This window comes from Salminus brasiliensis, chromosome 6, assembly GCF_030463535.1.
Source record: "Salminus brasiliensis chromosome 6, fSalBra1.hap2, whole genome shotgun sequence".
Taxonomy (NCBI): domain Eukaryota; kingdom Metazoa; phylum Chordata; class Actinopteri; order Characiformes; family Bryconidae; genus Salminus; species Salminus brasiliensis.
Window position 1 is genome coordinate 14,263,119 of NC_132883.1, and position 115,952 is coordinate 14,379,070.

Sequence of the window (115,952 nt, forward strand, 5' to 3'; positions counted from 1 at the left end):
CCACTGTCCCATTCTATATGACTGTGCTTCTCTACAGGGCAGCGACGGAGACGGGGGGTGGCTTATGTAATTAATCATTCATATTTTTTGTGAAAATGTGAATATTTCCATATATATGTATTTTAAAAAAGAAGCCTGCCATGAATATACTTGAATATGAATATGCAATTTGTCAAGTAATTTATAATTACGGATTGTAGTTCTTCTGTCCTTCTCTGTGTACTTTATTACATAAAGGATTCTTATGATCAGTGGAGCTGATGGATAAATGGATAATGGGTAACTAATAGCATCTAGTGGCTGGTGAATGTGTGTATGAGAGTGTGTTTATGTATATATATATATATATATATATATATATATATAGTGTGTGTGTGTTCTTGAGGGTTTACTTTATCACACAGAAGAGTCAGGGGAAGCATGGTTATGGACATTTGGGCTAAGCCCCGGGTGTTTAAAATGTCTGGCTCCTCCATTAAAATTTCTCAACCTGTGTTTGTGTGCAATTGCACATCTGTGTCAGCAATGGGTGCAACTTAAAGTACATTTACATTACATTTACATTACACTTAAGCCATTTAGCAGACGCTCTTATCCAGAGCGACTTACAAAAGTGCTTCACGGTTTACTCAGAAAATACCCTTAGCTAGTTTATATAGACTTGGATCCAAAAGATCCCACTAAGCTTAGACGCTACAAAATACAAAAGTCAGTATAGAGACTACAATACTCAGCACTACCCTTCGCCCATTCGCCCAATCTTTAGAACATTTGGACATGTAGTGTGTTTATAGGGATGCAAAAGTGGTTCTTCTATGGTTCTTCTATTTTAAGCATGTACATCAACCAATACACATGAGTCAACTATTAGGTTCCATGGATCTAAAGAAGGAACACAGTCACCCTAAGCTTACAGCTATTGACACGAGAAATCAATTGAAAAAAGGCTGATCGCCATCAATTATTTCAGCTAGATGTGAAACACTAGATCTCTGCATCTCCCTGCTTAAGTTACAGACAATTCCAGGTCCTTTTTTTACCATTAGTTCACTGCATTCTCCCCTCGCCTCTGCAGCTGCCTTTCAGAGATCCATGATCAAATACAAGTGAATACCGAGAGGAACTGCCTTCATGAACAAAACACCTGCCAAGCTATTGTTCCCTCAGGTAGTCTAATTATGCCATAAAAGCACCATTTGTCTTATACATTTAGGAGCAATGTATTATTCACATTACTTTGACTGCAGGTGCAGTGGAAGAGGCTCATGTAACAGTGATCCAGCTCAATACTCAGTGTTTGAAAAACACACAAAGGCGCACACACTGAAAGGGACAAGTATTGTGATGGGGGGGGGTATCACAAATAGTTAGGGAACTCTAAAGTCAGCACAGCTGGAGGCAGAATAGAATGTCATACCAGTTTATTAGAGATTTGCATTGTTTTCTTTTCTTGATTTTGGGAAACGTCTAAAAAGGTGGGTTCGTCTGTGATCTGGATCTATGGAGTAGATTTACAGCAGCTACAAAATGAGGGTGGAATAATAGAGTGTGCTAAATTCTGCATTAATGAGGAGGAAGTAAGATGAACTACTCCTACTGCTGTCACTGCATTTATGAACACACAGGAAAGTGCAGGGATTCAAGTGTTCTGCCCATCTACCAGCATAGATGGATGGATGAATAGTTGATGAATGGATGGATGGATAGATGGATGAATTAGTAGATGAATGTTTGGGTGAATGGACAGATGGATGGCTGGCTGGTGGATGGACAGATGGGTGGATTAACCCTTTCGCAAGTCAGTTCTGTCAGTCTGTGAAGAACAGCAAGAGTGAGTTCTTTTGGCAGCAGCAGTGGGGAGTTCTAGAATTTCAGAAACACAGCTGTACATCATTTGTGGGGCAGTATGGGGACTCAACAGGCAGTAACTGTGCACATAGGATCAGATCAGGGATCCTGTGCTATTTTTATTATCATAGTCATTTATGGATAAAATCAAAACTTCATGACTTTGATTCTTGTATTCACCCACTGGTGGGATTGTAAACTAGATAAAGGGCCAATGAGAACACAGATGGCTACATCAATAGGTGGCTTGCATTGATGATGTGGATGGATAGATGGATGGATGGATGAGTTGGTAGCAGGGGTGACACGATATCACTTTTCATGTGCGATACAGATACTTCAACCTTGAGTGTCTGCCAATACTGACAGCAATCCGACACTTTCTTCTTAGACTAGGATAGATCCTAGTCTCTTCGAACCCTTTGACCTCCAGGCCAATTTATGCGTGATTTTTTTTATATTTTGTGACATGACTGTACTCGCCTAAACATTCCAAAGAATTTGAAAGAGAGAGTCCAACAAGCCATGTTATTTTAAATATCTGAATTTGTGATAAAAATATTAACAGAATTTATTAACAGAATATAATTTATTTGTGAGTTTGGCCAGTATTGATGACTGATACCGATACTGAGTTGGATTGGATTGGCACACCATTAGTTAGTAGGATCTCTGGATGGATGGACAGATGGATGCATGGACAAATGAATGGGTTAATGAATTAATGGGTGCATTATTGGCTACAAGGATAAAAGGATGACTAGATAGATGGAGCGATGGATTGATGGATGACTAGATAGATGGAGCGATGGATTGATGGTGACTAGATAGATGGAGCGATGGATTGATGGATGACTAGATAGATGGAGCAATGGAATGGAAACAGTCCATAGTGCAGTGTAGCAGTATATATAGAATACTCACACTAGACACTTCAGTAGTGTGTTAAACAAATCATTTTATATACATTATGTTTCTACTGCCACTAGGGAAATTAATATGCCTGCCAGATGGCAGCAACTTAAACTCTAAATGACCAAGGTGAGAGGGGTCTTCAATTATGCAATTGTGTATCTGGGCAAGCTTTCCTGAGTGCTATTCTAAACGCTCATTAAAAGGCAGAGCATGATCAGAAATTGTTTCCAAATAATTTAAAAGTTCCACTTTTTTTCCACTTGTTGACGGAGTCAAGAGTAAAACAAGTGCAACCATTTGCATGATGCTCTAGAAAGAATAGGCACAGCTATTACTGAACTTTAAAAAAAGACTTAATTAAAAACCTCTTTAATCTCATAAAGACATGTTTTGAACAGGCCACCTCTTGACCTGCTTGCTTTATTAGGCTTCATTTTGGCATTTGGGTGCTATTACTCTTGTGTCCTATATTTTGATTACAGATGGTTTTGCAGGACTCTTTTGAGTCCCCTAAATCAAACTGTCCATGAACTGCACATAAAAGATCATTAACAAAAGGACCAGAATCTGCAATGCTTCCAAACTTTCTCTTCCTCTCTCTGGCCATTATTGCATGAAACGTCTCCTGTTTCTCCGGTTTGTTGGCCCAGCTGTAGAGCTTTTAACAAAAGACATTGTTGTTGGACTCATTGTCCACATGCTGGAAGAAGATGAAGAATGGCGTAATCTGATCTTCCACTGATTTATAAGTGTTTGGCAAATGGTCGAAGCACTGCTGCAGAACATGCATACCATGAGGAGGAGTTGTCACATGCCGGTATAAATTAGGTAAACAGCTTTACGTCACATGTATTAAGGTCCCTTAAAATAAACTCTGGTTGTTCCTGGAATGAGACAGCACAGAACTAAAGCTGACAAGAACGGAATCATCTCTGTACCAGACCAGTCTGTCTGTACATATTGTCATTATTCCAGCCATGGAAAATCACTTCAGTGACAGTTCCTGACAGTCACGCTGCAGCAAAGAGGGACTCTCTGTGCTTCTGTAAATATTTAAATGCTACTTATGCATAATGAATTATAAAAGGCCTTTTTTAGAAACAACTAGGCCTTGTGCCCATGAGCAGATGTTAAAAACAAGTGTGTTATTTCTTAACCCGGGGGTGTTCGGTTAAGGACAACACATTTTGTTGTTAACACAACCTCTTTTTTTTAAAAAAAAAAGAGACAGACAGTTAAAATATATGTCCAAATGTTTGTGGACACCCCTTCTGATGAATGCATTCGGCTCTTTTATGTTGCACCCGTTGCTCACAGAGATGCACAAATGCATGCACACACAGCTTGCCTAGTACCTGAAAAGAAGCAGTGTCAACAGAATAGGACTCTCTGGAACAGATAAACATGAGCCTGTTGGCTCCATGCCTGATGCCTAAAGCCCCCAGCATTGAGCTGTGGAGCAATGGAATGATGGTGCTCTATCCAATTCTTTTGGGACGAGTTAGGGAATTGGGGATGAGGTGGGGTGGTTAATCCAGCAATGAAATCCTCACAGCAATGCTCTAAAAAGCTTTCCTTGGACAGTAGAGACAAAAACAGTCCAACAAAAGTAGGTTAAACTCTTTTTAATACCCCTGATGTCAGATCAAACAATGAATGAGCAATTCCCAGTACTTTTGTCCATGTAGTGCAGAGGGTAACAGGCTAATATGCTAGTCTAGCAATGTTCGTAGTCATACTCAGTTACAGTTGAGAAGAAGTGCGTATTAACAGAATATTTGCGTTTGGCTCTGTTTTTTTGGGTTGTTTTTTTTTTGATGGCAGCAACTTAAACTCTAAATGACCAAGGTGAGAGGGGTCTTCGATTATGCAATTGTACCTAAGCAAGCTTTCCTGAGTGCCTTTCTAAACGCTCATTAAAAGGCTGAGGACCTATGCGTTGGCTCTGTTTTTTAATTTTTTTTTAGGTGTTCTTCACCCCCTAGCTGACTCTAGACATGCAGACATGTCGCCAGCAAAGGCAAGGCTACCCCACCATTGCAGCACATGCGAGACCACAACAGTTGCCAGGCAACACTGCCCCAGCAGGAGTCGGAGTCGGAGTCAAACAGGACATTAATCATGTTGAGCGCAAATGTGTCGGACTGGCGGGGTCTGGTTGACCAGGGATTCTACTAGTTAGATTACATAAGACGTGTGATTGAAAACAAACAAAACAAGCCGTGGTGATTCATCTCGGGTTCACGCAGAGGCCAAGGAGCAATCTTGAAGCAGATGTGTTCATTAAGGGTCTTTGAGAAGACAACTGCTGCTGGCATGGTATATTCTTCTCGTTTTTCTTTTCCCCTCTCTTTCGAGCCCAACCACCATCTGACACCAGCTGTGGTTTATAACCCTGGCTACCATGACAACAAGCCTGGCTATAAAACCTGCCTCACTAGGGTCTCCTATGATTATCTTTACCTAATAACAGTGATATTCTGACTGGCCCAATTCCAGCTAAGGGTTATGAGTAATTATGCATGTGCAGAAGCTTCCGAGGAGAAAGTTCTTATCCAGGCAAAATTGCCAAGGAGAAATGAATGCATCTGTACCTGTGTGTGTGTGCTGTTGTGCTTTCTCAGATATTTTAGAATCTTCCTCAGCTCTTGTCATCATTTAAGACATATCTACCATTTACTGAAAAGGTATATTGCATATTTGTCATATTTATTTGTTCCAGGTCTTCGAATAAAATGTAACATAAGACAAAAAAAACAAGCCAAGTAAATGTTAAATACCATTTTGAACATGTACTATATGTCCATAAATATACACACCCATTCTAAACACATTCAACTACTTTAAGCCGCACCCATTGCTGAGACTAATGTGCAAATGCACACAAACACACACAGCTTGGCTTTATACTCTTCTAGTACTGCCCATAAGAATAGTATTAAGAATAGTATTGTGCTGTGGAGCAGTGGAACTGTATTCACTGGAATGACTGTGCTCCATCCAATACTTTAGATATGAGCTGGGGAGTTGCTGAGGAGGTGGGATGGTGATCATCCAACATTCTGACTTCACTAATGCTCTTATCACTGTTTGTAGGAAACCCCAAACAAAAGCAGGATAAACTACTTTTTAATACCCTCGATTTCATAAAAACACCTGAATGAGCAGGTGTCCTTATACTTTTGTCCATATAGTGTAGAATTACATCATAATATTAATTACATTTATTGAAGAACAAAATGTTATCAAACAACCAGTTGGCCAGTCTGTGAAAAGGTAGCTTTATAATTAATCCAATTAACCAACTATTACAACTGGTACAATTATACTAGACACACCCAGGCTCCATTTCTGCTATATCTGCTGAATCCAGATAACGCTCCAACAGCAATGTGAGGTAGACTGAAGAGTCTCAGCAAGAAGCTACAGCTACAGTCAAAACTAAATTCCAGAAGAGATTGGAAAGAAAGTTATTAAACTTCAGTATCAGTGTGGTTAAGCTTTCTCAGTCATTTTAGAACCTTTTACAGCCATGGGAATTTTCCCTGAAGGAGCTGATCTACCAAAATTCTTCTAAAAGCACAGATGATGACTCATCTAGGAAGTCACAAAAGAACCCAGACAGCTAAAGAACTGCAGGCCTCGCTCACCTCATACAAGGTCACTGTTCAGGATTTCACCATTAGAAAGAGATTGGGTAAAAATGGTATGCATGGGATACCACTGCAAGGAAAAACCACTGCTAACCAAGAGGAACATAAAGGTTCATCTCACATAAATTAGACCCCTTCATGGCACTGTATATTAATAATACACTAGATGGACAAAGGTTTTTTTTTCCAAAATTAGAGGTATTAAAAATGAGTTTACCCTGCTTTTGTTCTATTGGCAGTACTTCTCTATAGGGACTAGACAAGCTGTGGGTGCAACTTCAAGTAGCTGAATGCATTCATTAGAAGGGGTGTCCACACACCCCACCACTTTTGGACACTGAGTGCATATCGATTTCAAAGTTTCAATGCAGTAGTATGAATTGATGAAACACCTCAGAGCAGTGAAGCTCATCTCGAATCAGATATCTTTCTCATATACTGCTTTCAGTGACAGGAGACTGACTCTTATACAAAAATCCACCTAAAAATGCTTCAGGAACAGCTTCAGGAACACCTGCCAGGCTTCTGAACGTTCAAGTCTGGCTCAGCATCAGCAACTTGACACTCAATTACCTCCCATCCCAACAAGCACACCTAACCCTTCAATCATCCAGGGGAATCTGACTCTTCATTACCACTAATTAATGTGTATTTACACTACACCTAATGAGAACGAGCCTAGAGAAGTGGTGTGTTAAGGGACCTTGGTGGTTAATAAACAACTAAGTACCTAGCGTTGTCAAAAGCCCTCCCAAAAATGACATAATGTGTCTCACTGGTCTCTTCAATTTCCATTTAGCCTCATTCACCTTATGGTCAAGTAAAGACTGTTTACTCGACAGCTATGTGCAATTCCACTTCTGAGTCGATTGTGAATGATAATATATGTAATAAAATATTACAAACTAACATAACATTCTAAAAAATCCAAGTACTATTTATATTTTACTGGCATCAGTATGTACTCATTTTCACAGCAGTAATTAATTGCATAAGTGTATGATATAAATGTAATGCATCATATAAATGAAGATTTTTGTGAATAATACAATATAAATAAATACATATATCATTGTTAATATAAGTGTACATTAGTGCAATGTAATTGTTTGTCATGCCATTGTCATGCTGATGAACATGCTCACATTGTAGAAATAAAGGGGAGAAAACACTCGACCAAGACCACAGCCATATTTAGACTAATGTAATGCTGTCTACCAGGGTGTAATTACAAACCACCATGAGAGTCAGGCAGTGTAAGCAAGCTGTGGGAACTCCTCTCCTCTCTGTCTAATGTGAAAGTAAGAGGACTTCAGTAGGAGACTCTCGACCCAGCTAGCTAAATGGTTTGCTGTGAATCAAATATTTAAGAGCTTCCTGTGCTTGCACCTGAGCGCTCCCCGAGGTTTTAGGTGGACACCAAAGTGGGCGACGGTGAGCGTGTCTCAAATCAGCCTCCCTTGTTCGCTATGTAGGGGAACAAACCTGTGTTTACAAATCAAGAGCCAGCAACCTGATTAGGTCATAAAAGACATAAGAGTTCCTGGAACCTTAGGGCACTCAAGCATTGTGACATCACACGTAAACAGACTAAGCACGCTAAGTGAAGTCTGTGAAGTACTGAAGTCTCTGTGTACTGATAACTAACTGGCAAAAACAGACCCATGGCGGACAATCTGATGAATTTCAAGAGTACATTGAAGCATATATATATATATATATATATATATATATATATATATATATATATAATATAAACCACCATTTATTCATATTTATATCAGTGACTGATACAGTGGGGAAAAAAAGTATTTAGTCAGTCACCAATTGTGCAAGTTCTCCCACTTAAAAAAATGAGAGAGGCCTGTAATTAAAATCATAGGTAGATCTCAACTAGGCAACTAGACAAAATGAGAAAAAAAATTCTGAAAATTACATTGTCTGATTTTTAAAGAATTTATTTGCAAATAATGGTGGAAAATAAGTATTTGGTCACCTACAAACAAGCAAGATTTCTGGCTGTCACAGACCTGTAACTTTAGCAGCTTGGTGTGAAGAAATCTGCTGTGGGAGCAATAATCAGAAAATGGGAGATCTACAAGACCACTGCTGATCTCCCTCGATCAGGGGCTCCACACAAGATCTCAGCCCGTGGGGTCAAAATGTTCACAAGAACGGTGAGCAAAAATCCCAGAACCACACGGGGGGACCTAGTGAATGACCTGCAGAAAGCTGGGACCAACGTTACAAAGGCTACCGTCAGTAACACACTACGCCGCCAGGGTCTCAGATCTTGCAGTGCCAGACGTGTTCCCCTGCTTAAGCCAGTACATATCCGGGCACGTCTGAAGTTTGCTTGAGAGCATTTGGATGTTCCGGAAGAGTATTGGGAGAATGTCTTATGGTCAAATGACTCGTTGTGTTTGGAGGAGAGTGAATGCTGAGTTGCATCCAAAGAACACCATACCAACTGTGAAGCATGGGGGTGGCAACATCATGCTTTGGGGCTGTTTCTCTGCAAAGGGACTAGGACGACTGGTCCGTGTACATGAAAGAATGAATGGGGCCATGTATTGTGAGATTTTGAGGGCAAACCTCCTTCCATCAGCAAGGGCATTGAAGATGAAACGTGGCTGGGTCTTTCAGCATGACAATGATCCCAAGCACACTGCCAGGGCAACAAAGGAGTGGCTTCGTAAGGAGCATTTCAAGGTCCTGGGAAGGCCTAGCCAGTCTCCAGATCTCAACCCCATAGAACCCCTTCGGAGGGAGTTGAAAGTCCGTGTTGCCCGCCGACAGCCCCAAAACATCACTGCTCTAAAGGAGATCTGCATGGAGGAATGGGCCAACATACCAGCAACGATGTGTGCCAACCTTGTGAAGACTTACAGAAAACGTTTGACCTCTGTCATTGCCATCAAAGGATATATAACAAAGTATTGAGATGAACTTTTGTTATTGACCAAATACTTATTTTCCACCATTATTTGCAAATAAATTCTTTAAAAATCAGATAATGGGATTTTCTGATTTTTTTTTTCTCATTTTGTGTCTCATAGTTGAGGTCTACCTATGATGTCAATTACAGGCCTCTCTCATTTTTTTAAGTGGGAGAACTTGCACAATTGGTGACTGACTAAATACTTTTTTCCCCACTGTATATCTGGGCAGTTATGTGTGTTTATGCTTGCTAAAATATCACATACCATTAGAATGAATCCAAGCAAACAGGGGCACCGTATGGGGGGAAGTTTGGACGATTCTAAGGGCCTGCAACTGACAGGGGCTGTAAAAATGTATGAATTGAGTATTTTGGCTCATAATGGAGTTGTATGGCTCACTGTCAGATCTTTTGATGGGGCCCCAAATCCCTGCAAACACCCCTGCAAACATATATGCATTAATATCATAATACGTATCAAGCATTAATGCTGTAAAACGTAAAACATACCAACCCTCAGCCATTCAAATCCTCTGACATGTATAGTTTATTGAAGCATTGGACGATAGCTGCAAATATTTCTGGGCAAAATCACTTTTTTTTGATTGTTGGAACACAGCCATTGTGACCTCACAATCATACCACGCTATATTACCCCCCCCCCCCACACACACACACACATTCTCCTGTGCTCCTCCTAACCCCTTGTGTTTTTCCCTCCTTTCTGTTTTCTGTCTCTTTCTCATGTATTGAAATGCCCGCTTCCAACTGTTCTATGCTGATTCCGCCTGACCTGACTCTCCACTGCCCTCCTGTCCGCTGTCCTGCTCTGGGGCCTCGCATTGATTCATCCTCACCTCACTGCATGACTATGCTTCTGACTGTTTATGTGCATGGACTTTATCATCTCACTCACATTTTTATCTTGTATGGCTTGACGCTACATCTACCTTTTTTTCCTTCATTCAGTTTTGTTTTATTTCTTTATTCCTGTTTGGATTTTTATTACTATCTGGTGATGACCTGAGGAGGATGGGTTCCTCTTTTGAGTCTTGGTTCCTCTCAAGGTTTCTTCCTCTCAACCCGAGAGAATTTTTCCTTGCCACTGTTGCCACTAGCTTCTCAAAAGAGGCTTGGACCCGGATCTTTGTAAAGCTGCTTTGTGACAACATTTCTTGTAAAAAGCCTATAGAAATAAAAGTGAATTGAACTGAATAGGGATGTAGGCCTGTGGTAAAGAACCTGCTACACACATTGCAACATTCACAAATAGCTACGTTTAGAACATATTGGGTCGGTTTCCCAGGTTAAAGTCTAGTCCTGGACCACATTTTTACTCTCTATTTAGAATGCTGTATAGCTCAGGACTAGGCTTAAGCCAACCCATTAGTTCCCCATCTAGGAAACTACTCAATTAAAAAAAAAAGTATTAGTGACACATTCTAAGCCATGAATGCTGGACTGGTTGACATGGTCACTTGAACTGTTCAAGTGTTGATTGTTAGTTAGATTTTTGAACACTTTAGGGCACATGCTTGTTCCCTACCCCCTTAAAAAGGCAGGGGGGTTCTATATACAGTAGAATCATGACAACCCAGAAAACCTTTTGACTGCATAAATGGTTCTTTGCATAAGTGGTTCTTGATGTACTAGGACATACTGTGGTAGATGGTTCTTTGAAGAAGCTTTTAAAAAAATGGTTCTGGATAGAGCCAAGAGAGAACTCAAAACACATTTGAATGCATGAAAGGTTCTTTACCTGGCTACTTCAACCACACACACACACACACACACACACACACACACACACACACACACATGAAAGCCTCTTCAGAAAAAAAAGATTCTGATGTTTTTGTACAATTTGCAGCACTTTATAGAACCCCCTTTACCTAGAGTGATGCATTGTGGAGAGGTGTGTGCATTAGGGACACATGTGTGTCTAAGTGCACTAGGACAATTTCTACATTAGGACACCCTAGAACATGGAGTACCCTAGAACACAATCTGAAACATTTCACATACTGCTGCTTTTACAGCCCTCCTCCCTCAATCTTGTGTTGCCAGGGACGGGGGGCATCCACATTGTAGAGCCTGTCTCACGTGACGCTAGTCCCTCGCTATTTTCGCCTAACCCTAGTTAACGTGTTCAGCCTACAGGCTATGCGCTGCTATAACGGCCGTGCGGCAGAAACACTGCACCGCACTGCTGCTCGATACATCAGGCAGGAGCTGAATGAAGCTCTGACGTGTGTGTTGCGATGGGAATTCGAGGAAAATTAGCATTTGATAGACTCGGGAGCACGATGCCTGCGCTGGGTGCAGCTCCAGTGGGTTCTTTTATCTGAGAAGGGACCACCGAGAAACACCGCCCCTCCTCGTGCGCCACTGCTCATGCGCTTTAAGTGATGGGCCATGGAGAGATGCTGATCACACAGCAGCGCTGCGTCTCTCCAGGAGCCTGTTTCACCCTGCTTCGCCCTCTCTCTCTCTCTCTCTCTCTCTCTCTCACACACACACACACACTCACACACACCAGCGCGCGCATGCACGCACGCACGCACGCACACTGCACCATGTCATAGCCTCGTGGACCTTTCTGCGAAATGGCCATTGCGCACGGATTTCTCCAGCCTGCTCCGCGATGATCCGCCTGTAGGAAGACTGTAAGAAGACAGTGCGTCGTTTTCTTTACGTAATCTTGTCACTACTTGCGCGCTTGTCCTCGGTCGCTTCGGTTCGGACGTGTCTCCCCCCCCCTTTTGTTTTTGTCAGGAGCGTTTTTGTTTCCTTCCTCCAGAAGAATACACCGTCTAACACACGCTCAGCGCTTCTGCTTGGCTTCGGGTTCTGCATTGGGAAAGGCATGCCCCGTTACTGTGATGTGCAATGGATAAACAGAGAGCAGCCTGGGAATTGCTTCCAGACAAACCTTGACGTATCGTAATCCGAAGCTAAGCACTCTGGAGGTAATGTAGGCCTGCCTTTATAGCATTATGATGTTTACTTGGGGCTCATTAGGAGATGGGACAGTGCTTTCGGGAAATGCTGCAATGCAACACTACTGTCTTGGGGCACTTGAGGCCATAACATCTCACCTCTACTTAGCAAAACTGTTGCTCAGTTGCTTCCAGGACGGGGTCTTTCTGCTGCATGCGTGTGCTTTAATCTGTATGAATGAATGCCTCTTGTTTGTAAATCTGTTATTATGCATGCATGAGTGAGAGGCATGCCAGTCTTTCCACTGGCAATGTCATAAATGACTCATACTCGTTTTTATGACCGCGCTACGCATTACTGATGAACTCCCTCGCTTTCGACAATGCTTGAGCTGCCTTATTTTGTTTCTCTGTTTCCGATCAGGCTTTGCAGCTCCGTCAGAGCGTCGGTCCGAGCTGTTCTGTGTGAAGAAGGAATCCAGATTTTCAGGCTGTCTCTCAAAGAGAGTGGAAGGTATGTCATCCTCTACGGGACTGAGCATTCAGTGGACTATCTGTATGTCCCTGGTCCTTTTACAGACGCCAGGGTCTGATGGCACCTTCGTGAACTTCCACAAGACATGCATATGCGCCAGTAACATCGTCAGCTGCTCCAAGATGAACTTGACCACGGTTCCGATGGAACTGCCCAGGTACACGGCAGTTCTGGACCTGAGCTACAACCACATCACTAGGCTGCGGGCAGAATGGACCACGTACAAGCTCCCCAAACTCCACAACCTCTTGTTGAGTCATAATGGCTTGTATTTCATCTCTACAGAGGCTTTCGAATATGTCAGGCAGCTGCGTTACCTGGACCTTTCCTCCAACAGCTTGCAACAACTGGACGAGTACATCTTTGAGCAGTTGGGCGAGCTGGAGGTGCTTCTGCTCTACAACAACCATATCTCGCAGATCGATCGCACTGCCTTCTCGGGCCTCAGCAACCTACAGAAGCTCTACCTGAGCCAGAATCAGGTGTCACGCTTCCCCCTGGAGCTGGTCAAGGACAAGACGCGGCTGGAGAAGCTGAGCTTGTTGGACTTGTCTTCCAATCGGATCAAGGTCCTTCCCGTCCAGGAGTTGCAGGGCCTGCCGGCCTGGATCAAGAACGGACTCTACTTCCACAACAACACTCTCATCTGTGACTGTGAGCTGTACAGCCTGATGGCTCACTGGTTCATTCGACGACTGAACTCAGCCGTGGACTTCAAAGATGACTACACCTGCATGTTGCCAGGGCCCGAAAAGAATATCCTGCGTGTTTTCCAGCTGAATATGCACATAAACTGTAGCACGTTTAACGAGTCAGTGGAAGAACCCTTTTTGGAGCAGAACCTGGTCCTCCACTGTGACACCCGGCAGCGGGACATGTCCAAGACTTGGATGCTACCTGGTAACATAGCGGTGTCTCCTGGCAACAACCAGAGTGCAGCAGTCCTCCCAGATGGCAGCCTGGAGATCCGTTCAGTAAAACTCGAGGATTCTGGTCAGTATACCTGCTTTGCTGTGAGTGAGTACCTTAACGAGACTCTGTACGTGTGGGTGAAAGTGCGTAACTTTACTCAGAGCGGACACGGCGAGACCCTGAACACGGCTTACACGACTCTGGTGGGCTGCTTGGCCAGCGTGGTCCTGGTGCTGATCTACCTGTACCTGACCCCTTGCCGCTGCTTTTGCTGTCCAGGGCAAGGCAAATCTAAGAACCATCACGAGGACAGCATCCACTCCTCCATGCTCAGTGCCACCCCGACTCACGAGGATCTGGCCACCAAAGCAGAACTCAACAGGCACGTTGCTTTTATAGACCCCAAGGACCTGCAAGGCCAGAACGGGAAAGTGAACCCCAATGGGGATGAGGAGCTGGACGAGGAGGCTAGGCAGGGCAAAGGGAAGCGAAAGAAATCAGTGGCAGACTCCATTAGTTCAGTCTTCTCTGACACACCCATAGTAGTCTAGTAGTCTGTATGGATGCTGTCCAGCGTTCAAACTGGGAGGGGCCTTCTGTTGTGGATGTGTATCGTGAGAGCTATATCCAGAGATACTGAGCTACTGTGACTTCCCTGGATAACGAAAGTGGCGGAAATTCAGTCTGAGCCCCTCGGCATTCGGCTGATTAGATATACAGTGTTGTATCACTTTCTTTTTTTTCTTTTCTTTTTTTTGAGTTTGACAAGGACAAGGTAGAAAAAAAACTTTCCAGCATTTAATTCTGTAGCATTTAAGTATATACTGTGAAAAGGTCTTGCCATATACGGTAAGTGGACTTGATCATTGGAAAGTAGGGAGGCAGATGGGAAAAATGACGAGATTCATTTCTCCATGAATAGGAGGTATAACTGGGAAGCCATATTGTTCAATAAGAGATGTGTAAGGAACGACACATTCGCTATATAATCATAAGTCATAAGCATGATTCCTAAAGACTGCTAATATATAAAGACTATAGCTTTGTGGCCTGTAGCCATTAGCAGCACTGACAGTATTTATGCTCTCCTTCCCCAAATGCTAACTTACCAGCATCACCACGTTATATATAGACTTCAGTCATGAGTCATTCCTACAGGAGGGGCATGCCATTAGGTTGAAGCTGCATTACGTCGAATGCTGAATATTTGAGTATTGAGTCTTTGCAGGAATGTAGCAAGGTTTTCCATCTGCTTTTAGCAGTTCAACACCTCCAACTTAAAAGGGAAACCATGAGGAAACCCATCCCGTTCAAGCCTAAAACCTCTGTGTGGGTGATTTTTAAGTGCGTAAATAAGGAAAAGAGGAATTCTGCTTGGCATTTTCCCATCACAGCGAGAAATGATCACGGATATTCCATTGGCTAATGTTCATCCAGTGAGTGAACCATGCGTACCGGAACTTAGTTAGCTGTTATCTGTTTGAAATGAAGCCAAAGTTGATTTTTCTTTTGCATTGCAATTACAGACACTTGCAATAAAAACCGCACGTCGGGTACTGTTCGAACAGGGTTACAGCTAGCGGAGTTTTCCATCCGGAAGCTCTGCAACCACATGTTAGTTTAGTCTAGTTGTGTTGCCAGTAAGTAATGTCCAGTCTAATGGTTGTTGTAGCACCATAAACTGTAACTGAGCTGCCAGCGACAGTGATCCCTGATTGGGGTTTGAACATTTCACTCAGAAATGATGTGAGATGAATCCCCTGTTTAACAGTAAATCGGTTCGCCGTGGTCGTGCGACCAGGACATTTTCAGCGTAAAACAATGGCTCCTAATTACCTGACGACTGACATCCTTTTTTGAGGTAATCTCTCATTTGCGCAGCTTCATTTGCATGAGGCTGTCTGTCATGACAACCCGAGACCGATACGTTACCTGAATGCTAATGACCTCTTTAAATAGAATGATGCATCTCCCTGTCGCTCGTCTGTAGAGTAAAAGCGAGGACGTTACGCGACTCAGAAGCCAAAATCATGTTTTTTCCAGACAGCTGGTTCTCGAGCCTTTTCCCGAATTCATCTTTATTTGCATATTTTGCTGGCTTTTAGTCATGGCTGAGTCATCCATTGTCAGAATGTTGTAGAAATGATCTAGGCTCTAATTACATCTTAGACCCCCAGGGTTCTTTGTGAGCTTGATGAGAAAACAAGGCCCAGAGACATGGCGAGGGAGGTGGGTTTGGGGGGCGGGGGTAGGGTGATGTCAAGCGTTTGTTCCGATCCAGAATCGTTTTTCAGGGCGGCTGTTTACATCACATTGATCAGATTCAGATACGAGATCAAGAGTTAAGAGATTATTGGTAGTGTTTAGTATTGTCCAGTTGGTGTCCCATTTTACCTTGGTAGGCCTGTCACATTAACTAAAAATATATATATATATGTTTTTGGACAGTGTATTGTCCCAGAAATAATTGCGATAATTGATTTTATTGTCATTTTAAGACACTGATGCTACCAATATATTAATAACATAATAGCATAATAATTAATTACAGCCTTTTAAAGAGCAAGGAACTTAGAATTACTAATAGTTTGGGAGCTGTGCAGTCCATACTGCCTGTCAAAAGTTTGTAGCATATTTTTAAATGTTGAGTTTTAAAAAACAACAACAACACGTGTTCACCTGTCGCAGTGCGCTCTGTGTGAACGGAGGCTGTTTTACTGATGTTTTGCTCATTGCACAACTGGCTAAAAATATTGGTGGCATTCTTATGTAAACAAACATGCAAGGAAACACAATGGGCAATATGTAGTTCAGCAAATTGAGATTGAGGTCATGTAGATATGGTGTACGATAAATCGGATCCGTGATTATCGTGACAGGCCTATACCTAGCTGTAACCAATGCGCCTTATAGGCTGTACCAGTATATGTGCCAATTACATTATAGTCCAGTGACGGTGTCTAAAGACTATAGGCCTAAATTCCATCCCATTTCCTTAATGGTAATGTTCAAGGCTCCCAGTCCAGCAATCAAATGGCAGGTGGCTTGGCTTGAACATCCTGATTTCTTCAGCACGCCCTGGTTTCCAGTGTACTGGTGCATAGCATTGACACAGTCCATGTAGCACTCAGGCGTGACACCCTATAGCTCTATCCCAACACCATTAATAATTAGGGTTCTCCGGTTTCCCATTTGCTCAGACGGAAAAAGAGAGGGAGAGAGACAGGGAGAGTAGATCAGAGTGGTAAGGCAGCCAGATCATGCTTACTTTCACCCTGCTTGTCTATTAGGACTTGAAAAACAGTCAAAGTCACCTAGAGATGGGTCAGCTTCATCTCTATGGAAATAATATGCAGAAAACAATGATATCAACTGACAGGAGAAGACTCAATCGATCCATGTAAGAAGATCCCAACAGATGATTTTTGGCTTTAGTATGAGTCTGCTCAGACCCAAGGTGAGAGCACATCTGGTTGCACAGCATTATCTCAGGGAAGACGAAGTCATGGAGAAGGAGAGCAGACAGTGGGCAGGCAGTGGACAGGCAGTGGGCAGTTTCAGGCCTTTTTCAAAAGCCTCTTCAGCTGAAGCCAAAATTCTGTGGCGAGTTGGTGTCCTCAGCATCATGATCTCTGCGGGAAGAGGCCGATGTCTCAGCCGCTATCAAGCGCGCCTCACCTGACAGCCAAGTGCTTTCCTTCCCAAACAAGATCTAGCGACCTGCCAGCTGTTGTCATGTGTTTTCCTGGAGGTATTCTTAGGCGGCAGCAGTATTCTACTATTTAATCCGTGTTCATCATTCAGCACTTTGTGGACAAGTACATCTGTGCTTTCGTGTGCCGTCGTGTTGTTTGTTTACAGTGTTTATGAGACAGTGTTTTCTTAACCAGCGAACCATCTTCGTCCACCACGTCTCAAGAGAGGCTGAATTCCTCTTTCTTCTATCAGCAGTGCTCCAAGCCTGCTCCTGGAGATCTGGCAGCACCATGTAATTGAATACAGCTGGCCTCTAATGGGCAGATGCTCCTGAAGAGCCTGATTAGGTGGATGGAGTGGGTTGAGGCTAGAGCCAGACTGCGTCAGGAAGCAGATCACCAGGAGCATATCTGGCAACCTTCTTCTTTATATATTGTGTTCTTTATGCAGTCGTCTGGATTCCAGTTGTGACCCGAGATGTTGATTTTTATGATAACATTATCTGTAAAGACTGTTTCTGTCCTATGATATAATTGACGGTTATGTTTACAGTACGTCTCGTCACTTTAGGTCTGTAAATGACGTTAAGAAATTAGTAGTAAAGGAATCGAACTTCACTAAGCCATCACAAAATGTACCTTTGGAGGCAACAAAGCACTGTATTGTAGAGTAGCTGGGTAATAACGTATGCTCTTCTTCAGGAATACACTGTTACATGTAAAGAGAGATGACGTATGTGACAACACCCCGGAGAGAACTGCCGTGGCTCTGCTTTACTCTACTAGCCTCTAATACCTTTGCTGGGATAGTGTAGAACATAAGCACACTACAACATATCAAGTGTGCGAATGTACCTAGTTCCTACCTAGACACTTCAACACTGTGTGAGAGTGTGACTTTTGAATTTGGCAAGAGCCATGTATGTGCGTATGTATGTAGGTAACGCTCTTAATAAAAGAAATAAATAAAGGTGCTTCACAGGGTTCTTTGAGCGATGCCGTAGAAGAGGCACTTTTGGTTCCATCAAGAACCCTTTTTGTAAACAAGCTGTGAGTATAAAGTATCTTTAAAATGGTTAAAAACCTTTACATTGGCACCTTTACGCATATTACACTATTTGGACAAAAGTATTGGGACACCTGCTCATTCGTTATTCGTTATTTATTCCCAAAATCAAGGCTATTAAAACAATAGGTGTACCCTGCTTTTGTTGGAGTAACAGTGTCTACTTTATAGGAAGGAAGGCTTTCTACTAGATTTTGGAGCATTGCTCTAAGGATTTGATTGCATTCAGCGACAAGAGCATTAGTGAGGTCAGGATGTTGGATGATCACCACCCCAGCTCATCCCCAACTCCCCTGCTCACGCCAGAAGTATTAGATATACTGGAGCACCATCCATCATTTCAGAGAACACAGTTTCACCGCTCCACAGCTCAGTGCTGGGTGGTACATTAGACTGGCATTAGGCATGGTGCCAATAGGTTCATGTTCATCTGCTCCAGACGGTCCTGCTCTATCGGCAGTACTTCTCTACAGAAACTAGATAGAGGATGTCCGTGTAAGAGATGATTACAACTTAAAGTAGCTGATTGCGTTCATTAAAAGGGGTGTCCACAAACATTTGGACACATAGTGTATCTTCTACGTAAGTGGTTCTTCTATGGTATCACTCAAAGAACTCTTTATAGCACCTTTCATTTTAAGTGTAAGTACAATTTTACCAATTTCTTAGGTATGGCAGATCTTGTAGTTTTGAATCTTTGGGTATTAGAGACTATTAATTGAAGTGGCAGTGCCAGCCCATTGTCCACAAACCCATGCTTTTGCCGTTACTGTTCGTAAGAGCAAGGAGATATGGAAATAAAACACACCCAGCTACTGGAGATCACACCAGTACAAAATGAATGTCTTGAGGGTAGTAGTAGCCTCATAGTACAACATGGCCTATGTCTCAGTGAGCATATTACGAGTGCAATATCTAGTAGATGCTGCATAATGCTGGTCCTGTATTAGAGCTATAGAAGTCTTGCTGTAATACGTCTGTATGCTAGATTGTCTGAGGAAGGAGAGGTTTTTGGTAAAGCTTAAGCCAGACCTGTAGAGGTTTTAATGTAGACAAATGATTAAAATGATACATTCTGAAAATGAATTAAAAAAGGTGACCGCTTCATGTTTGGAGTCTGCTTCACTTCTGCTTGATTTACTGTTGAACCACATGATATTCCAATTCGACTAAATACTGGAGGTAGAACCCAAGTGATGTATCCAGGCTCTAGGCAGAAAAAATGTTTTTGTAGCTACTGTAGCTACTGTGGTGAAACTGGACAAGCTTTACAAAAACTTTGCCCAAAAAGCTTGTCAAATAGGTTGCACATGCTTTACACCACAAAAAGGGTTCCCATTCATTCACTCAGGAATTCGCATTCCAGGAGTTTTCATGACAGCGTAGAGTCAATAAGTATATTTAAAGCCTTTCGGTATTAACTGGTTTTACACACATGATTACTGGATGCACCATTTAATGCTTATTACTACTATATGGACAAAAGTATTGGGACACCTGTTCATTCATTGTTTCTTCAGAAACCAAGGGTATTAAAGATTTTATCCTGCTTTTGTTGGAGTAACTGTGTCAGCTGCCCAGGGAAGGCTTACTACTAGATTTTTGAGCAATGCTGAGAAGATTTGATACATTTATTGACAAGAGCAGTAGTGAGGTCAAGCTGTTGGATGATCACCACCCTACATCATCCTCAACTCATCCACAGCTCAATTCTGGGGGCTTTATACCCCCCTCTAGCCCATACCTGGCATTAGGCATGGTGCCAACAGGCTCATGTTTATTTGCTCCGAAGAGTCCTATTCTATTGGCAGTACTTCCCTTTAGGCACTAGATAAACTGCGGCAGCTGTGGGTGCAACTTAAAGTAGCCTAATACATTTATTAAAAGGGGTGTCTACATCTGGGAACCTCTCTAAATTATATGGGTATTTTTTTTATTTTTTCTCCAAACGTGAGTCTGGAGAACAAACGTGAGAACAAAAATGGAACTACAGTGCCGATAAAAAGTATTCACCCCCTTGAATGTTTTTTCCATTTGACTGTTTTAACAACCAGATTATGGTGAACTGAATTTACAAAAAAAGCAAGCAATCAGTGCTAGAAGTCTCACAATTAGTGAAATAGAGATCACCTCCAGTGTGTGCAGTGAACGTGTCTCAAGTGATTGTAGTATAAAGACACCTTTCTGGAAGGACCAGTCACTGGTAAGTCAGTTAGTCAGTATACCCAGTATTCATACAAATACACCATAAAGACAGAAGAACTCCTTCCAACAAGAAAAGGTTATTGATGGTGCAAGTCAGGGGATGGATTCAAAAAACGCAATCCAAGTCATCCAAGAACATTCAGTTCCGTTTAGTTCATCATTAAGAAATAGAAGGAATATGGCATGTAAAGCAGGCTGGCCCCATCAAAATGAGCGAGTGTGCAAAAGAAGGCGACTAGTGAGGGGAACGTTTCTGCATATGGCTGTTGCCCATGTTCTTCACCATTGGGAGACCTCAAAGAGAATTCAGTCTCTAGTTCAAGGCATGTGGGAGACTCCAAGCTCAACTGGAAGAAGGTTCTTTGGTCTGGTGGCCATCAGACCAAACACTGCGCATCAGCACACCATCCCCACCATGAAGCATGGTGGTGGCAGCATCATGCTGTGGGGATACCTCTTGGCCTGGATGCCCTGGAAGGTTTGTTTAGGTACAGGGTAAAATGAATCTAGCTAAATACAGGGAAATCCTGGAGGACAGTCTGATGCAGACAGCAAGAAGACTACGACTTGGGAGAAAATGTATCTTCCAGAAAGACAATGATCTGACACATACAACAAAAGCTACACAGAAATTGTTTTAAAGCCCAGACATCAATCCAATAGGGCTGGACTTAAAAAGGGCTATCCCCATACAAATTGACAGCTTGCTCAGTTTAACAAAGAGGAATGGAGTAAAATGGCAGTGTCCAGATGTGCAAGCCTGATTAAGACCTATCCACACAGACTCTGTGACTGCAGGAAAGGTGTGTTTACTATTCAATTGAAGGGGTTGAATACTGAGAATCTTTTGTGATTTTTTTGTGAAAACAGCCAAATTATATTGAACACAATTCCATTCATAAAAACAATAAAATGGGGAAAGAAATCCAAGGGGGTGAATACTGTCTGTAGACACTGTATATTAGCATTATCATTTAAGGAGCTGGGCTACACTTTAGCAAGACTCCTAACACTACATTGGCCCACATCTGTAATACGAGTAACCTTGTAAGTCGCTCTGGATAAGAGCGTCAGCTAAATGCCATAAATGTAAATTTAATACATATAAACTGGGGTATATGGCATTGTTTTCATCCTTAAAATAAACACACTGTTCACATGATTCACTCAGATGCCAGTTCTGAGAGCCCAACTTTAAACAAAGGGTTTGGCAGTTTAAATACTTCAATACTGGCAACATAACAACTGCTTACAGAACATACCATATGTCGCTCTGGTGTCTCAGCCATGAAGGCTGTTTATTTGGGCCTCGACAGCGTATGCATGAATGAAGTGATGATGCAGCGCCATCTAGTGGTGATCACATGCTGTAACAGTTCAACAACAGAGAAAGGTATTCAAGTGTATGGGATATTTATTTTATATTTTCAACATCTGACATTGTTTAGCAGCATAAGGTAGGACTTGAGGTATTTCTATACTCACACACAGGAATTCAATTCATTCATACACATACAGAAATTCAATGTACAAAATTCACTCTCACACACACATACATACATACATACATACATACACATGCGCACATCCTCCTGGGGTGAATTGCAAACGCTTTGACCGTCCTGTGCATAAAGTTTGTGGCAAAACATGGCAGTAGACTTTTAACTCCTGGTGGGTTTTAAGGCAGACTGCCCTCAGTGATGAAGCTTTGGCTGTGGGAAGAAGAATAAATAGTACAGAGTAAGTTCAGCGATTGCTCAACAAATCCATGTAGATTGAGACAAGTCTGTAAACTATTTAGACATGCAGATTGCACATAGTGCTAACCTGGCAGCCACATGCTTGCATTACTTTTCAGATACATTAGCCACATATGCTATCTGTCAAAATGTGTGTGGACACCCATTTCTAATGAATGCATTCAGCTATGTTAAGTTGCACCCATTGCTGACACAGGTGTGCAAATGCACACTATCAGCTTGTCCCTGTAGAGAATAGGCCTTTGCTGAATGCAAGCAATAAATGAGCAGGTGTCCCAATACTTTTGTCCACATAGTGTAGCTCAAGTGAAAGGCTAAATAAGCAGCATGTTACTGCTTATTTAGGGGTGGCAGTATGTAAGTGGGAAATTCTCCAATATTTAAATATTGGGCAAAACCGCCTTGGTCAACACTATGCATCCTGAATCCTTAATAAGGTCAAAGATCTCTACAGCAGTTAATCTGTAAGGAGCTCACCTTCTGTGCATCCAGTTTCTTCTCAAGATTGAGTGAGACAGGCTTTGCCTTGCTGTCTCTCTTCCAGGAGAAAAGGCTGGAGGGAGCATGGGTGAAGGACAGGCTGTTGGGTTTGGGGTGACGTGAGGGAGGCTCTGGGGAAGAGGCACCGCTGGTCTTGCGTTTCCTGCTGGGCCCTTTGTGCTCATGGCCAAGAGCCTTTCGGTGCAGCCCTGAGGCACCTCCACCATCGTTAGAGGAGGATTCTGGGGGAGAGGGTAGAGACATGTGGGAGGTAATAGGAGTAGGGCTTCGCTTGGCCAAGCCCTGCATCTCAGTAACGTGCAACTGGGGCCGCGGCTTGCTGCCTGGCGAAAGAACGCCATTGACTGGTCCGTGAGAAGGGGAGAGTGAGGGTCTGGCTGAGGAGGGTTGTCGATCTTTTGGGGACGAGAAGCTCTTGTTCTGGCCTGGCGGATCTTCTTCCTGCGGAGGAGACTTCCTGCGCTTCCTGGCTGTGGGGCTGTCCTGCAGCTGCCCGACCTTGGCTTGCTGAGGCTGCTTGCTGGGGCGGCTCCCTGGGTTCCGGGGCCGGCCAGGGCCAGAGGCCTCGGGGGCTTTGGTCAGGGTTTTAGAGGGGGGAGCTGAGTTAGAAGTCCTGGGCTCTGATTGTCCTGAGGTACTGGTGTCCCCAGGGGGACGTCTGGGGACAGAGGAGGTGCTAGTCCTAAGAGAGGAGGCACTGGGAGTGGGGACTCTGCTAGGTGGGCTGCGCACAGCACTGTGAGACTGGGAAGCAGGTGGGAAGGCTGATGGAGAGTGATGAGAGCGCAGCTCAGACACCTGAGGGATTTTCCTATGGAGATCAGATATGTTTAGGAAAACCATCTGAAGTGTCAAAAAAAATTACAGTTAAAGGAATAGCCTGGTGATGCAACCAATTTATAGTAGAACTATCTTGGCTAATCAACAACATTTAAATTCATTCAATAAATTCAATTGTGAATTTCGCATTTTGTCATATTTGTCCTGCCAATTCCTTTATTAACATCACATTTATTGCATGCATTTTTTGGTATCAACATCCCACTAAGCCTGTACGACAAATCCTTTAGCATGGCAAAGTCGGCCATTCTCACTCTTACTTCACTGTACTAATTTCCACAGACACAGTCTACTTCTTGGACCTTCACACAACATCCCAGCCATTTGGTGCAGTTGGCTGACTCACTTCCACAGGTGGGCGCTGAGGTGCTGCTCCACCATGGCACTGAGTGCAGAGCGCAGGTGGAAGAGCCTGCGGTCGAACGCCAACACACTACATCCCAGCACGCGCGCGCCAAATGTGCACAGCTGCAGCAGAGAGAGAAAGTAGGAGGAAAGATCAGATCAGAAACTAAATCCTCATGAAATTATTTTACATACTATTATCATTATTATTATTACTACTACTACTACTACTACTAATCAGAACATAGTAGCTTTAATCAACATAACATAGTAATAGCTTTAGAGGACAAGCTCACCCCCAACGGTTTGGGGTGGCATGTGCTGGTGGGTAGATCTGTGGCTTCCTCCTGGTTTTCACCATCACTTTCTTCACTGGAGAGAGAAGCTGAATGAGGTGGGGGGCACTGAGCTGGCTCTTCCACCTCTACACCACTCTCTGATGAAGTCCTGGACCTACGCCCGCAACACGCACACACACACGCACACACATACATAAATAATATTAAAAATAATAAAACAATATTCCAAATATTCCAATTAAGGCTGCAATGCTCAGTCAACAAAGTCAATTAGTTGTTGGCATATAATGTATATATGATGCACACATAACCATAAGAAGAAATAACCATAAAAAGAAATGTCAGTCACAGGGTGACAAATCTGAAAGTCAGGCACTAGGGCAAATTGAGAGGGAACTGTGGAAGGTATATGGGTTTTATCAAATGATTCAGTGAATAATAGCCAGGATTAAGTAATTCTGGAAATAATCATAGCAACACTAGTGTCATCATAAATTAACGTTAAACTTCTTTGTTGTAGTACAGGAAAATATATGCAAACAGCGCAGCTTTTTGGTTTACTGTTTCTTAACAAGCAAAACCTGGACCAGACGCTTTTAGAAGCCATCAACAAGCTTCTTGCTGAATTCTGGTTGGATATTTACCACTCCTCTAGGCAAAATTAAATGAGCTGGTTTAACTTTTAAGCACAGTCCACAGATGTGACTTTTAAGCACAGTCCACAGATGTGACTTTTAAGCACAGTCCACAGATGTGACATTTAAGCACAGTCCACAGATGTGACTTTTAAGCACAGTCCACAGATGTGACTTTTAAGCACAGTCCACAGATGTGGGGTCAAGACTTTGGGAAGGCCATCCCAAAAGCTTAATGTTAAACTAATCTATACATTCCACAACCACCTTAGATGTGTTTGGGGGTCAAACCTGGTGGTTTTTGAACTGTCTAACAGATGCTTAACACCTCTTCCAGATAAAGTTGCTACAATAAAATCTGTGATGTTAGAATCTGCAGTTGTTTGGAAATGGCTCCAATAGACATTCTATCTATGTCGATAGAATCTATGATTATCCTTATCAGTTCTGTGCAAAGTTTCTGGACTTTCAGCATCACTGAATGGGAGCATGCATATTTGTGACCCACCCCCCCTTAATCATGTGTACCAATTTTTTGCTCCAGAAAGAAGTGACAGGCCAATATTGCTATGCCAAATAGAGCTCCACAGTAAAATCTGACATAATGATTGTGTGTAAAGTTTTAACTATAAGTGTATTTAGTTAACTTAGTTATGTTTAGTTAACAAACCCTGCCCCATACCTGAGAGAAACATAGTTGGCCATCTGGCGCCTGCATGGCTGGGGCAGTGGGTCTGCTGCGGGAGCCTGAGGACAGGGAGGGCTTTCTTCTGGCACGTCTCTAATCACAGGAGGAGCCCGCTCCCGAGCTTTAGAGCTCATCTTCAGTTCCAAAACCAGCTGATCAAAGTTCTTACTCCTCCCCACCACCTGCCTACGCTGACGAATAGAGTGAATCTGAGGAACACGACAGGACAAGGGGGAGAAATTAGGTGTTTTAAAGAGTGTAATGTTTGCCTACCAGGAGGGGCGTGTAACCAAACAATCTGGAAGATCTAATGCAACCTAAAGAGATGATGTTTCCTCTGTGGTTTACAGAATGTTTTCCAGTTACACTAATGCTTCCATTTTTATTGGTTGGGGTGGCAATATGCATCTCGTGGTTGGTGTAGTGTAGTGGATATTACCACCTTCCCCATGGCAAACCAGAGTTAGATTCCCTGGCACACCACACTACTCCAATAAGGTCCTGTTAAAGCCTGGTATTAATAATAAAAATATTAATGTTTCGGGTCATAGCTATTCATGCAGTCACTCTCCCGCTGCTTTTGTTTTGACACCATGTGCTTGCTCATGCTCCAGTGCTGGATTTTTCAATTGCGTGGGGAGATGGACTGCGAAGGATTTATGTATTTTCTGGATGAGGCAGTGGCGGGGTTGATGCCGGCAGGGCTTTGTACTTTGTGCTGGCCACATATGATCAGATCACCAATTAGAAGCATGTTATTACCAGGTGTGAATAGGGCACTGTGCAAGACTCTACATTTATCCACCTTGTAACAAGAGTCCAATGTGCATCTGTCTGGATAAGAGCATCAGCCAAATGTCTTTAATGTGAATGTACCGAACCTGTAGCTATTATTATGTGGATCTTTTTTACAGCCAGGGCCATAAAACATATGTAATATTACTCTGTTATGTATGCACAATATGTACTTACATTACATGTAAGCAACCTGGTGCAGAGCTTGTTCTTTTCAGGATCAAGTACTCCACAGTGCTTATCCAAGTCGCATTCTTTTTCTGAAGACAATGGGGATAAAGGAGATTAAAAAAAGCATATCTAACCTGAAACATGCATCTTTACATTTGGTCTGAGTTAAACAATTAGTTTAGCCTGCTTTAGTCTGATTTATTATGAACAAAAAAAAATCATACTTGGGACTTTTTTGTAAGTTCTGCTGTATGTTCTTGGTCCAGGCAAGGGCTTTTGCATGTCTGTTCCTTTCTGCAGAGGCTTATCTAAAGGAGGGGGCATTTTGGGTGGTGTTTTGGGTGGCGTGGACCCTGGATGCCATGGTGGATCTCGAGGAGTCGGCGTACATGAATATGGAGGCGATGGGGGGCTCCCATGGGAGAACTTGTCCAGCTGCAAAAGACTGGAAAAAAAAAACACTTTTAAGAGAGAGCCGTAGATTACAGGCACTTGCTCAACATTAAGTGAATCATACCTGTTTCCATCCTTCTGGGATTTGGGAGGTTTGTGAATGGGAGAATGCAGTGGTGGGACTCGAGGGGGTCCAGCACCTTGCTGCTTCCCCTCCCTGCTTTCACGGAGGCCACTGTGCTGGGAGGGGGGGCGCCCCTGTTGCGGCCAGTGTGACGAAGGAGATGAAAGGGAAGAGTGGGGGCCACAGAGCTTGCTGAGGGAACCGTGCCGCCGCACACAGTGCTTCTCAAAAGCTTGTGGCTTTACTACTTGCCCACAGTGGCTGCACACTACCAGGTAGAATTCATCCTGGGACGGGCAGTGTCCATATATGCACATGTCTGTAAACAAGAACAGGGATCAGTTTCAAGAATGCTGCAATTTTCCACTTTCCAATTGTGTCAAATGCCAGTCTGTCCTAATAATGTTGGGTACCACTTGCAGCATCAGTCCTTAAAGCGGCACGGACTTAAAGAAACAGCTTTTGAGGCAAGTAGGATAGTGACAGCCACTCACCCTCTTTTCTAAGAGTCATGGTTTCCATTCTTTTTTTCACATTCTTGCTGCACTCTTCCCCAGAGGTCCCTGAAAGGAGCAAGCAGTGGTCAGTGAACACATAATTACAGAAAGGACAAGAAGGTAATGTCACTGTGGAGGGATCAGCTCACTAAATAATCTGATTGAAACACTAGTTGATCTTCAAAGACATGTTCAGTTTGGTGGTTCCCCATAGCAGACTAAGATTCGACTCCCCATGGAGACAAGCATGCCACGGTTCACCAAGCTGTGGAACATGGGACAAATATAAAGTGCTCAGGATAAATACATCTATTATTGCCATTAGTACAGTAATAATAAAAAAATGTCCATCATTGCTTTGAACTGGACAAACGGGCCAATGTAATAGATGTGTGCGTCATCAAAAAAGACTTCGATATCTATTATTGGTAATGAGGGCAGTGGTGGCTCAGTAGTTAGAGCTCCGGCCTATATATATATATATATATATACCCAGGCTCGAGAACTTGCGCAAAGCCCTTCACCCTCTCTGCTCCCCGGGCGCCGCAGCAATGGCTGCCCACCGCTCCGGGCATGTGTGCTTTCCCTGGTGTGTATGTGTGTGTGTTTAAAGGCGGAAGCTAAATTTCCATCTGTGTCCAACACATAATAGTGAAGTCTTGTCTTAAACTACATTAGTATCATAACTTCAGTGTCAAATTAAAAAAAAGGAAAATACCAGACAACAACTACGTAACGGCTGATGACCTACAATTGCCATAAGAGGGAATATCTATTTGATTTTCAGTGACAAAATTCTGCTTCTACACCTATGTGGACTGGATGCAACTTGACCCACATAAACCTCGGTGCCTGCTTGGTAACAGAGGCAGTGCAGGTCGAGTGCTGGATCAGTGTTTTCTTTCCCCTCAGAATAAGTGGCCTAGTTATGCTGATGCATAATCTCTTCCACAATACTCGCGTGTTATGTGGATTTATTTAATGCAGCGAGCCGTAAAGATGTTGTTGTAGAGGGAGGAGGGGAGGGAGGGGGTCGGTCATCCTGGACATCATTTCAGCGGTCAGCTATGGCGAGACACAAGCTGAGAGCCTTAAACGCTGCACCCAGGTGTCTGGAAAATACAGTGCTAGCAAGAATGAAAGCACATTTTTTGATTTAACCGTGACAGGCCAGGTAGCTAGCATTTGAAGGATGTTAAGATTAGTGTCACTTGGGTTTGAAGACATCATTTAAGACCAACGTGCCCCAAACACCCGGCCTGTCAACCGGGCAAGTGACAAGTGGAACTTGGCTCAGTAGCTAGCTAGCTAGCTTATTTGCCATGGTAGTTTGCTGGCCTGAGCCTGAGCTTCACCTTCACTTCCCGTTGTCTTCAATTCATTTAGCTAGCAAGCTGGCTATGCTGGCTATGCTAGCTAGCTAGCTTCCATACCCAACCTAAGCCAGCGGGGACGGTTAGCGCGCAAGCTAGCAAGCTAGTCTGCCTGTCAACTGCACCGCATCCTCAAGCCTTTGGGAATCACAGAAAATAAACACCAACATAAACACAGCGACCGTTAACACGGTCTTTTCCCTTTCTATATATACAGACACCCATTTTGTGCTGTCGTGTTTTTATTTTTTTTTGCAGTCACTGTGCTAACTGAGCGCTAGGACCTGGGAGGTTTGCCGAAGTGCGGCGCTGACCGCGAACCCGATCCGCGCTAGGACCCGGCGGGTCTTTTGTTTGGCTTATGGTGAATGGGTCCTGTCCGTTTAAAAGAACTGATTTCACTGTGGCCGCTAGACACTGTGTCAGACGAGATAGGGTTCAGGGCGAAGCCATCACTCACCCTCCGGTGTGGAAACGTCGGCCTTATCTATCCAAGTGTTCCAGCTCTGCCCTACAAATTCATCAAGGATAGAAATCCGCCGATCTAGGGCAGCCATTACTGTCCAGCGCGCGCGCACTCCGCCACCATCACTACAGGAGCGCAGCTGCGACGTCATTGCGCGCGTTCACGATGCCTGGATTTCATTTGTGCTCAGGCTGGAGGCTGCAGCGACCTGCTGCTGAACACCGTAGAGACAGCTTTCCTCTCAACAGGACAGCAGCCAGGCTGCCACTAGACCAGCATTAACCCAAACAATTTAACGATAAAATGACTCTCAACCCATCTTCTGTCGACTTCATATCTGCTCCAGGCTATAAAAAGCTATGAATGTAATAGCATTTGTATTAAACGCTTCACTACAAATCCACCCATACGCCTATAATTGGTCCAGTTAGTAGGTTAATGCTCAGATGCAGCAAAGTTCATATTGGCCTTGATATGAACTTGATATAACTTTGATATGAAAGTTAATACAAGATTGGGACAACATGAGGAAACAAATTACTTCAATTCATTCAATTAATTCATTCACAGAAAAGTAAAAAAAAAAAAGAAAAGAAAAAAAAGCTGGAGGTCATGAAGGTGTATTGTGACCAAGATGAGATGAGCTTTTTTGTTTTTCTACATGAGTGCTGACCTTATTTCAGCTAAGCGAGGCAAGTGCATCCTCAGATTCCTGGACAGGTCCTCATTATGATAGGTTGGCCACTTCTGAGAAGATTCACTACCATCAAGCTTTCTCCATTAGGTTCTACATAGGTTCTCACTATGGTTCTCTGCCATCCCAGAGCCTTAGAAATGGGTTCGTGTTCCTAATGATATATGATACAGAAACTGAGAAGCAGCTGACAAACAAAATGAATTCATTTTGGGATCCTAGTTTATAAAACAACAGTTTGCAGGTCTGCTTCCGACCAATTTAGATCATTTTCTTTATAATCGTGAACACATCCCTTGTACGTATTTGTAAATGGTGGTTCACATTACAGCTGTACAATTATTTCTGTAATCTTACAAAAAAAAAAAGAAGTAATTCAGGCTATAAAAAGCTATACATTTAATAGCATTTGTATTAAACGCTTCACTACCAATCCACCCATATGCCTATAATTGGTCTAGTTAGTAGGTTAATGCTCAGAAGCAGCAAAGTTCCTATTCCCACATCCCTTGTACATATTTGTAAATGGTGGTTCACATTACAGCTGTACAATTATTTCTGTAATCTTACAAAAAAAAAAGAAAAGAAAAAAGACTTTTCACCAGATTTTAACAGAAGTCAATGATCCAACATCTCACAATAATGAATATCGTGTATCCATAACTGGAGTAAAATGAATTGCCTCTGGTCATGGAAAACACTACCAAGCAGGAAAAAGCTGAAGCATGACACATTTCATTTCATTTGCCTCAGGTGAAATGACACATCCTGCAATGTGACTGCTGCACATGCGCACATTGCGATGATGCTGATGCTGAATTGATATATTGTGCAGCCCTAGTCCCTGCATACACACATAGATCACTATACTGTTTAAAAACAACACTTTTATTAATGAACTATTAGGCACAATAATTAATTAAGGCACATTACAGCACAAACATACAAGGTTTATCCTTACATTTAAAAGCCCATTCTAAAGAAAGCTGAATAATAATACTAAAACATCAGTTTTTGCATTTTAATAAAGATGGTATAACATTCTTTCACTGTTGTGGCTGACTGTGATATTTTCAAATTCTATGCACATGAACAGAATTCTATTCGGGCAGCAACAGTGGTGATAAAGCTTGAGATGATAGAAAGCTGAAAAACTGAAAAATTAATTACCACAGCAATGCAATATACAACCTATTAGAAAGCATGCAGCATATTGACATACTCTGTAACCTTAAATTCAAGTCTAGGAAAACAGGAGAAATTATTAAGTAACAATAAACATTGCATTGCACAAAGAAAGAAAAGTGATACTCCAGTAAAACGATGGATGTGAACACATTCAAAATTCTGCAGAAGCATACAGTCTCTATGGCCAGCTTTATGAAAACAAAATGGTAACAAAAGATGATTCTATTACTAAATATTCTGATAACAACTAAAAACTGCTTTGCTTTACACTGCTATTACCTATTAGCTATAAGAGTTTCAAGCTGTGGGCTCCCACAAGAGACTCGACAGTCAATGCAGAGTTCAGTGTTCAGAATTACATTCAGGTATGTGCACATTAATGTGTGATGCATACGAGTGTCATAGCTGACAATAAACCCTGTAGTTAAAGCTTGGTCACAGTAGCCTGCATTGACTTGGGTTATGCTTTTGGTGTCGTTCTTATCCCTATCAAACAGCTACAGTATGCTCAGTCAGATCAACGTCTTGTCTTATAAATTTACAACACAATGGCATCAGTTTTTAGGGTACCTGTATTACTCTACTACTGTATTAAAATTGCATAATTTAGTGCCAGTACCGGTGTAACTTCAATCATTCAATCAAGGGTTCTAGGCTGCCGCCATTCTTTCTCATAATCATACCATCTTACACTTCATGATGGTGGCTCTGTTCTCTTCTCCTTTCTAATTTTGCGGTTTCATATCTGCTTCCGTTTATAATCATCTTATTTTTAATCAGCCTGCGGCTACATCTTTATCTCGGTCATCAGAGAATAAAAGTCCAATGCCCATTTTAGCATAATCTCTCCACCAAAGGTGTCAAATACTTTAATCTCCTGTGGTAATTACAATGAAACATTTTATGATAATTTGGTAGATGGCTTGCTGCTGAGTTGCTGGTGTTCTATCATAAGCGAACAGCCCTTTTTTTTTTTTTTAGATTTCAACTTTCAGTGTTGAATGAATTATTGTCATTATCTCTGCTCTCAATATTTAAGATTGGCAGAGGGGGCATGTAAAGGCTGTCCCTTATCGCCTTTCTTTTATCCTGATTGCATTTGGGCCAATAGCAGAAGCACTTGAAGACCTTTTCTTCTTCTTTTCATGGTGTAACCTAAAAAGGAAGAGAGAAAAAAAAAACTGTTTAATTTAATGTCCATTTTAAATGTTTATCCCAACAGTCATTTCTTTCACACACTCTCTCTCCTAGGGAAACACCTTAGGAAACCTTGTAGAAAATATTGCAATTTTCAAATACTGCAAGTTCTCAAAGACAAGCTTTCATAAACGTAGTATGTTTCCAGTATGAAGTGCGTTTTGTAAAACAGTCATTTGAAGGAGTTCCCTTAGATTCTTCCTTCCATTCAGTCCATGCTGAAGATTCACTGCTCTCAAAACATGGCACTTTCAATTCAATTCAATTCAATTTTTTTGTACATGCAACAAATGTATCATTGTGAAGTTGTTTTTTGGTCAGACATGATGGGCCAAATTCACTGAACAAATTTGAAAACTAAGCTCCAAGTCCTACTCATTAAACTAAAGAGCCTGTGATCAGAGTGTCAGTCTGTCCTTACCACTGCAGAACCGTTTATACTTCAGATTTTTTTTTTTCCCAGTGGGCCGGTAGCCTATATACAGATATTTAATAGGTTCTTTAGCTGCAGTGTCAAGGTTGGTCCAATCTGTTATAACTGAAAGTATCTAGCACTCCGGCATCTAACTATCCAGCACTCTGTGCCAACTATGCATAGAAAGAGAAACATTAAATCTGAAGGTGTGTTCTATGAACCCGGTCCCTTCATTGTCTCTGCCTATTTCCTCATTTCCCCATCTTATCCAGCTAATTAACTTTAATACCCCTTGAAAAGCAATTATTTTATGGCTGTTTAATCATCTTATGTCTTTTGATACTCGTTCAATTAGCAAAACGAAATCTGCCAGGGACCAAGAAATGGGTGTTGAGATTAGAGGGAATTGGTAGGATATGGCAGCTGATCAACTACATATCAAAACATGTGCTTGGCTTGGTTCTATCCATCTATCCATGTCCGAACTGTCACTGCTACTAGATTTCTAAATGTCGAAAATGTGTAACAGATGTCAAGGCTCTGCCTGTAATCCCAGACACATGTGCTTTTAATGTCCAGACTTTGAGTTTCTTGGGTCATCTCTTTAACATGCTCTCTGAGGTCCTCAAGATATTACCCAAGAAACCTTTGGATACTTAGTCAGTAAGTAACTTTTTTATTTGCATGGCCTATCAGGACACTCATAAGGGAGTATGAGACATGTAGTATTTGTGTGGGTATCTGGAAATGGTACTAGATGTAGATGAAGAAAGCCTCCTGCTGAAGGACCAGGCATACCTTCTCTTTTTGTCAAGGCTGCCTTCCTTCTGGCTGAGTGGCTGAAGGAGCTGAGGATTTGTGGAAAGGTGTCTCCTTAAAGATGAACCAGCAGTTTCCTGCCCATAAAATGAGATTGAGGAATCCAGCAATCTAAAATAAGGCGTCAAAGAGCAAGTAGTGAGAAAATCAACATTTAGACACTCTGCCCTCTGTTGAGCTTTTTCAGTTTTGCATGTTTGTCACACTCGTTTATTTCAGTTTTTCAAACATTAACTCTAAGACCAAGACTAACCTAAAATACACACTAAATGATTTTAAATTGATTATTTGAAATGGAAAACAGTCTCCAACACCAAACTGAGTTAAAACGTATTAATTGAAATCAATTTAAATAGTGGATCCCCAGGTCTGATTACTGCCAACCAATCAATCCCTAACTTCAATAGAACCTTTCTAGCAACACGAAATCAAAAAGCAAAAAGTCTTCAACGAGCAGCACAATATGCCAAGATCAAATGTCATTCTGGACACGATAAGAGAGAAAGTTATTCAAATATTAGACCGTAAACACAGCCAGATGTGAGGCCCAGGGACTCCAGTAAACCACCTCATATAAAATATCAAATAAATAATAAATTAAATAAATGTTAAAAGTGGTCCTCTTTGCTTTATACTACATTTAGTATGAAAGCATTCAGTGTGACAAACATGCTAAAAATACACAAAAATCAGGAGGCTAATATTCTTGTCACTGTTTCTACAGAATTCTAGGCAACAGATTATGTGTACAGAATTATTTAAATACTAAGACCATTAGTAACAACCGGTTTAAAGCAGCATTATGCAGGAATTGTTTTATTTTTTGTTTAAATACTAATTAACACACCTGTTCTTAGCTCCCCCTAGCACTAGCAAAGCTCCCAACACTAGGACAGGTCTCCTCTTAATACATGCAAAGCCAGCCACAGCCTCTATTCGAACCATCACCAATATGGCACAGCCGGGCTCAAAGCTAAAAGTAGCTAAACATTGCCTGTACTGGCCAACATCACTTTAAGAGTGATGAGGGGAAAGAGTGCCATCTATCCACCTGGAGAGAGAGCACAGGCAGTTGTGTCTGATTGCAAAGCAGCATGGCTTGAGACCCCTGGGCCATAGTGGCAGCGCATTAGGCCACTGAGCCACTTGACCCCTGAGAGTTGGTATTTCTTGCTCCTGGGCTCCACTACAGTTGGGAAGTGTAATTCCCACTTTGAGCCAGCAGTAAAATGACATGCTTCTATGCATTTCTGTGCAAGCTGAGAGATACAGAAGCGTTACTGAAAGTGAAAGAAGTATTTGGACTGAGGCAGCAGAGTAATACTATAGTACATAGTGCAGAAATTGGGGCTTCGAGCCCAAAGTAGCAACGATCAGGACGCTATTCTTCTTAATATGCGTCAATGGAGCACCAAATTGATTTTGAAGCTGTTATTAACCTGTAAACAATATTGTTATTGCTTTTTTACTTCTATTATTTATTTTGTGTATATAGTGTAATTTATCTACATTTGATAAATGTCTTGCTATCCCTTTTCTGCTGTGACACTGAGAATTTCCCCACTGTGGGACTAATAAAGGATTATCTTATCTTATTTTAAGACAGAAATGCTACTTAAATGTTCCTTTGAAGATACGAAGCAAACATAAATACTGATTTTAATTATATATATTTTTTATTTTAGCAGCTATGATTCTACCCATCAAATCCATCTTACCACTGAGGAATTAAGGTGGCCAAAGTAGGGCAGCCCACCAGGTGTGCACATAATTTTGGCTTCCTTACAAACATCGACCAAGGAGATAAGTGTAGTTGGACTTGTTGCATGTTTCACATCGGTCAGACCCTTTCCCCAGGCAGAAGAACACACCAGCCACAGGAACGTGAACACTCCCGTTATCAGCAGATCCTGTTGAATAAAAGACTTTAGGTAGACTTTAGGTAGTTGCACACATAAATACTGTGCTAAAGCAAACTCACTATGCACACAGGAAGAAGAAAAAAAAAAAGAAGCAACACAAGTCGCACGTGCCACTAAATTATCCTGTGTTTACTTTAGCTTTACGTTGGTGTCTTCCCAAACAGTCCATTGTATGGGCCCAACGGCCATGGAGCTAACATGTGCGTGCTAGTTCTGTGACCAAGGTTGCTAAAATGCTTTTGCTTCTGGCTCGTTTGGCTCACACTTGCAACTGCTGACTATAAAACACACCCTTCTGTTTCTTCATTTGCACAACAGTGTGAGAAACTTCATCCCTACCTCAGTCTGTGGCAGTACAGAACTGAGTGGAGATATACAACTCCTTTAGCGTACTGCTTATTTTGATGTCTACAATGAATACAGTGAGAAAGCCTATCTATATTAACCTATCTGTGGTAGTGAACACACACTCACACACACACACTAGTGAGCTAGGGGCAGTGAGTACACACACACCCAGAGCGGTGGGCAGCCAACTCCAGCGCCCGGGGAGCAGAGAGGGTAAAGGGCCTTGCTCAAGGGCCCAACAGTGGCAGCTTGCCGAGCCCAGGTATCGAACCCACAACCCTGTTATCGATAACCCGGCGCTCTAACCGCTGAGCCACCACTGCCCCCATATTCATGTAAATATGTAGAACCATATTTTATAAAATAAATAATGCTAAAATGATATTTTACCCTCATAAAGGCGTTTCGCAGTCGCACCTCTCTCGCAAACACGGGGCCTCATTTACCAATGCTTTCCAAAGAATGCTCATATATTTGTTCTTGAGAAAAGTCCTAACATAAACACTACGTCAGATTCATGATGTGTGTTTAAACCGCAGAACTGTTCACAGCTCTGCTCTTATGACAATGGATCCCACCATCCTTGTAAATTAACTGAATCCCAAAAACATTGAAAGCGTGGTGGTGGAGGTCAGAATCTTTGTAGGTTTCTCCTTGACAAATGACACCCCATGCTTCTTTATTGAACCAAAAGTGCTTCTTCTATTGGCGTCGCCCAAAGAACCCTTCATTACGCTTTGTTTATTAGTGTACTATAATAATCGAAGATTTTCTAGTATAGGTGTTTCTCAGCTAGGAAGGCTTCAGACATTTTTATTTAAACATGCTTTCTTTACATGGCTATAAACAAACATATATGGATCCAAACTAAAAAAAACTAAACAAAACACCATCCTTACACATCACAGCATTCATATAAAAAAAGACAGATCCAAGTATAGCAAGAAAATAATTAACTAGACAATTGCTCTTAATAAATGTTAACGATACTGCAGCCTTGAGTATCTGCCAATACTGAGAGCAATGCATTAACACCTTCATTCCTCTCTCAACCATTAGACCGCTAGGCCAATTTTGTGTGATTTATTTATTGATTTGTTTTTAATAATTTGATTAGAACCGTACTCGCCTAAAAAATTCCAAATCATTTATAAGAGACGGTCACACAGGTCATGTTATGTTTTATGAGGAGATTCTAGGCTACTTAAATAGGTCTACATTTGAGGTTGTACAAATTTGACCATTTACTTCAGGCCTGCAATGGGAATTGTTGCTTGTAAAGACCATGAAAGCATGGTTAGATAGGTTAGGTAATGCTGTTAGTAAATATGTGCATGTCTGTAAGGTATACAGATCCTGAGTTATGAAGCCTAGAATACCAGCATGTGGGCTTAAACCATGCATTTACATGATTGTTTAGGGTATTGGTTCAGATTATACTCCCCACTCCCCACTGGGTTCTGATATCCAATTCGGTAAGTTTGTCCAGTACCAGAGCGATACTGAAACTGAGTATCGGATCGCCGCACCCCTAATTAATGTATTCTATCAAATCAAGAAGTCGGAAAACACAAAATTAAGCTAATCAAATCAGATTTCAGAAACATCTGCACAAAAAAAAATAATACAGCATACTCACTACAACAGGTCCACGGTTCGACTCACGATAGAGGTGCTGGAAGCCCAGGTACACCACAAGAGCGGCAGAGCAGTACAGGAAGGCCAGTACTCCAATAGCGACAAAGAACTCAGCTGAAGAGGAATAGTTTCCAGTCAGGTATCTTTGGATGGTCTCTGTTGAGCTACTGTTTTTGCAGGTTGGGATTTCAAATTTGTTCTCATTGAGTCTGTGTGTGGAACAAGACCGCAAGAAAACATGTGAAATGAATCCGCAGAGAAAATACATATGCAGCTTAGAAAAACATCTACAAGACCTTTACCTAAAAGGGTATTGGAAGGAGATGTTGATCTCATGGTGTTTGCTAGCCCCTTGGCACCGGACATTAAAGCTTGTGGTTCCGGAATAACCATCGGTCGCTGCAAATGCAAATATGGCAAAGACCTGCAGCCACAGACACGAGAGACAAGAGAAGAGGCCTTAAAATGGATCACATGAGTAATGATATGCAATAAATCTGAGTCATGGTTCTTACAGCCAGATCAACACTGAACGCCACTGAGTGCATAGCGGCCTGAGAAGCATGGAAGCTTGGAGGCTCTGGCCAGCTGTCATTAAGTAACACACTCCAGGCTTGACAGTGAAACCACACAACATCCTTCCACACAGGAAGTCCTAGTTTGAGTGTTAACAAGGCAAAAAACATGCGGCAAAGTTGGTCTACCATGATGGCTGTTGCAGTGAACAGTGTTTTACTTTGTGTGAGGCCTTGCTTTTAACTTGACGAGTGATGAAACTAAATGAAATACTACAAAATTAATATTATTTGAAGGCTAAAAGCAGGGGCTACCCAATAAATGACCCTCTGGCACCCCAGATCAGCTCTGATGACCACCTAAACAAAGTGAAGTCTCAACCCCAAAGAACGACAGGAACGCAGCAAGTACATCATCGTTCAGTCGAAAACGAAAGGACACTCGAGTTTAATCTGGCTAGATAATGAACACCAACACTTACCCATTCCAGCACACGTATAAACCCCAGGGGCTCTTTCAGCGGGCTGATATCTAAACTGAAGGCGGTCATTGTCTTCTGCAGGAAAAAAATAAATACATAAACGACAGATCAGATCAGCCAAGAAACCCCAATCAAACACACCTCATCTGCAATCCCGGAAAAAGGCGACGCTGCGCATTTTCAACGCTTTCTCGACTTAACTGGTGCTTTTCTCATCTACTTTCCTTCATATTCTCCTCAGTAAATGTAAATGTAGCTCCACACCTACTTCACCAAAGACTCTCCAATCCTACCTTGGCTTGCAGACCGGTTTAAAGGAGATATGCAACAAATCCAGCTCCTCTGCACGTCTGACAGTGGTTAGATGTCTGGAAACTTGTCAAACTTTTTTCTCCTTTTTTTCCCTTTCTGACAAGACGATGCCCACGTGACCACGTGACGTCACGGCCTTAAAGCAGCCTCTCTGTAATGCGGCATCAGCGGCTCCTAAACTATTTTATATATTTATTGTTGATTTTAGCAGAATCTTATTTTTATACATGTTTTATCAGTGGTTACTTCTTTTTATTTTAATAGATTTTATCATTGGCCAATCGTTTGCGGTTTCTTTCTATAAAGTGGAAAAAGCGGCTGCTTAGAGCCTCCCAGGCCACATGGGTCACTCATAAATATGTGTCTTGTTACTTTCTCACTTTCGTTTTGTTTTTTTCCCTAACACGTTTATGTGACTTGTAATAACCCAGAAATGATCTCATATAGACTTCACTGCTTAAGCGAGCAGAAACCACGCACGCGACGTAACACAGACGCTATTTGGTGGAGCATAAGCTTCCATTAGTTGCAAGCTAGCCTTGTAGCTCCCGTGCAAACCTACACACACATACACACGTTCTTGCTATTGGTAGACATTGCAGTTTATATTACGACACTTATTGGGAGGCCTGCAAATATGAAGATCACACTTTCTAGCCATTGCACAACAGTGCAGCAGAACCTGGCCTCTGCATTTAACCCACCCCAGGAGGGAAAAGTGAGGGAGGGGAAAGCAATGTTCCTCCACTCCCTCCACCCCCACTTCCTGTCCGTCTCAAACAAGACAGCTGTGGCCCAAGGTTAGAAAAGTAGGGTTGGGCCACAGCTGTCCCAAAATTCTTCTTTTCGCACCCCTCAGCTTAGAAAGCCAGGGTCTGAACGCAGGGTCAGTCATGCTATGTCGCCCTTGGAGCAGGGAGGGTTAAGTGCCTTGTTTAAGGGGCCCAAAAGTGTCAGACCTTGGTAGCAAACCCACAACCCACAACCCTGTGCTTCCTGATCAGGGTTGCAGTGGGTCCAGAGCTTACCCATACCCAGCACTACTATTATAATTAGTAGTAGTAGTTTTTGTGCAACTACAAACTAGCTACTTAAATTGGGCATCAGTGCACAGAGAAATCAAAAAGTTTGACTGTAAGATATTACACTTGGTAATTGAAGTTTCATTGGTCTGTGATTAAAAAAAAGAAGAACATAATGTATATATATATATATATATATATATATATAAACATCACAACAGTAAACCAGTCATTTTTTAATCAAGGCAGGGACCAGCACTGAGGATGAACTCTCTGTGTACAAGGTAGCGTTGCCAGTAGAGGTCACCACCTCCACAGCACAGTTTTCACTAAAGTGGCCTAAACTCACTTCTGTTAAACACAGCATCCATTTAAAAACATAATCTTTTGGTCATTTGAATGGATTACTAATGAATAAACTAATAATCCATTAAATCAAACCTAACCTTACATATTATACAGTAGACAATATGCAGGTAACCTCCAGGCGAGAGTTAGGTTAACAGTACCTGCTTGTGTGTTAAAGAACTGCATACTTTACTCTCCTTCTTCGGTTTCTTCGAATAGCCATTTGGCAAGACTAATGATTATCTCATGGCCAAGCTTTCCCACTTCAGAAACAACACTGCTGCAGATCTCTAATATAATCACAGTCAGCTGTGAGTAGCCACACAGTAACTGATTGTTCTCTGCGGGGACCGTTTAAGAGGACTAATCAGGAATCCATGACAAATCATGCAGTTGAGAGTCACTGTGGAGTAACACAGGAAATACGCTCACTTTTAGAATCACTTTTCGACTTAAAAACGATATACATTTCACAGGCAAAGATAATAAGAAGCAAAGAAAATCACTGGCATGGTCTGAAAGTAGTCTAAGCTTCCCTGTGTGGACAAAAGTATTGGGACACCTGCTCATTCATTGTTTTTTCCAAAACCAAAGGCATTAAAAAAAGAGAGATTCTCCTGCTTTTGTAGAAATAGTCTCCTTCTGTCCAAGGAAGGCTTTCTACTAGCCTTTGCTGTGAGGATTTGATTACATTCAGCGACAAGAGCGTTAGGGAACTCAGGATGTTGGATGACCCACTACCCCCCCTCATCCCCAACTCCCCAACCTAATGCAAAAGTATTGGATGGAGCACCATCATTCCAGAGAACACAGTTCCACTGCTCCACAGCTCAATACCGGGGGCTGTGTGTGGGTCAGCAATGACTGCAATTTAGAATAGCTGAATGTGTTCATTAGAAGGGGTGTCCACAAACATATAGGGTACATGCATCTTTAGCAGCATTTACACAAATCTGCATTGACAGTCCACTGGTGTTTGAAGGTGTGGCACTGGTCTTTTCATCTAAAGGTTTTAGAACAGTTCAAGTACAAGTTCAAGATTTTGTACAGCTTCTGGAGCTCATGATTTAGAGTTGGAGTCCATACAGGGTCTCATTCTGTAATTATCACATGAGTTATAGTCATGGGATATCTCATGCTCCTGTTCCTGCCACCAAATCACATGTATTTGCACACACACACACACACACACACACACACACACACACACACACACACACAAACTAACAGACAAAACTTTGATCATCTGGCTACTGAAAACAGAGTTGAAAACTGAGTTTAAAAATTAGTGATAATGAATACTGGTTCTGTTTTGAATGTGAGGGCAGAATGAATACATTACAGCATACATTTGTTAGACTGTACGATGTACATGTATTACAACTGAACATTGATAATTTAGTCACTCCATTGTTTATCGGGGTACATTGAAATTAGGAGAGAGAGCGTCACCCCTGCATCTAACTGAAATACTAACTTTAAAGTGCTGTAATACTGTAAATGCTGTTAAATAATACTGTATAATACTGTAATACTTTAATTAGCCTTTTCCTCAGCCCATACAGTCCACCCACAGAAACAAGGCTTTACACACAGACCATTTTAATTCAATGTTTTTGTGACGTCACAGAAATCATATTTACATTACGTGCTGTTATTCAGCCTATAGCCACAGTAGTCCAGCCCGCCCATGCACGTTGAGGGAGTGCTTCCGTCATCGCTGCTTCTTGAACGAGCCACAATGCAGGACAGCCAATCAGAACAGAGGTGCTTCTTATACAGCATAAGATAAGATAAGATAAGATAGTCCTTTATTAGTCCCGCAGTGGGGAAATTCACAGTGTAACAGCAGAAAGGGATAGCAGGACACTCAGTTACAAAAAATTTAGATAAATAAATAATTTACACTATATACACACAATATAGATAAGAATTAAAAAAGCAATAAACAATATTATTTACAGTAAAAGACTCTTAATTGCACATGGGGGTGGGATATTGCACATAGTATTCCCTGAACATGAACATGTGTGTGTAGTTAAGTGATCAGCCTTAAAGTCACAGTAGCCACAGTGTGTTAAATTCAAAGGAATGCAGAAAAAAAAGTAAACAGCTTTTGGCTACATAGACCTGCACAGATGTCTTTAGTGGACACAAGGGAAAAGATGATATTTAACTAAACTGCAGGATAATGGGCCCTTTAATGTGCACCCAGGTGTTATACGGTTCATATCATAGAGCAAAACACGCCATTTAGCACAGACATAGCACAAAATGAATGTGTTATAGAAAAGCGTGTATGTGCAGACAATATGTATATGCTGTTTTAGTACCATTTTATTTTTATTGTGGATTTTCTGTGTAATTTCTGTCAATGTGACATATAAGGACGATTCGTTTAGGACATAACTGAACTTGAAGACAGTGGGGTGTGTTGAGTGTCGAGTTAATTTATTTTACATAACAGAAATATTCCGGATTTAATTTCAGAGTGGAAAATGCTATGTTATGATATATCTACAATATAAAAAATATATAATCTATTATTTATGTGGGGCGAAATCTCCGTTTCTGGCTACAAACGATGTGAAAAGAGAGACATCTCAACCAAGCCCGAGCGAACCAAACCTCGTCGACTTGAGAAGAGCAGCCAATCAGAGCGAGTCCCGGGTCGCTTCAACCAATCAGCGCGCAGCCTCTGCAAGGTGCATAATTCTGCATCGTTACACATTTTCAGTAGTTTAATCAGCTCGCGGCGAATTTTCCCCTCCAATTGCCTAATCGTGGCGACAGGCGCCTTTACATTTTCCTTCACTGCAATAATTTGGAGTTCTGGCTCGCTGTGGTCTCGACAAAGCGTGTATTTTTGGCGAAGGGCGTCGTGTGAGAGTCTGTACACCCCCACCCCCTCCCCCTCCCCCCTCCATGCCCCCACCCCTCCTCCTCCTCCTCCTCCTCCTCTCCGGCCGATCCGCGGTGAGGAGCGCTAGCTCTCCACCACCGCCACTTTGTTTTTGTTGACGTCGTCAGCGGCAGAGGCAGAAGGAGTCGACGCGGTTTAATGCAAGTGGAAGAACTGAACCGACTGGGGGAAAGATGCCTAGACTACGCCACTTTCTTTTAGTTGTGCTGCTCCCAGTGGCTCTTAGTTTAGATTTGAATCAGTTTAGTGCATCCCGTAACGCCCGCTCGCTGTACGAGAAGACAGCCTTATCAGCGAGAAGTCAGCTGAAATCAGCAGCGGGGGGTTCTCCTCAGCACAGCGTTAAAAGAAGAAGCGCCGACCGACGAGGAGACACCTGTAATGCCCTGCAGGGATATAATTCCCAATTATCCGGCAACACTCACAGCGTAAGTTAAAGCCTCGCCGTGAAACTTGGGTTGAACCTTACTGTGTTTATTTAAACCTCCGCCTACAGCCAGGCTCTTTCACAGGGGTGTACTGAGACTACAGAGACAGTGAATCGGCCTTATTGCACGTCGCTGCTGCTGCTGCTGCTGCTGCTGTAATGCAAATCCATTGGCAAGCGTGTGCCAGAGGCTTTTCCCCCAGTGCTCTGAAACAGAACCTGGATCCAGCAGTTCTTCCATCTGCTCTTTCTGTCTCTTTCCGGGGTTGACATATCTCTGATTGTATCTGATCTGCATACATACACTTTTCTTTTCTTGTTTATTAGTATTTTTTATTAAACTTAAATGGATGAGTTTAGACATAGCCTGGCTGTCAGGTTGTAAAAAGAGACATTTCATGAATTGAGGGAAAACTGGGTTGACAGTATGGATATTGTTGTTGGCATTTTAGCCAAACATGTTCTACTGTCACAAATGCTTAAAAGCAGAGCCTCATTTAAAAGTGTTGGCTTGTTTTCTTTGGCAATCAGCAGTGAAGAAACATGTGCTGTACATGAAAGTTAGGCATTCTTCTGCTTCCGCCCAACCTGCACTGTGGGTTTCCAAACCTGCTGGTCCATTTCAGTCTGCCCTAACTCTGCGTTCATCAGAGCTGTTGTACTTCTCCAACACTGGCTTTCGTCCAAATCCAGAAGAATTTGTTTCTCGAATTGAGAGCCCCTCCGCATAAGTCCCAGGAGCGGCCGGGCATCAGCATCTGGTGCTCTAAAGCTCATTATGTAATGTTGGATCAAATTGAGACTTTTGGGAGACACTTGATGAGATGAGAGGATTCCACTGCTGACTTCATAGGTGTAAATACAGCCGAGAATAGAAAAGTGAAAGTATTTCAGTGTCAGTTCTGCATGGACACCTTCAGTAAACACTAAAGGTGTCAATGCAGATTGACACTAAAAACCTGTAAAACATGTTATATACACATGTATGTGTGTTATTGTGGCTGATCTCTATATTTTCCCACTAAAAAGCACTTCCACCAGGTAGTACACTTCCCTGTAGTACACTTTCTCTTTTGTCATACTGCACTCCCCTAAAATCTAAAACCTTCTCAAAATCAATAGTGTTCATGATTTCATTTTTTACTTGCAGTACAGCTTTGATGATCTTAGTGGATCAGTTTCTCTGGCCTGGATAGGAGATGGAACAGGGGTGAGTATGTGTACACATATTATTATTATTATTATTATTACATATATACATATATGTATGCAGTCTCAGATCTTCACATAAAAGTATAAGAAGGCAGCAAAGCTTTTTGAGGTAGTCGATTCCTCAGTTTGGCAGTTTTGACCGGAATAGTGAAGGTCAAGTTGAAGACCAAGGAACATGTCTGAGAGCACAGCTTGTAGGTTTGCTAAAAATGCTAATCAGACGTTTTTTCATACTCTGGAGTGGTGGTGCACTGTCCTACTGCAATGTATATATATATATATATATATATATATATTTACAGTGTCATCCACATAGCAAAACAAATTATTTTTGTGCAGTAGGACAGTGTATATACATATATATATATATATATATATATATATATATATATATATATATATATATATACAATTATAGAATTGATTGACACCAATCCAGGTGTGGACTAAAGCGTTATAAAGCCCCCCAGCATTGATCTGTGGAGCAGTGCAGCTGTGTTCTCTGGAATGATGGTGCTCCATCCAATACGTTTGGGATGAGGTGGGGGTGGTGAACATACAACACTAATGCTCTTGTCGAATTGTCAAATTCTCACAGCAATGCTCTACAAATTAGTAGGAAGCCTTCCAACAAATGCACAGATGCACAGCACTGTATAGTGGGCTATTGAGATCAGCTGAACTTGTGTTCAATACACACACTTGTTGTCTAAATAGGAAATGTGCTGAACAGGACAAATGTAACCTATTATGTTTCATATTTATGTGAAATTGACTAAACTGGATGAGGATCAGCACTGTCATCTACACATGTAGAGATGTATAGGAGATATAGTAGTAGAGATGCTTCATGGTACTGTTAAGCTACATTGTTTTCTTCATGGGAAGTTTTTTAATTGTCTACAAGTGTAAGCAGGAGTGTTCAGTGTGAGTATACCGAGAAGGAAATTGACTAATCATGTAAAGGTCATCAGTTTGCTGCTGAGGTTACAGACACCTTGAGAAAGCTGTCAGTCTTGTTTTCTTCTACTCGTTCTCCACTTTTCTCATTATCAGAAAGAGAAGTAACAATGAATGAGAATGAAAATGTTTTCAGACCTCGAACTCTCAGGAGTTTATGATGTGTATGCTGTGTTTGAGAGTATGGATCATGTACCAATCGATGATTATTGTTTGATGAGTGATTGCAGTCCTGTAGAAGGTGGAAACTTAGAGAACATGACCTAGAGTACTGGTCTGCTTTGTGCTAGAAGGCTGGGCTGAGCTTGCTGAAGATCTAGGAGTGGAGAGTAGAAGTCCTTGTCACTGTTAATTAAGTTGACACATGACACTCAAGTGGCTACTTTTTTTCTTCCCAGGTTCTTCTGGCCCTGACTACATTTCAGGTGCCTTTATTCATGCTAAGATTTGGCCAGTCCAGACTTTATAGGAGGTGAGCTGCAGTTGAATTTTGTCTTGCTTGGCTATTATTAGTAATATTATTAGTATTGCAGTTATTATTCAACTTACATGTGTGTAATTTAACAATGTATGTTCCTTTGTTCTTTCTCTGTGTCAGTGAGGACTATGGGAAGACATTTAAGGATGTCACAGACCTTATCAATAACACTTTTATCAGCACTGACTTTGGAATCGCCATTGGCCCTGAGAGCTCTGGGAAGGTGAGAGGTTGTTTTAGTAATGTCATGCATCCAGTAACTGATCTGGACTATTAAAGTTTAATTAACACCAACCATTCATTAAATATTGATTTATTTTGACACTAGACACTAGCCATGCAGGTAGGATTTACAGCCTGGCCTCCACTATGCCCAAAAATTAACATAAAGACCCAAGAACAGATTTGATCATGAATAATAACAAAAGGCAGTCTGGGCACGAGGCAGGGTTTTTCTCACAGCTGTACTTCTTTTTGCATTTCTTTTCTTACCCTTTTCTAGGTGATCCTTACGGGAGATCTGTCTGGAAGTGGCGGCTCCAGGATATTCCTCTCCACAGACTTTGGAAACAGCTTCACTCGCTCAGACCTGCCTTTTAACCCTCAAATGCAGATCATGTACAATCCTCAAAACTCCAGTGTACTATTGGCAATCAGCACCAAGGTGAGAGAGAGAGAGCATGTTGAACAGTTTTTTTTACTCCTGTTAGTCAATAGTGAACTTATTTTTTAAAGATCACAGTCTGAAGATGCACACGATTAGTGTATTTAGTGGTTATGGGCCTCAGTGAGAGGTTACTGAAGATAAGTCAACAAGGGTACCTGGTACTATATTAGTCATGTCTGTGGTTATTGCTTCCTGTTCTTGCTGTAGTTGAGCTGTAGTGTAATAGCACACCATAGGTCTTCTTGACTTTTATCTTTCTTGTTGTTTCAGAGTGACCTCTGGATTTCAGAAAACTTTGGTGAGAATTGGAAGAAGATCCATGAGACTGTGTGTGTGGTTAAATGGTAAGAATCTGTTAGACATTTAAATACTGAGCTCTGTGAGACCTTTCGAATGTGGCTGCTATAACACCAATGTGGTAAACTCTCTGCTGACTCATGTTGAGCATCGTCCTGCTCAACACAGCTCTGTGAAGTCTCATTTAGCTGCATTTTTACTTTCAGGATACTGCTTCATGTCTGTTTAGAGGGTTTTACCAGCCTTTTTGAATAGAATATGCTTACACCAAAAAGAAAAATATTCTAGGCACTTCAAAGGAATGTGGTTGTGCAATTAATGTTTGACTAAGATGGCACAGTGAAGGACCGGCCCAACTGCTCTGTTTCCATCCGCTTATGCGCCGAACAACAGCAGACTTAAGTACATTATTTGTGCTCTGTGTGGGAGCATGTATGTGTATACCTATTCGCTAAGGACACTGCAGCAGTAAAACCCCGCCTTGCCACCAATGTGAGAAGCTCATGCTGTTAGACCTGACCTTGGTTAGATCGCCTGATTTCTTGACAAATAGGTCACGCTCATGTAGTCAGCTCTGGGTGACGAATACAAAGAACTAAAGGGAGCAAGTTGACACCCAGGCGTGCGAAAGGGCCCACGTGACTTTGCTGCATTTCTGTGCTGTGACATCAGTGTGAGGTGCCATGTTTCCTTATTGGCAGAACTTGTATTAGCAAAGCCAAGTGGTGCATGCGAAGATGACCATTAAAGACAGGGTTGGAGATGCAAGTCTGAATAATACAGTTAATAAAGATTTCTGTTACACTCTGTTGAATGTATTTAAGGTCCAACAAAGCTGCTACTGGGTTGGTGGTTATGCTCGGAGGGTGTTAGTACAATTGTATTGGCCTGTGACTGACGTGGCCCTTAAAAAAAGTATTGATTGAGTATTTTGGAAGAATTGTTAGAGCTGTGGAACCCAGAGTAATATCTTTCCATGGGGCCTAAAATCTCAGGGCAGCACCCCTGGTTATACTAAAGATGTGCAATGTAACAGTAGCTAAGTACTTAGTTACAACATAGTCATTCAGTGTTAATTATTACAGAGATGGTTGTTTCAGGTATGTTGGTAGCAAAAAATGGAAAGCTAAGCTACTTCAGTTTGAAAACTCTGATCTAGATGACAGTGAAGATGCTTGTCTCAGGTGTTCAGGTGTTTAACTCTCAGGAGTTAAAAATGAATCAGAGAATGAAAGTGTCATCAGGCCTAGAAGTGCTCTGTTTATGCTGTGTTTAAAATGCAGATCTTCACTAGAAGGCTGGGCTGACCTTGCTGAAGATCTAGTAGAGGAGAGTAGGAGTCTTTGTTACTGTAAATTAAGCTGTGACTGGATCTTGCTGTAGTCGAGTTAATGTGAAGATGCCCGATCACATGATTCCTCAGGCGCATGATGCACAGTAGTGAAAAGAGTCTACACTTGTGTGTGTGCATGTGACTTGTGTAAGTACGCTTGCACAAATTGGCTGACACTTTACGTCAGTCTATCTGAAAATGACTTTTCCACACGGCTCTGAAGTGTCCCACTTGAGTGGTTCGCCATCGCAGCTTGGATGTTTCCATGGCCTGTTACCGTAGCAGCTCTACATCACGCCTTGAACGTTTCCATGGTCCGCTACCGTAGCAAATGTATATTGCGGCTCAGATGTTTTCCCAGGTCTGCCACCAGAGTGAGTGTACATTTTGGCTGGGACGTTTCCTAGATTGGTGATGTCTCTACAGTCATGTCTTGGAGCTCGCTCATCATGCGAGTGTTAGCATTCTTATGATGAGCTGATAAACTTTTTTCTCAGCTCTAATGGACTCTATCTGAGTCAGCTAACTGACTTTACACCTTTTCACCCTGTGCCTGCTGTGGCACTGTGTGTGTTAAGGTTGTTGTTTTTTTTTGTCTGATATCAGTCATTTCTGTATGTGTCTTTGTTACAGGGGTACAGACAACACACTCTTCTTCTCCACAAACCTGAATGGGTCCTGCTGTAAGTAACATTTCTTACAGCATTGTCAACCTAAGGTGTGGTGTGCTGGTAATGTGGGTCGTGTCCTTCCTTATTGGAGTGTTTCAGTATGCATGTGTGTGTGTGTATTCCTGTTATCTGACCAATTTATTTATTTAACGTTAGGTTAACTTTTAACTTTATAGCCAGGTATCTAACATGTTATTCTTAAAATACTCTTTTCTCTGGTACATCCATGACAGTGTACAAGCACTGCAGGATCATAATTATATTGAATGTTCCCATTCACATTTTCCTCTGAGGGCCCAGTGTGTGATTCTGCATTTTAGATGACAGAGGGATGCTGACTTTGAAGAAGACTGTAGACAATGGGCAAACAATTAAGACAATCGCTGAGAAGATTTACTCCTTTGGGATTGGTGGCCGGTTCTTGTTCGCCTCTGTCATGACTGGAACAGTAAGCATTAAGCTGTCAGCACTAAGGAGGTGCTGTATGTGATAAGATGGTGTGCGTGTGTGTGTATAAACTCCTTTGTGTAGTACTGTGCACAGCGTTTCCATCAGGGCTGTTGTGTGAATTGGTGTGTATTTAGGTAAATATATGTTGGACCTAACACTGTGTATCTTTCTCAGGGCATGTTGCGAATGATCCATGTGTCTGTGGATCAGGGTGAGGTGTGGAACATGGCACAACTTCCTCCTGTAGGACATGAGCAGTTCTACTCAATACTGGCAGCCAACAATGAGATGGTCTTTATGCATGTGGATGAACCAGGAGGTGAGTTTATACTACATATATTAGCAAGAAACAGGACCATGTACTGTATTTGGTGTCTTCAGACTACAGAAAAATAGAAAAGGCTAAATCTATTATTCCAAATAAGTAAGAAAAAAGGGAAACTAGGTCAGTTTTATTACTAGTGTGTTTTTGACAATAAGGCATCTGTATTTTACTTCCTTATGCTTTTATAAGTCTTGATATCGTTTCCTTGTGCTCAGATACCGGCTTTGGCACCATCTATGTGTCAGACGATAGGGGCATGGTTTACTCCAAGTCTCTGGAGCGCCATCTCTACACGGCCACTGGGGGCGATAATGATTTCACCAATGTTACATCACTTAGAGGTGTATTTATGACCAGCGTGCAAGCTGAAGGTAAGCTACATAAGAACTTCTATTAAAATAGAAACTTCTATTAAAATAAAAAATAGAAATACATTTTGGGACCCCCACTACAGATAAGCTAGTACACTGAATGTCCAAATGTTCACACCCCTTCTAATGAATGCATTCAGCTAATGACACATACGTGTCTGTGTACAAACACACACAGACATAGCTTCTCTAGTCCCAGTGTATTGCCTATAGTATAGGAGTAGATAATCATGAACCTAGAGTTAGGGTATAAAAGGGGTGTAGAATGGGTATAAAGCCCCCAAGCATTGAGCTGTTGAGCAGTGAAACTGTGTTCTCTGGAATTATTGTATTCTGTCCAATACTTTTGGGATGAATTAGGAAGTTAGGGGATGAGGTGAGGTGGTGGTCATCCAACTTCCTGACTTCACTAACACTGTTTTTTGCTCTAACATCTAGTAGAAAGCCTTCCCTGGACAGTAGAGACAGATATTTCAATAGCAGGAGAACCTTTATTAATACCCTTTATTTATGTAGAAACAATGAATGAGCAGGGGCCCCAATACATTTGACCATATATTGTATCTTAAACCCTACCTGAATGCTGAAATGTAATAATAATGAATTGCTGGTATTCCTTATTGTCCACTTGTAGATGGCTCTGTGCAGACTGTCGTGTCATTTGACCAGGGAGGAGAGTGGGTGCCCCTGAAGAAACCAGAGAACAGCGAGTGTGATTCCACAGCTAAAGATAAAGAAGTGGTGAGGGAAATGGTTAATTTGCTGCAGTGACAAGCTGCATGATACTGCATGATACTGCATGATACTTATCGATGTATTTATCTATATTGTTATCTATGTGTTGGTTGAGGATTTTGTTTTATGGCGAGTGGACTATTTAAAATGCTGTCTATCATGTATTGTGTGTGTGTGGGTGTCTGTGTGTGTCTGTGTGTGTGTGTGTTAATTTGCTGTTTGTTCTCTTCCTGCAGTGTAGTCTACATATCCATGCGGCCTACAGTATCTCCATGAAACTGAATGTGCCAGTGCTTCCTCTAAGTGAGCCCAATGCTGTGGGACTGATAATCGCTCATGGTAATGTTTTGTGATGATACAGACACATACACACACACACACACACACAATCTCTTTCTGTCTTTTATTCAATCTTACTCACACAGCAACTGTGACACAGAGGCACAGCACCTGTTTAAATTCTTGCCACATCTTATGCATACAGTGTTAGTAGACAGTAGACCGACTGAGCTGGTTAGGTAATGTTTTATGAGCCTAACTCACCCGCACCTGGGATCCTATCTACATTGACTTGCTGTTGCTAAGTCAAACACAGCAGTGCATAGTCAAATTACAATAAAACATACTAACCCCACTAAGTGTCTGATCTAAGGTTGCAACATAGACAAGCTTATCTTGTATCAGGTTACCTTACAAGTAAGAATTTAAATGTAGAAGCAGTCTTGAAAAGGCACAATATTTAGCCTATGTGTATTCACTACTTACTCTCCCCTGGAGGAATTGCCAGCATGAGTGCATGTCCATATTCTCTCTTATAAATTAGAATAAAAAAAATGGACAGATGGTTAAAGTCTGCAAAAGGATGGCGATATAATGATATTATCGTGGAAATTTAATTTTGAAGTACCCCATGTGAGTGTGACAGTGTCTTTCATTTATTTCAGTCATGTTACTTACAGGCTGCAGCTGCCAGTTTAGTGATCTGTTGTGTCTTATTGGGAGAATGATGTAAAGTAAAAAGATACAGAGTGGTGCAAAATAATGTACCTTCAGGAGCATGGTGCAACATAAAACAACATGTAACTACATACGTCTACAGCAAACAAATGCGCTGGAACCCTCCTTCTGGAAGCTCATGTATTTTTCCTCTACTTTCTCATTTTTCCTAAGCTCTTGTGTGTTCATAGCCACTACTTCTTTTTAAATGATGCACACAAAACAATGTGCAGGCTGATGGGAAAATGTCACACTGCAGTTATTAAACAACAACAATGTGTTTCCATTGGTTTAGCAGAGCGACTCTGGAAATCAACTATAGAAGCTTGTGGAAAACCAATTTACAACTAACATTAACATTCAGTGGATCTCCATCTTTGGTTTGAATCCAAAATATAATATTATAATACAGCTGAACTGGAGGTTTGAATCATTTTTTCTGGACTAGCGTGTTCATTTTCTCTATACAGGAGAGCAGATAATGTGTACCTATGAATGTACCAAAAACCAAAACAAAAGGTACATAGAAAGCCTAAAGGGGATAATTTGCATACCATCACACATTTAAATTAGCTTAAAATTTGATTGTATCAGTCATTTTTCCCAAGACTGTTTTTCTCCAAGTGTCATTTATATCAAATGCAATTTGGGACGGTATATAGACAAAACTTTATCATATGTTTGTTGGAGTAACTGTCTCTACTGTCCAGGGATGGCTTTTTTAATAGATTCTGGAGCACTGCTGTGAGGACTACATTAAGAGTGTTAGTGAGGTCAGGGTGTTGGATGATCGCCACTCCAACTCATCCCTAAAGTACTGAATAGAGCACCATCATTCCATAGAACACAGTTCCAATGCTGGGGTGCTTTATACCCCTCTAGCCCACACCTGGCATTAGGCATAGTGCCAAAAGGTTCATGTTTGTCTGCTCCAAGTAGTCAGTACTTCTCTACAGGGCAGAACGTCTCTACAGGGACTAGACAAGCAGTGTCTGTGGATTTGCATATCTGTGTCACAGTATCTGCATTATCCATACATATATTACTGCCATTAATAGGGTGCTGTAGGGTGCAGCATTGAGGCACTTGTTGTGTTAGTGTTCTAATTAGACTGGCTTTGGCTTCCTCTTGCTCTCTCAGGAAGTGTGGGTGATGCAATCTCAATGCTGACTCCGGACGTGTATGTGTCTGATGACGGTGGATACTCGTGGCTGCGTGTGCTTGAGGGCCCCCACCACTATGCCATCCTGGACTCTGGAGGTCTGCTGGTGGCTGTAGAACACAACCCCACTGAGCCCATATCTCAGATCAAGTGAGTACATTTGACATAAGTGGCTGGTGGTTGAAGAGGCACAGTTCAAGATTAGCCGGAGGTGTGAAAGCAGGTCATTCAAAGGCTTAAGCACTTAAAACACTTACCTTGTTTATCAGGTTTTCCACAGATGAGGGACAGTGCTGGCATGTGTACAACTTCACCAAGGAGCCGCTGTACTTCACTGGGCTTGCCTCGGAGCCGGGGGCACGCTCCATGAACGTCAGCATCTGGGGCTACAGAGAAAACCTGTTCACACAGTACTGGGTCTCCGTCACCATCGACTTCAGAGAGCTGCTTACTCGCGACTGTGAGTGGCGTGTGTTGTTCTTTTGTTTGAGCCTGATGTACAAAAAGCCCCTGGTGCTAATTCATGATTTATTACATGCTTCTGATCCTGCTGCATCAAAACTAGACAGTTCCAGTGTATATTATTTTACTCTGTTAAGCTAGGACTGCCTTGATGGACGTCTCAGAGGTCATGTCTCTTTTGACATCTGAATTCCAGTATAAGACAAATGGTAATGTCTGGCATAAAACCTGACATTACAAACAGCAGATCTGTTCACTGTGACATGGTTCTTACTGCACAGTGTGGGAGCTGCTCTGCAACTACTAGGCTAACAAGGACTGTCTTGATTAAAGGTGCTGAAGAAAATGCATGTATTGAGTAAACTAAAGAGACACTTTTCAGATTTTTAAAAAACCCTGTTATTTTGCCCCAGAAACATGCTGATAGTTAACTTGTGAAAATAAAATGCTAAGCTCTGCTTTTAGCATCCTATTAGTATCCTAGTGTACTGTGTCTTGCTTTACACTCTAATATGAACAAAATATATATATTTTTGCCATTTTTCACCATCTTACTAGATAGCGTTGCTGTACTCTCTAGGTCCTCTCTGTGTCAGGTTGACACGTGTGGGGTTAGCTAACGAAAAAAGATTGTAGCCAGGTGGCCTAGTGTTTGCTTTTAGCCTTTTCAGCTGCCCATGAGGTATAATAATGTTGGATAACCACATTGGCACGAGTTGGCCTAGTGGGCCTCTGAAGTAGCTATTGCACTTAGCCTTGAAAGGCTTTAGCCAGTGTGCTGGCTGTTTGTAAATGTTTAATGGTGTAAATATAATAAGCCTGTTTTACAGCTTTTGTTTTACTTATATTTTACTTTTTGCTTTTGAAAGTAGATTGATGTCTCCTTGATACTGACTGTCTGTCCAATTTTCCTGTTTGCTTTTCTAGGTGTTGACAACGACTACGTGCAATGGCTGGCGCATTCTGATGACATCAGCGACCCTCAAGATGGCTGCATGCTTGGTTATAAGGAGAAATTTCTGCGGCTCAAGAAGGACTCTGTGTGCTGGAACGGGAGAGATTACATTGTCAATAAACAGCCCACGCCATGTGCCTGCACACTGGATGACTTCCTGTGGTCAGTGTCCATACTGAAGCTGCAGTTCCTGAATGCAGTCAGATGCATATCACCTTTAGACTTTAGCAGAAGACTACGTTACAGATCATTTAATCTAGTCCGAGGCCAAGTCCATATCTGTTAAGTTTCAATGCATTATTCATTAGCCAGCCAGAACCCCTATTCTAAACTCTCAGCAATGATGAAGTTCATAACTCAAAACACTTTGTTTACATGATATAAGCCCAGAAATGGACAGTACTCCAAATACATACTAGATCTCGCCAGGCGCGCATTGTAACTTATAACGCAGAATGCTTCATAGTAAGAGCAGTCAAAAATATCAAGGCCCAGTTCATTTTACACTGCACTTGTATAGATTTAATAGAATAAACCTTTCAACATTATTAAGTGAATTTATTGTTTGGTATCAGTTAAGTACCTCTTCACACACTCCCTGTTTTTCAACTAAAATGTATGAGATGTTAAAGGCTAAAAAAAATATAGAATGAATGTGTAATTTACAAATGATATTGCATCTGTTGGATTTCTGTGTTCTCATTCTGGGTTTAATATAGTATAGTAATAGTAAAATTTTAAGTGGCTCTGAGAGAAATCTGGACTCCATAGCAAGTTAAATTAAATTTTGCCAGTGTGTAGATCTTCATTAAAAACAATGAATTTGAATTTATATATGTATGTGGTGATCTTTAGGTTCTTTGGCACTTTAATAGCATTGCTGTCTAACCAGCAGTGAAAGCAGCATACCTCAAGCTTTGTTTCAGTTTCATTTTTTACTTTTATTTTCCGCAAGGGCGAAGTGAAACCACATTTCCAACCTATGGACAGCCCTGGTGGTTGGCTGTCAAAAAAAAAAAAAAGAAACGAGACCAAGATCATAACAACCAAAGTTTCAGTGCTTGCAAACAGTCTCAAAATGTCTGAAAGTGTTTTTTAATATCTTTCTCTTTCCCCTTCCCTCTCTCAGTGACTTTGGATACTACCGAAAAGAGAACAGCTCTGAGTGTGTCGAACAGGCCGAGCTCAAAGGCCATGACCTAGAGTTCTGCATTCATGGCAAGAAAGAACATCTACAGACCAATGGGTAGCACACTTCTTACTCATGTGTCTATTGTTTAGTTCATGGCCACTATGTTTTGTACAGTATTTTCAGGAAATTATATGAAGAGTGTAGTCATCCTTTGTCTTGTATTATTAACCTAATGATGACAGACAGAAAAGGTAAGGTAAAGGTATGATGATGGCAAGATTAAATGATTACTGTCCCTCTTTTCAGGTATCGTAAGATTCCAGGGGATAAGTGTGAGGGAGGCAAAGAACCAGAAAGAAGAGTGATCGATGTGAGAAAAAAATGTGTCAGCAATCTACTGGACCCCCAGATGCAGGTGAGTTCAGTAAGTGGGTTGCATGCAGAAATACAGTAGAGTGGGTGAGTAAACAAGAGCGGTTATGAATAAAAGAAAGCAGTAATAAATGCTTTAATGAAAACTATCATTTTTTTCTTTGCTGTAAATCTTTTGTTCCTGTTAGACACAGAGTGATGGGAAACCCTCACACTCTGCCCCTATTATTGTGACAGTGATAGTCATCCTGCTCGTCAGCTGCATAGCTGGGGTTCTTTTCGTGAAGAAATATGTCTGTGGAGGAAGGTGAGATTATTTTGTCTCTTAATTTGAAGCTCCAGTAATTAGAAATACAACAGTGTAAGATATGTTGTCAAATTGTTTGGTACGCCCCCTACAGTTCAATATGCACATGAACCCCTGTATGCCATGCCATAATTTCCAATTTCTGTACGTATTTGTTGTGCTGCAGACTGCATGCATGGTGTATATTCAGACCTACTGGACAGCACCAGATCCTCTGTATGCAAATATGACCCCTCCAGCGCTCCATGGCCCAAAATACATGATAGATATTAAACCTGGGGCCCAAACTACCGTTTCATCTCTAGCTGTGATAGAATTGTTGTATGTCCATCTGTATGATTTCTTGTTTATCCATCCACAGATTATTACTTGCCCCTAAATCATTTTAAGCCTATGTGCCCTGTATCACATAGAAGTGTAACCTGCTTTTTAACAGGAGATGTACTCAGTGCACCACTTGCATCACAGCCCCATGCTGTGCGTGATATGCGCCCATGTTAACCAACATATTCTTTTACACTGCACAGTAATGTGTGCATGCATGTTAAAATATGCATGAGGGTCTATTTCTGCTGAAAGTTATCTGATGAAACTGCACCTGGAATCAATACAAGATTGCAAGTGTGAATATTTGTGTAAAAATACCAGAACATGACCATAACTATTAAGAGTACAAGTCAATGGTTTTGCACTGTTCTCATTTTCCATGACATACCTATCAAAGGCTAACATCTGCTTGTACATCTGAATTTAATTCTCCATTCATGGATACACAGAATTTTTCATATCATGACACATTGGATCATTCACTTGTATTACTGTATTAGTATCGCAATATATATCACAGAAGAAAAACCATTGCAGCGTCAGTTTCCCCCAATATCGTTCAGCCCTAGTTTCTACCTCTCTAGCCCACATCTGGCATTAGGCATGATGCCAATAGGTTCATGTTTATCTGGTCCAGAAGGTCCTGTGCTATTGGCAGTACATCTCTACAGAGATAGGACATGCTGTATGTGTGCATTTGCACATCTGTGTCAGCAGTGGGTGCCACTTAAAGTAGCTGAATGCATTCATTAGGAGAGGTGACCACAAACATTTGGACATATAGTGTAGATCACTTTAGAGTGACGAGTGTGACGGACCAAAAAGTGAAAAAGCTTTAAAATTTAAAAAAAAAAAACACATAATCACATTTTGGAACCGATACATGATATTGAGTTTCAGGATATTTTGATGAAAGGGATTTAGCTGTCACCATTATGACAACCCCATGTTCTTCATCTGCAGTGTGGCTGTGGACAGGGGCGTTTGGGGACATGTCCCTGTCAATTTATTTTATTACCTAAAATTGTCCCCACCACTATTTTGATAGCCAGTTAATTACATATGTATAATCAAATACATCATCATTTATATTGGCTCTTCAAAGATATAACTCCCACATTGTTCCCACTGGGTAAAAAAAAGACAGTGTTTGTTCGCTTTGTTCCCACCTAAACATGCAGCGATGTGATTGCTGGAGTCAAGTGCATTTTGGAAGAAAACAGCACAGTGTTTAGAGAGAGGAGAGATCTCGCTAGAGCACAGTCGCGTAGAATTCTGTCACAGGTGCTTTGAATCAAGTTAAACAGAAATAAAATCATTTGTTCAGTGATATGAAATGTAGCTAAAATGTAGCTGATCTGTAGCTGATGTAGCGGATTTGTCAGCTGATCTGGACACAGATTAGAAATTGTCTTGCTAACGTTAGCACTGTACAAACAAAAAGCTAGAAATCTAAACCTTATTGTGGCAGGGTGTGCTGTAGGGTGAGCTTTGTGCCATGACTTTTGACTTTTTGTGTTGGCATTATACCGGTTGGCCAAACAAGAGGAGCTTTCTTAATTCTTCTGTTACTTATGACATCTGAAATGAAATAACATTTGCCAGTAAGTCCATGCTTGGCCAGCTAACTCATAGCCAAATCACAAGTTCCCTCCGGTTTTGTAAGTTTTAAAGCAAATTCCACCAAAGATATTTCTGAAAAAAAAAATAAAAAATCACTCAAAGAACGACAATTCTGAACCAATAGTGTATTTAAATTACAGTTTAGTGTTTTTGCTCATTTATGCACATCAGAAATGATTTTGATCAGTTTTCTGGGCTGACTGTGCTTTAGTAGTACTGATACATAACATTTGAACTATGATTATTTGCACAGCTGTACAGAAGTTAATTTTCTGCAAATATTTATATCAGTATGTCTCTACAGAATAGTTTGTATATAGATGTCTACTGATAAAGTACTTTTAGTACTTTAACTTATTACTCATTATTCTCTCTTAGTGTAATACCTGTTAACAGTCTGTTTGTTTGTTACATGTCATACTGTATGTGTTGCTCTCACCAAGTAAAATGTCTTGTATTCCTTGGTGAAATAGAGTTTCTGATTCTGTATAAAGGTGTGAGGTGTATGGATTCTTCATTACCTGTACTTTGAACCCTGCAGGTTCCTGGTGCACAGGTACTCAGTCCTGCAGCACAATGCAGAGGCTAATGGCATAGAGGGAATGGACGAAGCTCTGGATACAGATGTGGCTGGACATGCCAAGATTGGCTTCCATGATGATTCAGATGAGGTATGATTGAGAACACTAAACGTAAATAATCACACATAAAGAACTGTGGCTAAATAGACTAGACTGCCAGAGTAAAACATTGGCAAAACCTATGCAAAGCAAGGTTTCTAAGAAGGTAGGAGCCATTACTTTGGTTTTGCATTCTCCACATGTATGCAAAGCACTCCAGACAGAGGGCACCCATTTGCGATTTGCTGCAGTACATGACAGTGCTGTTTTTGTCCTGCAGGACCTCCTGGAATAACAGTGATGATTCAGCACCAGCAGGAACAGGGAGATCTCTGTCTCCTTTTCCCTCAGGCATTTTCGCTGCTGTTTTACTCCCTGCTAGAAAGCACATCACAACCCCAAGACTCTTCAGCGCCCCCACCCTGCCCTCCTCGACTCTCCTCGTGCTCTACTTCTACTTGCTTACCTAGTAGAGTGAACTGCAGTTCCATTGTTCTCTTTATAAGGGTATGTCATGGACATACCTGTAATTAGTAACCTGAAGAACCAGAGTAGCAAGCCTGTGTTTAAATGGCTAGACCTTAGATAATATCTTGCCTGGGGAGCACAGCAAGGTCTTGTTGGTTTAACTGGACGAAAATAGGAATGGGGTACAATTGAGGCACTTATATAAAATCCTTGTAGGTTCAGATTCATATCATGGCTGGTTGTTGCAAATGAAGGTGGCACAAGTCAACAAATGAATCATTTCACCTCAATACTAGACCGATTAATTAACTGTGGTCCCATGAGTTTAGATATATTTTGAATATCCTTTTGACAGTCTCTGCCCTCAGTTCTTGTGAAATATGATATGATCATCAAAAAAATTCTTATTACATTTTTGCTCATTTGTATGAACTGAGGATCTTATTAAAACAGCAATACAAAGTGTAGATACCATGCATCTGCAGGTCTAGGCACCCACATAGGCTGTAACTTTCTCGGTTTCTTAAAAAGGAGAAATGAAGGAATATGTAATTTACCTAAGACAATGCTACTGTGTAGACAGTTAGCATAATCTGTCTTGTGGCTGTATAGTTTATAAACTGCCTTCCCAAGTAAGGTTTATTTATTTTGCAGAGTGGAAGGGAAACGTAATATGTAAAGAAATATGTTGCGCTTGTATCAATATATATATATATATATATATATATATATATATATATATATATATATATATATATATATATATATATATATATAAATTGAACTCCAGTGAATTTATAGACTTTTCATATAAGATGTTTAGACTGCACTGTGAAACATGAGGCTCACTGCCAACTTCTGAAAAGTAATTGTTCCAGGTTGTGAGCACAAACTTGATCTTCCAAAATTGCAGGCGAAATTGGTGGAATTGGAAAATAATACAATTGTCTTAGTAGCGTTAATGTGGTGGAAACTAATAATTATAGCAAAATACAATAATTGCAACATAATGTGAGCAAATAATAATTATTCATGTTGTAATACAGGGCTCACCAGTCTTATCCACAAAGAGCCAGTTTGGCTACAGGCTTTCATCCTAAATAAGCTGCAGAACACCAGATTCTACACCTGATTGAATCAACTGACCAGTTAGATCAGGTGAGCTCTTGCTTAGCCACACCTGGAAGCCACACCAACCCACCTGTGGATAAGATTGGTGACCCTTTCGGCAATATGGGCAAGATCCCCCTCTCTTGATATGCCCCACTGTGTTTAGCTGAGGTTGGAGAAGGAACCCATTCAGTTGACTCCTGCTTTTACAGTTTTACTATTCGAATGCAATAGAACACTTTACCTCTTTTTATAAGGATGTTCTTTTTTTGCCAGTTTTTCAAGATAGTTCAAGATAGCTGGAAGCAAGCAATCCTTGACTGGATTAATAATCTCTGGTTTAAAGTTTCTGTAACACAATCCAGTGTCCCCCTTTTAGTTATTGTTAAAAGAAAACTCTAGAATAGTCTTTAAATACCACACAACCCATTTATGATGCAGTTTGTATGTATTTGTTCGATTTAGTTATTGAATCTTACAGCATTAATCTGTTATACATGGCAGTTGAGGCTTAGTTGCACAAATTTGAATGGGTTTTATTTATTATTCAAGAGAAGTATACAGATATACATGTACACGTTTGTTCAAGTGCCTACAATGGAGGTCAGGGGTGTGCCTTCAGAAAGAACCGTGAAGTTAATCTTGTTAAATAATTAACTGCGAGGAAGCAGATCTATCTATCTAATTTCTTTGGGAATTACTGGGTAACTGGAGGTGTTGGAATAGTTTAACTCCTCACTCGTCTGTCTGAGCGAATATCTTTCAGTACAGGCCGTGTGTTTAGATTGAAGGACTTTGAAGGATTTTCATAAGGCTGATGACTTCAGATTTTGGCAATATGTTTTGAAAAATGTAACCGTTCTTCTAGATTCCACTTTAAATGGTACTCCTGTGCATGCAAACTTAGCAAACAGACATTACACCCCGCTTGGCGGTAAGGCCGGGGATGGTGGTTGCAGCACAAGTGAAGACTAATGTTTTTTTTTGTTTGTTTGTTTTTTTTTTACTTGAAGTGACGTTTTCTGCTTTCAGAGTCATCACATTTTTCTTGCTGTTGAAAATCAATGTATATAATGGTCTTTAAGGCACGCTCTCTGTAAATATGTACCTGCAGCATCTTTGTACTAGCTGTTTTTGCTCTGTATATTTGGAAAATGAAATCTGTTTGAAAAATAAATTGACTTGTCCCCTTCCTTTGAGGTTTTTGGGTCTCTTCAAACAGCCAGATTTCAGTGGGATGCCCGGGACACAGTTTTAATTATTGTTAATATTTTTATAATTCATAATTTATGAAAGATTCCACCAATTCTATTCTTCATCATCACAGCCTGGAGTAAAACACCACACTTTCAGATTAAGCTCAGGAACCAGAGACTTTTGACCTGTCTAAACAAACAAGACTGATCTTGTACAGTGATCTGGCTCCAGGTATGCTGCTCTACTTGGAAGTTCATATACTGTCAAAGTTCATTTTCACATGAAACAATGTGTTCTCCCCACACTACAAGATGTTGAGGTGTAAATACTGAATATGCTTACAATGTTCTAATTGGTGTGGATGTAGCCAGACTGTGAGGATACTGGAAGGGTAAAGATTAGACCTTTACACCCTAAACCACAGGATAATCTGAAAAGATAATTGTTTAAGACCAGCCTGAATTCCAAAAACCTTTCAGGATTGTTGGCATGGGTTAGCCTCTACACTACATAGGCCTAATTATCCAGTACTGTGGCCCAGGCATTAAATAATGTATTTTTATTTTGTGCCGTTTATTACTATACAAGATCATCTGCATATTTTGCATGTTTTTTTATTTCTTAGAACATTTAAAAAACAAGGGTAGTGGACTGCTAGTGATTGTCTCATATTCTGTAAAGAAAGTTGCCTTCACTGTCAAAAAACTCCCTGCCTTTCTGTTCCACCGCACTGGGCTTTTCATGGAGCGTGAGGACAAGCTCCTCAAGTTCTGTGTCTGTGAGAAACACCCCACCCCAGTCCGATTTGTCCTCCCTCTCTGAACCCTTTGCTTCTTTAACATCCATAGGCTCGAGCTTCTCGCTGGGCTGTTCTTGTAATGCGCTCTGCTTCACAGATGGGGCAGTTGATATTTGGGACGTTCCTCTCGACAGTGATGTATGTTTACCACCAGAGGGAACCAGTCTTGTCTCAAACTCTGCTGGAAACCATGATTCAGGGATCTGGGCAGTCAAGGCACCGGTGTTACCCGAGGAAAGCATGGGTGCCATAGAACTGTCAGGCATAGGCAGTCTTGTCCGGTGCTTTTTGGATTGGTCAGTTTGACCATCTCTGAGAGCAAGCGGTCTGACTGTGACCAAGACTTTCGCATCCTGCTTAAGCTTTCTGTCTGGAGCAGGGGTGAACTTGCTGCGGAGGACTCTGGAGATGACCTCAGGACTGACCGAGAAACCATGCGCTAATTTCTGCAGAGTCCATTCCTGTGGCGATTCCTGCTTTAGATATCTGTGAAAAGATTACCAGTCAGGGTAGTAAAAGCATTAGTTCTGTGGAAAACATACATTAGAGATGTACTCTTGCCATGTTTTAACAGTCTTAAGTCCAATACCAAATACTAAACTTTCTATGTGAGAAAATTAGAACACCCAATAAAAAAAACCTTTGTCTTTAACACACTAATATATACAGTCACAGTGGACATTTGATCTTCATTTTAACAATACTGACAGATGAACAAATAAAACTGATAATGTATTCACAATTTTATTTAAATGTGCTAAACAGAAATAAGATTTCCATGTGAGGAAAAGGTTAGGACATTCATTAATAGTTAAATGTCTTGATTTTTTATACATTCAAATTGCTGTCCTCAAAGTGGATAAAGCTAATCTACCAATCACATTGCACTGTCAATTTAATCAATTTAATAACCCTTGTTTAAAGAAAAACAACTGACAATTTTCTGGCATGTTTGAAATACAGATTCCTTGCCATGTGACTCCGTTTGACCAGTCAGGTCTCCCCCCCCAATCATTTAGAGGGCATCAGTTTTTGACATCAGACTGCACAACAGGACAGTCAGTGGTGCACATTCAAATATTCTAGTATTAACATGGAGATTAAAAAAACAGTTTTGGAATTGTCTTATTTTGTAGCCAAGTGACAACAGTTTGATGTACACAGTGACACATCCATGTGCCAAACAAATGATTCAACTATAACAATGTAAACACAGTTACAAAAAGTACTAAAGTATACAAAGCCATACAAGTACCTTATCTGCTCAATGGCATCCCAAGTCAGTCTCCTCTCTGGGGCCCCACGTTCACTCATCTGCCTCCTGATCTTGTGAAATTTGGTAGCGTTCCTTCTTCTTCGGTCCTCACTGCAGAGACAATGGGCATCAACCTTCCACAACCGAACAGTAAAAACAGAGGAACTGCTATTCCTTTCCTAAATTGAGTCTGTGACTTACTTCACAAGGGAATCCACTTCAGCTTCCACTGCATCTAAATCAAGGTCCTCCTCAAAGGCATCCTCATTGCTTCTTCTTCTGTTGTTTGAGGCTGAATGCCTCCCAACAGAGCTCATCCACATGCGTGCATCGTAACTGGCATGGCAGCAAACAGGTGCACTTCCAGACCTCGGAAATCCAGCAAGCTTCACCAAGCTGACCACCCTTAACAGGCTGGGCATGCTGACGAGCAACCGAGAGCCTTGCGTTGGCAAAGATGATGTTGACCTATTTTCTAAAATAAATAAATAAATAAATAATAAAAAACAACAATAATACAAGAACACCGTCATTATCACAGATATGATCTCCTCAACTGGTTCTGGAGAGCCTGTGTCTCCCTGCTCAAACACATCTGAATATCTTATTGGTTTAGCTATATGGTGTAGTCCTTGAGCTGGGGAATCAATCCATGGCCCTCCAGGACCATCAGTGAAGAACCCTGCCATGTGACTGTATAAGGCAGGGCTCTTCACTGATGGTCCTGGAGGGTTGTGAACAGGAATGTCATATGAATTTGAACAGGATTCACCCACACAAGCTCAGGACTGTTTAAAGATGTCTGGGTTAAGAGAGTGAAAAGCAGTGTGTGAACTTTAAGTGGCTGTATTGATGCTTGAAACAGACTAAATGGGTAATTTCACCATATTGTTCAGTCATTGAGATGTAAACTTTTGAGTGATTTGGTATAAAATGGTTACTGTAGAGAACAGCTCAAAAGACAGCAGTGCTGACAGGAACCTGGGGTTGTGATCTCTACGACCCAAATACAGCAGTTTTATTTTTCCCCTGGAAAACTGTGTTGATAAACCACAAAACATCAGTAAATCCAAAACTATTAATCCTACAACCTGCATGTGGCTCACACTCCAACATGTAAAAACAAATACGACTTAGGCCAATGTAGCTTAATGCAGCTTTTAGAGACATTGCTGACTTTGAATGCATCATCCCTTCCCCCACCACTGTGAGCTTTGTGACTTTTCACAAATCGGTCTATTTATAATCTTAATGCTTTACAATAAATGTTTTGACCACTGTGGTCGCAGTAGCTGTGGTCCCACCAGAGGGCTGAGTAGCACTTCCACGTTGACCCGAAAGGGGGGGCTCTATTGCGCACTAGATTTGTTTAACGATGTCGATGAATAACTTCGTCATCTGTACGAAATATTCCCCAACACGTGCTACGGGTTTAATGAAAATAGCGAATGGTGACAGAGATAAGCCTTAATCTTTCGCCTTAAGCTGAACAGAAAGTCAGGGACTAGCTAGCTAGCATGGACAGCATCCTAGCTGGCTACAAACTGTGCTAGAAAGGTTAGAGATGGTGAATTTGGCTTCTTATTACTCCAATTTTCCATCCCACCTTAAAAAGGAGGCAATTCAGCACCCTAAAGTTACAGCAGCGCTATTTAAGGTGGAGCGGCTCAGCCTCGTTTCACGCCGCCACACGGTCAGCAGGGAAGTTACGCTAACGCTGGTGCTAAGTCTTCTAGAAAAATCCCCTTCGAGCTCTGCAAACAGCACCAACCGTTTGTACAAACAAACAACGATAAATACCCGTCTTAACGTCGCGCACTGTGCTACTTTGCCCCTCTCTCTATAAAGCCGCCGAGCTGTAGTTCAACCCGTAAACACTCCGCTCCGCACCAAGGTCGCACACCGGAACTCTTTAACACATGCGTGCGCGCGCGCGCGCTCCCGCTGCGCGCCACCGCGTAGCTGCGCGCGCCGCCTCCCTTGAAGCTCCTGCCCCCCGCGCGCCTCATTTGCGCCATTTTGTGGGCGAGCTGTGGTGATTGGGTTTCTGCGCGCTGTACTGGAGCCAATCAGAGGGACACCGGACAACCGAGAAACGGTAAAAGAGTGCGCGGCTCCTGGGCGATGGTAGCTGACAACACGGATTGGTTTGTCATTGACCAACCAAATGACTAATTCTGCAAAATACAGAAATCAAATCGGTAATGCGAGAACGGGACAAACGACGGCTCGGCGACACAAACAGGGCTAAAATGGACGTCGCTGCGTTGCAGTTAGCGCTGTAGTTTCACCAGCCAGCCAACAAACAAAGGAGGGCACTTAGCTGACGAGCTAGCTCGAGCGGGCTGCTTTCTGCCGCTAGCTCGTGAGCTGAGACACCTCGCTTGTAGTTCAGCCGCATGGAGGGAAAATAGCTAGTGCTCGAATTCCTAGCCGGACACAAAAAAGCGCCACTACTAGCTAACTGATCTGTGTGTTGGTTGAATTCACAAAAACAGCAAGCAGCTGTCTAGATAGCCAGCGTTAAAATGACCTAGCTAACCTTACGACCACAGGTAGCTATTAGCTAGCTAACGTTAACCGCTAGCTCGCTAGATAGCTAGAGACCTTCCAAGTACACTGTGCCACCCTCTTTGTTTTCTACTGTAGCCTGTTAACTAGCAAGCAGGTGATTTATAGCAAGCATGTCATTTTAAAACTGCTCTTAACTGCCAGCTATAGCTACTATTGATCCATTTCTGGCCAGATAACGAGAACACGTTAGCTATCAGCCCAGATTAAAAACACGCCTCTCAAATCGCGACTGTCCTCACTTACAGTCAGGGGCTCCTGTTATTAAAAGAACCCCCCAATTTACTACACAGCTATTCTGTAGTCTGCAGATCATTCCCTGTTTTATGATTTTAGCTAGCTAGCTATATCATTGTTTATGTTGGGTAAATTACTAAAGAACTTGATGCTTCCTCTCCAGACTAGAGGAGTTTGGGAAGAAAATGGAGCAGTACAACTCCACAACGAGTGGGGAGCAGATAGTAGTGCAGCCATCTAATGGACAAGTCCAGCAGCAGGTAAGCTATAATGTGAGATGGGGGGCGTATGTGGTCATTGTGTGAGGTTATGTACCTAGCAGGACAGAAAGCATCGTCTCCTACAAACTACAAAAAGGTTATTTCCCTGTCTGTCAGTGTAAACTAAAAATGCACAGGTTTGGTTGTTATTGTTTTTTTTGCATGAGATCTTAATCCCTTAGCACACCTTTTCACAACTAATGAATTTACCACCAGAGTTGCCCTCACAATCACAGTTAATGCAGAGCCAGTGGCAGAACTCAGGCCGGGGCGTTTCACCAGGAGGAGAACAGGCTTAAATGTGATCGTGCCAAGTCGTAGCACTGTTGAGAACAGCAACAAGTGATCATGATGGAGGCGAGTTAGGAGTGATCTGGTTATATGGGCTTATTCACAGGCACAGGGCACAGTAACAGCTGTACAGCTGCAGACCGAAGCGCCTGTTGCTACGGCGACGGGTCAGCAAGTGCAGACCCTCCAGGTAGTTGTGAGAACTCTGAGTTTTCAAGTCTTATTCTGTCGCATGCAGCTTGTGTCTGTGGTGCCGTGAGCTGACCAGCATGCATTGCTTCAGTGTGTAAATGGGCCAGGGTGGAGTTTCCAAAGCCTTGTGTGGTGAATGGAGCGGCAAAAGTGAATTGCGGCTTCAGACGGTCTTCATAAAACCCTGTACTGTATATTGGATACAGTGCTTTTGGAAACTCAGCCCTGATCTGTTGACTGGGTCATTCGTTAAATGCCATTTGTCTATGGTTGGTTTGTCTCTGGGATATTTATAGCACAATGTCCTACAGTGGCAGGTATGCAGAGGCAGTCTTTAAGAGCCTACTCCTGTCATTGTTGAGCCTTTTTTTATGTTTGCAGTACATTGCATGCTGCTTCATCTGCAACATGAGCAGTTACATGTCTTGTGTGTTCGTATATAGACTGTGGAAGAGCACGAGTGAATTGTATGCCTGTGATCGTACAGCTGTAATGCATTATGTTAAGCATGTTCTTCTGAAATTGACATGTTTGTCTCAAACATGTAAATAGCGCAGCTATCGCACGGTCATCATTATCAGCCCAGTCCACTTCTGTGATGTTTGCTTATAGCTAGACAGGACAAATATTTTATTACTATACTTGTATATGGTCTATGAAATAAGATCATTATTATTTATTTTAATGGACTTTTAGTGTTGATTTGTTTCAGATGTTTGCTGTGGATTGGTCTGATAAGCCATGTTCAAAACAGATGCTCAGTATGTTATTGGATGACTGTAGCCTAAAGCTGCAAAAGCATGCAGATGTCATCACTCGCAACTGGTGATTTTGTTTTCTGAGTGTAGCACCAAACTAACTGTGCATGGATTTCTTCCATTTTGTGTAGGTCCAAGGCCAACCCCTGATGGTGCAGGTGAGTGGAGGTCAGCTTATCACCTCCTCTGGGCAGCCCATTATGGTGCAGGCCATGTCTGGAGGCCAGGGCCAGACTATTATGCAAGTGCCAGTCTCTGGAGCTCAGGGCCTGCAGCAGGTAAGAAAGCACAAAGGTTGAATGAAGTGATGTGTGGTATGGTTATTTTTTAATGTTTTTGTGTGTGTGTATGTATGTGTGTGTGTATATGTATGTATGTATGTATGTGTGTGTGTGTGTATATATATATATATATATATATATATATATATATATATATATATATATATATATATATATATATATAAATAAAATATTTCCTGTGTATCGAACTATGTATGGTTAACCTTTTTTGCTCATTACATTACTCTTCATGTACTTTCTGTCTTGCTTTGGGTTTAGATCCAGTTGGTGCAGCCTGGGCAGATCCAGCTGCAGGGAGGGCAAACACTGCAGTTGCAGGGACAGCAAGGCCAGGCCCAGCAGATCATCATCCAGCAGCCCCAGACTGCTATTACTGCCGGACAGAACCAGGTAAGCACATTTATTTTTTTTCCTGCACTTAATTCGAGCACCAGGGATTTTAATACTCAATGTTAAAAGCAGGATGTAAGGATTCCCCACAACTCTCAAGCCATCTAAATTTGCTTTTCATACCTAGTAGTAAGTTTTGAATGTGAGTTTAGGTAGAATTAGCTTCTCAAATGTAGTGTAGCGGGTAACCACCCGTCCCACGGCACACTAGAGCTTCGATTTCCTGAGCAGGCAAATGCACCATTTCACACCAAGGAGGCTTTGAGCAAGACTCCTAACTCTGCGTTCACCAACCTGTGTAACTTGATTAGAAAGGGGGTTTAGCAGTTCACTAGCGGTAAGAAATGTAAATCTTGACTTTCCTGCTGTATACCTGGTGTGCAGTGGTGTGATGGGTTTAAAGTACAGAATGGTCAGCAGTAATGTTGTGCACTCTCTACCTGGCAATACTGAATCAGGAATTTTCTCAGACTCTTTGCAGTCAGGGACCCTGGAGGGAAAAATCTAAGAACCCCCACAGATTTCATAGTGACTGCAAAAAGCTTAGCAACCATCATTCAACCACATAGCAACAACCTGGGCTACTATAGGAACTGCTTGGTCACACCAGGCAATCAACCATTTGAATGATTCACTTGTTTCTTTAGGCTCATGTCAAGTTAAAATTTGGTCAGAGAAAAAGTGTGGGCCTCTTAGATGTATGTTGCAGATTCTTTGGGGTCCCTGAACGCTGGTGAAAACTGGTGTTGCATGTTAGACATGCTAGATATTATTTACATATGTGTAACATCTGTTCACCCATCCTATAGCTCTTATGTTTTCTTTATGTGTCTGATAGGGCCAACAGATCACAGTACAAGGCCAGCAGGTTGCTCAGACTGCTGAAGGGCAGACTATTGTGTACCAGCCTGTGAATGCAGATGGCACAGTTCTACAGCAAGGTATGTACAGACTTTTTAGACCACAACTCTTCTGCTTCTTCCAAGATTTTAAGTGTTCTACTCACTAAAGCGACACATTGCATTTCTCATTTAGATGTTGAATGCTAGCTGTTAGACGTTTAATACAGCTATTGTAATTATTCAATATTATAAACAACCTTCTGTTGCTGTCCTAATTGTCCTAATATTCTAAAATCCTAGAACTTGTAGCCCATCAGTTTCGTTGCAATGTTAAATTAGTAACCAGTGTTATTGTTTACTCCACATTCGCAGGCATGATAACCATCCCAGCAGGCACTCTTACTGGCACTCAGATCGTTCAGGCAGCAGGGGGCGCCAACACCTCCACTACCAACAGCGGCCAGGGCACAGTCACAGTCACCCTGCCTGTGTCCGGCAATGTGGTCAACACTGGAGGGATGGTTATGGTAAGAGCGCCAACAGAGTTACATAAGCTTGAATGCACCTCTTTATCAGTAACTGCAGGTGAGGTGGTGTGCTGTACCGACTTCCTGTTACTATTGTGTTGTACATTAGGACCCCCACCCCCCATTTAAAAAAAAAAAAAAAAATTGTTAATGAAGTAAGTTGTTCCTGGTTTTGGGAAATCTGTGATGAGTCACAGGAATTTGTTTGATGCTAGTGTGGAAAATGGCCAGCCATCACTCCAGTTTGCATGTTACTAGACTAATAGTATTCGTTTTAAATGAGGGTGAAATATGGCAAGCCTCTCCTAACAGATTATGCACACAGCTGCTCTGTGGGTGTCCTTGCCACAAGGTGGTGCTTTCTCTCCCACAGTGACCCTGCCAAAATTCTATGTAAATCATGTTAGCTGGTATTGGGTTGAATTAATGTGGTTCTGGCCCATTTGTGCTCGTGTTTCAGATGGTCCCCGGAGGAGGCACAGTACCCACCATCCAGCGCATCCCTCTGCCTGGGGCTGAGATGCTGGAGGAGGAGCCGCTTTACGTCAACGCTAAACAGTACCACCGCATCCTTAAGAGACGGCAAGCCCGCGCCAAGCTGGAGGCTGAGGGCAAGATCCCCAAAGAGAGGCGGGTAAGTAATGGCCAGTGGCATAATAACTGGTTCTGAAAGAGTGTGCTATGTTTGCCATAAGAGTTTAAAATGCTAAAAATGATCAGAGGCAAATGCCATGTGTCTCTATGCCAAGGATGCCCCAAGTGGGACCTGTTTGGCCTACTGTTCTTTGGCCTGATGTATAAATAGCAAGTGTGTGACTTGGCTTGGAGTACAAAATCAGCGTATGTCACCTAACAAGCCTAATTACAACCATGTTTTGAAAAATGCTGATTTCCCTTTTGCTGGTGGCTTATGGAGAAAGTAAAGAAATGTGTGATGTGCTATTAGGAAGCAGAAGAGTTTGTAGACAGGTGGAAAGAAAAGATGGTAAAAGTTAGTTAGCTTTTAGCCTAGTGCAGATCCCTGTTTGCTCTGGCTTTTTGATTCATTGTACACAGAGTTTGAGCTCTTCTGCAGTCATGAGGGCTGGTTTGCGTAGCAACCTGCATTCCCATAACTAGCAGAGTCTGGGGTTTTGGTATTGGGTTTTATCTCTGGGGTTTTGGAATTGGGCTGTTGTAGTTATAACAGATTATCTTTATAAGGTGTGTGTGTGTGTGTGTGTGTGTGTGTGTGTGTGTAACAACACTGTATAAAAATGAACATTGATCCCAAGCCTACTGTGAAATTAAGCCTAATTGTTTACTTTGAAATTGAGAGCAATTTCTAATCTTTTCCTTTTTTTCCTCTTCTATACATCTCTGATATTCTCAGAAATACTTACATGAGTCAAGGCACAGGCACGCCATGCAGAGGAAGCGAGGAGACGGTGGCCGCTTCTTTTCACCAAAGGAAAAGGATGACATGATTCTACCTGGGCAGGTGAGGGTGCAGGAGCATGGTGGAGTCAAACAGGAGGACTTGCACCGGGCAGCCACAGTTATTGGCGCTCACTGGCTGCCTGAGCACACCCAGCCCCTTGCTTAGCTCGCTGCTACCACGCCTCTCGCTTAGCTGCTGTTCTCTGCTCTCATTGGCTGCTGAGCATGCATCTTCCCTTGCTTATGTGCTCTGCCTGGCAATGCTGTGCCCATCACCTGCCTCCTTGCTTAGCTGAATCAATGCTTTATCTAAGCCTTTTTCATGGCTGACTTGTGGTGTTTTTTCTAACATGCTGTGAGCGTGTGCTTCGTCAGCATTTTGACACTTGGACAGTTTGACTGCGAGCCAATGATAATGAGGCAAAGACTGCAGTGCTTGGTGCTCTTCTGCAACAGGACTCTAGCGAATGCCACTGTAGCCAAGGCTATGTGGTCACCTTTGTGAGAATATGTTGTACTCGAAAATCATAACCTTTAGGTTTAATGTACAGTCACATGCAAATGTTACAACTGGAAGTGAGAACTGTATTGCTTTTGAACAAAAATGAAATGTTCAGTTTTCAGTGTTTTTGAAAAATGTATCATGGGAATGAAATGCTCACTGAGCATTGAGATGTATTGATGAGCTGTTTTGCATTAAGGCTGTAGGGATCGTGATGCATTTTTAAGGAAACACTTGATTTTAGAAAATGTGAAAAATTTGCCAGTGCAAAGAATGTTGCTTGCGGTGTCTCAAAACCCTCCCTCCCCTTCCCCTACATGCTGCATGCTTCTGTGTTGCACTTTTTCTTTTGTATTTGTGTTCTATGTTTTCTTGATTTTGCAATTCTGACCCTCTGCTGCATGATTGTCATATGATGTGATTTTTTTTTTATATATATATATATTTCATGAATAAATGCCTCAGTCAGTCACTCAGCCCCTCTCAAGAATTTATTTGCTAGGAAAAACACCTCAGTATAAGCTGAGACATTTCAAAATGTTTCTTCATTGTTCTTCACGTCATCTCATATATTCATGCATTTTATCTTTACACACATTCCGTCACAAGCAACAGCGGTGTTTATTCACTGTGATGATGCAAGAATAATAGTGGTCATTTCCCTGAAACCTGTTGCAAAAAGTGGCCAATAAGCAAATTTGGACTAAACCATTTTGTTAATTATTAGACTGTATAATTAGTTATTACTGTTCTTCCTTGGGGTGTGCTTTCACACATCACTCCACCTGCAAATGAGTGTGTTCAAATGTCTTGGTCCATGTTAACTAGTAAAGAAATTCCTGACTTGTGTTAAGCACTCCATGCTGAGTAGGGTAGTTTGGGGTGGATTTATTTTTTTTAGGGAGGGTTGTGTGTGTGTAATAATTGATCCACCCACTTACTCACCCCTCCTCCCTTCCTTTCTGTAGGAGCCGCAGGATCAGAATCAGGCCGGAGAGGAGACTGGGTCCCAGATGATACGTGTATCGTAGCAGCAGGTTGCAGGAAAAACCTTATTCTCCTTCTCCTGAGTGACTTGGAAGCCCTGTATAACCAGCACCCAAAACTAAAAACTGTGCATATTGTGAGCCCAGCCCTTAATGCAACTCCAGCCCAGTGTCTTTCCCCCTTTCTGCTTTTTCTGGTGTAAGTGAAGGCCTGGCTTTAATCTCGGTTTTCTGCCATTGGCAGTAGTGACGAGCATAAAGGAGGAACATTACATTACCTGTAGAGATTAGTCAATTTGGTTTGTTCAAAGGGTGCAAGGCTAACAGGAAGACACTGGCTTGGATACTGTGACGTGTTCTTTAGAACAGACCATAGATCAAATGTATAGTGACACCAGGCTGGGCAGTTAGTGTACGAAATTACTCAGTTTTATAATTTTGTCTCCTGATTTTGTCATGTGGCGCTTTAAACCAGAAAATTGGTTTGGAGCGGAGTAAAAGTAAGGATGATGAGTCATGTGACCCAGTTAGTGCAAAACTGCATTTATCTTGTTGCATATAAACTCGAGGTGTATTGTCTGTGATCTGTTTAGCTGTTTTCTTCTTCAGTGAGACAAAAAGGGGAATGAGGGGTGGGTAAAAGCATGAAATTTTGCATTTCCTCCTGTCCTCCAGCAGGAGTTCTGCCTCTGGGCCTCAGCCTTGTACATTTATTGCTTGTAACATGAGTACTTTTTTACATTCAAATTTTGATAATCTTACTAGAATTTGTAATTAGAGAAGCCCCCCAATTCTTACCATTGTGCTTGTTGTTGATGGTCTTTCTGCACTACATGTCTTCCCCTTTTTATTTGAAATGGCCGTTATTAATTCCTCTCCCCTGATTCTGCCTTGGCAGGCATATGTAGATACTTTTTTTGGTGAATTATGTTAGACGTTGAAGTCTTTGAACATGATGTGTTTTGATTAAATTGTGTCCGGTCAGTGGCAAACATCCACATTTCGTGTGATCGTGCCATTTTTTTTTCCCCCCTCGTCTAATCCGTGTGAGCACTTGTAGTACTGTTAGAGGTTGTAAATGATCTTAATTCTATGAAGTTGAGTTCTGTCCTTTAATCCTCTTAGCTCCGTGGAGTGAAAGCAGAGATTTCCACCAATGTGCCTGCCAGTTTCTTCATATTAGTTGCTGTTGGTCCACTGCATTCCTGCTCTTTGTTAAGAGCGTGTCTCTCTCTCTGTGCCTTATGAGACCAAACGCAGTGTATGAATGTGAACTTTACCTCACACTTTGGGTAACGGTCTACAGCAGGGTCTTGGTCCTGAAGACCTACTACTCTCTCAGCATAAAGTGTTCTCTGACTCAACTCAACTGAACAACTGTGGAAATCCTTGTACATGGTTCTTCAAAAAATCCTCTTAAAATGTGTCTATGTAGAAGGAGGGAAATTATTGAAGTGTTCTTAACTCAAAGGGTTCATTGAGTTGTCATGGTTCTTTATAAAATCATTGCCTTTATTTAAGATCCCTTGAACCCACTGCAGAGCTGAGCTATGACCTTTAATCCAGCACACCTGATCCCTGTAATCAACACCGTCGGAATCTAAGAGTGCATTGTAAGAGTCACGAACAGTATATTGGTTCATTGGTATAATATGGGTCTCCAACTATTTCAGGGTTTTTATTAGTGTAATAATAGAAGGTTTTCATTCACAACCTCAATTAACAAAACTCAATTTATGTGGGTATTGATTTCACTTCTCCATTGTTTGAGGTCATAGAGAGCCAATGCTGCAAACATAAAAATGTATTAAAATGATTTTTCCCTTCTAGTTTTGTATATATGTATATGCATATACAATGAGAGGAAAATATGTATATTTTTCTAATAGAAATATAATTTTTGCCAAATAATTGTGTAAAACAGATGCAGAAAATATTTGTAAATATATGAATAGATGTGTACAGATTATTGTTAGTATGGTGTAATGTACAGGCTTCAACACCTTTCAAAGTGTATAGAAAGTATGTAGCTAGTATTTCTCCTACGGTATGTTCTATAGTTGGGGCCCTGGGACCCTGAACAGAGGATGTGCCTAATTTTCTGTGGAGGGCTTCTGACACATGTAACCAAGTATATACACTGAATAACATGAGTGTTATTTTACTCAGCAGACTGTATAACAGCACTGACTTTCCTGCAACAGATTACAGCTCAATTTTATATATATATATATATATATATATATATGTAAGTATGAAATATGACTAAAAGGCCACATTAAGATAGGCAGCTTTATTTCACATTTATATGGATTTCCTTTTTTTAAAAAAACAAAAAAAACAATATATAATAGCAGTACCTAAAAAATGAGCATCAATCCATTGAGAAAAGGGGGAAATCTGACCGTTGACACTTTGAATGTCTAAATGAACATTTATGAGGAAAATCTTGTTTTTTATGTCCTTGGAAAGCTACTGTACTTACAAAATATTGGAAGAACATTTGGGTAAAATCAAACAGATCTCCAAGAACTAAACGTATAGTCCAGTATTTTATACGACTGTATGAACCGAGCTCGTGAACACGAAGAATGACTGAAGTGGACTTGTCTCAGTGAATCACGGAATCGTTTAATCAGACGTTCGATTCACTCAAACCGACGGTTCGGAAGAATCGGTCCGGCAAACTGAATCGACCTTCCCGTCGCTACGCTACGCTACGCTACTCTCCGCTCGCTCCACTGTTTGATTAATAATAATATGCACGGTTTAGGTCATGTGACTGCTCCCGCCCCGCCCCCTCGCTCTCTGCGTGCAGGTGCTTGTACGTAAGCCCCGCCCACTGCTGATGCTGCCTGCCTGCCTGGAGCCGGAGCCGGACAGCCAAATGTAATAATCTGTGATCAGCTCCGCTTTCCAAGTGAAAAACACCGCCGGCAGCACTGGGCAGAGCCCGCGACATCTCCGTGCGTGATCGCGTCGTTCCGTAGCGAGATTTGGGGTAATCTTAGCTTGCGCTCGCCTGTTTCCTCTCGCAGCGGTACAGCGCGGAGCTAGAGGACAAAACGAAAGGTTACCGTAGCGAACCGAGCGGTCCTAGTCCTAGTCCTAGTCGAAGCGCTTGACTCGATTGAGCGAGAACCGTCCACCGTTTACCATGACAGAATCCAGCGTAGACGCCAAGTTGGAGGTGAAACAGGCGAGTAAAGAATTCAAAGAGAGCGAGAATGTGGCCGAGAAGTACTCGGCGATGACTGTGTCCAAGAACAGCGACGTGAACATGAACGTGGGCGAACTGTCCGCCGCATTCACTGCGGTCCCCGCTCACAAGTCCGTCAAGAAGGTAAGAGCTGCTTCAGCTACCGGCCGGCTAGTAACGGGGGCTAACACGGTTCGTGTGTCCGTCAAAACACGACATAACAGCATAATATGGCTGCTGTCAGACTGGGACAGGTAGCTTAGCTACTCTCTCGTGAACCAGCCTGACTCCTCATCCTGGCCGCTACTACACCGGAACCGTCATGTTCATCCAGGCAAGTTCAGTCAGAGGCAGATTCAGCTGGACTGCTACAGTACGCAGAGAGGCAGTGCGGTCTCCCTGTAGGCTTCAGTGTGTGGAAGGGCGGACTGGACAGGTACTAGCAGAGTAGTAGGCACTCTCAGGAAACCGCCATACATCGTACTCATGGTGTTTGAGTGCCACAACCATCATGCAGATAACACAGTGTTCGTATAGTTCAGCAGATCAGTGGGATGGGAGCTGTTTATGGTGCAGCAAAAAAGTTAACATTAGTCATTTTTCTAATTAAGAGTTTTTTTGCATAATTCTTATTACTGTAATGTGCTCATGATTGTTGTTGTTTTTTTTTTTTTTTACATAAAATTGCATAATACTAAATAACATCATTTACACCTTTATTTTTAAAACTTGTGTTAGAGCACCGGGATATCGATAACAGGGTTGTGGGTTCGATTCCCGGGCTCTGCAAGCTGCCACTGTTGGGCCCTTGAGCAAGGCCCTTTACCCTTTCTGCTCCCTGGGTGCTGGAGTTGGCTGCCCACCGCTCTGAGTGTGTGTGTGTACTCACTGCCCCTAACACATGTGTGTGTGTGTGAGTGTGTGTTCACTACCAGATGGGTTAAATGCGGAGGACACATTTCGCTGTACGCTGTACAGTGACAAATACGTGCACCTTTAAGTTGGAGATATTAAAATGAATGGGTTGAATTTATTTATTTATAATTATTTTGATATTTTTGAGACGTTGGTTCCCAGTATGTGTTAGTTTTTATGTGAGTAACCCGCATGTAATGTACCTTTACTGCTGTATACGCATACGTTCATCCTATAAAAGGTAAAGGTGCACGTATTTGTCACTGTACACTGCAAAGCAAAATGTGTCCTCCGCATTTAACCCATCTGTTGTAGTGAACACACACACACACAAACACACACTAGTGAGCTAGGGGCAGTGAGTACACACACACCCAGAGCGGTGGGCAGCCAACTCCAGCGCCCGGGGAGCAACAGTGGCAGCTTGCCGAGCCAGGGAATCGAACCCACAACCTTGTTATCGATAGCCCGGCGCTCTAACAGCTGAGCCACCACTGCCCACTATATAGCTACTCTGCCCTCACTTTTCTATCCAGGAGAACGGTGCACCTTTTGTACACTTAATGTAAACTAAGTTTTGAAAAAAAGGAATGGAGTCCTAAATAACTTTAATGGAAAAAGGTGTGATTGGGTCCTACAGAGGTACCCCTGAGAGTACCACTCCAGCCACAAGCATTTAAACCCTAAGAGGTATCTCTCTTTTTTTCCTGAGAGAATAATATTGAAAACCACTCAACTTTGAAAACCACCGGGGCATATAAGCTGAGGGATCAGCATGTCAGAAATGTCAGTCTGTAACAGGCCTGCCTAGCCCAGCTCATGGAGGTACATTTACCCTGCAGAGTTTAGCTCCAATCCTGATCTAGCAGGCGAGGTCAGGAACAGGTGAACCTTAGAGGGAGGGGTATTAGGTTAGGATTGGGCATCACTGCAGGCGAATGAATGGCTACTGTAAACAGAGACCTTGTTGGTGCTTATTTTGGAAATGAGCATGTATCTGAAGATGACACAATTCTCACAAAACTTTTCTAAGGATGCCATTGAAACCCTCACTAGACGATATTTTCTCTTCAAAACTGCAGAGCTTTACTAAAATGAGCTTTAACAGAAACACTTCACTTAATGTAAAAGTGAGCAAACTTCTCTAACACACTCCTACCCCACAGGAAGAAACACACAGCTAACCACATCACCTCATACAGCGCAAGTGTGTGCTGTTCCAGGCTAGATTAGTTATCAGCCCAGTGGTATTGGATCAGTGCCGTCTCTACAGATGTTCTAATAAACTTATGCTATTTGTTTTGCCATGCATTTCATTTTATGTAATTTTGTTTTACTTGTAGTAAATTGTCTTTTTGATGCACAATGTTATAGGAATCCACATTTGATACAGACATACGCCATTGTTTTTTCATGGCCTTTGGGCGTACTTGATCTGGTCAGTTGTATTAAGCAACACAGGGAAGTCATTTCAATGGAATTTCATGGAAGTGAAGTCTGCTTCCTGTGATTCCAGTTTGATTTCCAAAGACTCGCTCCAAACCACATTCTAGGAACAGATATGGAAAGAGCTGTAAAGAGAAGGATGTCACTGTACTCGCGTACGTCATGTTATGGATACACACATTTCTGTGTACTTCTGTACTGACCTTCTTGTTCCCTGTTGTCCATACAGGCCAAAAGGGTCAGTGAAGAATAGAGAACAAAAGTGAGTGTGAGAAAATGCCTGAAGTAGTGCAGCTGTACAGGCGAAACCGCCATGCCTAAGAAAGAGGCTGGAACGAGATTTTACCGAATAACATTTGGCTGTTAATTCTGCTCGTAAAGCAGTGTTGATGGGTTAATGGCTTGTGCCGCATTTGTGGCGACTTGCTTTCACTGCCCTTGGCAACTCATGTTGTGTCATTTGGCCTCCAGTGGAGGCTGAAGTTGAAGTGTACACTGGAATATTACAGGAAAAAGTTATTGAGAATTGTTGAGTGGTCCATGGTCTAATGGAGAATCAGGACAATAGCAAAGTTCATATCACATCTTTTAGCATTATTACAGTATAAAACCTTAGAAACTATATAGAGATCTATATGTAGATATTTTTCATGTGTGTAGAGTTTACCACTCAACAATTCCTGTAATATTCCAGTGTACCCTTCAGTTTCAGCCTTAACTGGAGGCCAAATGCCAAGGGCAGTGAAAGCAAGTATATATATATATATATATATATATATATATATATATATATATATATATATATATATATATATATAATTTACATACACACATACTTGCTATATGGATGGATAGAGAGAGAGAGAGAGATGTGAATACATAGAAATGGCAGACAGATAGACAGATACATAGATAGATAAATAGAGCGAGAGAGAGATGTGAATACATAGATATGACAGATAGATTGATACATATGATATGATATGATAGATGAATAGATAAATATAATAGAAATAGATAGATATGATATTTTATGATGTGATATGATATGATACATATTATAAGATAATTAGATATGATATATGATATGATAGATAGATAGTAGAGTGATATATAGATTGTACAAACAAGCTCACCATAAGGGCATACCATTCCTCATCTTCCTCTTTACTTTAAAATTGAGAGCAGGAAGGAAAAGCACAAGCCATGCAAGTACGTCACTGCTGTCATGCAAAAATTTGGTTTTTCACTTTTTTACATTTTGTGAATCTGGCAGTTGTTTATATATTATTAAATCATGATAAATATACCAATAGAAATTCTCCACAATGACTTAGAATAAAACTTTGTGCTTTGACATCCAGTGCAATTGTTTCCCTTCTCCTGTAAAGTTGCTGTTTTTCGGGATGCAAGGTTTTTGCATGACAGTCACAATTTATTAGCTTTTGGCTAGAAATGACTATAACAATATTGTACTTTTATAATATTAAAAAATAAAATGCCAATATTACACCCCAGATAGACAGACAGATTAATTCAGAACTTTGCAATACATTAGTGCACTTGTACCTTAGTACACTTTAGACACCAGAATCTGATCACAGTGTATCAATTTATGCAGCTGAGTCCCCCAGAAGTGTGTTTGTGTGTGTGAGTGTTTGAGTGTGTGGGTGGATGGATGAAGTAGCACCACTACTCAGCCCACTCATCAGTTGGTTACACAACAGCCCCAGCAGCAGATTTCTGCTGCACCTCAACAATATTATGCTCAGTGCCAGAGGTTTGAATGACTGTGGATGTGAATATAAGCAATATAAGAGGTACGTTCCCCTGGCCAAATAAGTTGTCAGCTTACTGTATATGAGTAGTATAGTAGTGAGGGCTACAGTTCCTTCCTTTTGTCATCTGCTAAAGCATCACTTAATGAATGAACGAGTAATTACACTTCTATAGCACATTTATAGACATTAAAAGCACTTGACTCATGAGATTTCTGTGCTTCACTCTCTCCTTTCTGACTTAACAGATATTCACTGTTTAGACAGCTGACTATTGCTACCCAGATTTTTTTTAAGAAGGCCATCTCATACATTCACATGGTTCGTTTGTCCTTTGTGTATTAAGAAGAAAATGATCTGCTACTGTACCTTTAAGAATAAAGGTAGATTAGAATGACTGCAAATGGGAAAAAACAACAATAAATAATAATAATTAAAAAATGGTTAGCAATTTTCAATTTTAGTTTTTTTTTATCCGCACTGTATACACAAATATACACAGCATTGATAGTTTTCCTGGCATGGACCAGACTTTCCAACACAGGCCACATATTTGCGATAAGGCTGAGGTTGGGACATTGGAATGCCATTTCAAATTATGTCCAAGTTTTAACCATCTAGCTGATGGTTTGAGGTAGTACTCCTTTTGCATTATTAGCATTAGTCCATCTGCAGTTTACAATGTACAAGGTCCACTGGCAGCAAAGCACCTTTACTTTGCCTCACCTTTACTACTCCAAATATACCTTTGGTCTTAAGTGAAATTTGAGAGGCCTTGGCCTTGAGAAGTTAACCCCTTATTGCACACTAAGACTTATTATTCAGTAATATTTGTATATTTTTGATCCTGTATGAATAATTGTGACCCACAAAAGTTCAATATTGTGCACCAAATCCTTTTTTTTTGTTAAAGATGTATGATGTACAGTCATTCTGCAAGTGAGTGAAATATGTGAAATATGTGAAAATCCAATTTTGCAGTGACATTCATGTTCATGGCGAGTGTAAGTAAATGCCTGATCAAAACTACGCATCAAACGTAAAGTAAAAAAAAAAAGGAATCCCACATTTTCCACGTAATGAGCCACTTAACTCCTTAAACTGCAACTGTAGGACCCTGAACGTGGGCCAAAACCTCAATCACTCACTCTTGTAACTTCATAAGTTACCAATCAGTTTTACAATAGTCACCAAATAACTTTACTATAACAAGATTAATAATTAAATGAAAATAAACAATACATCTCCGGTGTATTAAGGGGTTAAACACTTTAGACTGGCTACACCTTTGGGAGAAAATCTTCCACGTTGCTCTTCTGAAAATTACGCTGTCAAACAAAACATGCTGTGTTTCCTTTGCGAGTGTCAGCCCTCTTCTTTTCCCTCTGTATGCTCAGTATCAGTGTGGCTCAAATGGCTCGTACCCCAGCGAGGGGGCAGTTTTGGTAACACCGGGAGAGAGCGCTGCATTCAGCAGAGAAATATGACACACGTCTACTGATTCGCTCGGGAAAATTTTCCCTTGAACTTCTCAGGCTGGGAGTTGGCAGAGGGCCACAGTCCAGCTCTACCTGCTGAGAGCTCAGTGCTGACCTTGCCTTCTCCTTGACATCATTGTTCTCTCTCTGTGTGTGTGTGTGTGTGTGTGTGTGTGTGTGGTTTTTGTCAGAGCTCAGATCGGCCTGGGTTCAGTTCTTCTTTTGTTCTGACACCAAAATTCAGTCTTTGTGTTCTAATCCAAACGGGCCTACTGAGCTCAGAGATGCTTGATGTAGCTGGCTGTCAAGTTTATGCTGGGTGGTTTAGCATTCTTAAAGAGCTGTTAGTAACACTTTGCTAGAACCCATAACATTGATATAACTATGCCATAAACATATAATCACAGACATCCCAATACTGCCATGAGTTGTCATAACAGATTACAGCTGGTAATTTGACTGTCTGTATGACTATAATGGCTGTAATTGATGATGTCATAGCTTTAAACTGTCAGGACATCAAATACTGTAGCATCTGTTGTGACGGTTCTCAGTAATGATGATACCTGAGAGTGGAAGGAAAGGCATAAATAAAATATCATGATACTTCAAGAATTTTCCATGACATTTGATGTCAGAATATTTATTCGCTTGTCACTGATAAGTTAAAAAGACATCAAAGATTTTAAAATACTGTTTTTAATATATATATACACAGTTATCAGAATATTATGGCATGGACTGTATTAGGTAACAGAAGGTGCTTATTGTAGAGGTTAACTGGTCCATAGAGCCAATTGCTCTGTACCATTTACCAGAGTTGTCGTTCTCCTCTGGCCACAATGGCCCGTGGGGCACCACTGTTATGCCGCTGGGAGACACCCAGTGTGCAAGAATTACCTTCACTATGGTGGCTTTAGAACATCCTACGAAGTTCGTGATCTCAAAAGTCCTAGTTAATAGGGCTTATTAGCGCTGTTTAGTATGAGAAACTATCAACATATTGAAGCATTATTGCATCCCTCTGTTCTGATTGCAGACTCAACTTTTCATTTACTCATATTTATATGCATATGATGGTTGATGATTTTTTTTTTACTATGACAGTTTTCCTGACGTTAGATCATACTAAATGGTCTTGCTTACAGTATCGCAATATATTAAATCGAAAACCCAGTATCATGATATGCAACGCATCTGCATATTCTTACTAATACACAGTCCTATGGCTAATTACTCTCTCTTTGAAATGACACAGGCAGCTGGTGTGTGTGTGCCACATAGCTCCAGAGGTGCAATCCTCGCTCTGGTTACTGTCTGTGTCTATGGGTGAGTTTCACCCAGAAACGCACTGTGGGTGAATTAGCTGTGCTAGTGTGAGGCACCCTATCCAGGGCGTTTTCCTGCCTTGGGCCCAATGATTCTGGGTATGCTCCGGACACACTGCAACCCTGACCAGGAAGAAGTGGAAAAGACGGTGGGTGGATGTAATGAAACATGCCGTTCATCAGTGTTCGAGAAGTACTAGGGCAACTGACATAATCTGTCAATCCATGTTTCTGGTGTAGGTATGTATATATAAGGGCTAATTTCAAATATTCCTGAATAACTAGAGTCTAGAAAAGGCAGACGTGTACTTACTTGCTTTACTACCTGATTAGTGTTCCATTCACTGTCACGTTATCTTCCGATGATTATAGGCTTATATTCTGTTAAAGAGATGTATTAGGGAAACAACGCACAGACATTCTTCTGTGAGAAAACGCACAGACATTCTTCCCCACAAAGGCCTAAAGACACCCTTAGAGCCCTAAATATAGGTAGACAGTGTAAATTAGTCATCTTTGTGTATTAATTTCTGTGTTTATCTATGTGTTTATTTGTTTATGTGTGTAAACTATTGTTATCAGCTTGGCTCTGTACTCCAGCATTAAGCTATTTTGAGCCTAATCTTGGACTAAATATCAGTGTCAACAGAGAATTACCACAGGAAATTCTTTTTAGTCTAGGCTTAGGGTTAATTTTGGCCTGGGATCATTCTAAGTGTCCTTAAATTCATATAGAGGGCTATAAAGCCCCCCAGCATTAAGCTGTGGAGCAGTGGAACTGTGTTCTCAGAAGTGATTGTGCTCTTACCAAAACCTTTTGGATAGGTAGGGAAGATGAGATTAGGTAAGGCTGTGATCTTTTAGCATCCTGGCCTCACTAATGCAATCCAGTCCTTACAGCAATGCTCCAGAATCTAGTAGAAAGCATTCCCTGGAGAAGATACAGTTACTTCTACAAAAGCAGGATACATTCTTTTTTTTAACACTTTTTTAAACAATAAATGAGCAGGTGTCCCAATACATTGGTCTATATAATGTCTGGATATTGCATATATTTTACACAAATGACATCCAGGAACAGTAAATTATGTGGCTGCAGTATACATATCGTCCGGGGCGCTGCCAGGTATTTTAAGCCCCATAAAAATATATTACACTGGGCCCCACAGCAATTCTGCCAGAATATTCAATAAATACATTTTTTGGGCCCCTGTCAGTCACAGGACCTATAGATCAAGGAAAGTTAGAGTTTTAACTAAGTTTTAGCCTGTGATGTTGGCAACTTGTCAAAGCTCAACCTGAACTATAAGTCCTATTCAACAATTGTATGAGGGACGACAACATAGAAGCAGTAAAGTATCTTCCTCTACAAGGGGTGGGATATATTAGGTGAAGAGTCAGTTCTTGAAGGTGATGTGTTGAAAGCAGAAGAAATGGTCATACATAAGGATGTTTAAGGGGCGAATTTTAATGGCAAGACGACTGAATCGTGGTATCTCCAAAACATTAGGCAGCTCTTGTGAGGTCTTCAGGGTATGCAGTGGATAGCACCTACCCAAGTGCTGCAACAGGCGAACCAGCTAAAGGGTCATAGACACCAGATACCACAGGACTACTTCAGAGTTCTTGGAGTCCATGCCTACTCAGTCGGGACCTACTCAGTATTAGGCAGGTGCACTCATTGAACTCCGCATGCATTCTTTCCCCTCCATTGTTTAACCCAAGTTGGCACTCACATTCACAATTATTATATTTGGCAGACTCTCACATCCAGAGTAACTTTCAGCTTAATCACTTTACAAAATGGCAAAGTGATTGGCAAAATGCTGTGTTAGAAACCTAGCTCAGAAACTCTTATTGGTGTAACGTGGTGTCTTTGTCCTGGCAGGGAATTGAACCACTGTGAAGGATAGAGATATTGTCTACTACACTATACCACCCACTGTATTTCAGTATTTGCTAAGGATTTTATGAGGATCAGATGTTTTTTTGTGTGTCAGTTGAGTAGAAGTGCTTTTTCAGATGAGCTATTGAGCTAACTCAGCAAGTCAGTGCAGTGTTGGGTGCTGACGAGGGCTCATTTTCTGAACAAGATATTTTCTCCTCAGTGGATAATGTGCCAGCCTGTTAGTTTGTCAGAGTACAATATTTCTGTACAGTCTTAGAGCTCATCCAACTTCATCTAGCTTCACAGCACACTTTGCACAACACAATAGCAACTAATACTAATAGACCTATTTAATTCAGTCACATCTTACAGTTCTGTTAAAACATCAAATCCCCTTTTGGTTTGTATATTGTCTCCCCGTGATTAAGTGTGACAAATACCTAAATAACGCTGTAAGAATTTGAATTTACCTCAAGCGGTTAACCAAATACTCCCAGCATTGTCTCTTGAGTACACCTATGTCATTAATTAAAACCTTTGATTTGGGAAGAAATGCTAGATTAGCAGGTGTCTACAAACTTTTGGACATTTCCTTTCACTTTTAGCAAACTGCAGCCACACTCGTGTATATATATATATATATATATATATATATATATATATATATATATAAATGTTTTAAAATAATACTTAAATAGCAATCAATGCTTTAGAAGAATCACTTTGGGTTCCTTAAAAGAAAAACCTTAGTTTAGGGAGATGTGTAAGAGTGAAGAATGTCTAAATTGGTACTCGCACTCTCACAATCTCTATTACAAACGTCTGTGCTCCCCTTTCCGTAATGCTACAGCAAACAGTTTATTTTGGTATTTGTCTGATTTATTAATATTTCAGGTTCAGGATGACCTGATTTGTCTGCATTGATGTGCCTCTGGTGCTCATGCTGTCAGACTGCCGCCAGCACCGCAAAAAAGGAAAAGCAAAGCTGAAGCGAAGCCTGCAGTTATGGCTGGCCATGGTGTGGGTGGCCTTTGAGTACAAATGAACATGGCAGAACACATCTGCCTGAGGGGGTTGAGGGTTTGGTGTCTTCATTTGTAAATGGTGCATTAATTTCAGCCGAGTTTGCCAGACAATCTGTGCTTTATCCTCTTTGTCACTGAGTAAGTGAGATCCAATTGACAGCAGTATATACAACAGTCTGCAACACAGAAGTTTTGTCTGCACTTTTAGAGCTTGGTTTATTGTATAATCACAGCTCTTGCTTGAGTACGGCATCTGCACTGAATGTCCTAGGCCTGGGATTATGAGAAATGGCAGTGGGCCAGGACGGTAACATTAGGAGTAGAGCAGGTATTAACAGGGTCACAGTAAACAGCCCTGGAGCATCCGCCCAACGCTGGCTCTTAGCTGACATAAAGCTGGCTGTCAGCTTTTACACCTCTGAGCCTGGAGGTTCAGGACAGGACACCAGTAAGTGACCAGGCTGGATTCCTGCTGTTCAAAGTGTGTGTGTATGTGTGTGACCTGTAGTAGTTGTTGTAGGGGCTTATGGTGATGGTTTAATTCCCTTCTGATTCCTTTTTTATTAGCCAGGCTGACCATACGCTCAGCGGGAGGGGTTCAAACTGACCTACACTGAGACAGACAGACAGACAGCTGGGTTAACCTTCTGCCACCCTAGACCAGCAACGTTAATAATCCTGAGGCTTTTACCCCTTAGACTCTGTCTCTATACTCTGTATATTGCAGTGGATTTAAAATTCAGCAAGTTGTCATGTTATGATTAAAGTGTAGGCTTTCATCTTTAATTCAAGATTTATATATATATATATATATATATAAATCTTGAATTAAAGAATATATATATATATATATATATATATATATATATATATATATATATATATATATATATAATATCTTTTTTTATATTTTTCTCCAAATTTGGTACTGCCAAACCCACCCGTTCATAACTCCTCTTAGCACTAGCAATGCTCTTGACATTACAAGGGTAAGCACTTAACCCTTGTTTCCTCTAATGTATATGCAAAGGCGGCAATTACCTCTTTTCGAGCTGCCGCCAATGCGACATTGCTATGTTCAGTGGACAAATGAAACCAAGGTGCAAATTGTACCTAAACGCAAGAGTATGGAAAGCGACAGTAGGGATCCGAAGCCTACCACATCATCTGTTAAACATGGAGGGTGTAGTGTTATGGCAAGGGCTGGTATGGCTGCAACTGGATTACTGGTGTTTATGGATGATACAACTGCTGATAGTAGCAGCCAGATGAATTCTGAAGTGTGTGAAGCTGTACTTTCTCCTTTTCACTTAAATGCAGGTATGATGGCGTTTCACAGTACAAATTGGATAATGATCCAAAATATAGCACAAAAACTTACAGTTGGGCATGTTCTCACTTACTATAGACAAAACTGAAGGCAGAAAGAGCCATGGCAACTCAAGGCAGCTGAAGTAAAGGCCTGGAAAAGCATCTCCAGGGAGGAAACTAAGTAAGTGTATAGATAAATACTAAATAAGTGTAAAGAACTGCTTTAAACATTCAAGAACCTCCATGGAATGCAAAGGTCCCTTACTTATTAAAGCTGTATAACTATAACTGTACAGCCAAGCCAAAGGATTTTTAAAAAGCTTTATTGTGGAACCTTTAGACACCGCAATCACAAAACAGCCCACAAAGCACAAAGCCTAAAACTCGCATAGTGCCAGAGTGTCAGAGGCAGACAATGAAGGGAAAGGTCATAGGAGGCAGGTCTGGTTAGGGATAATAGACTTCCTACCTCACCTCCCACAGCTGCATATCAGCTATGAGGATCATTAACCATCCTCAAGAACCTCCCCTCTGTGTGGATGGCTACATTGGACGGTACATACGGTGGTGAATACCATTATACTGGAGGTCACCCAGGGAAGTAGAGCTAGAAGCAGGGATAATGGATGGCTATGACTATTCGAGGGTAAGTGTTTGCTATCTTGCATGGTTTTGTACATCTTTTAGAGTACTAAATTGGCCGAAACAGGGAAGACACTGCCACAACATGCAAGGCAGAGGTACCCCAGGACCGTGTGTGGAGGCTGTTGTCTTAAAGCACAGTGCAAAAATGGAGGCAGCTGTTTATTTGCTTTTGTACTAAGAGCATAATTAAGAATAAGTGTTTCTTATTAGGTAGGTCTGGATTCAGTCTGATCCATGAGAAGCTCCACATGTTCCAGAATTTGAATCCCACTACATCTACAAGAGTTTATTGCAATATCACATCTTTATATGATTAAATGTACTTTTGCCACTCTGTGTTCTACAGCTTTACTGAGATCTTTTGACATAGGTGTTGCAATTTCCTGTGACTCTGAACAGTTCTCACAAGTTCCTCTTTCATCGCTCATCAAAAACCTTAAGATTCTGTCTGAAGCTGACCGTGTACACCGAAGTGGACGCTAGATGCTGACCTGTTCTTCATCCCACACTCCTTTTTTCCGTCTTCTAGAATGCTGGAACATGAACCTCCTCTGCCTGAAGGCATCGCTTCCATGTTTTTTTCTTTACCTCTGGCCAGGAGGGATCAGTTCCATGTTTTTTCTTTACCTCTGCAGTATCCTCAAACCACCACCTGCATGTTGTGTCAACTTTACATGGCATGTCTTGCAGTTTTTACCCCAAACACATCTCCGGGCCTCTCTATCGGCTGCTTGTTTTGGGCTGTCTGCTATCAAGCCTTAGGCCAACATTCAGTCTATTTTCAATTCTGCCTCTTCCCTACACTCTTAAATATAAAGGTGCTACAAAGGCTTCGTGGAACCACTTCTGGTTCCATAAAGAACCATTTATTTAAACAAGCTGCATGTTTGAAGAACCATTTAATGGTTTAAGGACTCAATGTAAAGGTTTATTGACCCATTTACAGGTTCTTCACACTCATCACTTTGGCAAAAGTGGTTGTGGAGTGAATATTGTCTATCAGCATCAATAATCTTGGAGGAGCACAAATATACATGCCTCCTCCTCCTTCTCCATGTCCTCCTCCTCCTCCCGACTGTCATAGTTTCTAACTAACTCGACTCTCCAAAAAAAACTTTTTCTCTGCCAACTGAGTCACTGGTTTTTCTTGCCAGTCGATGCCCTTCCGGACAATGCTGAGTCTATGCTTTGTTTATAGTAAAGATAGCGTAGCTGATAAGATACTCACAGCTGGCCCAGGATAACCACACACTCACCTTATCTGCTCTTTCCTTTCCACAAGTCACGTTAAGGTAGAGGCCTTGTGTTAAGGTCACAGTAATCCAGGGTGAGACACAGGTTAGTTCTGAGGTACATCGAATGAATTCTGTTTGGTCTTAAACAGAATAGAGGGGGTGCAGTTTATTGTCTTTCATGCAAAAAGATACCACAGTGCATGGAGGCCTGATTTTGTGTGAAAGAGGGAAGTTGCAGGGTGTAGGGAAGGCAAGCTAAGGGATTTCTTCTCTTTTCACAACCATTGTCCTTCTGTTTTAGCCAAATGTGTCGTACCCCCAATAGAAGTGGACAGTAGTTGTCTTCTAACAACATTAGTAATTCTGAATGCATTAGTAGTCTCGTAACTACATTACATTAAAGGGCAGTTTTTAAAAATTCATGCATAATTATAGCAACATTATGTAGCCCTTTTCTACCTCAGAGTAATGGCCTTAGAATCATGTTGATGCTCCACTGACTTGTGAGTACTAAGGAGAATAGCATGGCTGTCGTTGCTACTCCAGGCTCAGCATGCTGCTAACTACACTATGCAACTTATTTGTCTAAAGCCTTTAAAAGTGTCTATAGCTTTTAAAAGCTACTCCACATAAAGTCATTACATACAAGGGTAGGCTTTAACCCCTTAATGCAGAAAGGCTTATTATACACTAAGGTGTATTACTCAGTAACTATAGGGACTTCTGTAAAAACTGGTGGGGCCATTCTGTGGTAATAGATGTTTGTAATAACACTCTCGGCCCACTGGCAGGCCATAGGCTGTTTATGGGGCTACCCAAAAAATACAGAGTATGGATGCAGATTCCCAGCTTTCTTCATTTTTCAGACATCAGAGCAACACGTATCATGCTAAAATGACTCCCTGAATCTCCCTGTGCATCTTTCCTTTTGTGTTATCCATGTCAACACTGTGTGTTACCACCCCCACCCTATCACTAATTTAGAGACCTTCCCTGGTACTGGATGGACAAAGTATTAGGATTTTTTATTTATGTACCTTTAGATTTCCAAGCAAATTCAGGGACAGTGGAGACAGGTACTCCAGCAAAAGCAGGATAAGCTCTTTTTTTTAATACCCTCGATTTTGGATGGATGATGAATGAGCAGGTGTCCCAGTACCTTTGGATATACAGGGTATATAGGGTTAATTATGAAAGTACAATATTTTAAACAACACCATGCTTTGTAGTGTCCTAATCCGAAAGTCTAGCCACAATCTAATGCTAGTTCCACAAGCTAAGTCTTGTATGATATGATATGCTGTGATACACTTTAGACAATACTATACACTGTGTCACTTGTTTCTTAGCCTACCAAAGAAACAGAAGCAGCTCTTTCCAAACATGTGCTTTCATACGGCCACAGGAAGTGAAACAACTGGCACAAGCAAATGACCAGCTCAGGAGAACTCATGGACATAACACTAATGTCCATTTATAACACCATTTATAACGCTCACGAAGATTCAGCACAATACACAGACAACTGCATTCAACATTCAACTAAAGGCCTCATTATTAATTAAACAGTTTTACATAATTAAATAATTTCTTTGGAAACGCTGAACACTATTTTTTTTTCTCCCAGCGTCTATTATGTAACTGTACAAACTTCCAAGGCAGCGGAGTGTTGGCCCTATTTATAGAAATCTTTCAGGCTATATGAAAGCATGCACAGTGTTTGAATCTTCTCTGTATGCAGGATTGTGCTTCAGCAGTTCATTACAACAGCACTGAACGCATGAAACTACGGCTAAAAGATGTAAAGGTCGTGTTTTAGTGGTTGCACTTTCCCTGAAGTTAGTAAACCATATCCTGTGGTTCATTTACCTGCAGTACTCAATGACTAACTGTAATTAGCTGTAGTATTTTCTAAGTAATGGCTCTTTTGTCGCTTGTTAATAGGCAAATGTCCTATTTGGCCATAGATTAACTGTGCTATCCTTTCTGACCCTCCAGCAGATTCAGTTTGCCAACCAGGAGGATAAGCAGGAGTTCAGCAAGTTCCCCACTAAGACGGGCCGCCGTTCCTTGTCCCGCTCCATCTCGCAGTCCTCCACCGACAGCTACAGCTCCGGTATGACACACACTCCACTACTAATGCGCATGAGAATTGCCAGTGGGTTACATAAAGGATGTATATGCCATTTAAATGTAGTGCTGTCGTGAATGCTAATGTCAAAGCAGCCTGGTAGGCCGTGGTTTGATTGGCTGCTAGTAAAGGCCATAAGGAGACTAAGGTTAAGGTGCACGTATTTGTCACTGTACAGTGTACACTGCACAGCGAAATGTGTCCTCCGCATTTAACCCATCTGTGGTAGTGAACACACACACACACACACACACACACACTAGTGAACTAGGGGCAGTGAGTACACACACACCCAAAGCGGTGGGCAGCCAACTCCAGCGCCTGGGGAGCAGAGAGGGTAAAGGCCTTGCTATTACAAATACAACAGAAAACTGTGTCTCCAACTGTGTCTCTAACTTATATAGGAGAAGGAAAAACAACTATCTCAGCTATAGTTGTTTAATTAATTATAAACAGCATTGTTTTATATTGTAAATGTGTGTTTTTAAATTGGGGCACTTAACCATCATAAACAGTATTTATGTTTTAATTATGTCAATACAAAGTTTACCTGCTTTAAAGTAAAAACCTTAAAGTTTCAGATATGTAGTATCAAGTAAGGGTTTATTTACTTTTTCAGCAAAATTAGTTTTAAAATAATTCATTTAGCGTTAGACACCAGGTGTCATTATCATGACCACGAGTTGTGTGTTGGTGGTGACGTGTTGCGGTAATAACAATTTTCACTTTTTTCAGAAAAAACTCATGGATTTCCTAATGCTACTGAACAGCTAGTTTTATTTATTTTTTTTACTAAATATTTCCGTAACAGTATAAATGATATCGCTGAACACTAAATAAATCTACTCCCTGATCAGGAGGAATTTGTGATCACTTTTCCAGACATCAAAATGTCACTCATGGCTGACATCTGCTCCCCTATCACTCCTTGTTTCCATGGTTTAGACATAAACAGACATTACCTTTCAGAAACCGCAGGCTGTTGCGGTAATTACGATAATGTTGGGGATGGTAATATATGGTTTAAAAACATGAAAGAAGTAGGATAGAAATAATACATTTGTTAACTTTTAAAGTCCATAAAAATCATAAAAAGGTAGGGGCAAGGTCAAAATAGCAGAACATTGATATTTAAAATACCTAAGCTATTTATTTTGTGTTAAGATCATAACCTGGGTACATAAAAGTTCCCCTATTAGAAGAATCGCCCAAATGTTGCAGATTTTATTGTTATAGTATATTATGTATTTTCTGCACTTATAATGTATATAGCATGTACTTAAAACAGCTGTAATTCATTTCTACACAACCATTTCTAATCTATCTTTTTCCCCTTTTTGCCTTTAAGGCTGATATATGTCAGTGATTATGTCTGATTAGCTACCATGTGGTCCATCGCACTCAGAACATACCCTAGAAAGAAACATTTCTTTAAACTTAAGCACAAATGGGTGAAACCATATTGATTTAGGCCTAAAAGGTGCATACTTGCAGATGAATTGGTTCTCACAAAAACAATGAATTCAGAATGAACTGTTTTCACAGTATTAATTTACATATATTGACTGAATATATAGATATATATTAATCAGAGTGTTTTAGTTATCTATCTTTAGTTATAAAAATCTAAAAATGAATGATTGGATTTCTTACACATTATTGAACTTAATAATCCTAACAACTACTTGTTGGGGCTTAAAATACTTTGTGATCGTGATTATGATAGCAGACATCCTCACCTGATCTGTCTAAAGATGTGATTAAAAAATGTATTGAAAAATGGCTTCATTTAGCGTATTATCACTGTCACACAAAGTATCTCCAAAATGGCAAATTTACAATAGAAGTCAATGTAAGACAATTTTACCATGACATATTGATACAGTTGGCAGATTCACATTGTGTCACAAAGCGAAAAAAGGCAAGTGGAGATAAGTGAAGTTTTTGCGTGACAGCGACGATACGCTGCAAGTAGATGTTGTTATTACTGTAGCGCTGTTTTGTGCCGTTGCCAGACACCGTGTCTCTGTGTACTGCTCCCACAGCTGCCTCGTACACTGACAGTTCGGACGACGAGACGTCTCCTCGAGAGAAGACTCAGGTCAACTCCAAAGGCAGCAGTGACTTCTGCGTCAAGAACATAAAGCAGGCGGAGTTTGGCCGGCGGGAGATCGAGATAGCAGAGCAGGGTGAGGAGAAGAGCTCTCCGGGGAGGGACAAATGGAAAGATCTTGTCCTCTTGAGTCTTATTTAGTCTTAGTTGTCATTAACCCTTAAGTTCATGGCTCTGGTTGCTAGTGACATGTGACCTCATTTCAAACTGGACCCTAAAAATAAACAATCCAAAAAGGGTTCTTTGGAGCAATGCCCTAGAAGAGACACTTTTGGTTCCCTACAGAACCTCTCAATGGATGAAAATGGATGAAAGATGTTGGAAAGACTTTTTGTAGATGAACAAAGGTTTTTAACCATTTGGGATCAACACAAAAATACCATCTAAGAGTTCCCACAGTCAAGTCAAGTCAAGTGGGTTTTATTGTCATTTCAACTACATACAGAGTACACAGTGAAACGAAATAACGTTCCTCCAGGACCATGGTGCAACATAGACAGTGCATACAAAACACAAGTGCAACACAATACAAGTGCGGACAGACAACACAACAATAAATAATTGGTGGTAGTGTGCAAAATATGCAGTGTGTAATAAATATTGAGTCCAGTGAGGTAGTAAGGCTATTAGTGCAAATGCTTTGTGCAAAAAATGCTTCCCATTTTATCTGGGGTAAATGGTTGGAGAGAGAGAGAGAGTGTGTGTGTGTGCATGTAACAGAGAAGACATCAGTTCAGATGGGTTAGATGGATGTTCCTCACCCCTTAAACATTACTAATTGCAGCTGCAGCCACTGGGGGCATCTAATATCTGACATAACTGAATTGTCATTTAGTGTTATTCTACAAGCATGTTGAGCTGTCAGGCTAGCATCTACCCTCCCAGGTAGCATTGTGTGACAGAGTAAGACCTAGCTAGGGGTTGGAGCCTGCCATTTAAGGTAGACATCTGCATTAAGAACATCTCAGTGCCGTGTTGCATTAATTTGATATGTAAGGAACATGATCTAACTAAGCCAAATCTTAGCTTTTACTCTTACACCAATTAAACAATTTAGTAGTAAGCGCTTATAGTTGGGTGACTGAAATGTATGTACACTCGTCATGGACATGAATATCATTTTCTGGGGCAGAATGAGTGAACAACATACATACTTTATATTTAATGGGAAAAAAACAAGAAATTTGCACATGTTGCACCTAATATTTGGTTAAATGTTCCTTAGCATGTTGTAACTTGAGCAGGCGCATTAGTTAGCCATCAACAAGCCACTGGCAGAAGCTGGTACGGACCTGACTTTTAACCAGTCCACATACTTTCGATAGGGTTAAGGTCAGGACTTTGGGAAGGTCATTCTAAAGGCTTAATGTTAGCCTGCTTTATCCATTCCACAACAGCTTTCATGGATGTTTGGGGGCATTGTTCTGTTGGAACACTCAGTTGTGTTCAAGTTTTAACCTCTAGCTGATGGTTTGAGGTTATGCTGAAGAAGTCTGAGGTAGCCCCCCGTCTTCATAATTCCCTTCACTTTGTACAATGTATCAGTTCCATTGGCAGTAGTACAACCTGAACCAGAACATGATACTGCCACCACCACGCTTAACAGCTGTTACAGTGTTCTTGGGGTTGAATACTCTACCTTTAGTCCTCCAAACATTCCTCAAGCAGCTCAGTCTGTCTCATCTGAACACAGGTCCATCTTCCAGTGGGCTTTTTTCAATAACTTTGAGAGGGTTAGCCCCTTAAACACCCTGTGGCATGCCGGCAGGTCGAGAATGTTCTTACAAACTCCTGTTACCAAAGAATAGCCCCAAGAAAGGCCCTGTAGTTACTGAATTGGACTCCTTAGTGTGTAATAAGCCTTGCTGCGTTAAGGGATTAAAGGTTAAAGAGCTTTCACATAATGTACAGGCTCTGTGCCACTGTAGTTTCTAATAGCTGCAACGGCTATGTACAAATGGTTGGTAAAATATTAATGCATTTATTGATCAACCATAAGATAATAAGGTTTGTGTGTGGTATTATGACTTCCTGCAGGATTTTATTATTAGCGGTTATTCACAGTTAATAATTTATTACTGTGTGACAACCTTTTACTCTGATTTCAGTTACCATCATTATCAGTGAGTTCTTTTTAGATAAAGGTGATTTTTTTTATATGTTTATATGTTTTTTTTATGTTTCATCACTTTCATCACATAATTTGTATAAATCTCAGTATTGTACTCATATATACTCCCTCAGGTAATAACAACGTAGATCCACTAAACAATAAATCCACTACCTATTGGAACATAATAAGCTAACCTGATATGAGCAATAGCTGATGGTTTCAAGAAAGCTAAAGCAAAGTTCTGTTGTGCTTCTATTTATAGCTGCTTGTAAAGACGTCTGCTTAGAAAGTGTTCCACAGTGGGCTGCCAAGTTTGGTTAACAGCTGATTGTGGCACCAGTCAGATGCAGTTGTTTATGAGCTGACGGCAAAATGTTGGTTACTGTGCATAGTTTATTGAGTAGTAGATGAACTGATCTCTGAAAAAGGCATGGCGTTAAAGTCAACGTCAACACTTTAAGCCAGATTAGTGTATTATTTCTGTTTTGTACAAGTTTAGAGGGAAAAAAAAGGAAAGGACATTTGTTAGCTTGTTAGGGCTTGTTATGTCATGTTCACAGTCATAATTAGGAAACTGCTATCAGCCTTATACTGATTTAGGTTTTTTACATATTTTAACTAATGTTTCTCGTCCAGGACGTGGCCTAGCTGATGTCTTGCAAATTGGCCCTCAGTATTGAACCATCTCTTCTCTCTGATTTCCCCTCAGATATGTCTGCTCTGATCTCCTTGAGGAAGCGGGCTCAGGGTGAGAAGCCCCTGGCTGGGGCCAAAGTGGTTGGTTGCACTCACATCACTGCCCAAACTGCTGTAAGTCATGCTCCTATGCCCCTCAAAATGCACATGTTTCAGTTTTATTTTTTTTATTTTTGGAAAATAGACTTTTTCTACATGTGTAAAAACAGTTTGGTGATTCAACCTAAAAAACACTGCAAAAAGCTTCATACAGGATTAGGAAAGCCCTTAAAAACACATTGAAAGATGTGCTTGTCAACATTTTTGCTGCTCCATTAGTCATGAAATGCTAAAACTAGTGTAAATGCACAATGATGTTTTAAAATGCTGTTTTTCTAATAGTGACAGTAATATTTACATGGAATCAAATCATAATCAAATCAAATTAGGTTTATTGTCATGTCACATGGACACAGGCACAAACATAAGTGAAACCCTTAAGTAGTCCCTCACAGTAGTAAAATACACAATCTATACTACTGGTGTCTATTAAAATGTTTCAACAATATTCTATAATTAATGACTGATTAATCACAAGTAAAAATGCTAGCTAGAACATCCTTGAATTTTTAGGCTGGAGAACAAACAAATTGGGTGGTATGCCTAATAAACTGTTTAGAGGAATCTGTGTTTTTTTTTATTTTATCTCAGTGTAGTTTTGAGAACTTTAGCTTCAAACAGGATACAGTAGCGGCTCTGTGTTTACATCGCTAAATAAAACTAATATGTCACTAGGCTCTGTAAAGAGAGTGACCTGCGGGAGGAAGTTGGGACCAAAAAATGATTAATTTGTGTTAAAAAGGTGAATGCATATTAATTATATGTGTTAATGCATTAACATTGACATTAACTATAGCACTGTTCCAAATACACAAGCTACTGAGATATATAGGTGAGTGGAGTAAAAGTGTAAAAAAAAGTGTTTGGTGGTATGCAGTGTGACTGGTCTGTTCCACAATTCCAGCAGTTCCTGTTAGTGAAGGTGTGGTGCTGTTTGTCTGGGAGATGTGTGTGAGCTATGGACTGCATCATCATTAAATGCACCAGCTTGTGTTTACCCCACATCTCTGACCTCCTGTGCTGCCTTTATTCAGGTCCTGATTGAGACGCTGGTGGCCCTGGGAGCTCAGTGTCGCTGGACTGCATGTAACATCTACTCCACTCAGAATGAGGTGGCTGCTGCCCTGGCAGAGATTGGTAATGTAAACTTTATACAACCATGTAGAACAAATGACAGTCTCCAGTCCTGGAAGCCAACAGCACTGCAGGGTTCAGTGTTATTCCCTGAATTAAACACTCATCAACTTTACATTACAAATACCTTAAAAATGTCATTTCTCAGTGTTCGAGCATAGTAAACACTAATGGAACACTAAAGTCTGCATGCTCTGACCTGAGTTCAACATTACTGCCATAAACCCCTTAAGTCTCTTGTAATGAGTTCCTCTCAACATCCATCCAGGCATCTATGGAATGCACGTTGTAGCCAGAGCAATGCAGACCACTGTTTAGAGTTGGATAGAGAAATATGTTTGTGCTTCTTAAATTAAAGTACTTACAAGATGAATCTGGGTTACCAGACGTTTGTTGTGGAGCCAACTTTTACTTCGGTTGAGTAAATCGCTCCCTTTTATCTCTGTGTGTTTTAAAAGGAGTGGCAGTTTTTGCATGGAAAGGAGAGTCTGAGGATGACTTCTGGTGGTGCATCGATCGCTGCGTCAACACTGAAGGCTGGCAGGCAAACATGGTACACAGCACTTTTGTTTTGACCAGACAAAATTTTTTTTGTATTAAAAGGACCCTAGGATGTCAGACTGTATTTTCATTGGTGTAGTTACACAATAAGGGGTTCAGGACATGAAAGTGACATACCATGACCTTCAAACACTGCTCTTCCCTCTTTTAAAAGCCCACTACTGAAAGCCCTAGTCAATGCTCGCGAAACAGTGAATCGCAATCACCTCCTGACTCTGCCAGTTATGGAAATGCGAGTTGCTGTGTGAATCAGGGCCCATGACCGGGGCCTTTTCTGTGGCAGTGTCCGCAGAAGGGGAGCCTAAATTTGTGGGGATATGTGCTAGGCTATAAGCTAACACTAGCTGACGCTAGCTTTTACAAACTCTTTCCCTCCAACATTCACTCGCTTAAAAACAAACTGGACTACCCTATCTGACTGCCAAACTCGAGCTAAACACACATAATAAAGGAAAGTTCTGGTTTATTTTGTTTTTGGTCAAGGCTACAAGCTAACTGGCTACATCCTCTTTAGTTTGCTAACAGTCTTGCTAGGACAGCACTATCCAGTAAGACTCGAATAAGATTAATAGTTAATGATAGTTTTAATAGTGTTTTTGCTGTGGTGTTTAAACTAAGCTATAATATGTGGCTTTGGGGAGTTTTTGCAGTGCCGTAAACAAGCTAATAAAAGCAGAAGACAAGGGTGTATCAGGATGAGGCCAAATAACAGGGTTGTAAATAACCCTTGTTAAATGACATGAGCATTTTTCGACCCAACTAAAGTTACATACTTATTATTTATACATCACAGAAGAACTAAAAATACTCAATAAATGCATTCTTTGCTACTGTTAATATTAAATATTTTAAGTGTTTTAACATTCTTAGCAACTTTGTTAAGTCTAGGAATTTAGTAGCCTTTTTGTTTTTGCTGTATTGAGTGGCAATATATGAATGACTGTATTTACTATCTTTCTGATAGATCTTGGATGATGGTGGTGATCTGACTCACTGGGTGTATAAGAAGTACCCCAGTGTGTTCAAGAAAGTTCAAGGAATTGTGGAGGAGAGTGTCACTGGAGTTCACAGGTAAGAGTAGATGGCTGATCCACCGCTCTATAAATCATAATGATGCATCGATCTGAAGGTGCCAAATCAGTTCACTCTCAGAATGTTGGAATCGACTATTATAATTCAGTAAATCATTTTATGGGCCAAAACTCCTAGGCTTCTTTCAAATGTTAATAAAGGTTGGTTTATTGCTTTTATTGCCTGTCACACTCACTTTCAAGTGGTGGTTGTTGTAGTCAATGTTTGTGTATTCAGTGTAATTTCACCCAAATAATCAAATTGTATGAGATCAAGGTTAAATGAAAGATTTCATCATGTACTGAATCAATCTTAAAGCAACATTATGTATCTTAAAATAACCACTTTAAAATTGTTTTGATGGTATACTGACTTATTATAGGGAGAATGGCTACTGCCACATTGGCTACTGCACTGTGTACGTAATGCTGCTTAACCCGAGTCTTATATATGTAAAATTTTGTATAATTACTCAACTCCGTCACTCAGTATGGTTCTTTTACTTGAAATGCTGATTCTGTATGTCAATAAATGCACATATACAGCTATCAATAATTGTATTGATAGCAGTGGTGTAGTAAATTATGCTCCACAACCGTAGGAGCTGCTTTAAAGGACCAAAATCTAATCAGATTGATGTAAGACACTGATCCCAATGTTAAATGTTAAATGTAGGAACTCAAAAGACTCATCTAATTCCTACTTGACTGATGCTGATATTAAAGCTATGGCAAGGGCAGATCTCTTTTCCCTATGAGCCTATCTTCTCACGTTTTCCTTTGAAATGTGTCACTCCCACTTTCAGACTCTACCAGCTGTCCAAGGCCGGAAAGCTCTGTGTCCCTGCCATGAACGTCAACGACTCTGTCACCAAACAGAAGTTCGATAACCTCTACTGCTGCAGGGAGTCCATTCTGGACGGGTGAGGCCCACTGATGCTGAGATGCTATTTTTAGCTTGGCGTGCCATCTTGTCCTGCCGTGATTTCACACAGATGAAGCTCAGCTTCTACAGCATGTCACTAGGATCTGTTTTTGCTTCCTTTTTAGACTTAAAAGAACCACTGATGTGATGTTCGGCGGGAAGCAGGTGGTGGTTTGTGGATATGGAGAGGTGAGTCAACACCAGCTTGTTTCAAGTTGTAATACAAAAGTGTTCGGTCTTAAAAATATCACCAGGAGCTCCTTTCTTAAGTGTTGAAGATCTGTGCATGGCCCAGTTGCACTTAGTTTTGAATGTGGGCCTGTGTGGATATCTGCTGTTATGTAGGTTGGCAAGGGCTGCTGCTCTGCTCTGAAAGCTCTGGGAGCCATTGTGTGTGTGACAGAGATTGACCCCATCTGTGCCCTGCAGGCCTGGTAAGACACATATACCCACACACACACACACCATATTGTGTGTGTAATTAAGGCCAAACCATGTAATCATGATCATTACTATGATTTGTTTTCAGCAGCTACAGCTGCTACAGATGTTACCATAGATCCATATAGAATGTGTTGTCATTTGTAGTTTTTGACTGTTGGGAGAAACTAGTGCCAAACACCACACATCTAATGCTCTATGGTTAAGTATTGAGTTTTAGAACTTATATATTTTGTCCAGTGTTTCTCTCAGTGTTACTGCTGGTCCGCTCAGTTACACTATCATTATGTAGTTGAAATAGGAATACTGCTATGCACATGCTGCGTGCAAGCCAACAATGCAAATGTGTAGTTAAAAGCCTCATAATTCACAGAACCCAGTGACATTCAGGGGAAATGGCTTTGGGACATGGTTTTGTTTACTATACGTTGAGATAGGGGAGATTTTGGAAAATGGTATTCATTTGTTTTAATAGGCAAGAAATGGCTTAGAACCAGGAGTCCTTACCTGGAAATGGGAGGGGAAACAGTTAGGAGACCATTTAGTCCTTTTAAAAGGAAATTTTATTTGAATTAGTTCCAGTACTGAATCTCAAGAAAAAGGCAGTCATTCAAGTATTGTTTCATCTGTTCTTTTTACAAGCTTTCATTGATTTTTAGCATATAATAAGCAAAGGCACAAAACATGGTTCTTACCATATTTATATATGGTATAAATAATGTGCTTGTTCACAACTTGGTCAGATAACAGATTTAAGTGATTGTTGTGAGACGGAACTAAATGTTTCATAACCTACAATGTTTGAAAAATGGTGTTTTAAGTTATTTACATTATTATATTTTAGGTAGTGTAGTGTAAGGCAGGCTAAAAAAAGACCATTTTTGATGTTTACAACATAGGCTGTTGTAAAGGACACTTACATTTAAAATGGCTTGTACATTCACTTTCCATACAGTTGCAAGGAAAAGTAAGTGACCCCTTTGAAATAACCTGTTTTTTATTAATAACTATTAAAATATGGTCTGATCAACAACTAAATCACAGTATCAACAAACACTATGACAAAAACAGACACCCCCATGATGCTCCCTCCACCATGCTTCACAGCTTGGATGAGGTTTTGGTGTTAGTGTGTTCTCTTGGCTGACTTACTTTTTCTAGCCTGCATTGTGGCTGTTTGCTGAGTGTGCTTAATAAAAGACAAACAATACAACTGTTTGTGTTTGATTAGTAAGTTTCATTATGTTTATCACATTTTATTATCAATACAGAAAGAGCTTGCTTTCATTTTCTTGCAATTATACATATTTGCAAAAGGAATTTCATTGGGCCACAAATTGCACACTAGTCATGCACTTGTACATGGACAGCTACAAAAGAGGTCTGTACAGGGCTCTTTACACATCAAGATGTTTGGGATCTATTAACATCAGCTAAAGCCAGATTTTTTGCTTCCCCCCCAGCATGGACGGCTTCAAAGTGGTCAAGCTGAACGAAGTAATTCGCCAAATGGACATGGTTATTACCTGCACAGGTAGGTGCCTCCAGATGTTCACAGCTTGTACTTTTTCCATGTTGCACCACTACTACTTCCAAAGCAATTCTCCCTTGTGACTTCCAGCTCTAATCAGAGCTCAAACACAGCACCTGATGCCCTTGTTTCCAGCCACTTAGCAGCGACCGCTGAGCACAGCGCTTGTTTGAACTGTCTAGGGAAAACCAGTGTTTGCACTTGATGTGGTATGAATCACAATGTGTCATGAAGTGTGAGAGTCACAGAGGGTGACTGCCTCACATACTCGGAATGGATTTAGGTGCCCTCTACCAGTCAACCGCATGGCTACTTGCACAGACTGCTGGAGGAAGGGTGTTATTCATTTCCTGAATATAGACCAGTGAGCAGTGCTACTGGATGTAGCATCAGTTCAACATCTAAGAAACAGTGTCTCTATCTGTCAATGAAACTTCAGGGGATTGCTTTTCTTCTTGGTCCATTTGTAATGTTGACACAATGTGTGAACAACAGTGTAAATATAATAAAAAGTTAGAAAAATGGAGTAAACAAGGTTTTCTTATAGCAGCAGTATGTAGTTGAAGTGTGGGTGTTGCTGTTATTGGAGTCAGATTCATGAATGGTCATTAAATCTCCACAGGGAACAAAAATGTGGTCACCCGAGAGCAGTTGGATCGTATGAAGAACGGCTGTATTGTGTGCAATATGGGTCATTCTAACACGGAGATTGATGTGGTGAGTTTTAGGAAAGCTCTCATGACCCACTCTGGTCCTAGAAATTCTATATTTTCACAAGGGATGCACTGATCCAACGTTTTCTCTCCTGGTATCGATTCTGTAAAGACACCTGTGTTTTAACGTAATCTTAAGAGTAACAAAGAATCTTTTCAGTTAAACACTTTATTGCCTATGCTGTAATACTGTGCCTTGTCAGGGGCGTCATTAGACCCAATTTATCGGGACACATGCCCCGGTAAAATTCTGCTGTGCCCCACTATAATTACGGTGGTAAAAAGTTAATTGCTGAGCAGAACTACAGGACATGCCATGCAAATTTATTACAAGCACTACATTTCACATAATGTCCCTGCGTCTTTTCAAAAGCTTAAGCTTAACCATACTACCTACCAACAATACATTTTAGAGCATAGACCTTATTAATGCTAGCTAGTAAAAGGGGCATTTATAACACAAACCTAGCCAGTATAACAGTAAACTGCTCACTTGATCTAGCTAATATGAACTGATCATGCAAAGACAAAGAAATTATTTCATGCATGTGTGTTACAAGAATATTACAAATATAATAATAATAATAATAATAATAATAATAATAATATTATTAGGCAAGCAAAGGGGTACAGCTGTGCCCCTCTAAATTCTATGTGTCACATACAAAAGGTAGTCTATAAACACCCCTTATTTTTCCTTGATTTAGCAAAATGCATTGACAGCAATTCAAAGAATCAGACATGAATTAAAATGAATTAAAATGTGTCAGGCTGTCCCTAACTCTGGGCTGCTGTAGGTAGTGTGTGGGTGAAATATGCATTAAGAGCTAAGCATGCCCTTGAGAATGTATCACTACAGAACTTTTACTTAAACAGCCTGAAAGCCACTTATTTGCCTGCCTCTCAATTCGAAAGTGTGTATTATAGCAGAGGATGTGTGGGTGTGAGTGTTTTGTTAAGGTATGCTGAGCAACCGAAATGTGTAAATGCTGTTCATTTCACTGATGCTATCTGTGTACAGGCGAGTCTGCGGACCCCAGAGCTGACCTGGGAGAGGGTACGTTCTCAGGTGGACCACATCATCTGGCCAGATGGGAAAAGAGTCATCCTGCTGGCAGAGGTGCTTCCTCATTTCCCTTCAATCCTTCCGAAGTGGTCAAATAATGCAAATGATGGAGTGTAACAGCTGGTAATGTTCTATTGTTTTGGTTTTAGGGCCGGCTTCTGAACCTGAGCTGCTCCACAGTGCCCTCGTTTGTGCTCTCCATCACAGCTACAACGCAGGTGTGTTTTATGTGGCCCATATTTATCAGTATAAACATTTGAGCTCTTTTGTCAACATTTATTAATAAAAAACACAAACTCAAATCTTCCTCTTCCCCCAAATGCAGTTGATCAGCCAAGACATGGTGTTTGAAGGTTGCTTCTTTAGTTTTGTATAACAACCCCAGCATATGTCAGCATATGACTTAATTATTACTGAATGCTTTAAACTTAATGAAGTAATCTTAGCTAGACCTGTGCTGTTTGAAATACACTTTATGTCCAAATGTTTTTGGACACCCCTTCTAATGAATGCATTCAGCTACTTTAAGTTGTGGCCATTGCGGATACATATGTGCAAATGCAGGTGTGCATGCACAGACACACAACTTGTCTAGTCCTTGTAGAGAAGTGTTTCCAGTAGATTAGGACTCTCTGGAGCAGATAAACATGAACCTATTGGCACCATGCCTAATGCCAGGTGTGGGCTAGCGGGTAAAAAGCCCCCCAGCATTGAGCTTTGGAGCAGTGAAACTGTTCACTGTTCTTGTCATTGAATGCAATCAGATTCTCACAGCAATGCCCTAAATCTATCTGAAAGCCTTCCGTAGACAACAGAAACAGTTACTTCAACAAAAGCAGGATAAATTATGTTTAATTTGTTTGATTTCGGAAGACACCGTGAATAAGCAGGTGCCAAATACTTTTGTCCATATAGTGTATATGTGATTAACCTAAATAATAGATCAAACTGGGGCTCCCAAATGACACTGAGAAAGCACATGCTAGCTTTTATCCTTTATGATTCTTAGCATCACTGGTAGCATCACTGGTAGGTGGGTGGGAGTTGTAAATGACTAAAAATAGGGACAAAATAGAATACAAAATAGTCTTGAATCCTGAATGTATTTGTCTATTATGTCATACATTGTGAAGATTACTGTCAAACACTGTGTGATAATTTAGGCATATAGTATGCATGATGCTCATTGGTGAGTAACTGGTGGTATATGAGCTTCCATTACATGTTAGCTAAATTAATTGTGTTGTCTCAGTGAAGCACACCAGACTAAACATATATTTAGCTGATCAACTAGATTTAATGGAAGAGGAAAACAGGGTCAGTTTGAGTTTTGCAGAGCTATTTCATACTGATGCAGTTTGTTAAATATGTTTGTTTGTCTGTTTGTTTGTAGGCTCTGGCCCTAATAGAGCTGTACAATGCCCCAGAAGGGCGCTACAGGCAGGACGTGTATCTGCTGCCCAAGAAGATGGGTAAGCTGAACTATTCACGCTCGGATTGGCACTCCACACTGAAGACAGTTACATAACAATAAAACACTGACTGATGACAAAATGTAACAATGTCTATTGCTTTTTTCTGTGTGTGTGTTTCAGATGAATATGTGGCAAGTTTGCATTTGCCCAACTTTGACGCCCATCTCACGGAACTGTCAGATGAGCAGGCCAAGTACATGGGGCTCAATAAGAATGGACCCTTTAAACCAAACTACTACAGGTAGCTGCCTTGCTTCATTTTTCTTTTTGGGAATCTTTGGTCTAAAATATAATGATAAAACTTAGCCAAAAGTGTTACCAATCATAGTCGCAGTACAGAAGCGGTCAGAACCATACTGACGTTTGGACACCCTGGGGAAGCTCGTTCCACCACTTTGGTGCCAGGACAGAAAATAGCCTGAACGTTTGTCTTCCGTGGATTTTGAGGGATGGCGGGTCGAGCCGAGCCGTACTTGAAGCTTGAAGGGCTCTTGGTGCAGATTGGCTTTTGGCCTTTGCCATCAAGTACGGAGGGGCTGGTCCGTTTTTGGCTTTGTAGGCCAGTGTCAACAATGTCAAGAGAACGCAGCAGGGGAGTGATTAGATGTGTGTGAATTTGTTAGCTTTACCATTTCCAAAGCTCTTTTCAAGGAGGTCGAATATTGACAGTCACTATCCAGCACCTAGTTTATCTAAGCAGTCCTTCATTAAATTTTGTAGTTCCTTGTTCATTAAACGTCGTCTAACCAACATATTACTCACTTTATTGACAAATGACACCTTCTGACTGCTCTATTTATGTTTTTTTTTTTTTCATATTTTAATATTAAATCATTTCTGTAATGCCAAAACCTTGTATCTCCAAAATGGTAACATTACAGGGGAAGGGAAAAAACATTCTTTTCTTTAAATGGAAGTCAAGTCAAAAAAAGATTTTATTTTAAGTTATTTTGGAACATTTCTATTGATCCATTCATCATGAAATGATGTCAAATGATGACCAAAAAACTGCAAAGATGTAGATTTAAAGTTTTTGCGTAACAGTAACAGTTATAGTACATTTTTAGTGATAGAAAAACAAGCTTACAAGCTTACTGCTGAGATATATAGTTTTCATTGCTGTTAAGGCTTTTTTGCATTATACTGTTCACAACGCCCCCTGCTGTGTGCACAGTGTAGTCATTTTTACTGCAGCTGTCAAAGAACTAGAACTTTCTAGTTTACTCTTCCTTACAGCTTCAAAGCTATATTTATGACTATGAAAACAATAGGAATGATGATGGTGATGATGATGATGATGATAATCATGATAATAGTAATACATTTAATCTGTTATTATAATCCAGCATGCTAAATGATTGACTGATCGAAATCCTCTTTTTACCTTCACAGATATTAGTTTATAAGACTGACGACGACCTTCATCAGGGATGGAGAAACCTGCATTAACCAAGCGAACCAAGAGATTTATTTTCTATTTACTGTAAATTTCTAAAAGGAAAACTTGATTTTAAGTGAATTATTATTTTAACACATAGTGACCAAATACATGTTCGTCACATATAGAGCTATAATGATATGTTGCTAGCACTTAATTGGATTCTATTATACTGTATGCATTTGCTATCTTTTAATCACATTATAAGAGGACCATTGTCTATAGGTCTAAAATCGTGCCATATATTGGTGGTAGTGAAAAGTCTAAGGGGTAAATTCTGTACTATATCTTATGTGGTCATTCATTTCAGTGCTTATTTTATTTGATGTAACATCACCAGTTTCACATTTCTAGTCATTCCACACATTGATCTATGCTCTCGTAACTGTCCAGCTGATTGAACTGACTGACCAAATCCTATGTTGTTGGAGCATATTTCAGTACACAGACCTTTTTTTTCCACTTCAGTTTTCAAGTGATTGCTTCTCCGCCACGTCATCTGTTTAATTTGGGTATGCTCACAAAACAACAATGTCAGTTCAGCTTCTCTTCATGTTGTCTGATGATGATTGGCACAAGTTATTCTAAAAAAGAGATCAGAAGTATGCATGTGTGAGTTCAGCAGAAGAAATGAATGTAGGCCTGCTTTGTCTTTGCTATTTAAACTGCAGTGTGTATTTTACTCCCAAGGGCTAGAGGGTTCTGGCAATGGGATACTGTAAACTTACAGTACACTGTTGGGTATCGGCACAGTAAGTAACCAGCATGACATGTATAAAAATAGTGACACCAACAGATGGTTTCTGTGCTCTGCTCCGATCTGGTTTTTGCATCATGTCAGTGGCCTTTGATGGAATCTTTATTTAATTCATTTTAGTCAGACCTTTAATGAACTTAGGTAGTTCAGTATGAGCTGTACGCACAGAACATTAAGTTACAACATGCTGAGGGATTCAGCTTCTCTCTTTTAATGGTCTTTTCAGGTCTATGAAACTTTGATTAACAGCTGTTTCCCTGCACAGTCATGGAGAGAGAACAGTTTTGGTTCATATATATTCAAACCAGTCTTAAGAATATCACTGTGAATGCAGACGTTGGAGTAGGCCTATATGTTTATCTTAATTGTTCTTTATCTTCTTTGTTAACATGGCTCTCTCTTTTGTCAAATAACATATAATCCCTGCCTTGTTATCTCATTAAATGTTTATTCTGTTCAAAGTTGGATCATATTTGTCTAAATGATTCTTTCTTATTATTCCATTTAATGTCTGGAGTGCAGAATACACCACACCCCACTTTTACACCTTTCCTTTTTTTCTTTTTATATTTTTTTCATTTAGATTAATTCATTTCTATGTGTTTTTTTTTTATTTGCCTAAATCCAACTAATGGACTAATGATCTCATTCAAGGATTCAAAGAGACTTTATTGTCATTCGCATCGCATGTGGTACATGGGGTGGAACGAAATTGAGATCTCAAGGTCCCAGTTACACCCAAAGAGCAATAATAAATAAATAAAATAAAAATAATACAAATAAAATAATAATTAAAATAATAGAAACATAGAATATAAGTGGGAAAGCAGAGAAATAAAAAAGCAGCAGTAGCAGCAGTCACGATATGAGATGAAGCAGTAGCATAATAAATTGTCCAAGTGTGGGTAAAGTGTCTTAGTGTCCTCAAAAGTAAAAATAAAATAAAATTTAAAATAATTAAAAAAATAAATTGTATGAATGTATTTTAAAAGTATTTTAAATAAGGCGCTGAATGTACGGGTATGCTGGTGATATGATGATGTCATATCAAAATAAAACTCGAGAGCCTATCACATTGCAGCGAGCTGACCTTTCGTTGGTGATTGGGCGAGGACGATAACCTTCCTCCCTCTACGCTAATTCAGCCCTGTAGTGTCAGTGCTGTAAAAAGAGGGGTGAAGCTGGAACCTTCCGGAGCGATTCAGTCAGCCTCTAAAGTTTCCTCTCCGTCAGAGCGGCGAGGGGTGTAGTAGTTCTAGAAAAGACACGAGCAGTATAAAAGACATGGAGCTGCACACTGCGAGGAACACGAGCAGACCACTCAAACGACAAGCGAGACAACCAGGACTTAAGGAGGGTCCGCTCTCAGAAACGCAGGAGACCTTCTTCAGCAGATCTGTAAGTGTCTCCTGGACTTCTTTCACATTTACTTTAATCCCAAACTGCTCGTCAGATAAAGACTAAGATGACCAGGACTTCATTCTCAGAAAAAAAAAAACTGTTTAAGAAGCATATCTGATCATAAAATGATGATGGTTTTTTATTTAGTTTTAAGATAGAAGAAAATGTTTGTAAAGCTTATAAAATGTTCTCATTGATTTTAAAGTGTGTATTTTTTTAATCACATAATCTTAAAGCTAAAGCTTAAAAAATGCATTTTATTTAATATTACAATTTAAGGGAATTAAATTCAACTGAAGTAATGAGAGCCATGGTTGCAGTGTTGCAATTTTCACAAAAAAAGTGTATCTTTATTTTTGAATGTGTTTTATATTGTAAAATTAATTTATATTATAAACATAATTGGACAGTTGGATAACTGATAAATTAGCTCCGAAACACTGAGCAAGGAAGCAGACATATTTTATTATATATATATATATATATATAATAAAATATATGTATATATATTATTCCCGTGTAAAGAACAATTATTAAATTCACCTAATGTCAGGACGTGAAAAATGGCTAAAAACATTTTTTTTGCCTTTATTTAAGGCATTTTGCAGACGCTCTTCTCCAGAGTGACTTACAAAAGTGCTTCACTCTTTACTCAGAAAATACTTTTATTATCTACTTTGTATAGACTAGGATCCAAAATATACTTCTAGGCCTAGATACTACTGAACACAGAAGTCAGTATTGAGACCACAATAATCAACATGCATTCACCAAGCTTCTAGGCTAACCAAAAAGACCAGAGCATTTACAGGATCTTGTTAAAAGTATATTCAAAAACCAGCGTACCTCGCAAGCAAAGGATGAACTCAAATAAAGAAGCAACAGTATATGGGTTCTAGTATACATATCGCCTAATACAAAAAAACGTAGATACTGGACAAAATGAAGATGCTGGACAAATATTTATGTGTTTATGGATTGTTATGATTATTATTGTGAGATGTTTTTCTTTTATTGCAGTATTAATTTGCTATGCACCATATATGTTTGCTTCTTTGCAGGTAACATAAATTTAATATCCAAGATGTCTAAGGGAGTATCCATTGGAATTGACCTGGGAACTACCTACTCCTGTGTGGGTGTGTTCCAACATGGCAAAGTTGAAATCATCGCCAATGATCAAGGTAACAGAACAACTCCAAGCTATGTGGCCTTCACAGACACAGAGAGACTTATCGGAGATGCTGCCAAAAACCAGGTTGCCATGAACCCCAACAACACAATTTTTGATGCCAAGCGTCTGATTGGCAGAAAGTTTGACGACCCTGTGGTTCAGTCAGACGTAAAACTCTGGCCCTTTAAAGTGATTAGCGATGGTGGCAAGCCAAAAGTTGAAGTGGAATACAAGGGGGAGGTGAAGACATTTTACCCAGAGGAGATCTCCTCTATGGTCCTTGTCAAAATGAGAGAGATTTCTGAGGCCTATTTGGGTCAGACAGTCACCAATGCAGTGATCACAGTCCCAGCCTATTTCAATGACTCTCAGAGGCAGGCTACCAAGGATGCCGGGGTGATTGCTGGTTTGAATGTGCTGAGGATCATCAATGAGCCCACAGCAGCCGCCATTGCTTATGGACTGGACAAGGGGAAGAGAGGGGAAAGAAACGTTCTGATCTTTGACCTGGGCGGAGGCACTTTTGATGTGTCCATCCTGACCATTGAGGATGGCATCTTTGAGGTGAAGGCAACAGCTGGCGACACTCACCTGGGTGGAGAGGACTTTGACAACCGCATGGTCAGTCACTTTGTGGAGGAGTTTAAGAGGAAGCACAAGAAAGACATCAGCCAGAACAAGAGGGCAGTCAGGAGGTTGCGGACAGCCTGTGAGAGAGCAAAGAGAACCCTATCTTCTAGCACTCAGGCCAGCATTGAGATTGACTCCCTGTTTGACGGCATTGATTTCTACACTTCCATCACTAGAGCTCGTTTTGAGGAGCTTAACTCAGAGCTGTTTAGAGGCACCCTTGAACCAGTAGAAAAGGCTTTGAGAGATGCCAAAATGGACAAGTCCCAGATTCATGAAATTGTGTTGGTTGGTGGCTCTACAAGAATCCCCAAGATCCAGAAACTTCTCCAAGACTTCTTCAATGGCAGGGACCTCAACAAGAGCATCAATCCAGATGAAGCGGTGGCTTACGGTGCAGCAGTGCAGGCTGCCATCCTCATGGGAGACACGTCGGAAAACGTGCAGGACTTGCTGCTGCTGGATGTGGCTCCACTGTCGCTGGGCATTGAGACTGCTGGAGGAGTTATGACTGCCCTCATTAAGCGCAACACCACCATCCCCACCAAACAGACACAGATTTTCTCCACCTACTCGGACAATCAGCCAGGTGTGCTGATCCAGGTCTTTGAAGGGGAAAGAGCCATGACCAAAGACAACAATCTCCTTGGCAAGTTCGAGCTCACTGGTATTGTCCCAGCGCCACGCGGTGTACCACAAATCGAGGTGACCTTTGATATCGACGCCAATGGCATCCTGAACGTATCTGCTGTAGACAAAAGCACCGGCAAGGAGAACAAGATCACCATCACCAATGACAAGGGTCGGTTGAGCAAAGAAGAGATTGAGAGAATGGTGCAAGAGGCTGACAAGTACAAAGCAGAGGACGAGATGCAGAGGGAGAAAGTTGCGGCCAAAAATAACTTGGAATCCTATGTGTTCAATGTGAAGAACAGCGTTGAGGATGACAAGCTGAAAGGGAAGATCAGCGAAGATGACAAGAAGAAAGTCATTGACAAGTGTAAGGAGGTTATCACATGGTTGGAGAACAACCAGCTGGCTGAGAAGGAAGAGTATGAGCATCACCAGAAGGAACTGGAAAGTGTGTGTAAGCCCATCATCTCTAAACTGTACCAGGGGGAAATGCCCCCTATGGGCTCCAGCTGTGGAGCTCAGGCAGAGCCCAGCACACAGGGCCCCACCATTGAAGAAGTTGACTGAAGTTGATAGGAAGCTGAGCTAGAATGTTCATTAGGAAATGTAATTAATTTAATGTAATTAAATGTATTTTCTTATCCCAAACCAAATGTTATGATCTGATTTTGTTATGATATCTATCATTTCAATAAAATAATGAAAAATAAAATATTTTCATTTGTTTCAGTTGAATTTTATTGAGTTGATATACAGAAGTAAATGAAATGGACATGACAAATCTCAAACGTCATACAGTTTTATGCACATTGGACACTCTTTTGTTTTTTTGTGAGGAAGAGGGGGGACTAAACACAACCTCTAATCAAAAAGAAAACAGTATTTTCAGCAAATGAGGGGAAAAAATTGACCATCAAAGTGGCCAATGCACAAGTTTGAGCACAAAACCACTGCAAAGGCTAATGATTAGCAAATCATGTCTGAGGCACCAATTGCAATCAGGAACTGACAGCTGAATCAAATTTCCAAGCTTTAAACATTCCCTGACTCTTGAGACCTTATTTTAACACTCAGCAAACATGAGCTGTGTCTGTGCCCTATTCACTATATAGTGCAATACTGTAGTGCTGATTATATAATGCCCTATAACAGTTCCTCAGTTGTTTTTTTTTTTACATTTACATGCAGTCATGGTAATCTGAGGAAGGCCAACGTACTCTGCTGTCGCGTAGCAGTGAGCTCACACATGTAACAACACTACCATGTCGAATTCTGTTCCCTGTTATGACCCTTATATAGTGATCTGAAGTTTTGTATGCAGGGGATAGTGGATAGGGCACAGTTTCAGACACAGCTATGGGCTCCCCTAAGCAACTTTCTAAGCAAAATCTGAAAGAAATGACAGCGTGCCTGTTGAGGTCAAGATGAGATCTGAAAGAGAACTGCTCGTATGCTGGTATAGTAACTCAAACCCCTCTTAGTCAAGAGGATGGTGCACTGCTCCACTGTGCAGCATTGCTTGCACAAACATAGTCATCATGGAGCTGTCATAAGTACAAACCATTAACTGTTACCTCCTCACATAACTCTAAGCGTCAAAAGTATACTACAGGACATCTACAGAGAAACCAGTTTTGAAAACAGATGATTTTTAAATAGAACTCAAATAGGCCACAATCAGCAATGGTACGTTTGGAGGAAAAAAGTAAGATTTTATGAAATGAACATCTTGCCCAATGGGAAGCCTGGGGTAGATCAATTGGGGATGTGTTGCTGCCAGTGGATCTAGCAGTATTGCACAAGTAGACAAGGAATGGATTCCACAAAATGCAGGCAAATCCAGGATGCAAATGTCAAACCATCTGTGAAAATGCTGATGCTGAGATAAGGATGGCTCCTACAACATGATAAAGATCCAAAACATACACCAAAACATTCACCATGGACCACCTCAAGAGACATATATATATATTAATTAATTTATTTTTATGACCCTGTTCACCTGAAAGGTCTCAACCTAAATCTTTACTCTGTACACTAGATGGCAGTAAAGGACAACATAGATGCCATCACAGAGACTTACAGGAGTCATGGGAGAGATGAGTACATGGTGCTCATTCTCCCACCAGTTTCAACACAACTTTCTTTTGGATATGTGAAGAATGGTACCTATAAACAAGTGGCTGTTCCCCCTTTTGGAAATCTAGGGCAGCGTAAAACATCAACTGGAAGAAGAAATGTCAATATAGGCCTACATACGCCTTTGGAGCCAGACAACAAAGCATTCACAAAATGTGACCTATTTCACACCAGGAGTATTAAATAAAAAAGTTAATCCAGCATATGTTAGTGTGAGTCTCTGTGAGGCCAGGATGTTGGATGGTCCCCACCCCATCCCACCTCATCCACAATTCATTCCAGAGAACACAGTTCCTCTGCTCCACAGCTCAGTATTGGGGGTTTTATACCCCTCTAGCCCACACCTGTCATTGGTGCCAATAGGTTCATGTTTATCTGCTCCAGAGAGTAGCTTCTCTACAGGGACTAGCTGTGTGTGTATCTGTGTTGGATTCTGCAGGGAGGTTTTCCCACACCTTTAAAGTTTAAGTCATTGCAATCTAGGAGCACATCTTGTGACTCACCATCCAGGTAACATCAAACACATTTAATTATCATTGACGTTGTTGTTTTGAGAACAACAGCAGCTTCATCAGTTTGATTTGCAAATGTTCTTTGCTTCTTGATCAGCTCAGACCCACAGCGGAGGGATGGACAGAAACACTGATCTGGATTTTGCTGATCTGAAGTGAAAGTGGAACGTCTCTCTCTCTCTCTCTCTCTCTCTCTCTCTCTCTCTCTCTCTCTCTCAAAGATGAAAGCTTTAAGGGTTGTTTATCTGGGGAGCAGTTCTATTGGTAATCAGGACCAGCACTGTTGTTAGGGGTCTGTTTTGAAAATGGTATTATGCAAGGGGGATATATTTTATCATGTAACTTATAACTTGTACTTCACTGCAATTTTGACTGGAAATGAAATAAAAATACTGTCCAGTTTAACATACTCTCACTGAGCACTTCATTAGGTGCATTGATTCCACAAAATATTGTAAACATTCAAGATCCTGGCCCATGTTATTGCATCATGCAATTCCTGTAGATATTTCAGTAGTACTTTCATCCTGCAAATCTCCTGTTGTACCACATCCCAAAGGTCTTCTATTGGCTTCAGATCTGGTGACTTGGAGGACGGCTGAGGAACACCACACTCATTGTTATGTTCATTAAACCAGTTTGAGATGTGAGACATGGTGCATTATCATGCTGGAAGTGGCCGTATGAAGATGGGTAATTCTGATGCACATGGTCAGCAACAACACTCAAACAGGCTGTGCCATTCAAGCAATTCAAAAAACCTTCACTGGACTTTTTTAATATAAGGCAGGTTGATTCCACAAATCCATACGGTTGGCACTATATTCTGACCCCCCAATCTTCAGTTTTCCAGTTTTAGCTAGACTGTGCCTATTGCACCCTCAGCTTTCTGTTCTGGGCAGATAGAAGTGGAGCCCAGTGGTCTTCTGTTGCTGTAGCACTATTTATGTATATCACAGTAGACACATACTGCTGTATACACAGTATATACAATGTAATATGGAGTAGGTCCCCCGTGCCACATATTCATTAGGCCTGTATGTTGTAAGGTGTGCCACTTTTGGTTGGTCGTATCAACCCCCTCCCCACCCCCCCACAAGTCCTGCCTGCTGTTTTGGAGATGCTCTGACCCATCTAGCCATCATAATTTGGCCCTTGCTTTGGCCACTTTTCCTGCTTTTAATACAAACTTCAACAACTTTTGTCTTAAAACTTGTCAACAATTCTTTTGGGCTTCTGAAGTTCTGATTGCAATCCAGTAAAACTAGTTATTATTATAGTCTATATTGCTCTTGTCTGTGTTTACTGACCTGCAGACTATTCAGGCAGACAATTTGGCTTTAAAGGGCCCCTATCCTACATTTCCTGATATTGTCTTTCTGGTCCAGTTCTGAAATTTGTATTGATGTATGAACCAAACAAAATGATCATTCATTTTGACACAATCCATTTCCAACCTCTAAACATGCTGGGGTTTTTTTTGTGCTGGTGTATGTAAATGAGCTCTGTCCTAATTGCTGCACTGTACTGTGTCTGATTCAAAAA

At 41.1% G+C, this 115,952-nt stretch overlaps 8 protein-coding genes across 21 annotated transcripts; 5 read left to right on the forward strand and 3 right to left on the reverse strand.

Moving 5' to 3' along the window:
- Positions 1–11,650: 11,650 nt before the first annotated feature.
- On the forward strand, positions 11,651–19,611 carry amigo1 (adhesion molecule with Ig-like domain 1). Its single transcript, XM_072681766.1, has 2 exons — positions 11,651–12,326; positions 12,721–19,611. The coding sequence occupies exon 2, from the start codon at positions 12,813–12,815 to the stop codon at positions 14,292–14,294; it is 1,482 nt and encodes a 493-aa protein (XP_072537867.1). The 5' UTR covers positions 11,651–12,326; positions 12,721–12,812; the 3' UTR covers positions 14,295–19,611.
- A 2,506-nt stretch (positions 19,612–22,117) lies between these two features.
- atxn7l2b (ataxin 7-like 2b) lies at positions 22,118–29,712 on the reverse strand. Of its 2 annotated transcripts, none has more exons than XM_072681763.1 (10): positions 29,591–29,712; positions 27,755–27,823; positions 27,261–27,579; positions 26,968–27,188; positions 26,750–26,832; positions 25,772–25,986; positions 24,452–24,608; positions 24,157–24,278; positions 22,947–23,781; positions 22,118–22,421 (listed from the first exon to the last, which is right to left on the reverse strand). In XM_072681763.1, the coding sequence occupies exons 1-10, from the start codon at positions 29,685–29,687 to the stop codon at positions 22,404–22,406; spliced, it is 2,136 nt and encodes a 711-aa protein (XP_072537864.1). In that variant the 5' UTR covers positions 29,688–29,712; the 3' UTR covers positions 22,118–22,403. The 2 variants fall into 2 exon arrangements, with proteins under 2 accessions (XP_072537864.1, XP_072537865.1); XM_072681764.1 differs by lacking the exon at positions 29,591–29,712 and adding an exon at positions 27,907–29,118.
- Positions 29,713–31,162: 1,450 nt separating this feature from the next.
- Positions 31,163–39,203, reverse strand: sypl2b (synaptophysin-like 2b). Its single transcript, XM_072681767.1, has 7 exons — positions 39,108–39,203; positions 38,815–38,889; positions 38,120–38,241; positions 37,819–38,026; positions 35,628–35,819; positions 33,889–34,020; positions 31,163–32,633 (listed from the first exon to the last, which is right to left on the reverse strand). The coding sequence occupies exons 2-6, from the start codon at positions 38,881–38,883 to the stop codon at positions 33,901–33,903; spliced, it is 711 nt and encodes a 236-aa protein (XP_072537868.1). The 5' UTR covers positions 38,884–38,889; positions 39,108–39,203; the 3' UTR covers positions 31,163–32,633; positions 33,889–33,900.
- A 4,255-nt stretch (positions 39,204–43,458) lies between these two features.
- sort1b (sortilin 1b) lies at positions 43,459–62,071 on the forward strand. The gene is made up of 20 exons (XM_072681768.1): positions 43,459–43,847; positions 44,997–45,056; positions 46,417–46,490; positions 46,617–46,719; positions 46,999–47,160; positions 47,434–47,507; positions 49,427–49,476; positions 49,785–49,912; positions 50,089–50,233; positions 50,455–50,610; positions 51,245–51,351; positions 51,582–51,684; positions 53,482–53,653; positions 53,773–53,963; positions 54,893–55,082; positions 56,050–56,166; positions 56,359–56,467; positions 56,613–56,731; positions 59,223–59,352; positions 59,582–62,071. Exons 1-20 carry the CDS (start codon positions 43,593–43,595, stop codon positions 59,594–59,596), a joined length of 2,460 nt encoding a protein of 819 aa, XP_072537869.1. The 5' UTR covers positions 43,459–43,592; the 3' UTR covers positions 59,597–62,071.
- Positions 61,857–66,056, reverse strand: ngrn (neugrin, neurite outgrowth associated). 3 transcript variants are annotated; one of them, XM_072681770.1, is made up of 4 exons: positions 65,931–66,056; positions 64,332–64,605; positions 64,131–64,241; positions 61,857–63,361 (listed from the first exon to the last, which is right to left on the reverse strand). In XM_072681770.1, the coding sequence occupies exons 2-4, from the start codon at positions 64,550–64,552 to the stop codon at positions 62,743–62,745; spliced, it is 951 nt and encodes a 316-aa protein (XP_072537871.1). In that variant the 5' UTR covers positions 64,553–64,605; positions 65,931–66,056; the 3' UTR covers positions 61,857–62,742. The 3 variants fall into 3 exon arrangements, with proteins under 3 accessions (XP_072537871.1, XP_072537872.1, XP_072537870.1); XM_072681771.1 differs by having other exon boundaries at positions 65,737–66,056; XM_072681769.1 differs by lacking the exon at positions 65,931–66,056 and having other exon boundaries at positions 64,332–64,790.
- Positions 66,057–66,140: 84 nt separating this feature from the next.
- nfyal (nuclear transcription factor Y, alpha, like) lies at positions 66,141–74,407 on the forward strand. 8 transcript variants are annotated; one of them, XM_072681777.1, is made up of 10 exons: positions 66,235–66,331; positions 67,102–67,198; positions 67,596–67,682; positions 68,571–68,717; positions 69,000–69,131; positions 69,970–70,072; positions 70,346–70,500; positions 70,961–71,134; positions 71,873–71,980; positions 73,390–74,407. In XM_072681777.1, the coding sequence occupies exons 2-10, from the start codon at positions 67,124–67,126 to the stop codon at positions 73,450–73,452; spliced, it is 1,044 nt and encodes a 347-aa protein (XP_072537878.1). In that variant the 5' UTR covers positions 66,235–66,331; positions 67,102–67,123; the 3' UTR covers positions 73,453–74,407. The 8 variants fall into 8 exon arrangements, with proteins under 8 accessions (XP_072537874.1, XP_072537878.1, XP_072537881.1 ...); XM_072681773.1 differs by lacking the exons at positions 66,235–66,331; positions 73,390–74,407 and adding an exon at positions 66,141–66,228 and having other exon boundaries at positions 71,873–72,836; XM_072681780.1 differs by lacking the exon at positions 67,596–67,682.
- A 1,837-nt stretch (positions 74,408–76,244) lies between these two features.
- Positions 76,245–108,383, forward strand: ahcyl1 (adenosylhomocysteinase-like 1). Of its 4 annotated transcripts, none has more exons than XM_072681782.1 (17): positions 76,246–76,750; positions 91,657–91,771; positions 93,832–93,975; positions 96,722–96,822; positions 97,842–97,944; positions 98,400–98,494; positions 99,467–99,573; positions 100,379–100,495; positions 100,623–100,686; positions 100,843–100,931; positions 102,402–102,472; positions 103,092–103,186; positions 104,204–104,302; positions 104,398–104,466; positions 105,642–105,720; positions 105,844–105,964; positions 107,116–108,383. In XM_072681782.1, the coding sequence occupies exons 1-17, from the start codon at positions 76,565–76,567 to the stop codon at positions 107,120–107,122; spliced, it is 1,662 nt and encodes a 553-aa protein (XP_072537883.1). In that variant the 5' UTR covers positions 76,246–76,564; the 3' UTR covers positions 107,123–108,383. The 4 variants fall into 4 exon arrangements, with proteins under 4 accessions (XP_072537885.1, XP_072537883.1, XP_072537884.1 ...); XM_072681781.1 differs by having other exon boundaries at positions 76,247–76,750; positions 91,654–91,771; XM_072681784.1 differs by lacking the exon at positions 107,116–108,383 and having other exon boundaries at positions 76,245–76,750; positions 105,844–105,968.
- A 782-nt stretch (positions 108,384–109,165) lies between these two features.
- Positions 109,166–112,399, forward strand: hspa1b (heat shock protein family A (Hsp70) member 1B). Its single transcript, XM_072680895.1, has 2 exons — positions 109,166–109,316; positions 110,381–112,399. The coding sequence occupies exon 2, from the start codon at positions 110,404–110,406 to the stop codon at positions 112,321–112,323; it is 1,920 nt and encodes a 639-aa protein (XP_072536996.1). The 5' UTR covers positions 109,166–109,316; positions 110,381–110,403; the 3' UTR covers positions 112,324–112,399.
- The last annotated feature ends 3,553 nt before the right edge of the window (positions 112,400–115,952 follow it).

What these genes read in the sequence shown, in the direction of transcription:
- sort1b (XM_072681768.1), top strand. Translation starts at nt 43,593, where the DNA reads ATGCCTAGACTACGCCACTTTCTTTTAGTTGTGCTGCTCCCAGTGGCT. An exon ending in CAGCTAAAGATAAAGAAGTG is followed by an intron (nt 51,352 to 51,581) that starts GTGAGGGAAATG and finishes CTCTTCCTGCAG; the next exon opens with TGTAGTCTACATATCCATGC. An exon ending in TACTGGACCCCCAGATGCAG is followed by an intron (nt 56,468 to 56,612) that starts GTGAGTTCAGTA and finishes TGTTCCTGTTAG; the next exon opens with ACACAGAGTGATGGGAAACC.
- ngrn (XM_072681769.1), bottom strand. Translation starts at nt 64,663, where the DNA reads ATGACGGTGTTCTTGTATTATTGTTGTTTTTTATTATTTATTTATTTA. An exon ending in GAAGTGGATTCCCTTGTGAA is followed by an intron (nt 64,242 to 64,331) that starts GTAAGTCACAGA and finishes TTGTCTCTGCAG; the next exon opens with TGAGGACCGAAGAAGAAGGA. An exon ending in GATGCCATTGAGCAGATAAG is followed by an intron (nt 63,362 to 64,130) that starts GTACTTGTATGG and finishes ATCTTTTCACAG; the next exon opens with ATATCTAAAGCAGGAATCGC.
- ahcyl1 (XM_072681781.1), top strand. Translation starts at nt 76,565, where the DNA reads ATGACAGAATCCAGCGTAGACGCCAAGTTGGAGGTGAAACAGGCGAGT. An exon ending in CTCACAAGTCCGTCAAGAAG is followed by an intron (nt 76,751 to 91,653) that starts GTAAGAGCTGCT and finishes CTGACCCTCCAG; the next exon opens with CAGATTCAGTTTGCCAACCA. An exon ending in TGGTTTGTGGATATGGAGAG is followed by an intron (nt 100,687 to 100,842) that starts GTGAGTCAACAC and finishes GCTGTTATGTAG; the next exon opens with GTTGGCAAGGGCTGCTGCTC.
- nfyal (XM_072681773.1), top strand. Translation starts at nt 67,124, where the DNA reads ATGGAGCAGTACAACTCCACAACGAGTGGGGAGCAGATAGTAGTGCAG. An exon ending in TTACTGCCGGACAGAACCAG is followed by an intron (nt 69,132 to 69,969) that starts GTAAGCACATTT and finishes TGTGTCTGATAG; the next exon opens with GGCCAACAGATCACAGTACA. An exon ending in AGATCCCCAAAGAGAGGCGG is followed by an intron (nt 71,135 to 71,872) that starts GTAAGTAATGGC and finishes TGATATTCTCAG; the next exon opens with AAATACTTACATGAGTCAAG.
- sypl2b (XM_072681767.1), bottom strand. Translation starts at nt 38,883, where the DNA reads ATGACCGCCTTCAGTTTAGATATCAGCCCGCTGAAAGAGCCCCTGGGG. An exon ending in TTATACGTGTGCTGGAATGG is followed by an intron (nt 38,242 to 38,814) that starts GTAAGTGTTGGT and finishes CTGTGGCTGCAG; the next exon opens with GTCTTTGCCATATTTGCATT. An exon ending in TCCTTCCAATACCCTTTTAG is followed by an intron (nt 38,027 to 38,119) that starts GTAAAGGTCTTG and finishes TTCCACACACAG; the next exon opens with ACTCAATGAGAACAAATTTG.
- hspa1b (XM_072680895.1), top strand. Translation starts at nt 110,404, where the DNA reads ATGTCTAAGGGAGTATCCATTGGAATTGACCTGGGAACTACCTACTCC.
- atxn7l2b (XM_072681763.1), bottom strand. Translation starts at nt 29,687, where the DNA reads ATGGCTGCCCTAGATCGGCGGATTTCTATCCTTGATGAATTTGTAGGG. An exon ending in AACTTACAAAAAAGTCCCAA is followed by an intron (nt 26,833 to 26,967) that starts GTATGATTTTTT and finishes CATTGTCTTCAG; the next exon opens with AAAAAGAATGCGACTTGGAT. An exon ending in GCCACCCCAAACCGTTGGGG is followed by an intron (nt 24,279 to 24,451) that starts GTGAGCTTGTCC and finishes TCTCTGCTGCAG; the next exon opens with CTGTGCACATTTGGCGCGCG.
- amigo1 (XM_072681766.1), top strand. Translation starts at nt 12,813, where the DNA reads ATGTCATCCTCTACGGGACTGAGCATTCAGTGGACTATCTGTATGTCC.